We start from the raw sequence: 144179 nt of genomic DNA, 5'->3' as shown, positions 1-144179 counted from the left end.
ACTTCAATTATAATAAATTAATTAAAATATACTTACTTCATATACGTACACATCTTATATATATATTTCTTGTGTGCAAGTGTATGTCACTGAACTCCTCCTAAACGGCTGGACCGATTTGAATGAATATTTTGGTATGCGTTTGGGTGGCCCCCTGGATGGTTTAAATTAACAAATCAGCCCGACAGATGGCGCTGGGGTACGCTAGTATAAAATAAAAATATAATAGAATATTTAATTTAGATATTTTTAACTAACGTATTAATTCATTAAAGTGATCTTAATTAAAATTATTCTAATTGGAGGCTTTCATTCATCCTTTGTTAGATGAAAAGTTTGCAAGCGATTTCTTGTAATCTGTCTCATCAGAAGCGGCGAGACGAGATGTTTAAAGATAAGATAAGTGGGGTATGAGAATAAAAATGTTTTTCTTTGTTTTTATATGACGCATCTACTAAAAATGTTATTTTTTTATTTAACTTTTTCGCGCTATGAAAATCAGAATAGTTATTTTTTTTTAAATGACACATACGGTTGTGGTCAAATTCAATAGGTATTCCTTCGGGACTATAGAATATAAAGGTCAGGTATGTCAAATGTATGTTTATTAGTACCATTTTTTGAGTCATTACACATCATAAATGAAACAAATACATGTATCTACTTTTGATCCATATAATAGAAATAGCATTGCTTGTCTGAGATATGGCATTTCTTTCTGTTTAACATAGATGTAAAACAAAATAATTTGAATTATAGTTACAATTTATTTGCCAAGCATATGCTTTAGTAAGTTTGATACAGCTAGGCTGGTTTAGAGGCTGATATTTTTGGAAAATGAATTGGGTGGAGGGAAGTCTTGGTGCATTGTACTATTGCTAATATCAACTGAGGTCGTCGTATCAGTTCTTAATTTAAATGCACAATATATAAATCAGTTGTAGTTAATGCCAAAGAATTTATGTGCGTGTTATGTAGGTACACACAGGAGTTTTTTTTTTCTTATTCTACTAGGTACCTACCTATGTAATAGGTTTATTAACATTATACTTCTTCCACTAGAAGAGGGCACAGAGGAGCGTTAGATTTGGCTTTATCGCTCTAATATTATAAATGCGAAAGTTTGTATGAATGGATGGATGGATGGATGTTTGTTTCTCTTTTACGCAAAAACTGACCAAGATATACCTATATCCTGAATTAACACATAGACTGCCTTTTATCCCGGGAAAATTTATGGTTCCCGCAGGATTCTTAAAAAACTAAAAACCGCGTACGAAGCCGCGCAACAGCTTATATTAAATATTTCACAAATACCTACACTAAATAGAACACAACTAAAAGCGCTGTTATTTTAATCATAAATTGTTGAATTCCCTGGCTCAGCGGTGAGCGCTGTGGTTTTAAGTGGGAGGTTCATCAGGTTCGATTCCCGGCAGGAGCAAATCGCGATTTCAGTTTTTGAAATTTGTCTGGTCTTGTCTGGTGAGCTGAGAGGAAGTAATTAGCACCCTACCAACGAAGACGTGCCGCTAAGAAATTTAGCGTGCAGATACAATGTTAGATAGAAACCTATTAAGCGTATGGTATTTTACAATTCTACAATAAACTACCCATTGAAATCTTGGAGATGTCTCTTAAAAAGTTCAAAGTTTGTAGTAAACGTAAGCTTTTAGAAAAGTCCTATTATAGCATAAAGGACTACGTAATCGATAAAAAAGCTTGGGTGTGAACTTTCTCTAACCAGGTTGCTCTTCTAATAATTTTAAATGACAATGTGAGATGGTGATAACAAAAAAAAAAGAAAACCTTCTTAGACCAGGACGCGTTTGGAACCATCGTAGCTTTAGTTTTAAGTTTACGAATATGGTTATCGGCATAATCTCACTACTGTGTAATACTCATGTAATGTACGCATTAAAAGTGCCACCTATGGGCCGACTTGAATAAAGATATTTTTGACTTTGACTTTGACTTTATGATATAACTGCCATACCCGAAAAGTTTAGCCTGTTACCATGTGGAATAAAGAAAAAACACTTCAGATTGTTTATTAGGGATTATATTGGATCATTTCACGAAAGTAGGTATAAAGTAAAATTGGATCATTTCACGAAAGTAGGTAAAATTGTACGCGAACGAAGTAGCTAGTATATTTCACAATGTAATTGGTTTAAGAAAATATACATCATATCCATAGGAAGTGCTGATTGACGTGATACAAGCTTAAATTGGGTCTTATCGCGTTTAAGGCGGGTTTCCATCGAAGCTATGCGAAGCTATTTTGTTCGAGTTGTTTCATAAAATTTAAGTGTAAAGTACCTACCTAGGTTTATTAATATTAAAATCATACGTTAATATAAATCTCAATTTTTTCCTGTAAATTTATTGTTATTTTTAACGTGATAAGGACTATAAAACTAGGAGGTATCTTTGCGTCGTCCGAGTCTATTAGCAAGACTAATGTATGTAACATATACTTATATATAAAAGCATATCGCTAATACAACCGTTTTAAATCAAAATACCCACTGACACAATGTCATGAACATTCGCTGGGCATCAAATATAATTCTAATTAATTCTTGAAAAGGTTTCAATTAATGAAGTAAGAAATTATAATAGTTTTTTGAAATTTAATAAAAATATGTCAGGCACATATCAAGTTATAGTTATCTAAAGTTAATTTATTTACTTACCCACTTTACAAAGTTACCTTAATTTTAGTTTAGAGATTTGTATAAGAACAATGTATTAATTGTCAATACTACCTAAGTACCAACATGCGAAAAGTGGACGGGTAAAGACACGGGCATTTCTGGTACTCATCATGGATATAACTCACGCAGCTTTAGATGGAAGTCCGGGCTTATCGTGTAGTAAGTGATAGGTGATAACGCATCTCCGAGGATCGCAATCACACCGTAATTTCTGAATCATTTGACATCTGTCATACCTCGTGACACCTGTCAGATAGTGTCAGTAAGTGTGAATTATTTGCTTTTTAATATCCCGGTTAAGTTTTTGTGCTTCTTATTTTGTGACATGTTTGTAAATAGGAACATTTGAGATAGATATGTGAATTGTTATAGTCAGTGAGAAAGGTGCACTGGCTTCGAGTCGCGGTTTTGCTTGCATACATTTTTCTTTAGCCATTAAGAATCATAACGCTTACAGGCTGACTTCGTAAGCCTTTTAAAATATTATGGAGAACTCTCAGGCATGCCAGTTTCCTTACTATGTGTTTCTTTACTGCTAAAGCAAATTATACATAGTTGCTTAAAACGCACATAACTCCGGAAAGCATTTAGCTTTCCGGAGTTATGTGCGTGCTAGGTATCGAACTCAGTCCTCTCAAAAGGGAACCCGAAGTCTTAACCACTAGGCAATCACTGCTACGTATGTACTTATCATCACGTCAATCCATTACCGGCCTCCTCCTACAATGGAAAGGGGTTAAAGCCATAATCCACCACGCTGGCCGAGTGCGGATTGGAGGACTCCACGCACCTTTGACGCACCAGAACATTATGTAGAACTCTCAGGCATGCAGGTTTCCTAGCGATGTTATCCTTCACGGTTCAAGCAAGTGATATTTGAATTACTTAAAACGCACATAACTCAGAAAAGTTAGAGGTGCTTGCTGGGATTCGAAATGGGTAGGCCACTGGGCTATACCTATATCTACCTATAAATACAAATAAAAGAAAAAGGTAGTTAGGTACACATTTTACACATACTAGTGAGTCTACGTTTTTTTTTTTTCGAAATTACGTATCCAAAATTTCTTAATTTACTAACACCGAGTCCGCTCCTGTACCGTTGTAGGCAACACCAGCACTTGATTAACGGTTCACCCGTCTCGCTCGCATACACGCGACCGTCTCGCTTGCACACCGCAAGCCATTTGAATCTTTAATTGTTTTGAATTCTGATACAAATGCCAAATAGATAACTAACAACTATGTTTCATAATCCGTCTATCATTTATACATAAACCTTAGCATATTAGTCCCACTAGTGGGCATACGCTCTATCAGATGTCTAACAGGCGTTTAGAGCATAGACTCACCACGCTGCTCCGATTCGCGTTGGATTATAATAACATGTTCGTGATAATAACCTGGTGAACCGGGATCGATGGTTAGCTCTCGAAAGCACGGAGTTGGGAACACCAATTAATACTATTGAGATTGAGAATTAACTCTTAAATAATTTGTTTTGGCTCAGAAATAACCAAGGTCCTAGTGATCCGCAGTCAAACAAATAATGGTGAATGATCCTTGCTACTCGCGTATGTTTGGCCTTCATTCACGCTCCAACCAAGCAACCTATAACCCTAGAAATTTCGGCCCGTCGTCAGAAAGGAATCAAGGTCCTAGTGATACGCAGTCAAACAAAAAATGGAGAATGTTCCTTGCTACTCGAGTATGCTTGGTCTTCATTCACGTTCTAACCAAGCAACCAATAACCCTAGAAATTTCGGCCCGTCGTCAGAAAGGAACCAAGGTCCTAGTGATCCGCAGTCAAACAAAAAATGGAGAATGTTCCTTGCTACTCGAGTATGTTTGGCCTTTATTCACGTTCTAACCAAGCAACCAATAACCCTAGAAATTTCGGCCCGTTGTCAGAAAGGAACCAAGGTCCTAGTTATCCGCAGTCAAACAAAAAATGGATCCTTGCTACTCGTGTTTGATTGTCCTTCATTCACGCTCTAACCAAGTAACCAATAACCCTAGAAATTTTGGCCCGTCGTCAGAAAGGAAACAAGGTCCTAGTGATCCGTAGTCAAACAAATAATGTGAATGATCCTTGCTACTCGTGTTTGTTTGGCCTTTATTCACGCTCTAACCAAGCTATTAAACATCTTCTCTCTTTCTCATCTCTTTTATTTATTTCTTGTGTGCAATAAAGTATTTTTGATTATGATTGATTGATTGATGAATTGTAGTATAATACGTGTGTCTGTTTGTTTGTCCTTCACGCTCTAACTAAGCAATCAATCGGCTTGATTTATGGCATACGAGAGTTAGTTGAAAGGCCGGAGAGTAACATAAGCTTTTTATCCCAGGAAAACATACGGCTCTTGCGCAAATTAGATCTGTCCGCGGCATGGTTCCGTGCATTGTGGACAGAGTTGGCCTACTGAATAGGGCTACATCCTCTCGGTTTTTTACCTTCCAACTCCCTTTCCCAGGTTTATATTTAGGGAATTGTAAACAAAAAGGTAATTCACCATTGAAATTAAAAAAAAAAAATCCTATATGCATCTTAAAATTTCTGAAATTGATATTTCCTCGAAGCATAGGTAAAAACATTAATTTATTTATATAAAAAACAATGTCTTCTCTTGTTTTAAAAGTGTCTCATTGTAATATGGACCGAAAAATGTTTAATTTTATAGTTATAAATTACCATATGTACTCGTACATATATAGTCAGTCAGTCAGGCGAAACAAAGCCTTTTATAGTTCTATACATTACCATATGTATGAAATAAAAATTAGGTAGTCAGTCAGCAGAAACGAATCCTTTTATAGTTGTAGTTATAGTCAGTCAGTCAGGTGAAACAAAGCCTTTTATAGTTCTATACATTACCATACGCTTAAGATAAAAAGAAACGAATCCTTTTATACCTAAGTAGTTGTAGATTACCATACGTACGAGGTATCCATTATATACTCATTCAGACAGGCGAAACAAAGCCTTTTATAGTTCTATACATTGCCATATGCATTAGATAAAAATTACGTAGTCAGTCAGGAGAAACGAATCCTTTTATAGTCGTAGATTAAGATATGTACTTTTATAGTTGTAGATTAACATATGTACTAGGTACCCACTATGTACTCGAGCTGCTATTTAAAGCGAGCAGTAGGTACATAAAGCGGCTGCATCACGTAAGTGGTGGAGCGGCAATCAGAATGAATGCTGAGCACGTTAACGTCTTTAATTTGCTGCTCCGGAGTTTTCCCCCGTCGTAGTCGACGAGCTCACCGCAGTTTAGTAACTTGACTGAGTACAATTATTGTAAGTTTAATCTTATGCATTTGTTCAATTTGCTATGAGATGATGGGATGGTGATAACAAAAAAAATGCCCGGCTAATTTTACTGTGAAGTCTTCGTACACCAAAGCGCATTTTGTAACCTGCTAGGAGTTCAGGTTTAAGTTTAACGAACTAAGTTATCACCATCCTGAACAATTATGTAAACATATATGTTTGAACGCTTTATACGTGCCTGTGATAGGTCAACGTGAATAAAACGTTAAATGATTCATAATATGCAACTTTTTGAATTTGCATGTTATGAATCATTTGACGATAAAGTAAAGTGGACTTTATTCAACTCTATGTCGCTAATCGTAAATAGCTGATAAGCCAGAGTGCTTTCTAAAGTATTATGAACGTTTTTTTTAAAATAGACAACGCCTGCAGTCTGTATTCATTATGATTTCCTATTCCTAAGGTTACCTGGCAGAGATCGCTACTAAGCCTTTTGTATTCTGCTTCTGTATTAGTTTATTTATCTATCCTTATTTTATTTATTTAGCTTGTAGTGGTGAGCAAATAGAAAGATTGAATAAATACTCGTGACTGTCAAGACATAAAAAACTTTGTTTTGCTTGTATTAATAGTAAAATAAATGGTTGGAGCAACTTGAAGAATTATTATGAGTGGGCTCTCAGACTACATCCCCCCAAAGAGCGCCGCTGCTTAATTGCGATGATTAGTGAAAATGGTACTTATTGCACTCGCTAACTGCCACTTTATCTACCTAGCTATAGCCGCCATTATGGAATTAATTCTACCCATTTAGCAAGGTTTATAAAATGGGGATATGCCTTGTATGTAGGTACTTTTTAACCCCTAAGGTAAAATTTTGTGTTATTTGTTGAATCACTTTTTTTGTCTGTCAGTAAGTCTGATCTTTTATAGCTGTTGGCTCTTTGACTGGCTAACAAAGGGTTTCGTACCGATATGCAACATGAAAAACTACTAATAAACGAGATCGATTTTCTTAAACACTTTTCTACTTGGACCATTTTTTATTTTCATTATTTACTAGCGTACCCAGCCTGCTTCGCCGGGCTAGATTTTGCTTTATTTTATTTCAACAATGAACTTACATCATTAAATTTTTAATTTAAGTCTCATAATATATGAAATCATTTATTTATCTCCGTATTCATTCTCTTCTATTCTCTTCTCGAGCGGGTGAAGATCATTATCTACACCCATGTACACCCAACAATAGAATATCATCATAGTAAATAAAAGCATAGTATTTGATAGTTTGACAGTTCAAAAATAAGAGTGCTCCGATCGTCACCAAACTTTACAGGATTACTCGCCAGGTCAATCCGGAGATTCCCTAAAAGTTTCATTGAAATCGGTCCAGCCGTTTCGGAGCCTATACGGAACATACCCACACACTTTCTGTTTTATATATATAGATAGATAGATAGATAGAAGATAGATAGCAGCAAAAGACACACATTCTGTAAACAAATGAAGCCCTCTACAAATTAGGTTTATGACATACCTACAGCCAGCTAACAGGCCTCGGAGTTAAACGCTGTGGTATTATTTGAGTGGAAGTCCTGGGTTCAATTACAGGCAGAGGATTTTATTTTCTCATTTAGGAAGTCATAAATTCTGAATTTTTAATTGGTCTTGGACACGAAGATGTTGGTCATTAGTTCTCTCTGTCTGTCACGCTTTGTTTGTCTGGCTTAATGTCTGTCTCTGTGATTGTTTCTAAATCTTTACTCATTATTGGGCACGTCACTATTATTAGCCTTAGAGTAGATTATTAACTGTAGAGTACTGTGTACGATCTCCTGGAAGAGCGGGTTTTAGAGAATAGGCCACCCAAGCTGCTATACTGCGGGTTGGTGGACTTCTAACGAATATTATCATGATTATAAGTGCTGATAAAAAGTACCGAGTCGGAGTCACCGACAGTGTGCAATCTTCGGGCTGGCATTGAGTATTTCAAAATTTTGAATTGAATCCCGGGCGCGAACTTGACTTTTCTGTAAAACAGGCTCACTTGATTTTTTTTATTTTTTTTGGTACTTATTCCACATGTGGGTATTAGCTATTTAGCACCCAAATATTAATAGTTAAGAAAATTATAAACATTCAAAAATATTATAAATGGTGAGACTTAATAAAATTACATAAGTGATATTAGAAATGTATGTCAAGTGTCACATTTGTAATAGTGAGTTAGTTATATACTGTTATTGTTACTTATATCATTAGTAGACAAGCAGGGTAGAGTTCATGCGCGTATTTCGATGTTAGTGTAAAATAATAGTCAAATGAACAGCAGCCGAATCCGGCCCTGTGGCCCATCCAATTAGCGATCAGATTAAAGATCTGCCGGGGGAACCATTACCGTGCGAATTACCCGCCCGGCGCCGGCGCGGTCCAACGCACCAGCGATGGCGGGCCGGCGCACTGATATCCCATATCTCTCACAAGATAAATGAATGTTGAAATGTAAATTGTTGATGTTGGAAAAGAGCAACTGCTTTGCGTTTCTTCTCTGTAGAATCTGCCTTCCGAACGCGGTGGTAGAGTCACTACAAACCGTTTTGCGTTTCTTCTCTGTAGAATCTGCCTTCCGAACGCGGTGGTAGAGTCACTACAAACCGTTTCAAAAGTGCTTATATTACGCCTACTTGAAATAAATGAATTTTAAATTGGAACCCATTATTATGATGAGCCTATCAACGTCCCACGGCTGGGTAAATGCTTGCATATTCATAGCGGAGTCTCATTGAGTCATATTAATAACGAACTTGACCTTCAGGTGGATTCTGCTACTCAGTTGACACCAAATTTAGCTAGTCACTGTGGAAAGTTGCCACCAAATAATCTGTTGAATATAACCTGTACTCTAAGGCATGTAAAGTCCACGAAACCCAACTGGACCAGCCTAATGGACCCTACCTTACCTTACTTACCTAATTGGCCTGAACCCCTTCTAATTGTGGGAGGAGAAACGTGCCCTGAAGTTTGCCGGTAATGGGTTGATGATGGTGAACCTGTCAAATCCTTATTTTGCATCCTGAAACCCAAGTTTCCAACTGAGTTCATTTTAACTCGGTTGGCAAATATAGTTACGTAATATCTTCTATATATATATATATATATATATATATACATAAAAGAGAAAGTGTATGTTCCGTATAGGCTCCGAAACGGCTGGACTGATTTCAATGAAACTTTCAGGGAATCTCCGGATTGACCTGGCGAGTAATCCTGTAAAGTTTGGTGACGATCGGAGCACTCCTATTTTTGAACTGTCAAACTGTCAAATACTGCTTTTATTTACTATGATGATATTCTATTGTTGGGTGTACATGGGTGTAGATAATGAACCCGCTCGAGAAGAGAATAGAAAAGAAGGAATACGGAGAGAAATAAATGATTTAATATATTATGAGACTTAAATTAAAAATTTAATGATGTAAGTTTATTGTTTAAATAAAATAAAGCAAAATCTAACCCGGCGAAGCGGGCTGGGTACGCTAGTACTTATTAAAAATTAGGCGTCATTTGATGGAAACTTTCACGAGTATTCTAAGATGTGGCGCTGGTTTATTTGGGAAGCTACTCGTGCACTCAGCGACTTCTTCTAGTGGTGGGTCAAATTAGTGTTAAACATTAAATCGAAGCAACAGTATTCCATTCATTTATACTGATGCCCCTGTGTGGATCGCTCGTGCCTTACGCCACTCGGCGCTCGCTCTGCCGTGTTGATTGTTTTAATCGCGCCTATCTACTGTGTATCGGCCGTATGCATTGTTATATTGAGACTGGCATATTCAAACTAGGTATATTATGATGGGGTATATCCAAAACAAAAAAGGGATGTGATAGCCTCGTGGTTAGGACTTTAACCCAAGTTCGAGCCCGGCACATCCATTCATCATCATCATCACTTCAACCGATTGAAGTCCACTGCTGGACATAGGTCTTTCGTAGAGAGTTCCAAAATCCACGTTCCTGGGCCGCTTGTTTCCAGCGGTTTCAAGCGACTCGTTTGATGTCGTCTGATCACCTCGTTTGGGGCCGACGGGTCGCCATTCCAACACCTTTGGTTCTCCGGCCTATATGCCTCGCCCATTTCCACTTCAGCTTTGCAACTCGCTGAGCTATGTCGGTAACTCTGGTACTTCTACGGATCTCCTTATTTCTAAATTGATCACGTAGAGATACTCCTAACATTGCTCTTTCCATCGCCCGCTGAGTGATTCTGAGCCTTCTTATGAGGCCCATTCATTTATGTGCGTTCTAAGCAATTAAATAATAACCGTTTACATGGGAACGAAAACGTCATGAGGAAATCTGCTTGCCTTAAGAGTTCTCAATAATATTCTCAAATGAGAGTGAAGTCTACCTACCGCACTTGAAGATACTTGTTGTGCACTATAGTGGACCGGGGATAATAATAAATATATATATATATATATATATATATATATACTAAGACAATAAACACATCACACAAAAGATGATAAGGTTGTCTGGAAGAGATCGCTACTAAGCGATAAGGCCGCCCTTTGTATCCTACTTTTTAAGTTTATTTTTGTTGTGTCCATTGTTTTTTTTACTATTTGTGGTGTACAAATAAAGTGTGTAAATAAAATAAATAAATAAATCGCCATCTAGCCCCAAAGTAAGCGTAGCTTTTTTATAAATAATATACATAAATACTTATAATATACAGATAAACACCTAGACACTGAAAAACATTCATGTTCATCACATAAATATTTTCCAATTGTGCGAATCGAACCCACGGCCTTGGACTCAGAAAGCAGGGCTCAGAAGCCTTGGACTCAGAAGCCCAATGCGCCAGTCGGCCGATAATGATAATGATAATGAGGAGTATATGCACCAGCTACCTCTTTTCAGAAGCTGTGTCGTTTACGCCATTGGTCACCTGGAAGAGATCGCTATTTAGCGATAAGGTCTCCAAATGTCGCGGTGCAGATTGCATTCTGTTTACTGTTTATTTATTCGTGTGTTGTATATCACCTATTATCTGCCTATCACGAGGTCTCCTCGCAGCATGAGAAGCGTTTATTCATAGTCCACCACACTGGCCAATTGCGTATTGGTAGACTTCACACGCCCTTGAAAACATTATGGAGAACGGCCATGCAGATTTTTCCACGATGTTTTCCTTAGCATGCGCTATTTAAGTAATTGCTTAAATTAAAAACGCACATTACTTCAAAAAGTTATAGAGTGCCGGGGCTCGAACTCGGTCTCCCTGAAAGGCAGGCCGAAGCCTTAAGCGTGTGGTGTACAATAAAAGTGTATTAATTCATTCATTTAATACGTATTGAGCCCCCACAGCCCCAAATAAGTCAACAGTGCTATCAAACACACGCACGGTAGCACTCGGCGTGCATTAGCGATAAGCTGCCCACTAATGGAGTGTATTGCCTAAAACGCTGACCGCTCGTTAAACTGGCCGCTTGATATTGTACGTGGAAGCTGAATGTATACGCTTTAGACACCCGGTTTTACATTTTATGTAGCATGTTCCTACTCGTACTAACAGATCTCTATTATTTCGTTCATATTGAAAAGGAAGGAAGGTGTTTATATTAGGAAGGTATTATTAGGTTCCTATTGCCAACCATACAAAATAACATTAGTTTTCCAAGAAGGGATGCGATTTCCTGCGATTTGATGCGAAAATTGAAATTTGAAATTCTCAAAATTTCAAGAATACCTACCTATCGTAATATTTCTTGGACAACAAATTGTTGTTAGGTACCTACTCGATAAAATAATATGTAGACAAATCAATTAAGTTCTTTGTTTGCATGCTCCTAATTTGTAGCTTAACCCGTTGTAAATTATGAAATTTACAACGTGTAAATGAAAACCGAAATAAAACTTCCCAGGCTTTATAGGTACATTATATACTGTCTCTGAGACTAATTGTGAAACCGAAAACCTAATAGTTTTTGAGTAAAATACTACCATAGTTTTTACTGAAGAAATGATACAGCCAGCGAAATTAAAATCGTGGGACGCCTGTCACTTTATCAGATACACGTCGCGTTGCGTAGGTAGGTACTATGCGCGTGTCGGTCTTATATCTTCAATAGAGTTGTCATAAGTAAGCACTTAGAATATTTTGAATTCGTTTGTATGGAACAATAAAGATGCTTATTTTTATTTAATATTTTTACAGGGTGATATTTATGAAATATACTTATGCATCATTCAATATTATTTCGTAATTCAGTTATACGTTGTATATTTTTTTTAATATTTAGATGTCGGTAACGGAATGGCCGATAACTATCGTTAAAACTCGCATTTAAGCAGTGTCTATGGTCTAGCGATGTGATGATGCTAATTTTTATTGTTTGTGATTCTTCATCTTGTTTGCAATCATTGTAAGTTGTAAAGTCAACATGCGTAGTGAATATAACATAGATTCTCTCAAAGTAAAGCGGCCAGCTTCTAACTAATTCATACAAACGTTCTTAAATCTTTTGCAGAAGTTTTTAAAAAATCGAAATTAGGTATCCTACCTATAAGTGCCAAACGAGGCTATTATTTATAGTTTATAGGAGTAGCAGACAGACAAATTACTACTACTAGTAAAATAATCTATAGGTACACAGATAATAGGTGTCCGTTGGTCACCCGGCTTTGTTTGTATTCACTTAGCGTCACTTTGCGTCAATTAGCGAGCGCGATAACATATTAATTCACATTGATATAATGCTTTTACAATAACCAAGCTATCGGCGCTACCAACTTAAAGCGGCTTTTCACTAGTAATTTTCACTTTTCATTTTTCATCTTCAAAATTTATTTGTTCAAGTCCTTGGCGGTAAGACATATTTTCCGGCACAAATACCTTTTCAAGAAAGGTTGACTTGGGAACAAGAGAGACCACTTAATGGATACCTCGGTGATATTATTGGCCATTTTATAAATATCATCATCAATTCAACCGATTGACGTCCACTGGTGGACAGAGGTCTTTTGTAGGGAGTTCCGCTATCCACGACCCTGGGCCGCTTGTTTCCAGCGGCTCCAAGCGATTAGCTAGATGTCTTCGGTCCACCTCGTTGGGGGCCGACCTACGCTGCGTTTACCGGTGCAGGATCGCCACTCCAGCACCTAAGGACTCCAAAGTCCATGGGTTCGCAGAGCTTTATATAATAAATGTGTACAAATCACTTGAATAATAAACAAGTATACATCGGTTTAGAAGGCAAATACTACTAAGAAGAAACCGGCAGAAAACTTAGCAGATGGTCGATATCAACCACTTAACAATCATTTTTCTATTTTCTTAGCATTTTGGCAATAAGAAAATCATCAATTTATACAACCTACCTCGCTGTGATAAATGTTTTCCCTAACCCATTTATTATTCAACAATCTACTATTAAACATAGTTGATACTCATACATACGCTCATAGTTGGAGGATAAGAGAGTCCCAGAGTTGAACATAATACTTCATATCGTGAGAAAAAAATTAGATGAAAAAAGCAATATTAAATATTTCTGAAGAGTTCACTTTCTTTTCATTGCGCCAGTTCATAAAATATTTGTTGTTTTTTGTTTTGTTTTCTTCAGGCAGGCAAAGATCATGGACATTCGATTGGAAAATTAGATTGCTTCACAAATTAAGCATTTTGCGTTTTTATCCTGCAGTACGGTACGGTACCTTGTACACCTCCAGTGGATAACTAGCCTTAGGGAAGCACTTCTAGGTATCCAGTTTATCATTTTATTACTTTAATGAAATTTTAGAGTGTAACCACGGAGTTCGTATTTATTGAAAAAACTAAAAAGTGAAACTGCCTGCACCTAGTGGACTACCTATTTGTGCTTTATTTGAATGGAGTAAAATATGCAGTATCATCATCGTCTACAATGCTGCCATCTTTAAACTTAGGTGTAATTCATTTAGGACCCACTTTGTGATTATTTTACACATGGAGTAAAAAAACCCAGAAATTAGAAGGCCTAGATGTTGACTTGATGCTTTAATTTGGGATATTATAAATCGAGCGAATATAAGGCTCTCGCTAATGAGTACGGTAATAATGTTTACGAAAAATTAACTGAACTTCAGTGACAGAAAAGTAACCCCTTGAGCGACCGTAACTGCAAAGCGCCAAAGCTACTATTGTCTTACGTAAGAACATTTATCATTTGGGTTTTATTGGTTTTAATCGACACAATAAAATCGCTTACTTATTTTTTTAGGAAGCCATATTCAGGAATAAATATATCTTTAATTTACATCATATTCGCTCGTTTAAGAATTACCCATTTACCTTAAAAATATTTACCAATATTTTCAATGTTACTTTATTAAAGGCTCACCCCGTGAAAGCCATCTTACCTGTTGTTAAGTAATGATCGTCTATTTGTTATGCTTTTGGCAGAAAGATATTTTACTAAACCGATATCACTAATCTGTTTCTACGTGGCACAGTACCGGAACGCTATCGCTTGGTTCGAAGCCTCTAAAGTCCCAACGGACCAGACCAGAGAAATTTCAGAAATAATAATTTCCCAAATAGACTTTGCCGGGAACTCAGCACTTTAGCTCTTGCCTCTTGGAATAATAAACATGACAGTTTCATCTGGAATAAAAGTACGATGTTAAAAATGCGAAAGAATTGTTTGTTTGTCCTTTTTCACGTAGCAAAATAACATATAGTTTATACAATTATAAATAACGCAGGGATGCATTAAATAAAACCAAACATAATTTATACGCTAAAATCTTTAATATTAACAATAAATATACTCTACATGTTACAATAAAATCTCCATATAAATACAATCTACGGGACATTGCCTTTGACAGCTGTCAATGTCACATGGACAGTTGACAGTTCCAAGAAGTAGGCCAGTGTGCACAGAGCAAACAAAAACAGTAGGTTCAGTAGATCGGGGTAAATTTGCTTTTTTTTTTAAATATATCTTTGTAGTAGTATAAGATTGTATGTTAAAAACGAGTATTGAAACGCTGTAACGTCAGTGTAAAATAGACCCTCAGTACAGTACAGTTTTTAAAAGGTTAAATTTATCAACACCTCTACAGATAGCGCTCTTGGGGGAAAGTTTCGAATATAAAAAACATTGCGACTTTAAAGCTAATACACCCTACAGACCGGAACAAGTCGACATGGCAATCGAAGTATGAGTTGAGGAAGGCAATAGGTTGAGGCTCACTAACCTGTTTTAATCTAAGATGCTGCAGAAGTTCTTTTTTGACGTACTTGTTAATTATAATCTTACTTATGTATTTCTAGACATTTCTGTTGATATTGCCATGTCATTTTGTAAATAGGAATAATTGACGGACCACGCAAATGGTATATGAAAGTATGAGAGACATGGCTCCGGAGGGCATGCAAGGCACGTCCTACAAAGTGCCACCCTTTTTGTAGCAAACTGAGGCAGTGAGGCGTAGGAGTTAAGCCTCATGCGCCTCTAGAATGGCGGTAGTTTCTTCCCCGGACGATTTCGACTTGTCGCGAACTATAAGTCCATTTTCCTTTGACGTTAAACAGTTTCAATGCTCGAAAGCGTCTATATGATTGCATACAAATCTTATTTTAAGGGTAGTATCGCAGGCGATGATGCTATAATAAAAACGTTGTCTGTCAAAGCTACATTGACAAAATTACCCGGATTTAGTGTAACACAATCTAACACCGAGATATTTAAGCATTGAGTTTCTAATCACAACAATATCAAAACAAAGTGGCCGATCATTAAGGAAGAAGCACACGCGACGCTTTTTGCATCAATTGATGTCTAAGTATTTGCATTTTGCAGCGCGGATCGTTATTAGTATCCTTAGGCATAGACCCCCCTGCTCATCCATACCTAAAGGGAGGAAAAGACCGTGAGATTTTGTATGAAGTTTGTTATTTTTTGTATAAAGTTTTTTATCATTGTAATTTACCAACCCTTTTGTTACTTATAAAGTAATATACTACGACAGAGTAAGATATTTTTTAACTCGTTAAAAATCTTTGTTCCACAGGGAACTAGGAATTCCATGCGGACTGCAAACTCACTTGTGCAAAATAATATTCTACAATTTGATTTGACTCAATACGAGTCGCGCGCTATATGTTTCGGACCTTAAGGAGAGACCACTTTATGTAGTTCGTAAACCTAACTCTTTTTATGAAAACCTATTTTATTAGAAAGAACGACGACGGTATTTGCAACCTTATCAGTTATTTTACCAAATTTAAAAATATATTGTAAAAATATATATCAAAAATTGTTGTAATACGAAATAAATTATTCAATGAAAAATAATAATTACTGTTGTTGGAAATTGAAATCAAATGTTTGTATTACTAAATAATTCTTTATAACTAATTTGAATGTTTTAAGACGAAGTAACCTGCTTTTAAGAGTATAAATTTCGTTTAATGACTATGTTACGTCCTACAGGCATCAGGTTATTTCTCACTTAGTAAATGTACAAATGATTTCAAAATAAGTTAACATTTTTTTTTTAATGCACGAGTATACTGATTCATATTCTTCCACAATCTCTGTAATTTTTGTTAAAAATGTTAATCTTGTTATTTAAAATAGTTTCCTCAAGTTTCTTATTAAGGTTGCTAAATCCCGGAGTATTTCTTTCTGTATTTATCCACTTATAAGTTAATAAATTTCTTAATTATTAAAATATGACATCAGTTTTGTGTTATATATAGTATACCTATTGCCACGTTAAAATAATATGTATGATATATCATTATTGATATATTTGACATTAGTTTGAACTGTTCAGTGTATATAATGATACTAGCTGTGGCCCGTGTTAATTACGTTGCTTTACAAATCCCATGGAAATCGTTTCTTTAGCTGGGATAAAAGGTAGCCTATGTTACTCTCCGTCCTTAAACTAATTCTTAACCAAAAATTAATTTAAATGGTGGCTTAGTCAGCGCGTAAAATATAGTATTAGTATACAACAAACTTATGAATTTAGAATAACAGGATTTGCGACTCTACCGCGCGGGCCATTAGGTTAATTTTACTTTGACGATACAGCGTACGATATGCGAAGGCAACTGATTGGGAACTAATGTATGTGAAAAGTACGATTGCGTAACGATTGCTCGCGAACGAAAGATTGCAACAGTTGCTAAGCCACCTGTATCCTCATACAAAATTTAGTTGACAATTGTAGCTATTAATTAACGTGACAAAGGTGCATTGTATTTTATGATCAGACAGCTGGCATTGAAAATTGTTGTATAGATTGTTGTTGTTTTCCGAAATTTCACAAAAAAATTGAGTGACAATTTTAACTAAAAAGAAAAATGTCTCATAATCTGTTAAAACATATAAGCATATCTCAATTTCAAAATATACTAAGAAACAGAAATGTTGCTATTTGTTATTAAAAAAATACCTAGATGTGTGTGTAGGTGTGCAACATCTCGTACCGAATTTGATCATAAAACAATAAATCAATATTATTTTATATGTATTTGTTGCAACACAAAAAAAAAATTAATCTTATGGAAAAGCTGCCGACAACTTCAATAAAATAAATTCGAATAAAGCATTTGCAAGTTTTTTCCTATTATATAACTATAATAAATACCTTATTATTATTATTCAATAAATTAATTAATTATTAATAAAATCTAGTTAATTTTATTCGCATCTGCTACACTTTGTCTACTTTTTGGAAAAAACGGGTTAAAGCGAGGAATTTATCTACCGGAGAGAAAAAATATAACACGTACGTTACTTGTATTAACATACACTCTGTATGGATTCCACCAATCACATTACTGATGAATTAAAAATATCGCGTAATCCAGATAATCTGATTGGTGGATGCATTGTGAGATTTCTTTGTTTTGTTTGTAAATACGGTTTTAGGTCCTGCACGAAAATGTTTCCTGACTGTAAAGGTAAAGAAGCTGGTCTGTCGAATCGAGTAGTTTTGAATATAATTGTTTTAGATTTGCACGTTCGCAATCGTTGTCGAGTCGTTTACGGGTCAACATCATTATTAGCACATTAACGTCCCACTTCTGGTCATGGGAAGGAGTCCGTGGCCAGAAGTGAGTCTCTTATAGGATATAGTTATAGGAAACAGACACACCACGCTACTAATGAGAGTCGGCGAGCTTTAACGATTATTATCGCTAAAGCCCGCCAACTCGCAGCAGGGTGTCATCTGATATTCATGATGGGTTTGTGATTATAAAAGCCGGAAATAATGTACACCCTGAGGTACGGGGATGTTGCAGGATATTTTTTTGGCCCGACCCGAGTATTGAACCTTCATGTTGATCCTGCTAACCTCTAGACCTACGAGGCCTGATGGTACAGAACTTCCATCCAGACGGGGTCTTTCGACCGCACACTAATTTAATTTAAATTTGTTGCACATAAAGCACTGGCTCTCGATATTTCGACTATATAGCGATGTAAATTAGGCATATTTACGGACTAGAAAATAATTGTGAGCATGCAAATCATACTGGATTCAGTTCAATCATTTAGCCGATCCGATCATTCATAAAACCAAAGGTTATGAGCAATGACCGCAATCACAAACAAAACAATAATTACACATCGTATTCAATAACATTTTTTTTTAAGTTGTTGTTGTGTTGAGACGTTTTGTTTGTGGAAATATTATATTGTTGTTGATATTGGAACTTTTTGTTGTTTGAGTGAAGCCTTATTTCAGTTTATTGTGTGACTGTTGTTTGGTGAAATACTTGTTGAGATACGTTTGTTATATTATGTACGATGCATTTTTGTTGTTTGTTTTTTATTTTATTCCACTACGAGTTGCCCTTGACTGCAAGCTGGTAATAAGTGATGATGCAGTCTAAGATTTACCATCTTGCATCTCGTGCTCAACTGTTAGGGAGTATGGTAGCCATAACCCTAATCGGTTTCTACGCGACATCGCACCGGAACGCGAAATCGCTTAGCGGCACGTCTTTGTCGGTAGGGTGGTAACTAGACACGGCCAAAGCCTCCCACCAGACAGAATTGTTGTTGCAATCAATAATTGTGTTTTTTATAAAATAGAATAAGGGGTGTAAGGGGGAGGCTAGTACCAGTCAGCCTCCCAAAATGCCAACCTCACCTGCACGTGGTGCACCCTGCCGTCTAACCGACGAGGCTCTGGCGACCGACAAGTGGCGGTATAACTACTTCAAATTGGCTAGACTGAATAAATGGCACAGACCGGTGTCGGGCAGCAGCGACGCCGGTGCGATCAGTCTAGCCCTGCGATGACCAACCCGCCTGCCCAGCGTGGTCATTACCGGGCAAATCTTTGTATGAATGGAGAAAAGAAAGCCACAGCCCCTAGTCCCCGGCAGCCCCGCTATTCCTGGCTCTGGCAGCGGTTATGGTAACGGCGGGGCAAGGGGTGTCAAGAATCTCCGGAAGAGATTCCGCTGCCAAACCCGACGACTGGACCTGGCAACGTATAACGCACGCACGTTGAGGACCGATGAGAAGTTAGTCGAGCTGGAAGAAGCAGTGAGCAAGTTGCGCTGGAGTATCATGGGTTTATCTGAAATCCGTAGAGAGGGGGAGGATACGATAATCCTAAAATCCGGCAACTTGTTCTACTACCGGGAGGGCGAACAACAGTCCCAAGGTGGTGTCGGATTCATCGTCCACAAATCCCTTGTCAACAACATTGTTCGAGTCGAAAGCGTGTCGAGCAGGGTAGCGTACCTTGTACTCAGAATAACCAAACGGTATTCCCTGAAGGTTATACAGGTCTACGCACCCACAACTGCGCACTCCGACGAGGAAGTAGAGGCATTGTATGAGGATATTTCGAAAGCCATACATGCCTCGAAAACCTACTACAGTGTTGTGATGGGGGATTTCAACGCGAGGCTGGGCAAGCGAAGCGGTGCAGAGCTGAGAGTGGGGCAATTTGGATATGGGCAACGGAACGAACGGGGCCAAATGCTGGCCGACTTTATGGAGAAGGAGGGCCTCTTTATGATTAACTCCTTTTTCGAAAAGCGGCCGCACAGGAAATGGACCTGGCTGAGCCCCGATGGTTCGACGAGAAATGAGATCGACTTTATCATGTCGACCAAACGGCATATATTCAATGATGTCTCTGTGATCAACAGGGTGAAAACCGGGAGCGATCACCGTATGGTAAGAGGCACATTGAATATAAATGTAAAGCTGGAAAGGGTCAGACTGGTAAAGTCTACGCTCCGGCCTACTCGTGCTCATATCCAAAACCCCGAGAGCTTTCAACTGGAGCTGCAAAACCGGTTTGATTGCCTGGACTGCGATTCTGTGGACGATCTTAACAACAGGCTTGTGGAAACTGTCCATACGGTTGGGTCCAAGTTCTTTAAGACCCACCGTAAACATAGAACCAAAAAGTTCTCAGCCCATACACTCGGGCTTATGGAGAAGAGACAAGAAATGAGACTACAGTCTTCAAAAGATGCGTCTGAATATCGGCGTATTAATAGACAGATCTCGAAGTTGCAGACGAAAGACTTGCGACACTTTAACACTGAGAAAATTAAAGTCGCCATTGAGCGCAACAAAGGCTCGAAAGTGTTCGCAAGAGATCTGTCTATCGGACAGAGCCTGTTGACTCGCCTGAAGACTGACAATGGTAGTCTCATATCTTCTAAACCAGAGATCCTGAGTGAGGTTGAGAAATTCTATGGACAGTTATACACCTCAACACAAAAGCCTGTTGAAAGTTTGGCTAAAGACCCTAGAGCCAAATTGACCCGACACTTCACTGAAGATATCCCGGACGTCAGCCTTTACGAGATTAGTATGGCTCTCAAACAACTTAAGAACAACAAGGCACCGGGTGATGACGGAATCACAGCAGAACTCCTGAAAGCGGGTGGAAAACCGATACTTAAAGTCCTTCAGCGGTTGTTCAATTCCGTCATTCATCAAGGCACAACGCCAGAGGCATGGCACAGGAGCGTGGTTGTTCTGTTCTTCAAAAAAGGTGATAATACCTTGCTGAAGAACTACAGACCTATCTCGCTGTTGAGCCATGTCTACAAGTTGTTCTCAAGAGTCATTACGAATCGTCTCGCGAATAGGTTCGACGACTTCCAGCCTCCTGAACAAGCCGGTTTCCGAAAGGGCTTCAGTACCATAGACCACATACATACGCTGCGGCAGGTTATACAGAAGACTCAAGAGTATAACCGGCCACTTTGCTTAGCGTTTGTGGACTATGAGAAAGCCTTTGATTCGGTGGAAACCTGGGCTGTGTTAAGGTCACTGCAGAGATGCCGAATTGACTACCGGTACATCGAAGTTTTGAAGTGTTTGTACAAAAACGCCACTATGTCAGTCCGTATACAGGACCAGACTACGAAACCGATCCAACTGCAGCGAGGAGTGCGACAGGGAGATGTTATCTCCCCGAAGCTGTTTACCGCTGCGTTGGAGGACGTTTTTAAGCTTCTGGATTGGAACGGGCTTGGCATCAACATTAACGGCGAGTACATCACTCAACTTCGGTTTGCCGACGATGTAGTCATAATGGCAGAGACTCTGGAAGACCTTAATGCGATGCTCAATGACCTCAGCAGAGTTTCTCAACAGGTGGGCCTTCGTATGAACATGAGCAAGACGAAAATTATGTCTAACGCTCATGTTGCGCTCCACCCAATAATTGTAGGGAACTCTGCACTCGAAATTGTAGACGAGTATATATACCTAGGACACACGATCCAGTTAGGTAGGTCCAATTTCGAGAAAGAGGTAAACCGCCGAATCCAACTCGGATGGGCAGCGTTCGGGAAACTTCGTGACATCTTCTCGTCCAAAATCCCCCAGTGCCTGAAGACTAAAGTCTTCGAACAGTGCGTGTTGCCAGTGATGACTTACGGATCAGAGACATGGTCGCTAACTATGGGCCTCATAAGAAGGCTCAGAGTCACTCAGCGGGCGATGGAGAGAGCTATGTTAGGAGTATCTCTACGTGATCAAATCAGAAATGAGGAGATCCGTAGAAGAACTAGAGTTACCGACATAGCTCAGCGAGTTGCGAAGCTGAAGTGGCAATGGGCGGGGCACATAGCTCGGAGAACCGATGGACGTTGGGGTCTTAAGGTGCTGGAATGGCGACCCCGCACCGGTAAACGCAGCGTAGGTCGGCCCCAAACGAGGTGGACAGATGACATCAGGCGAGTAGCTGGGAGCCGTTGGAGGCAAGCGGCCCAGGACCGTGCATTGTGGAACTCCCTACAAAAGACCTATGTCCAGCAGTGGACGTCAATTGGTTGAGATGATGATGATGATGATGATAAAATAGAATACAAACAATGGGATAAAAAAATATGTTATAATTTAGAAAAGTTACTGTTTTTGTGAATATTCTATTGACAAAATACTAAATTTATTCATAAAGAAAAACGGGAAAAATATTGTAGTATTTGATTACTTTCAATAGATGGGGTTCTTAAGGCAGTATAAAGTTCACCGGGTCATCTCATTCTTGTTAAAAACATAAATATGGTCTTGTTATTAACCCAAAACATATCAGTTGAGATATTTTATGGAGAACATTATAATGTTTAAACCTAAAACAACAAAACGGGTAACCTAAAAAACTATATTTTAATTATTATATTCATATAATTATGTATCATATAATATGTATCTGTGTAGATAAACTAGGTCTCATAGTTTCAGGTAATGATTATAGGTCTGATTTTTTTAAAGTGAATAATAAACTTGAACTTTTTTCAAGCCTACACCAAGTTTTCAATAGATATAGGGCATTTTAATCGACTTTGCGTAACGTCGTAATAGTAATGCCGTCATGTGAAAAACTCGACAGCAACTCAACTGACGCATTGGTTTACTAGAAAATTGACAATCCGAAACTATGAGACCGTCGCTTGTAAACTAAACGAAAAAATAAAGGTTAAACCTAAAAATGGTTTAAATATATAAAAATGACTAGTAAGCTTCCAACGTGAGATCTGTGTCGTATCTTAACTCCCTTCAGCTAAGGCTTCGAGCAGACGGAGCGATTAAGACGCGGCAGGGCGTTTTCCCTTTAAACTAGTCTTGGAAGACACCTGTTGTCATTGGCAACCAAAGCTGACGGCGCACCGGCAAACGCAGAGTTGCTAGACCAAGACAGTAAGCAATCAAAGATTTGTCGGTCACAAGCGGTTCAGAAGAGTATTACTATCAGGTCTATCTGTGACTGTCGATCGACTGATTATGATTTAACCAAATACTCTATCATTGGTTTAAAGCAACTTTTTAAGTGATCTTTATTTTCTGCAGCTACTTTAGTTTCTTTGAAGGTTTCCAATTTGATAAAAATTGGAAACCTTCAAATTTTGATGAAATTTAGAAGTCCCCGCTCAATGAGATACTTTCTTTTCTCTTATTTATAACATTAAAATTGCTCTCTAGTAATGTTCAAAACGCTCCGTCTGTTCTTATCCTATTTTGGTTTCAAGCAAGTAACTTTTTGTGTAGTCAGCGTGTTTAATGGTATTTTTGATAAAACTGCGTTAAATTAAATTGGCTATAATTAATATTTATTAACATCATGGGCACAGGCTTCTTCTGTCATTGGAGGGAGAGATCTAGAGCTTGGACCCTTAACGCTGCTATAAAGTCGGATGGTGGACATAAAACTCATAATTTGGTTTCATTAGTAGCTCAAATCGGGATTAAATCTTGAGACGAGATTAGTTAAGTCAAATTATACAACAAACAATCAATTAAGTCCACCATATAATATTGGCGCGAGGTGGTGGGCTCAAGATTAATATACTTCTTTGCTCTGAGACAATGGACCTGTGCCCATGTACTGTAGCCATTTACTTAAACGCAGCTTTTTTGTTGCTTGTGTATTGTGCGTTACAGTTTATTGTGTAAGGTGTCCCGAAATTTATGGTTAAAATAAAAACATTCTTGTTGATATAAAATAACTCCAAACTTCATAAGAATTATCTTTACTTCATAGAAATAAAAACAACAAATATCTGTACAAAAAACTCTGACTTAAAAGACAGTTCACTTAGAATGAAACTACAGTGTTCTAATTTTCCATTAGCAACATTGTGACAAGAATAAAGTGACTTTTAAGCTCTTTTTAAGTAACGTCGAACAACGCAATGCCTTTATAAGTAACAGCTTAGGAGATTCCTTGGCACAATTGTTTAACAATAGTTATCACCTAAGAGATGATGAAACGTTTTTTTTCTATAGACATCGCCTAAATGTTTAGGCATTCTATTTAGGCGATACCTAGGTTTATTGAAAACGGGCATTAGAATTGTTAAATGACTGTAGAAAATTCACTCGTAGGTATTTCTGTGTTTTTTTCACATTCAACACTCAATGTGAAAGAAACAAGAGTATGGCTATAATAAGTAGAATTTGTAAATATTGACAGAATTCAAACTCGCCATTCTGCTACGATCAGTAGTGCTAGCATGCGCGCCACGAGAGAATCATCTCTACGCGTTACTCGTGTTTTCTTATAAAGATAGACGCAATAATGACAATATACACTTTTAAATCACCATAAATACATTTTTCCCACTTAAAACATATTACCTAATTTTTTGAAGATAAATAAATCAATCAAATTTTTTTTTGTTATTTAATTGGAAGTTATTTTTTATCAACAAGGATCGTGTAATATTGGGATATGTCTGCGGTAAATTATTTATAACTAAATTTATATTTTTTTTTTGGTTCAGCGACGCACGCTTCTAGTGTCCGGGTAAGTTCGACGCGGTTGGTTGAAAGCTGAAAACAAAAATTACATTTTTAATTAAGAAAAAAATCCTTAACGATGTGCCTTGTGAATAAATGTGGCATTATCTTAGAATAGAAGTAGGTTTTTTCACTTTCAATGATATTTAAAAGGTGCTATTAGTTGAAGCGGTTATAGCCACTGGGCTAGCACAGCATTAACTATATTATACTATATTAACACTAATTAAATAATTGCAACATTTTATTTATTTATTATGTAATTAACAGTATTTCTTATGCTGGTTTGTGTACGCTTCAAAAACTCAAAAAATTCGGTGCAAAAGCTCGAATTTTTAGCATGATATATAATACGCATCAGGGATTGTTTTTATCTATTTTTCTCAATCATTCAATCACAATGTGCTACAGCGAAGCGTGGCAGGGACAGCTAGTCTTTATATATATATTTCTTGTGTGCGTGTGTGTGTATGTCACTGAACTCCTCCTAGACGGCTAAACCGATTTTGCTGCTTTTATCACTTTTATTACTTAAATATGAATAACCTGTGCTTCACTTTATTTGTTTACTTCTTTATTTTTTTTTATCTATTTAATTTGCCGTATCGTCCCTCGGGTCTCAGCTGAAAATCAGCGGCATGCATGTACCTAAAATACATGGCAAATGTTGAGCTGTATACCCTTTGTCTGCTGTTACACAGACATTGTTACTATATTGTTACTTTATTATTATAAGATGAACTGCTTATAACCCTTAACATGAATAAATGTATTTTCTTGCTCTCTAAGTAGTCACTATTATTTTTACTCCCATCACTTTGAACTAATTAGTCGGTTAGGTTCTTATTTTTTTCCAATTTATATATTACTAGCTTTTGCCCGCGGCTTCGCTCACGTTAAGTTTTATTTTTGATTTGGTAAATTTACTACAAAGGGTTAAAAAAAGGTCTTGCTGCTTATAGAAAAATATGAACGGAAATTACTTAGAAAATCAGAAACTTTCATATAAATTTTGATCCTCTATGAAATACGTATTTCTTTATTATAAATCGAAAACCTAAAATCAAAGTTTAATTGATGTAGCTTAAAAAATAAATTGATAAATGAAGAATTATTTACAAACTTTCATCCCATATTTAACCCTGATGGAATTTAAAAAAATCCTTTCCTAGCGGACGCCTACGTTGTAATAACTATCTGTGTGCAAAATTTCAGCCCAATCCGTCAAGTGCTTCGAGCTGTAATTTCTGTATATATCTCTTTTTGTAATTTCTGTACCAACAATTACAGCTGCGACTTCAGAAGCCACGGGTGCATTAAAGCGTCTTTCATGCTCATTCGAAGGTTTTTTATCTGCTCTAATAATGACCCTGAAATCATCTGTTGTCGCACCTTCTAATGCAGATTTAAAATCTCTAATCAAACAATTATTTTCATGAAGCATAATCCGTAATTTAGTAATAATTTCCCGGTTAGTTGTCGTACTGAACATGCATCGTCGGTCAATCTCTTTTTCTACGTTGTCCATGAAATAAATTTGCAAAAAATGGGGATTTTCTTCAGGTACTGGGAGAAGTGAACCAATTTGATGGTATACTTGTCCTTGCACTTTAAATGTGGGCATAAAATGATTATATTTTACAATATTTGTTGCTCCAAACGATGTCATTTGAAAACAGGAGTTGTATTTTCTAATATGCTGAAGAAAATGTTTAGACTCCTTAGTAGTTCCAGATACGTAGGTAAGAAGAGGTTCTGGTGGTTCAACCAGTGGTGGTAAATGAACTTTGCCGTTGGAGCAACACAAACCGGAAGTTTATTTTTGAAACTTCTTAGCGCGACAATGCGGACATACTACATTCATTGAACCAATGACCACATCGGGATGGATCTTGTAATCATATTTCTTATCGTAATTAAAGGCTGCTTTATTAAGATCGGTTTTAGTTCTTAACTGATTTTGTCTTAATCTTTGATCATCCAAACGTTGAGTTCGTTCGTCAGGTTTTTCGGCAGCTCTTGATGAAGACGCTCTTGATCGTAGGTCTGTAACTCGAACAACACGTTCACTATCTGTTTCATTAGCTCTCAAAGACGAAGCTCGAAGTCTGTTTGATTCTAATCGTGTTGTTTGTTGTTGCGGTGTTTCTGTAGTTCTTCTGGTTGCTTCGTATTTCTCGTTGATCTTCCGATATTTCATTTTTTCCGTGGCATTGTAAATAATATTATTTGTGTAGCACCTGTTTTATCTATTTACATAAATAATTAATTAGTTAATTCTTTTCTATTTACAATTTAAATTAACTATTTATAAATTGTAAATAGAAAAAAAAAATTAAATAATATTATTATTAAAGTCTTGAGTATACTTACTAATTAAGAGTATTATTGACTTTCATTAAATTACACTTACAATTAAAATTACAAATCAATTTTTTTTAGTACATGATCATGTTATTTTAAAATAATAATTATAAGTTATTTTTTATTTTATTGCTTTATTTTTATTTTCAATAACAAATGATATATTTGAAGTTAGCTGATTTGCTTTTTAAATAAATTATAGTTTTTTGTTTACAAATGAAGGTTAGTTATTTCTTTAATTTTCTTATTTAATATAAGTTTTAAAATAACTCATTGAATTTAATGAGAAAACATTTTATTGCATTCATTGCCGCATATAAAATTTTGAATCAGTTGATCGCTATAGAACTTAATGCATTGAAGCGCTATATGATGGTGATATTTAATAACATGGACATCATATTTACATTCTCCGTAGAAAAATACATGGTCATACCAATTTTTATGACAATCGGTTGAACGGGGCGGAAGTCGATACTTGACAGCGCCGCCTGGTGGGGAGTTACATCAATGGACATAGCATGTTCGTTTTCTCCGAGGAAAAATACATGGTCATACCAATTTTTATGACAATCGGTTGAACGGGGCGGAAGTCGATACTTGACAGCGCCGCCTGGTGGGGAGTTACATCAATGGACATAGCATGTTCGTTTTCTCCGTGGAAAAATACATGGTCATACCAATTTTTATGACAATCGGTTGAACGGGGCGGAAGTCGATACTTGACAGCGCCGCCTGGTGGGGAGTTACATCAATGGACATAGCATGTTCGTTTTCTCCGTGGAAAAATACATGGTCATACCAATTTTTATGACAATCGGTTGAACGGGGCGGAAGTCGATACTTGACAGCGCCGCCTGGTGGGGAGTTACATCAATGGGCATAGCATATAAACCTTCTCCGTGAAAAAATACATAAGCATACCAATTTTCATAATGATCGGTCAAATAGTTTCTGAGTTTATCGATGACATATATACAAACATCCTCTTTTATATATATAGATATAGAAATTTACGTATTGTCCGAGTTATTTGAGCTATAACGTATTTTCCTTATAGATACACTAGCTACCCGCTAACTTTGAACAGCTATCAGTATATAACTTACTAGCTGTTGCCCGCGATTTCGTCTGCGTTTGATTTTGTTTTTTGATGTGGCATTCAATTTAGTTTTAGTTCTAAAAAAATTTAAAGAATTCAGTAAAGCCTTAAATGAGAGGTTTGCTGCTGTCCGCTGAGGAGTTCTGTCTTCTATCTCCAACCACAGTTTGAGCAAAATTAAACACATATTATAACCTCTATAGTACAAAAATAATTATTAAATTAAAATCGTTATAATTGGTCGGAGTTATGGTGTAAAATCGTCAAATACTCATCCCCGCTCCCAAAGGAACCGAGCTTAATGTCGGGATAAAAAGTATCCTATATTCTAACACTTCCAATAATATGTGTACAAAGTTTCGTGAGGATCGGTTATGAAGTTTTCGCGTGAAAGCGTAACAAACAAACTTACATTGACATTTATAATATTAGTAGGGATAGGGATAGGGAAGTAGGGATAAGGTGGGAAAAAAATGTAACTATCAACTTACGAGAAGGCACGGGCCCGGGTGACCGTCTGCACCACGTACTAGGCGACATCTGTAGGCAAAGAAACACGTATATATTTTACGTTATAAAAAGCTTGGTTATGCTTTAACTTCACAGTTAAGTAATCTCCTACTCTCTACTATAGTCGGAAAAATGTAATAGGCCCGTTTTGACATTTGTGCAAGACCATAGAATGTAACTTGGAACGAAACTGAAAGAAACAAAAAAATAAAAATCAATTACATACAGTGTTTTAAAAAATACGTAAATTTTTTTGGGACGTAAAATAATATGAAAGAATATATCGCGAGTATTCTTTTTGCGCTTACTTCATAGTAGCATGCAATTATAATAATTTGTGCGAAACGTTCCGAAAACAGTTACGTTCTCAGTCTTTTTTTTTTTTATACTAGAGCTGTAACCATTTTTTTACTGAATATCGAAATTAAATATTGTGTAGTTATCTTTACTGCAAAGAATAAGCTTGGTTCTCAAAATGGGTTCTAAATAATGAGTCTGAGATGATGTATCTGACCAAGCGGCACATGACTGAAGCGTCCCCGCGCGCACTGCGCAGTTTTTCGTTCCTCATCTTGTAAAGTTGACTGTGCGCTCGTTTAAGTTTGATATAAATTGTTTACTATTACGTTAACTTTGGCTCTTCTATTTTGGACATTAAATTAAACATAGTGATTTGACTCGATTTTTGTGTTTGTTGTTATATAGTACTAACTCTGTTTCAACATGTTGAAAAGTGGACGTATAATCAACAGCCAGTCACGCGTATTGGTTGTGAAGTTAAAGGAATACTTTGAACGAACGAACATTTTACAATACATAATAATATCAATCAAGTACTGATACAAACTTGAATTGATTTATCGTGAGTATCGAGTACAGAGTCTTATGGTTCCATAACTAGTTACGTCGCGATGACAAATGTCAAAACGGGCCTATTACATTTTTACGACTATAATACTAATGTTTCTGTATCTTTCGAAGACGATATGCAGTATTTACTAATTTATAACCTAATAACCTATAGTTTCTAATAAAGAAACGGTTATAAATTCATGACAGGCCGATTTTTTATATACACTTTTTGTTCATGAAGACCTATGTTTTGTCTTACAAATACTATGATCACATGTAGTGAAATAAACAAAATAACAAGAAAGTTTTCGGCCTATTATTGTTTAAATTAAAACTAACAACTTTTTTCTACGATTTTTTTTTAAACTTGATAATTTGTGAAATAAACGAATAACATGATTTATTAAAACTGTTTTTTTTTTCTACTTTGTCAATTTACTGAATTTAACAAACATTGTTAGTTTTAACGACAGGAATTATAAGGCCGAGAGCTTTCAGCCTCCAGCTCCCCGATGTCATCTGTCCACCTCGTTGGGGGCCGACCTACGCTGCGTTTACCGGTGCGGGGTCGCCATTCCAGCACCTTAAGACCCCAACGTCCATCGGTTCTCCGAGCTATGTGCCCCGCCCATTGCCACTTCAGCTTCGCGACTCGCTGAGCTATGTCGGTAAGCTCTAGTTCTTCTACGGATCTCCTCATTTCTGATTTGATCACGTAGAGGTTTAGGTTAATCTTATATAAATAAAAATATTGGGATTGTGTATAGTAGCGAACCTGTCTGAACAGATACGGCGGGCGGTAGAGCGGCGTTTGCTGTGGTCGCCGGTCCCTGCGGTCTTCGTTGTCGAACGCGTCGCGACGGCTCGGTCCAAACGGGCGGAAACCGCGCCCGCGGTCGCCGCGCGGCTCGAAGCGACGGTTATCTTGTTGATCTGATGCAAATGAACAAATCCCTATCAATATCAATGTTGAATGCTTTCAACAGCAAATATTGTGAGACGGACATTTTTCATGTCAAATTGCAAAGTAAAGTTTTTGTTTTAATTAATTTTTTTTTTTGTATAATTATCGCTTGATAGGTTTATCCTAGTAATTGTGGTTAATGTTATCGTATATGTATAACTATGTTGTGGAAACTTTATTGCTTCATGTGATATAAAAATACGGCATTACTTTTATGTGTAATAGTACTGTTTGCTTCCCTTGAAAAGCTAATAAATAAATAAACGGAAGTGCGTGCGCATAGACACACAAACACACACGCACGCATGGGCATACACTCACAACATTCACATACAGATGGACTCACAGGCACATATACACACACACACACATAAACACATTCGCGCGTTTCTGTCAGCGTGCTATTCTCACTTAACCGTTAGAGAACTCAACACACTTTTTTAGAGTCTCCTTTGTTAAAGTGCACTAAATGTTATCTCAATTATTGAATCAATGTTTGGGAAGGCACTGGCCCCTAAGATACGGGATTTCCTAGTTTAGGTTTAGGTCAGGATTCCAAAGATTTACTGTACTGAGTTTTTCAACTAAATATTTTCTATTTTTCTAACCAATCCAACCACTTGGAGGGATGGATTGATAAAGATAGGACTTCACTTTTACCTTTTGGGGGCCGATTTCGATGACGGTGATTATAATTTGGAATATAAAAACTAGTTAGGCGTCTCTTTCAGCAGGGCTAGCACGGGCAGGAGACCAAAATTATTTCCCCTGACAAGGGATTTTTCCCAGGGAGAAAATTGTCAGGAGAAAACAGGTTTGATCCTGGTATTTCAGGCAATAAAATATCACTGGCTTTAATCTGCATGCCTCCTGAGAGTTCTCCATAATGTACTTAAACGCGTGTGTTGACGGCATAAACGCTTCTCAGTCTGAGAGGAGACCATTGCTCTTTAGTCGACCGTTAATGGGTTGGTAAAGAAGATGTTTAATAAATATTGTACTTACAATAATTACTCTTGGGGTGTATGCTTCGTATCGAATGAACAATCGCACGCGCAGCGGGGTTCATTTGAACTTCATCGTGTGACGGCCTGGAAAAATACAAAATAATAGAATCCACCATCTTGGACGTCACACAGGTAACGGTTTGTCCTATGGCAAGGCACGGTAGTGTGCAGGTTATATACTATACTCTATGCTTATAATATAATTGCGATTGTTTCGAATGATAGATGTTTGTTACTCAATCACGCGGAACGGTTGAACGGATCTGGATGAAATTTAGCATATAGATTACTATTATTACAAAGAGTAATCATTTTATTTTGTTTGTTGCCCCCAATAATCTCCGAAAGTAGTGGACCGATTTTAACTATCACGAAGTAGCATAGGCTATAATGTATTTTTGAAAAAAATTAAAGTAGCAAAATTATGCCTCTTAAATTCATTACTTTGCGTACTTTCTTAGTATACTGCATACTTTTAATGTTTCATCAATAGTTTCAAAGGGACTATTGATGATACATTAAAAGTAGGTATGCAGTATATGATAAAAGTATTCATTATTAAATCCACAAAAGTCCGCGAGGGAGTATATCTTACAATCATATTTAGACGCAATAGCAGCTTTTGAGCTTTTTAGCCGATGGAAAGTGTTTTACAATAGTATCGCAGTATTAAGTATTATTTAAATAAATACTCTTATCATCAACGGTATATATATATATATATATATATATATATTTCTTGTGTGCGTGTGTATGTCACTGAACTCCTCCTAACGGCCGGACCGATTTCAATGAATGTTTCGGTATGCGTTTGGGTGGCACCCTGGATGGTTTAGATTCACAAATCAGCCCGACAGATGGCGCTGGGGTCGGCTAGTATATATATATCTATACATATATATATCAGTAAAATACTTGTAATGCAGAAGTTATCGCCAGTTTAAAAAGTTTAAGGTACTAAACAAAACTTAATTGAGGGACCAGATTATAAAAATAAGAACCTAAAGTACACGTTAGTAAACCTCAACCTCAACAGTACGTTCATAAATATGTAGGTATAAGTATTTACATATTTTATTTATTATTTAAGTAAATATACAACAAATGAATCGGGTGACGTAACAGAGTTTTTTTTTCTATTTTGATTGTTATTGCAACTTTTTGTTGGTTGTGATTTAGGATATTAGCATCTGAATTTGCTTATTTTTCTTGACCATCAATCATGCAAGGTTTTGTTGTTTCTTTAGAAAGCTTCAATATTAAAATCTGCAATTTTTTATTTAGCAAAGAAACAAGTACGCATAAGAAAAATTTTTAAACACGACAGCCAAACAACTTTTTTTTTTCTATCTGTAGAACTACACCTTAATTGAAGGCAACACATCTCCCAAATAAACATCTTTGGGATGTTTTAAAAACAAAAACAAACGCGGACGAAGTCGCGGGCAACAACGAGTAGATTAAATAATAGCACCCAGTCGTTTTTGCGGCGGTTATTCTTAGTTTTGGGGGGTTAAAAGAAGACGTTCTAGCCACTAGAACAAAGAGGCGACCTCTATTAAATTACTCACGCCATAAATCTCCCGTTAAAGTTGACAGGATAGCTCCCCAAGATACCACTCCCACTATTCCTCCTTCTCCAGTCATTTCTCCCTGTATCGTTCGTATTCAACTGCGCCATCTGATCTTTAATCTGCTGAATCTTCATAGCTATCTCGCTCTGTCGCTCTTCTCTTTTTGTCTCGTCGTACTTTTCATCGGAGGGAGTCTGGGGGGTGCGGGTGAACTCTCGCCTGGGGCGGGGGAAGTTCCGCCGTGGTTCTTGCTGCTTGTCTATAATCGGGTACACCTGCTGGACTATTGGGTACGCTTGCGGTATCACCTGGAATCCAAGATTACATCATAGCCTTCTCACCTATTCGAGGAATTTGGGGGTAGCTTTAACCCTTCATGCTCCTTCAATGCGGTTTGGTTGGTTTTAATGATTACTATTATTTTCTTTGTCTGTCTTTCCTATACATAGTTATAAAGAGGAAAGATTTGCAGAAACTGAAATGATTTAAGAAAATCTTTCGCCTATAACTGGGATAGCATTTTATGTCTGTAATACTGAAACTTCAGCCTTAAATAATGGAATTCCTAAATTAATTTAGGCTTTTCTCATATAACATTTTTCGTCTTATCTTAATCATGATAAATAATAAATAAATAAACTACGACTCGACCAGAAAAAATTAAGAAATTATAAATTCCCGAATTGCTCCTGCCGGCATTCGAACCCGGGATCTCGTGAGGGAGGGAGGTCGTGAAAAAAGATCTTTCTATGGCAGACCTTCTCAAAATCCCTGTCGCTAATGAGGGGTATACCTGAGGATACACGATGTTGTAGGGCTGGTACACGTTGGGGTAGACGACCGGGTGGTACAAATCGTGCAGCATCACTTTAGGCGCAGCCGGCGAGCTTATGGTAGTCGGTTGGATGTTCTGCCACTGGAGTGGAATCGGTTCTTGATACTGAGAAAAAAAACCAGTACTTAGTTATAATAGTCCCAATCAAACTTTATGACTTCCCATATTCCGAGCTTATTTATATATATATATAGCTTATATTCCGAGTTTCGATACGCAGAATTCAATATTCGGTATCAGATAATCAGCGGGATTGTACGGTTGACTACCTGTACGAAGCTACACTCGCAGCTTCCTTCCGCGACGAAATAAAGTTTGAGTAGGACTATACGCACCTTAGAAGATATAGTTCTTTGGAATTTATCACAAATTAATTTGTATATACATTCAATTCACACATAGCTGAGTTAAACTATTAACGTGCCACTGCTGGGCTGGTTTTAGAACACAGACCCACAACGCTGCTCCAATGCGGGTTGTCGGGCTGTGATAATCGGGACCGAGTGCTTAACGTGTCCGCACGGGGTTTAACATCGCCTATTCCCTAATTCCGCGCTGATACTGAAAATTCTTCAACAGGAAAAACACAATACCTAATAGCTTTTTTGGGCGGATCCGCGATCAAAAAATTTCCTTATGATCCGTACTTATACATGCTTATGGCTAGACCAACGAGGCAGTCGCAATAGATGATATTAAATAGTAAGAATAAATACTTAGTTTAAGTTTATTATACAATAAACAAATTATATTTAAAAAGATTTAATCATATTGTGGTAATAATTTGTTTCTCTTGTAAAAATCATCTGATTTTCTTTTCGTGCCACAAGTATAATTCAAGGCACGTATATATATATATATATATATATATGCTAGCGACCCATCCCGGTTTCGTAATGTAGACAATAAGGTGTGGCAGCTATCTCGTAAGGTTTAATCATCGTTTTCAATGTAAGCCGACAAATATATGTTTGTTACGACATCACGATATAAATCTTCGAATTTCTTTGCTTTTCTCTACTATAATATTATGTTTTTTACATATAAACTTTCCTCATGAATCACTCTATCGAATTCTGAAAACTGCATTATCCGTTGCGTTATTTAAAAGATCTAAGTGTACATACAGTGATCACTACTTTGTTTTGTACTATGTGAAGATAAAGATACATCTTTATCTTCACATAGTACAAAACAAAGTAATACATAATAAGGCCACCTTTGCATACCTAGAATTTTATGTACTTATGCATTATGTGTATTCCTTTGTTATGCGTGTAATAACGTGTTTCTTCTTCTTCTCACCTGGTAATGCTGCATTGGCTGTTGGATCAGCACATTGGGCACGGCGTACTGCTGCATGCCCGGCGGCGCCTCCACTTGTGCGTACGGCACGTTATACCTTAAAAAATAAAAAAATATAATATACAACGTGTTACCGAATTACGAAATACTGTTGAATGAAATAAATAATAGTTTAAAAAAACCATAAAACACGTTTTTTAGAGAAAATCGAACTAAAAAATAGAAAATAAATTTTAATAAATTTAAATTAAGAATAGTGTTAAAAATTTCAATAAATATAAATTAATAATAGTGTGACTAAAAAAAAAATATTTCATTGAAAAAAACCGTGGGGTGCATGGTGTCAATAGTTCTTAATATTTTATTGACAGATATGAGTAGAGTGATTATTATTTTGATAATATCTTAAAAAGCTTTTTTTTTTTAATAAAATATTTTTTTTTATTCAGTGTGCCCGTCTCTCGAAATGCAAGTTCTAATTATTATTTAAAACAGGCCATTAAAAAGTAACGGCTAACGCCCTCTACCATCTTGCAGCTGTTTTCTGTGGAATTTGTTAGGTACGCGAACGCCATAGTTTTTTTTACATTTGGGTCTAGATGGCGCTGTAGTAATTAGTAAACAAGCTTATTTTTTATAGTGAAAATTGGAATAATCTTCTCAAATTAGTGTATTGTCATCGGTCCTCGATATGTCTACAAAGTTTGAAAGAAATCTGGCCGTTCAAAGTGGGACAAAATCGAGCTCAAAGGGGTCGGTTACATACATACAGGTGAAGTTAATATAAAGCGTGTAAAAACAATATGCAACGTGTAACCGAATTACGAAATACTGTTGAAGGGGGCATAAGTATATGTCATTAAGATTCACCCTGTGAAAATATTAAATGAAAAGAAGCATATTTATTAAGCCATACAAACGAATTATAAATATTCTAAGTGTTTACTTATGACAACCCTATTGAAGAAAAAACACCGACACGCGCGTACCTAAGCTACGCAATGCGTTCCTAATAAAGTGACAGTAGGAGGAGTTGAGAATTTAATTTATTTTAAATAAATAAATACAAACCTCACTTCGAATATAAATAAAAATACGTTTTTCGTGATACCTAAATCTTAAATGATAAAAAAGATTCAATATTTCTGCACTTTCTTACTATTATACTGATTGTTTTTTTTTAATTTAAATCTTCATACTCAATCCTAAAATGTTCTATGGATGCACGTTTTGCTCCGCAGCATCCTCAGGAAATCAATAATTGGCGTGCTTGAGTAACAAGCGTCCGTCCAAAATTGCGCATTCATAATAGTAGTAACATTAAATAGATAAGTGACTCTTTTTTCTTTTCCGGCGTAGGCAACCGCTTAGATAGAGTTACACGCTATATAAAGTAAAAGATGGTTTGGCAGGTATAAAAATGGAGGCATAAACAGCTATTAAATGTGGACCTACCCTCGAGGCTGCTGTATGTTCGCTGTGTCGCACGCTCCACAAGCGGACCCAAAATCCGCCGCGTACGGATAACTTGGATCTGCAAAACGACAAAACAAATTAGTCTTATGGTATATTAGCCTTTAGTGTAGTAGAGTTTTTTGTGACCGAGCTCGTCCGGGGAGTATAAACGGTATGCTTATATCTGCCGCTAAGCAGCATTGCTGTGTTTCGGTCTGAAGGGCGTGATTTCAGGCGCATGTTGCTTAACACCCACGTCTTACTCGTAGACACAGGAATGCAATTTTTAGGACCTGTTCTTTGCATGCCCTGCGAAGTTTTGCTCTATTTATAGAGTTTTTTTTTTAAATATAATTTTCCCTGTAAAATTGTCAAACGTTTGTTAATAAGATATATATGATATATATATGATATAGGGAAGACACTGTCTCCTGTAACAAAGTTTAAACTACCGCAGGAGACAGGGCTTCACACTCAGGAAATGTATACGTTTATTTTGATAAAATAAACATATTATTATTATTATCATTATAGTTTTCCATTAACCATCATCTGTTTGGTACTATAAAAATCGTGGCATAACGTCGGCATAGTTTTGCTACAAGGAGATACTTTCGCATATTTTATAAAATAAGGCACCAGGCTGTGGAGTTTAAATCACTAAAACAGACCTATTTCGCATAAACATCAGTCATTTGATATGATTATGATTAAAATAATAACTAATGACACATTAGAGTCTAAGTTAAGCTGTATGAAATCTTCTTACCGATTCTGAAGGTGTTCTCGTTTTGGGGTGATGACGTGAGCTGCTTCGGCTCTTCAGTCTGTATTAACGGCTGGTATAGCGGTGCCGGTTGGATAGACTGTTCCTGAAAAGTAACATTACATAGAATACTAGATAGGTATGGGGTAATGCAATCTCTTACGTTGAGGTCGCCAGAAAATATCCCCAGTGTAGCGAGGAATTTCAGACTAACACCCGAACTTTGCGAGGCCGTTGCATCTGTAATCCTAAATGTAGCAAGGGGGATAGGGGCGCCTGCGTTGAATATTATACGTTTCTAACCTTACAAATTTTTTTTTTGCTATTCTGCAACCTACCGAGTCGCATCGCCTGTACGTGCTATAAACTTATTTTGTGTGTATGTACGTATTAGAGAGGCTATGTTCCAATATGAAAATTTTGAATGTTTCAAATAATTATACGTATATATACCTAGTTAGGTAGTTTGACATACTATTTATGATACGAATATGAATATTAAATTCAAGTTCGGATATGCATCTTTTATAGCAACCGCGCTCCACTGTGGACTGCATTATCACTTACCATCAGGTGACAGTCTATAAATTAATCGACCGAGAAAGTTACGAGCTAATGCACACTACGGTATGAAAAAGAGATAGTATTTTGACGCCTTTGAGCAGGTGGTAACATCCGACATTGTCTAGACAGTGAGTAGAAGCCTATGTAGATCCCTAACTGAGACCTTCCTGAGAATTCCTTTACCCCGCCCGCATTCAACGCGCGATGGCTCTGACTAGAGGGCATTGTCGGATTTTTGTATGACTATCCTTACTCTGTGCTACGTGATTGTGTAAGTGTGTCAGGGTGTTATAAGTTTAACGTGCATGCGTTCGTGCGTGCGTGCGTGCGAGCGTGCGTGCGCGCACTTCACAAGATATTGGGAATGATAACGGAAAATGATAAAAGTAGACTAACATCTAATATTTTTATTGAACTCTTGTGTCTTAGAGTACGACATACATAGTACTTTACATTAATTTAGATCATTATATACACATAAAACTGAATAGAATATTTCATAATCGTCGAGTCATTTTTATCCGTTTTTCAATCATTCTATTATTTATTCCATCTATAAAAATCCATGTATAAAAATTAAAATTTCAAAAATCATCAAAAATCGACATAAATTTTTTTCCTTATTGAATTTGTGCGTATAAATACAGTAATCAACTTACGATTCTGCACGGGTTGACGTAGGGATACACGTTGGGAGGCGGCATCGACGTCGGATACACCACGTTTGCCAGTGTAATCGGCCCTGCGACAACATTGGTCAGTTCAATCATCATTATCAATATAAATAGCGTCTTACATTGCTGGATAAATCTACAGGCATAATATACGACGTGTAAATGAGAACCGAAATATTACTTCACAGGCTTTAGAGGTACATTATTTACTGTCTCTAAACTCTAAACTTATCTGTGAAACCGAAAGGCTAATAGTTTTCGCGTAATCCACTGCCATAGTTTTTTTGAAAGAAGTCAGATACAGCACTAACATCACATGCAAAATTAAAATGTAGACTCCTGTCACTTTATGGGATACGCGTTGCGTAGCGTAGGTACTTTGCGCGTGTTGGTATTTTATCTTCAATAGGTTTGTTATCAGTAAACACTTAGAAAGTTTTGAAGTAGTTTGTATGGAAAAGTAATAATGCTTAAAGTTTGTATTGAAGTAAAAGTAAAAGTGAAATGTACTTATGCACGCTTCGACAGTATTTCGTAATTCGGTTACACGTTGTATAGTAGGCTTAACGTACCTATAACACTGCTCTAATTTGGACTGTATCCAGAATATTTTCCCCCTTTATTTTCCATTTTGTTATTTTTTATGTTTTGTTGTTATAGCCGCAATAGAAACACATTTTGTAACAATTTTAACCTTTGTACCTTTCTACAGTCCACGAGATCTTGCTTGCTGGTAGACGAACGGACAGACGTAACAACAAAACTATGGCTTAGGAATAGAGTCCCAGGCAAAATGTGAGGTCATTTAAATGTTTTAAACGCAAACTTAAAATCACATTATGTTATTACCGTTCACGGTTACACTGTGGCAACAACATCGCTTTTCACAAACTACCAATATTGAAGATTCGGAGGGTTTTAATAATTTATAGTATGTATGTATACCTATGTATCTGGAATATGGTTGCTAATCGAATGATAATTTAAGGATCTAAAATAAGAATAATAATAATTCATCATCATTATCACTGCAAACGATTGACGTCCACTGCTGGATATAGGTCTTTTGTAAGGAGTTCCAAAAGTCACGATCATGGGCCGCTTGACCAGAGGCTTCCAGAACTCGTTTGATATTACACCCTGTTTATAATAATTACCATTAATTATATAGTATAGTATTCAGTATCACTACAGTACACTACATTATATCATGTCTTGTATAATCTTTAATGTCATCTTTCATTCATTTGTCTTATCATCATCATATCAAACGGTAGACGTCCACTGCTGGATATAGGAGCTCCCCGCGATGCCCTTGATGTCTGTCCACCTTGTTGGCGGACGACCAAAGCTGCGCTTACAAGTGCGGGGCCGCCATTCCAGCACCTTGGGACCCCAACGTCCATCCGTTCTAGCTATGTGCCCCGCCTATTGCCACTTCAGTTTTGCGATTCGTTGACCTATGTCGGTAACTCTAGTTCTTATACGGATTTCCTCATTTCTGATTTGATCACGCAGAAATACTCCGAGCATAGCTCTCTACATCGCCGAGTGACTCTGAGCCGTCTTTTTGAGCCCCATAGTCAGCGACCATGTTTGTTTTATTTATTTTATAGTTTGTCTTATATATTTTCTTGTCCATAAATTATGTAGTTCTATCTATTTAGTGTAAGTGGAACTGCGGTACTAACAAAACTGCCGTTCTGTAAAATAGGTAAATATATAATTATATTTATATTGAATATGATTAAACTCACGCATATTGGGATCGGGCACGGGTATAGGTGTAACCTTCGCCTGCATCATGTTTTGCATCTCCATCAAATCCCCTTGAGTGTAGTTCATCACCGATTGTGGGGATATTATCTGAAATAAAATCATCATTAAAGGCTGTTTTAGAACATTAACCCAACACGCTGTACCAATGCGGGTGCGTGCGTGTTAACGGAACGGAAACCCAATACCTAACAATTTTTGGCCCGACCCGGGTGTCAAATATAGGAAGGACCTCGTGATACGTTGAGCAAGCTAACCACAAGAATAACAAAATGCAAGACAATATCACTTATAACTGTAACAATATAATTAAGAAGCAAAAATAAACTCGTTGTGCAGTTTACTAGGCTAAACAAAATTGCAAATTCATTTAAGGGCAAATTAGAGACATCTCAAAGATTTCATTTGGGCAAATTACCAAATGAAATCTTTGAGATGTCTCTCAATAAGTTCAAAGTTTATATAAAACGTAAGCTTACAGAAAAATCCTATTATAATATTAAGGATTCCTTAAACGATATAAAAGCTTGGGTGTGAATTGCTCTAGCTTCATAGCTTAATATAAATTTACTGAGATGGTGATAACAAAAAAAAAATAACCCGGCTAAGTTTGTTGTGGGCTCTTCTTAGACCAGGGCGCGATTGGAACCCTCGTAGCTTAAGGTTTAAGTTGGCGAACGAAGTTATCACCATCCCCTTACAATTATGTAAACATATATGTATGAACGCTTCATAAGTATAAAGTATAAAGAAATTTTGAATTCGAATTTTGAAATTTGATATAAGAGTGTTGGAGCATTCTGTGACAGAGCTCGTCCGGGGAAGTGCTACCGCCATGGTTATTTCGCATGAGCATTTCTACACGGTCTGAAGGGCGTGGTTGCCGGTGTAGTAACAGGTTTACATGGTATTTATTACACCTCAGAATGATGGTTTTGGACACAAGTTGTACTCGGTTTATAGGCGATAGTTTTCCACTTCTCATGGTGGGAGAAGACCCGTGCTCTGTAGTGTACCGGTACAGGGTGATAATGATAAGATAAGTGGGTCTGCTTGGTCCGTCAATTATTACTATAAGAAAATCGCATGGCTTGTCAGGTTAGTAACTAGCCACGGCTGAAGTCTCCAGATGAAAATATAAGTTGGTATGGTATTTATAATATTAGTAGGAATGACGTGTGAAATAGAGAACCAATTAATAAAGCAAACTTACATCTTCATTCCTGTATCCCTGCACATAGGTTTGTTGGAACGCTTCATCCGGCATTCTGACAAATCTCGGATTTTGATATTCGAATCTATTATCGACACGATTATCAAAAGCCCCCTGACTGGGTGATTCGTAAACAGTCTGCTCGTATACCGGCCTGTGACTGGTTGATTCTAATGGCCTTGGGTTGCAGGGCGATTGATTGGCTGAGTTTGAAACATCGTAACCTATTTGTGTTTCTATTGGTATTGGTGGCTCCCTTTGAGTCGTTTCGAATTGATTGATTTTTTGTTCGGGTTGGTTTCGGATTAGTGGCGTTTCCGATTTTGATTCCTTTGATATGACATCTGGCCTGGCTTCTACTGGAGTCATTGGGTTAGATGTTGACTTTGGTTGTTGTGGTGAGCTCTGTAACGAAAAACTAGGTTATCACCGCTTTAAAAGCCATGTCAATTCTTAACTAGGGTTAAAACCACCAAACGACAGTACCAGGAACGCATTCTTAAAGCCGCTGGACATAGTTTCTAACAATTAGACTTAGACTACTTTTCAGTATGTGTTTCAAATTAATAATAGTGCTTAAATATAACTATAAAAAATAGTACCCGAAAACATACTTTAAAAACACATTTAAAAAAATGCCGCGTAAATGGCCGCGTAATGTGCCGCGTCAAATCGCGTCGCGTCATCTGTGGTTAAATAAAGCGATGAAATGATGAGCTTTTTTGGGATCTTCTAAAAAATGGAAATGGATCGAAAATTATATCGGAGTTGTCCACGAAATAAGAAAAATATCGTTAAACCTTGGAAAACAAAATATCGAAGGAACGTCTGCAACTACTCCGAGATACTTTTGTGAGGATAATTTAGTTTTTTATACTATTACAATTTTGAAATCCTTTTCTACAGTTTTATTTAGTTAAAGGGAAAGTAATCGTTGAAAGAACTTTGTCAGTAATGTTTGCTTTGATTTTGTTAACACAGAGATGACGTCACTCGCGTGTTTCGTTGGTGTGTGTGAACCACAGTTTGAAAAAACAATTATTTTAAAGTTTATTTGTTGATTTAAAATAATAAATAAATATTATTTCAGAAAAATATTAATTGGGCCATCGCTTTATGTTACCAACAGTCTCTAGGATATTTGAAATTACTGTCCGGGTGCCTATTCTGAGATTCCGATGCTTGGTTGCCATCTACAGTAAAAAGTGATAAATGTACTGCGTTTGCGTCTTTTCAACCAAGAGGCGTAAGTGCTTTAACCAATAATTTACCTTTTCACTTGTATCTCTCGGACAGCATTCGTGTCTTCGACACTCGCAGCAGCATTTGTTGCGGCATTCTTCTGTGGGTTGACAGTCACATTCTGCAAAAAAAAATGGGACCTGAAACTTAGTGAAACGTTTAAGCGCTTCCTAAACTTAAGCGGTGGCGGTCTAGGTATGCTTGCGGGTAGGCCAGTTTCTGATTTAGTTCTCTAACTATCATCGTGATACACCTCCTGAGATATGCGGAGCTAGTGGGCGGAGTTCGGTAATACAATGATCAAAGTACTGAAATAGTTGCGCACGATAATGTAATCGTGAGATCATTATTATTTTAAAAATAACTAAAAACATTTGTAATTAAAAATACGCAGTGACAATCATAGCTGTGTTTACAAATAAGGTCATAAAAGGAGTAACTGTGGAAGTAGCAAACATTTTATGGTCCTAGACATTACTATAAAACAATAAATCAGACACACATAAACAGATATCCACGTATATATGCGTTTCAATTCATTTCAATCAGTCAGGTTTGTGATTTATAAATTGGTACATTATCTAAAACTTCTAAAAGAGTCCTTCATATTTGAATTCAAAATTACGTCTCTTAGCTACGCTGCTGATAACAACATCAAAACCAAACGTGTATGAATTATTACAGCTAAGTCGGTTGGTTATATGTCGGGGACCTCAATTGCAAGATTTGTACCTGCACGTTTAACCAACATGTTTAGTATTAAAACCTGTAAACAAGCAGTACAGAGTTGTGGACAATCGATGCTTAGACAGTGTTTGAATCGTCTGTGAAGACGTACAGATCAATGATGATGATAATTGTCTCACTGCTGGGCATAGTAGTTTTTTATAGAAGAGACGAATGGGCGTGGTTTAGCAGAAAGGACTCGACTCCAAGTTACCTTTGAGTAATTTGCAATTTTATCTAATAAAACAAAAATATGTGGTTTGGTTCTTAAATCATTCAAATTGTTTACTTTGTATTGTATTTCAAATTGTATCATATCAAATTGTATACCTTTTGTTAAATTTTTATTTATAATTTTACGATATGTTTATGTGGTATTTCATTCATTCATTCATTCATTCATTCATCATTTTTGATGAATCTTTTATGCTCGATTATTGGACAATTTAAGTACAAACTACTCAGTTATATAAATTTTGTGTGACGAATACTTTATGCATAACTATTTCCAAATAAATGTACGACTCACTCACCGTTGTCTATAAATGAATGTTGTTTCTCCAACTTCCCCCTCCTAGTTTCGTTGTTTGGATCGATCTGGAATATACAAGTTATGTGAAATATAACACAACAATGGATAAAATATATATGTTTAGATATGTTAGTTCTTCGATCAATAATAATGTTCTAGATATGCCGTCCCATAAAAAACTTTAATAGCATAAGTGTCAGGTCATTGTTTTCTACAGATTAAAAATGTACCGGACCAGAAATAATAGCTGAAAAATTAAGCATTCAAAAAAGTATCAATTAATTACAAAATTAAACTGTCAGACGCGTCAACGCGTTATTTTATTTATTTTAGCAATTTTATCTAAATTTGCGTGTGCCAAGAATAATTTACGTGCGACAAGTAAACTTGTCGCACTAAAATAACAAGTTTTATTTATGAAAAATCTCACGCGTAATTTTAAAATGGGCAAACGGTTCTTTTTCAACCGCAACAGCGAGCGTCAAGATACTACTTTTCCCGCATGAGTAATACAAAAAATATTCCGTTACTCTTTCTTCTTCTAAACATGAACGTAAAAAAAGTCTGCCAATAATGTGACGGTACTTTTTTCACCGCCATTTTAGACGTCTGACAGCACATATATTAGTTCATAATTATTGATCTAAAATGCGTGTAAATAACTTTTTTTTTATTGAATTCACTACAAGCTAACTTCAAAGTAATCTCCAATGGTGTTACGTGTTAAAGCAGCTAGTCATGGTAGCGGACTAGCCTGTTAGAACCGAGTTATATTAAATCCATACTGCTAATCGGTTTATAAGTGGTATTGTACCGGAACGCTAAATTGCTTAGCGATACGCGTTAGTCAATAAGTTGGTTACTGGCCACGGCTGAAGGCCTACCTGCACGGCTAGCATGGGCAGGAGGCAATTATCTCCCCGGGGAAAGGATAAAAATTTATCTTCTACAACTTCATCAACTCTCAAAGCACTGGCGCACAAGTGGAAACAACATCCAAATAACATATGTGTAATAATAAACGGGGTAAAGTGCTTTAGCAGACGGACACTTTATTTATATCCCTTTAGGATTTAATCGGGGGATATATTTTCAGTCTCTTGCCTGAGCTAGCCCTGCTGACCAGAGAGAATTCAGTAACTCCAAGGATGACCACACCTGGTAGATCGATAAACCGGTCGGTTGCGAGTCATTTGAAAGATAGAAATAATATTTACACATTTGGAACATTTCGGAAATGTCTCTCAAAAATTTTAAGTAATACAAACAAACAAACAGACATACACACTTTCGCATTTATAATATTAGTATAGATTAACCAAGTCGGCTTGGTAAAGTTATTGTAATAAGTACCTTATCATCTTTCGCTACATTGGCAGCGGTGTTGAACAAAGTTGGCGGGTTGTTCGGATCAAAATGGTAGACACTACCATCGGGGTTGGTGATTGGGCGACAAGTCTGCAACATTACATTGGAGCCTAACTTACCTACGCCATTTTTAACTTTTTCCAAAATAGCGGTTACGAATAACCTCTATTTATTATCTTCTAGATATTAGATATAGTTTGAGTGATGGTATAGCTCAAGTGGGCACATAGCCCGGAGAACAGATGGACGTTTGGGTCCCCAAGTTAATGTTACGGCGAGCCACGCGTTGCTAAACGAGGCGTTGGTAGATTCCCAATTAGGTGGATATATAGAAAGAAATCGCATGGAACCGCTATTTAATATTATTACTGTTTAACATTTAGTTAAATACCTAAAGATTACTTAGACTACCTTTGGCAATTTACTTTGAAAAGTAGACTGAAACTGATTACGCTTGGTACATAATAATTTACTTGTGGTACTGGGATCGTGGCTTAGGCTAGAAGTTGAAATATTTGGAAAATCCAAAAGTGCACGCCTCATAATCTCATACATTACAATAAAATTGAGATTCTTTGTATATTTGTAAAAGTATTTATTAAATAATAATTAAACTACATCTAACTATACCGTGAAAAGGCTTCTATTCCTCAAAATACTGGAGCCTATAAAAAAAAAACCAACTCGATAAGTGAAGTATTTCGCTCGTTATTGTGACCACAAGTTACGGGATCCGCACATACAGACACACGGACGTCCAAGACAGAACTGACAAAATAATTTTTTAATAAGTTTAAATAATAAAAAAAGATTTAAAATATCATGAGTGTTAAAAATTGAGTTTTTTCTCAACATTTGTCTATTTACTTATAAAAGCAATAAAGAATAAAAAAAAGTGACATTTTAAGTTGGAGATTCACTCGGTGTGCGTAAACTGACAGTTATACCCACCTCAACGCTTCGCTTATGAGGCGTGCAAAAAACAATCTAATCCAAAATCTTCAGATGGCATCCTGAATTTAGTAATGCTATCCTTATTTATCTACGGGCAAGCGTCAGAAATGGATCTTCGTTAGCCTAAAACAGTCCACTGTTGGACATTAGTCCACAACAGGAGGGTTATCCCATAATCACCACGGTGGCCAGACTGGTTGGTAATCGCAGATGGTTGTAATGGCAAAGAAGACACTGCTTTGTGTTCAAAGTTATATCTCAGTTACGTCGCTCTAATAATGAGATTCTCCGGGCATATACGAGCACTTGGATGTCACCTTCTTCCGGCATTGGTTCAAAGAACATCGCAGTGCGAATCGGAAATAAACTTTATTAGAATTATATTATATTTTTTTTTTAGTTTTTGAAATTTGTAATTGTAGTTTAATATTTATTTAAATTTTAATATTGTTTTCATTTTTTCGTATTATTTGCAATTTTAATTTGATTTAAGTTAGTATTGATTTATGATATATTTGCTTATCTTCACAGTATTTTTGTTTTAATTTTTGTAATTTTTGTCATATGTGTATTTGGCCTGAATTTAAAGCATTTATTATTATTATATTTCCTTAGTCGTCTCGTAAGACGATCGCGGAAAGAGGTGGAGTGGTGACACTTGTATTTTGGTCCGCTGTCACCACACGGTTTAAGAAAAGGATGCCACAACTTTACTTAATCTGCCATAATTCCAGAAGTTCCTATGTTCTGGTTTGGTAGGCTTCCACCGTGGTTAGTTATAACCTTACCGACAAAGACGTACCGCCAAGCAATTTATGCCCGTTTTCACTAGGCATTGTCTGAATCGCCTAATGATTTAGGCGTTGTCTATAAAAACAAAAACGTTTCACTAACTCTTAGGTGATAACTATTAGTGAACGTTTGATGTATGCTTAGGAATCTCTTTAGATTAGGTGTTACTTATTTAGGCATTGCCTTCTTCGTCGTTAGTGATAACGGGCTTAATGTAACTGTCATTCTTCGAAGTATGACACTTTTATAAACGGGTTAGGCCGCTATCATCTTAGACTGCATCATAACTAACAATCAGGTAAGATTACGGTTAAAGGTTAACTTGTAGCAGAATAAAAAAACTGAAGATTAGATTTGGGTTAGATTCATTGTAACAATTTCGTGCGTTGGTATGCAAATGACCTAGACAACGATTGCCGGACAGACACGGGTTAAATCCCGCTAATTCTGGAATCATTATAAGCATTTTAAAATTTATGTAAATAGTACTATTATTGATCGAAGATTTTCAGACGATCTGCGAACCTGGGGGTGAATAACGAGTGCGCCGGGTGGCACGGCGGCCATGTTGGTGACGGCCCACACGAGGGTAGTGCCTTCCATCGCCGGCTCCGGACTTGTACCACCTGGATTGAAGAAACAAATAATATAACCAAAATTATTTTACCCTCTACTATCCAGACAAAATCACGTCAAAATCTGTTCAGCCGTTCTAAAGGTTAGGTCGGACATTCTGACAGACGAACATCGTTTAGCGGTCTCTGACGCCTAATGGAAAAGTAATGAACTTAGTTATTTTTATCCAAAATGATAATTCCTTCCTTTTTGCAGTTAGCCATAATTTTCTAAACTGAGATGTTTTTTAATCCATCGGTACCGAAAAATTCGCCAGAATCAAGCCTTCATAATCAAAATCTATGGTGCGGTAAATATAGCATGATACGCTCCATAAATATGCAAACTTATATTACATTATATATTATATGTATCTTGAAATACACTGCCCAAAACATAGGACTTCACATAAAAAAATGCACCATGCAGATTTGTCTAGTTTTCGAAGTTACCAAATGAATTTAAAGGCTAAAAGCCTTAAACAAGAATTGAATTGTCTTCCAACTAGGCGCAAGATACTTCACCAGTGTCGTGTAGGTGAGAAAGTGGGAAACTCTCCAAACTTGAAGACAGTTTTCTTTAGGTTTTCGCATATTTATTAAGAGTGACCGCTTACCCTACTTGTGAATCAAAACCAAACTTAGTTGAAATAAATACTTACATTATACTAATGGTTTAATCTAATTTAATAAGAGATACGACATAACATCTCTGAAAAAAAATGCATGTGTCGAATTTGTAACCTCTTTTATTTAACTTTAGAGAGATTTAGGAGTTTAGTTACCTGTCGGAGAGGGCGATGGAGTAACGGAGTCTGTGCTCCGTAGACTGAGGGTTTTGTACCCAGAACTAGAAGGGGATAAGCGCCAACTACTTAACGCCTGGTCACCTGTGAATATAATATCAACATTACTATCGTTCGCGTTAAGGAAACAATGAATCATCGCATTTTAATCAGCTTAGCCATGCAAGATTCATCATCATCATCAGCTTATCAACCCATTACAGGGCACCGGTCTCCTCCCACAATAAGAAGGGGTTAAGATCGTCGTTTGAATCCTTACTCCCCTCATATACAGGTTAGTGTGATGATTTACTAATGGCATAGCGAAAATGGAATGTAATAGTGGGACTGGACTCTAACCTTCGTGGTATATTAAGAGGGATATACAATACGTAGTATAAATTGTCTTTTAATTAATTTCTGACACTGCTTACGAGGGCCTAATGTACGCGCACATTGCGGAATCGGACGTATGGTCATGTAAGATATTCTTACTTTAACGAAAATCTTACTTTCTAAATATTTTAAAAATAGCTGTTGCGCGTGACGTTTGGCGCGTTGTTTTCGATTTTTTTTGTGTCGCCTGGATAAGAAATAGTCTATGTCCTTTACATTTTATCAAGATTATTGCAGTGGTTGAGCTGAATATAGTTTACTTATTCGGAAGTATGTTATAGCGCTCTGGCAGAAGGATGAATGGATGGATAGACCCCATAGACTCGAGTAGGAGAAAGTGCAAATTCAGCGTAATAGATCCGGACACACATGCACATACGTGTACGCTCGCACGCTCGCACATACACATAATCATAAACATATTGATAATCATACAAGCCCTATCCCAATTATTATTATATATATATCTGGATATGTTTAAATAAAAGTTTTTAGGAACAATCTTTCATTTACTGTGTTCAATTACATTTCAATTACAAAAGGAACCCCCATTTTGGCAAGTGTTACGGGTTAATTGCTGGCTGGCGGAATTTCGAAAATAACGTCGACAACTGTCAATTGACTTTGTAACATGTAACATAATCTAAAATAAAAGACCATAATGCTTAAAACCCCATTAAGTCAGAAGTTTTTTCAGCCTATGAAAGGCAAAGAATGTTCGTCAAACGTCGAACGTAAAATTTTGGGGGACTGTCCACCTCTCTAGTTTGAATTCTATTGTTACAGTTGTTCAATGGGCGGATATACGAATTCCTCAAAAGTCGGGAACTCTTTCTTTGCTCAACTGTTGCTATAGATGTTCGTGGGCAGCGGTATTCACTTTTGATATTATGCAAATGATGAAGAATTCCGATGATGTCAGTAATCGTCTTACCTTGTTTGCTTAATATCCTTTGCTGCGGTGGTTCCGCGGTGTAGCCGCCGAAACTATGACTTTTCGACACTGGCCCGCGGGTCGCTGATTCCGGGCCACCACGGCTTTCCAGGGACTGCACCTTTAAACAACACAAAGAAACATCTCAAGCTCAAGCACCTCGAAGATAGCATTATTCGACAAGGCATCAAGGTCTAAAACCAGAAAATCTTATATTAGTCCCAATATTTCCATCGAGAAATACTTAGAGCCAAATGGCTCTAAATTTTCTCTAACTCCCGATCCTAAGTAAGTAAATACTTACTCAATCAGCGCTTAATCAGCGTCATATCAAGAGTTTCTAGACGCAAGAATTTTGTTTTAAAGAGGCCGAAAATAAGGGATATTTAGTTTTGATTTTTTTAGTTTTTATAACTTGACACTTTTATATGTTAGTACCATATTATTGCCAAACTAAAGGGGCAATCCAAGGATAAAGTGAAAAAGTTTAATGTAATCTGTAACAACGCATTCTGCTCGCTTTTCGTGATTTAATAATCCATTTTATCTTGGAATCTAATACCTACCTTTGCTATAAAACCAAAGTGTATAATAATATAGGATAGGTAACATTATTACTAAATATAAATAAATTATTACTGACTTTTATAATAATTATTACTTATTTATTATAAAAGTCTGTCTCATTTCATAGTTCAGATTCAGTGTTACTATACCATTTCTACCATTTATTTCAATTATATAGCAGGTATTTTTTTTTTAATTAATAGAATAAATAAACTTATGAAAAAAAAACAAAAGTCTAACTGTGTAATATGTTAACAATAATGCATTTAAAAGGTATATAAAATGATAAGATTAAACTATAATAACAGAAAAAAAACTGTTTCTATTTATTATTTTTTATAACCACATTTTACAATTTTAGGTGATAGCTTGATAAAATAAAAATAATTATATATTTTTTTGTTCTAAGCGTGTATTGTAGATGCTTAAAGTTTAGTCGGAAAATATTTTGCCACTGCTCTTTGTAGGTGTGGTCAAGATTTTGGTACATCGTCAAAACTGACGAGTATTCACTGCCGGACACATGTCTCTTTCTATAACCATCTTCACAGCTCATTTAAGTCCCAAACTCTCAAACAAGTCTAAGTATGTCGAGTTCTAACCTATTAAGTGTCTAGCAGCTACATTAAAAACTTAACCTGATCAGTTTCTACGCGGCATCGAACGCTGAATCGCTTGGAAGCACGTCTTTGTGTCCATACAGAACCGACCAGAGAAAATTCAGAAATTCTGAATTCCCAAAATGTTCCAGCCGGGGATCGAATTCGGGATCTCTTAACACGGCGCACACCACTGTGCTTGGGAGGTCCACGAAAGTTCTAAAACTATTTGATTGAACCAGTAAATCAAATGCCTGGAAAGGTTCTTGAACTATTTGATACAACCAGTAAATAAAATGCTGGGATTAGCTGATCCTCCATCACTGACCTCAGAAAAGCACTGGAAATAAGGCACTCAGTTCAAACATATCGGAAACATCGTAGCAATCTAGTTGAAAGCCAATTTAATCACTGAATTCACTTCACTATAGAAAACCCTGGATAGTAAGGGATTACTGTAGCCAAGTCACGTGCGGTCTAGCCGACGTTTGATCAACAACTGAACTGGGGTTCCTAGGCTTCGCGCAACGCAATAAGTGGCGCTTGTATTTAGTTCGTGCATTGCCCATACATAGTATACCTTATCAAACATAGATGGCGCTGTAACGTTAGCTTAAGCTAATAAACTTTAACAATATGCCAGGTAATGGGAAAAACCAGTGTATTAGTTTCACCAAGAGGGCGCTAAATGTTTGTTGCAATGAACTGTCTGTTTTATTTCACAGTAGAATCGTTTTGTATACTGCAATAATGCATGTTTTAATCTTATTGACATATATAATTAGTTTTTGTTTTGTTACAGTTGAAGAACAGTTTGAAGACAACTATTTGTTACTCTCTACTCTCTTACTAAAATCAGTAATTTTTCCCTTGGAAAGCAATTCCCAGTGTGCGTATTTTCACCCTTGACGAACCGCGATTTTTTAGCGTATGATGTGCACATAATATTGTTAACATTTTAAATCATCACATGATAGAAAGGAAATATTTAGATATTTTGCGTATAGCGGATTTCTTTATATTGTAATAACGTCTTTATATTTTTTTAATTAAAGAATAAAACTACTAAACAATAATTATAAGAATTACTTATTTTCAACTTAAAAACTAATCCACTTTCATAATATATGTATGGAGTAATACATATATTATAAAAGTGAAAATGTTTCTATTTTGTTTATTTCTTTGTGCTGGGCTCAACCACTGTACATCTTGGTGAAATTTAACACGTAATATCACACGTTATGTTTTTAGGGTACTTTCTATCCCAGAAAAGCACAAGGGTAACGGTCCCGGGCGATTCAAAAAAAGACCTTTCTTACGTTATGTACGACCTTTGTCTTTTCACAGCTACACGAAGTTTTAGACATTTTCATTTAGTAGGGCACAAAATACTTTTTAATCCGGGATAGCAAACTGTGTTCGTAGGGTTTTAGGTACTAGATATATATACCGCAACTTTTCATTGGTATAACATAAATAGCTTTAGCCAAACAGTGATAACTTGTTCAGCTTACAAAACAAGTGATAAAATTATTTCAGTTTTGTAAAAGCTAATGTTATTTCGCTAGTGCCACGTAGCCAAATTCGCTCTTGGTGCATAGAATTAATAATAATTTATTTTTAAACATACTTTTAACAGTTTGTGTCTTCCACTGTCCGGCGTCAGTAGCTTCACTGGTCCGTTGGCGAGCCAGGGCCACTGAGTTTCATCTTGCGTACAGTTATCCTGCGACATAATTAAAATTCAAATGTAGGTACATAAATACATTTTAAAATCCAAATTCAACAATTCTTTGTTCATGAAGGCTACTACATTCGTTACCGAAAATCATCTCACTACCATGTACAATTGGAAGTGCCATCCATGGGTTTTTTTAATAAAGAAATATTTTACTATTGACTGAAAAATATAAAATAAATAAAATAATGAATCTACTACTGTTACGTACCGTGCTAAATATCCTTCGTCTCACTCTCTCGTACTCCCTCTCTCGTTGTTCGAGCGATTTACTTCTACCTCCTGATACAGCTGGTATGGAACCCGAGCCGCCTTCGCAACGCTTCAGTATTGACCTGGAAATGAGAACAGTATATATGCAATGCAATATATAGATATGCAAATAATTACAATTCAATATTCAAAATACAACCAACTGCGTCGCATCGTCTTCAGAGCTATCACCTTGGTTTTTCAGCTCTATAGCCCTTAGCGTGACATTATTAGTATTCTACGTTCACACGTTCCTAAAGAATTTGGTACCCATAGGAAAATCCAACTGTCAGTTCCAGATATCATTGCTTTAAACAATCAAATACACAAACACTTCAGTATTATTGTTAGTTTACTCGCTGTTGCTAACCGTTGGGTGTATAGACATAAACTCCCCATCAATATGAATATTTTGCTTTAACTAAACCATGGATCTAAATAACTTTATGTAAAGGGCAAGGTTTATATAGACAATAAGAACATATTTTTTTTTTTTTGTAAGGATAAGTAATATATCTTTTAACGATGATTGCTATAAAACTTTAAAAATTAAATTATTTGCGACCAACAATGTGTTGTTCATTTATAATAAAGATAAGTATCCGAGTCTACAGAGTATTTTTTGGATCCAACAAAGATCAGTCTTTTTTTGGTACGTACTTTGCGTGCGTATCTTCATGCCTCCGTGGTGGAGATCTCGGAAAGTTTGCCGTGCACCACTCGCGGAAACTCGTGCACGGTATCCTGCCACCGCCTGTTCCTGGAATTTAATGAAGGAATACACCTTATTGTGTGTAAACAACGACAGCAGCCACGTGGATTTTTCTCGGAATATTTTCGACTGGTCTTGAAATCATTCGGAGCTCTTAAAGTCTGTTTCGCGGAGCTCAAAAAAAAAACTGCAAGTGGCAACATTAAGTTTCTAGTCAGACACCGTGTAGTAACACCGAACGTTACATTTTGATTGACGATGCGAGTATGGAGAATAAAAGCAAAGGGGCAATATCATTTTCGTAAAGAAATCCTTTGCAGCATATAAAACCATTGATCTCTGCTATTACAGGCTTTTTATTTATATAGTAATAATTGGCAAACAAAGCTGAACCACCTCATGGTGAGTGGAAATCCATCGTCTATAAACAACACTTCGCAGGGTATGCGAGCGACTCGTCCAGTAAGGGCGGCCCGTATGTCCACCATTTGAGGCGTAGATGTTAAGCCTCACGAGCCTGTTATTACACCGACAATCACGCCCTTCAGACCGGAACACAGCAATGCTGCTTTACGGCAGAAACAAACATGGCGGCTGCTGTCACTTTGTTTTAGTCTGAAACTGATTGACGCCATTTTGGCGCTGTAATTGCGACGCAGTAATCCAAGGAACCAAAATCCCTACAATATTAGTTCCACTCTCACTCTCACTCACTCTCTCGTTCGTCACACTCGTTTTCCCCATAGTTTAAGTTGTCGTCTGAATAAGGACAACCAGTCCAGCGTTTCCAATATAGGTTATTGAATATAATACTGCTTAAAGCGACGGTAGTAAGACAGATACATACCGCTTTTGGATACAAGTACGGAGTTTTTGTTCGAATGGTCCGGATGGTGGGCCAGCTGGAAAAGAGCTGCACACCGGTGTACCAGCATCCGGCCGTATGACGTCATCACCGGGAACCGAACTATGCAACGCCTGGAGGCAAAATTTATACCACATTGTAAGGAAACATAGAGATTTCCGACTTGGCCGTCTAGACCCATCAATCGTGCTGTAAGTGCGGGCGAGGAAAGGACTCTCTCATCATCATGCTAGCCTTAATCATCATCAGTATCAATTCGACCCATTGACGTCCACTGCTGGACATAGGTCTTCTTTAGGGAGTTCCAAAATCCTCGGCTCCCAACGAATCGCTTGATGTCGTCTGTCCACCTCGTTGGGAGCCGACCTACGCTGCGTTTACCGTTGCGGCCCCTTCAACGTCATCGGTTTTCGAGCTATTACTAGCCTCAGTAACTCAGACAGTCCAACAGACATTTTATTTAAATGTTAGTGTAAGGTATGTCTACAAATATTAAAATATATTATAAACATCATCGTCATAATCTTTCCTTAACTAACTCTGGTCTGGTCAGCTGCAAATCTTCTTCGTGGGTATACTATGAGTATACCATACCACCTATACATTTACAGGGTTAAATAAAAAATACTAGAAAGTTTTCCACCTTGTTGTTCCAATCATTAAAACTAACAACTTTTGTTCTAAGACTTTTCCAAATTCATTATTAATTTATTTCATACAAAAAAAAAAAATGTTATTTCTGTATAGACATTACTCTGTGAAACCATGTGACACCTGTTACAACTCATGCCTCTGTCGCGCACGCACGAGAGTTGTGGTTCGCGCTGTTGCCGAGGTAACATTACAGAGTAGTAACAAGTAGACTATCTATGTTAAATATTCAATATTTAACAAAGATATAGTTTAAATAGTTAATATTTATATAATCCGTCGTTTTAGTAGCCTCGTGCCCGGGGACGTAATAAGTAAATATAAAAACTTACCCTTTATCATTAACAAGCGAGTACAGTTCCTTCTCTATCCTCAGCAGAGTCATTCTATCTTTGGGGTTCTTGTTTAGAGTGGTCTTCAAGAAGTTCACTATTTCTGGACCAGTGGGCTCCTCTGTAACAAATGCATGACACTAACAATTTTGTTGAAGGCTAGTTACCATCCTACCCACAAAGCGATTTCGCTTTTCGCTATAACGTAGCGTAGAAACCCTTTAGGGGTTTAAGAATAACTGCCATACCCCTTACAGATTTATATTATCTTGGATTGCATCATCAGGTACCACCAGGTGATATTGCAGTCAAGAGACAACTTGAACAGTAATAAAATAAATAAAAATTAACAATTTTCATGTGGATACTGACCTTGCTCATAAGCACCCAGTGATACAGTCTTAGGAGAATCTTTGCGTTCGGGGCACCTGCAAGTTATATTCATTCAATTCAACTGTTTTTACTGTTTCATTATTTACCCGGAAACTTGGTCACTATGTGCCTAATAGTAAGAGTCACGGTCACTCAACGGGCGACCAAAGTTACATATCGAAACGAATCGCGAAGCTAGAGGTAATGATTGGGGCGCATATATATTGGGGAGATCCGATGGCAGCTGGAGTAATAATGCCTGTTTTCACTAACAATGAACAAGTTAATTCCCATTTAACTAACACCTAACTCTATCTAACTTGTCTACGATTCTTGTCACAAAGTGTGGTATTTTGTGCTTGTATTAATTGTAAATATATTGTTATAATAAATTGTATTATTAAACAATTTATGGTTATGAAAAAAAATACCAAATCGATACTTTATTCATCTGACAGTTTACGAGTTCCCTAAATTTCACGAACCGTCGAATCGGTGTCGTAAATTTAGATGCCGCATAACATCGTTAGTCTTCATCTAAGAGGTGGTGAAACGTTTTTTTTCGCTCCACCCATCACCCAAATCCTTAGGTATCTGATTTAAGCGTTTAAAAATTGCTAGAATGGCGATCCCGCACCAGAAAACCCCCACTACGTAGACGGAGGACATTAAACAAGTCACAGGAAGCCGCGGACGTTATATGATAAATTCTCATTTCGTATCATAAACTATTCGCAAAATTCGATATTTTGTGTACCTGCAGAAGAAAGATTGTTCCTCAATATCGAAACTGCCAGCTTTTCTAGCACCATCCCCGTGCGGACCTGCAAATACAAATCTTACTTTTACCCATGAGGGTCAATCCTTACTAATATTATAAATGCGCAAGTGTTGTTTGTTACGCTATCAAGCCTTTACAACTCAACCGATCATCATGACAGTTTTTGACAGTGGTGATATTTTAATAGTAATAATTGACGGACCAAGCAGATGGCCCAAGTGGTGGAAGCGCCTGTAAACAGAGCAACATTTCGCAGGGTGTGCGAGGGATACGTGCTGCAAAGTGCGGCCCTGTGTCCATCAATCTTAGGCGTGTAATTACAACAATGTGTTAAGCGTAATTAACCTGTAATTACACCAGCAGCCAAAACAACCTTCACACCAGAACACAACTATTTTACTAAGCGGCAGCAATGCTGCTTTGCAGCAGAAAAAGGCAGAGTGGTAAATCTTCCTCCAATGATTTCTGAAACTTCACGAAAAGCTCTTTTACTTTTACTAGTCACCATAAGTCGAGGTCCAAACATCAAAGGAGGCGCCCTAGGTGACTTACCCTGTACCTTTCATCCAAAAAAGAAGACAGTAAGTAAATTGCTGATATACATCGTGATAATCTCCTTGTCCGTTAGCGTGCGAAAAGCTTGTCCATTTTTTGCGGCTTCCTTTAGTTTGAGTACCCTTATCCAGTGCACCGCCTAATATCGTTCAACGATTTACACAGGGTTCTCTCTTGACAAGCCAACCTTTCCTTCCAAGACTAATCTTGGATTGGTCTCCTCTTTGTGTGTTAGCCAAAATCTTAGTTTTTTTTTTCGCATATTGGATTATGTTTATTCACCAGTCCCAAATCTAATACATGTATTAATCTAAGATTTTAAAATTAAAAGTAAAACTTACCAGCTTGTTCAGAGTCTGTGCAATCTGGACAGTCATCCGAGCAGGCGATACCGGAGTCCTGCTTTGTAGGACACAAGTGTTTCCTCCGACGACCTCTGATGTCAGAGAATTACTTTGTTAATAAAACCCAACCGCCTTATCCTAGTTAAGATTCATTGGTTGGGCCAGTAATATTGTTTCCTCACGATGTTTTCTTCCATTGTTAAAGCAAGTGATATTTTATTGCTTACAAAGCACATCACTCCGAAATTTTAGAGGTGCGTGCCGACAATTGAACTACGTCGAAAATTTCTAGATAAAAAAAAGTAGGTACTCTTAAGGAATTCCGTTTACTTATAATTTTGATTGTTTAATTTTTAAAAATTGCAAACAAAAAAACCTAAAATATTTTCTTAATTTGCAATTAGCATTAAGTTTTGGACATTTTGGTGACGTACTTGCAGTGTGGACATGCGCATGCCCCGCAAACACACGCAATGCGCGGGTTGTAGGACAACAGGTCCCGAGAGGAGTCTGAGTGGGGACGGTGACCGAGCCATCGGCGAGTGCGTAGCCTTTGTTCCGATTGGACGTCCGCTTCCCAGCTACCGCTAGTTATCTACAACATAATATTATGTTCGCGCTCATCTCTGAAACATGTCAGATTTGAAAACTCTTTTTAGGATTTGATTGGTTCATTTTTAAGAAGCCGTTTTGATTATTTTAATTTAATCTTTAAAGATACATCGATAATAATTTGGTAATTTAGGTTGACGAATAAAAAAGTAAAATACATGTTTAGGGATTTATACTAATAAAAAACAAACTCTTCAGATTAGTTATGGGTATAGCTATTATATATATAGTCTGGGTATAGCTAGTATATATCTTTGAAAATTATTTATGTAAGTTTTCTTTACGTATATTTATCATTTTTGGCATTTGCATAAGATCTTCTTTTTATTACTAGGTGACCTGTGCGAATACTTTACACCATGTTATCAGATTTGTCTGTGTCAGCGAGCTTCAATGCGCGGTGTCCTTTGTAATCACGAAGCACTTGATTACTCACAACTCATAAGTCCCTGGTACATTGTAACCAGCCTTCCTTTGATTAATCTCTTTTAGGAATTTTAACCCTTTTTGGGGCTCAGTTCAGGAAGATCTTCTTTTCAGGATCAAGGTATCACCATTATTTCTGAACTTCCCCGAGTCTTTTCGAGATTACTTTATACCTCAACTGTTGTTCTAGAACTTTCGAAGGAAAAAAGTCTTGAGAATTATTGAACAACTATGAGAGCTTACCTGTATTTCGACGGGCTGTTTTCTGTCACACCGGTCACTGGTGATGACACTGCACCTGCCACTGTGACTAGAGTCGCTGTTATCAGTCCTGTCACTGACCACGGTGTCAGTTCGCTCAGTCGACGGGCCATTATTTGTCGCGTACGGTGAAGTAGTTCGAGGGGGCGATGTCGATTCACGGATTGCTTGGCTTCGCACAAGCTGTTTGGATTTGAAACTCTGAAATTTAATAGGACGTTTTAAACTGCCTATTCGTTAGGAGGGAGTTAGGAGGAGGATGACAAACGCGACCACCTTATAATAAGACCACATTCAACATAATGTTTAGTTAAATTGATGGTATCTAAACTTGTCCCCACTGCGCTTGATCTTTCAGTGCAAAGTTGGAGTGCCATAATATGACTAGTGTACGCTATGGGACATTTGACATATTGGGGCACACTAATGATGCCACTTTTTAGACCAAACCAATTCATTTAATGTATGCAGCAGGCATGCAGTTACCGTAGGCGTAAATCGGCAAGGAATTATTATTATTATTCGATAAAATGTAAGTAAGGGTATGCTATAATGAACTGACAGCTTCTACGTACTACACAAAAAACATAGATCATTTCAATAATTCCTAATAGACTCAATATAAGGAAACCGAGGAAAGTGTCTTACCCTATTTCTATTGAGTCCGGCGTCTTCGGACGCAGGACCGACCTTCTCCATTTCTGGTTTCTCCATTGCAGCACCACTCTAAAAACATTTTCAACAATAGAAAAACACTTATTTACCTATCATTCTCAGCTCCTATTTATGCCCACCTAGTAACCTCTGACATCGGCCAAACCACGGCACCAATCAACATGACACGTCATGTACTCTATTTTTTCTAACTTGTGTTATTATGTAAACAAACTTTTCATTACTCTTTAATGTAAAGATATATAAATAAAGTTGAAAGATATTATTATTTATGAATCTATGCTTTTTTTATTTCCTTATATTTTAATAGACTAAGAACTAAGAAGTAATTGAAAGGTGGTGTACATAACAAGACATGTAAAAAAAAATTGAGTTTAATAGCTTGCATCCTGTAGATGGACATAATGAAGTTTTTATACAGGGGAAATATACGGGATTTACAAAAACATTTGTTAACTATTTTCGACTCAACCGCTGAACCGATCTTTATGAACGGTATAATTACATAAGATAGATACTAATTTTAATCCCAGAAAAATGAACTACAAAAACATTTATCAAACCTTTTTGACGACCTGCCTGGCGCAATATTGAGCGCTGTGGTCTTATAAGTAGTATGGGACTTTGGAAATTTATAATTTCGAAATTTTCTTGGGTATAGTTCGGTGGCAGGTTTAAGCTAAATCACACCCTCCCAAATCCAGAGAAACAGCTAAGTTAACAGTTAAGTAATCCCAAGATTGCCTGACAGTTTTTTGTATTCTACTTCCGTCTCGGTATTTCTATTCTTCTTTTATTTCCCTAACTTCAATAGTGGTGAACTAATAAAGATTTAATTATAATTATAAAACATTAAATATAATCAAAAGAATGACAAATCGTAAACACTAACCTTTCAATTTAACCGTAGTAACATATAACTTATATGTAGCACAACTATGTCTATATATACTATATCTAGCACTAACATCGATCTATTATTATATATAACAGAAAAATTGGACCAATCAAGAACTAGAGAAGGCAATCGTCTAGAAGTTAAAGCTTCAGAACTCCCTTTGTATACAGATTGGGTGTTTTATAGTCGGTAAGCTCGTTTTCTTTTTAATTTTAAGGTTCTTTATAGTGTTGCAATCTGTGCTTAGGTTTGGACGGCTGTTTTTGGATAGCATTGTTTTTTTTTTCCAAAACTCAGTCTGTGGTCAGGTTATGCGATGCTTCTTCACGATGGTCGAATCCATTTATCTGTAACAAAATAAATAAATTATCCATATCTTGTGTTGTAAAACAACGTTGGCAGGGATTTAACTGACTCTTTGTTCAAGACTCTAGTTAGTGGTAAGCATATTTTTCAATAAGCAGTTCATTAATTTAAAAAAAATGAGGCCAAATGTAGGAAGATGGTTTGAAATTGAACAATCCTCCTACTTTACCAGATAAAGGCACCTTATATTTTATGATTGCCTGGAAGAGATCGCGATAAGGTTATTTAATTGTTGTATACAATTATTGTATTTCCTTTTATTTCATACTCAAACCAAATAACCAACAAAATATACCTACACACCCTCCTCTAATATTTAATTTTTTTCATGCTTTTTTCCCTTAAAATAATATTTTTTTTATTTTTGTCCGCTTGTAGGGAAAACACTACCTCCTCTAACCCTGCTTAAAGTATCGTGTGAGATAGGGCTTCACTCTAAAGAAATATACGCATTTTATTGTACTTTGGTGTGTTGTACTAATATATAGTCAAACGTGCTTTTTATCGGCAGTTATAAATAAATAAATAAAAAAACATTTTATTTCAGGTCGGGGACCAATATACAAAATTGAGAGGTTAACATAAAATAAATATAAAAGCTACTCAGATTTTAAAAATAAATAAAAAAAAACAGTAATTTATTAAAATCTAGAATTAAAATTAGAATAAATTAAATTACATTTTTTACAGTTATGTTATGTTATTGATCTTCCACGATAACAAGGAACCCTGAAATTTCCGTTTTGCAAAACTTCAGACGGTTCCTATCTATCACATCGCAACCACACTTCTGAAAGCTAATGGCGCTTGGGAAGCAACATTTCATGCTTATCGTGATTCGTGATTCACGATCATTTGACGCGTTCGCTTTATTATACGTCAAGAAAAAAATGACGGACGTAGGTATAAAGCCGTTTATCACAGTTAAATTGGAATTCACTTATTTTGATATTGCTTTGTAGCCATCACACGATTTGTGATGCCTCAGCATATGAACCAGCCTTAACATAATTTGTGCGTTGGGCATGCCATGTCCACAGGGACTAAAATTATAAGAAAGAAAAACGATATGAGTAAGATTCACCTTCGGCCCTTCGCCGTAGTGCTATCCATCCATGTACTGGTTGGTATCCATGAATTTACCCCAAGTAAGCTAAGGGGCTCGTTGACTAGAAAAGTCACATTTCCTATAAAATGTATTATGAATAAATGGGTTTGGTTTGACTTTAATCTTTACTTATAATAAAACTGTAACGGGTTGAATTCTGTACATTGAAGATACTTTGTAAGGGGAATTATTTAAAGATACTTAAGCGAAAACTGTATTTTTTTAATTTTTGTCCTTCTGACTGTATCTTAGCTGCGCATCACGCTGAAATTACTGAATGGATTTTAATGAAACTTTTCGGGACAGTTCCTTTGGGAAAGGGGGGTGAAAGGTTGGGGTTGTTTGACGATTTTACACCATAAAACTTTGACTCCGATCATATGTTAGCCGATTTAAGTAATTATTTTTTACTGGAGAGGTTGCGGTATTAGTTTAAGTCTACAAAAAAAAAAAACTTTTAGATCCGATGAATATGTGTTCCACATTTACGAGGACTTTACTTCTAGGACTGAATAAAAAATATAAATATTTTCTTCCTTAACCTTAATCAAGTAACAAGGCTATTTCGTTTCTTCCTGTAGCGATTTCTATTCTATGTTAGAAATAGGAGCTGAAACTGATGGATTCCTCAAAATTTTCTTGCAAACTTCCAAAGTCGAGCACCCATTCATTTAAGGGTTCAATGTTGCTTACCCTGAGCTATGGACTAACATGTGATGCTGTTATTAATGCACACATTATTTTGAAGTTTTGCTATTTGTTATAGGGTGTTACAAGTATTTTAAGTAATCGGGAGTAAGTCCCCGCCACGGACATTTACGATTTGCAATGTTTACGGGACACCAAGAGCAAGAACAGATTTAAGATTCACCCCCGACCTGAGTCGTTTGTTTAAAAATGTTGAAAGAAGCTGCATTGCTATCTTTTATATCAGGGCACGGCAGGGCACATCTAGTAATAAAATAAAATTTAATCATCAGCTATTTGGTTCACAGTGTTAGAATCTCGGATAATTTAGGGAACTTTTAATAAACGTGTGCGAATGGAAACAGGCCATCGTCCGTGACCTAGTGTCTCTGTCAAGTTCATACCTACGCCTATGCCGTATGCGTCACTGGTTCCATACGGAACCTGATTAATGACATTTCTTTGACTGTGTCTGACGTGAGACTTTGCCCGTATTAGCTGAACCTTAGTCATGCATAAACTTTTATCGTGGATTACCTAATGTCCGCCATTTTTATATTTTCAATAAAAGAGCGCGCATACAACCTGTATTAATCATAGCTGGCAAGTAATATAAATGTATTCAATCATTATCATCATCATCATCGTCATCTAATTAACGGCCCACTACAGGGCCCCGTGCCCTCTCAGAATAAGGTGTGTTTAGGCCATAATCTACCTCGCTGTCCAAGTGCGCCTTATAGCCTTCACAGGCTACCATTCCGCCTAAGACAACATGGTAGAGAACTCTCAGGTATGCAGATTTCCTCACAATATTTTCCGCCACTGTTAAAACATTTCAATTGCTTAAAGTCAATTAATAAAGCACATAACTCCGTTAAGTTATAGGTGTGCAGAGAATCGAACTCTGTCCTCCCGAACGGGAAGCCTAAGCCTTACCCACTAGGATAATACATTATGGCAATTAATAAACAGATCTGTAGTGTTCTTTATTAAGAATGTTACCCCATAGTTTCTTAAGTATTTATAGTTTTAATAATATTTATATTTGCCTATGTTAACACACGTTTGCACCATTAGTTACTGCCCTTTTTATCTAATGACGTTTTGCCACATTGAGTTATATCTTGAAAAATACCAGTATACAGCAGTAGGTTGAAGGTGGGAAGTTTCTAGTGATGTCTGTTGATAGTGAGGATTATACTCAGGTTCGTCCTTGGCTTAACATTGCATGCAACGGATTTCCGCAAACTTATTTACGCCCGCACAATCTAAACGGCCTTTAGTAAGGTGAGGTGAAGAAGGTCATGTGATATACCTGCCTCGTGTATGCCTTCAGTGTGAAGGACACAAGCTTGACATGGTGAGCTTGAACGTGTAGCTATATTTGTATGTCTTCAGATTTTTTCGGAGAAGGTAGCATTTACTGTTAGGGCACTATCTCAAGGGAGTATGAGTGTGCGACACAACCAGTCGCGCTACCAAAATAATGTATGGACTATAGATATAATGGTTGTCTTACCTGGGCCCAAAGTCTGCTATTACTGTTTTATTCCGCTATAACTTGGTCCCTGACTGCAATCTGTTTTTTTAATTTTTTTGTGTTTCTACTTTAAATTAATTTATTTGAATGTGACTTGTTATTTAATGTAGAAATTTGGTATAATGATTAACGAAAAATTTTTGCAAGCCAATCTTGGCAGGGTATGTGTCACTTATAAAAATTTATAGATTGATTGAATTTGGTGGTAAGTGATGATGCAGTCTAAGATAGTAACGTGCGTAACTGTTAGGAGGTATTGTAACTATATTAGGCACTTACAGCCAATAGGTTTCCACGCGAAAGGGTACCGTGACGCTAAAAAAATACTGTGACTCAAAACTCGAATTGGAGTAGCGTAGAGAATCTAAGCTTGAAGTAAGTTTCTATCTATAAACTGCCCATATAAACGGAGTGTCGGGTCCAAGTTCAAAATCCCTATTTACTACAAGAGTCTAGCTGGGATGATATTTGGCTGCTGATATGAATGCTAAAGAGCATTTAAACTCATGACTCCCAACCTAAATGGGAAATTCACCTTTGTAACTACTTCGGTAATGATGGTAAATTTGACGCGTTAAAAAAGTGCGTTTAAGGCGTTAGGTTTGACACAAAAGGTCGAACCAATCCACCTCTATATTATTAAACATCATAAAATTTTGCTGGTAAATCGATGTCTAGTGGAGAAGGTAAAATATGCATTCTACCTCACCAGTAATACAAGGTACTAGTTATTTAACCTATTTATCTGCAGTCATTGAAATACAAGGATAAGTTGCTACATTAAAATGATTTACACTCATTCGACTCACAAATAAATCGGCGCCATCTTTGACAGTACTCATAACCTACTCTGGACCTCGATTATACCACTTACAGCGTATTTTAGTTTGCAAGAATATACGGTTTTGTTTGTTAGAATCATCATTATCATCACTAAAGGCTGCAGACGTCCTTTCCCAAAAATTCTCATCCACCCACCCTCAGTCACTCTCTTTATGTCGTCGACCCATCGTGCTGGAGGCCGTCCACTCGCTTGTTCTTGTTCTCGGTCTCTAAACTAGGACTTTTCTGATCCAAGAAATTAAAACGTCATACCTACCATAAGTATAGCCTGCCTACGTTTCTTATTTTTTATTCTTTAAGAAACTCCTAAATACCTCGTTGACTTTTGTTAGCGTCCACGTTTCAGCGCCATTAGTTACGGAGTAAGTATTTTCCAACGAAACTAGCTGCAAGCTGGCAAGTCGGCAATACAAGGATATCACATGTGCCCGCCTGGTGCTCTTTTTACGTTTTAGCACCAATTAATCGTTGTCCTTTTTTGTGTTCAATAAACAGCCTTACGCATTTAAATATTTGTTTATGTCCGCAGTGCTATTATTTTTATTAACGTCAAATTTTGTCTTGGGTTTCTTTTTAGACCAGGGCGCATCTGAAGGCTTGAGACGATATCTTTTCATATTTATAATAGACGTTGACCTACTCCGAAAAAAAACACTGAATCTGATCGCAACGCCACCTACCGGATTTTATGTCGGATTCACCGACATAAAATTTAAATTAAATAAACCTCAATATTAGTGTCTCCAGAAAAGGTTCAATAAAGTTTAAATGAATAACTAGGAAATTGTGATAGTAATAATAAGCGTGGCAACCCTAAACATTTGTTTAAAAAAAATACCGTTTCCAGTTTTGCTTTAGCATCACTAAATACTTTTTCTCATAAGTTAGTAAATCGCTGTTAAATAATACCCTGGTCGCGAGGTCAGATAACGCTTAGTGCCCTCAATAAGGGCTATAAAGCAAGGGTCGTAAACTGGTCATTCGGGTTTAGGGTTATTTTTAGGGTTAGGGCTAGCTCGATAATAGGGTCACACTATTAACAGATGCACTAAAATGTATTTGGAGGTGACCACTTTTAACTTGACAAAAACTGCTTCACTCGACGTTTTTCTGTAAAATCGTGGTTTTTCGTAATGTTATTTTGTTAGAACTTTGGAAGAAGTTGTAAATATTTTTCGTTTACAATAACATTTGTTCCAATTCCAAACACCTAAGTTCACAGTAAGAATTTTAAAACTGCCAACTGGCATGAAAAGTGAAACGATTAAAATGAAATATAAAATTTAATTCAATTCGTTAATGCAAATTCTTATAGAGATGTATGAGATGACGTTATGAAAAAACAGAACGAGAAAGAGTACAGCCGGTGATGCTCTCATTAAACCTTTGAAAGGGCTAATAAGATCTGTAATACTGGCATAGTACCTAATGGTGCTGGGATATCTATTTGGACTTCGCTGTGCCGGTAAAATACCCATGTGCTACAAGCGATGATTAGCAAATCATTTTATATAGTTTTATTTTTATATAGTTATAGAGTTATATAGTAATAGTTGATGTACCAAGCAGATGGCCCATCTGAAGGTGATTGAAAAACCATCGCCTATGAACAGAGCATCGCAGAGCATGTAAGGAACCTGTCCTGCAACGCCCTGTGTCCATCAACCTGAGGCGTAGGTGCTAAGCCTCATGTGCCAGAGCTCTGTCACAAAATGTACTACTTAAAATAATGCAAAGTACCGCATCCATTCAACATTACCACCCTTCTTTTAACAAATCTAGTGCATAGTGGGAATCGGACTCGACCGGTCTTATTGTTTGACCTAATGACGTTGTTGCACGCATCTGCCGTGTTATTCTATATATTCTCTAAAACGACGCGCTCGACGTCGAGTTCGCTATATGTATATGTAAAACAACGCTTGTGTGCGGCTAATTTTTAGGAGCAGTTAGCCCTGTGGTCAACACTTCGGCATCCTTATTCGATCCCCGGCATTCGGAAAGCACCTCAAACTCTTCGGATTTGAGTGCGTTATTTAAATTTTAATGAAAAACATCACTTGCTTTAACAATGCAAGAAAACATCGTGTGGAAACCTGCATGCTTGAGAGTTATTCAAAATGTACTCAAATGCTTTTGATGTTTACCACTCTGCACTTGGTCAGCGTGGTGGGCTACGGTCCCAGACACGTCGGGCGTAGTTAAAGAAGTCAGTGTTATCTTATTGTATATTTAATAAGCCTTACTTTAAAATAATTCAAATGCGAAAGTTTGTTTGTTTGTCCTTCCTGCACGCTTTAACTAAGCAGCCAATCAACTTGATTTTCGGTATGGAGTTAGTTTAAATGACGGAGAGTAACATAGGTTACTTTTAAACCCAGGAAAAAAACGGTCCCCATGGGATTTGCAAGAAACCGTAATAAGCGCGGACGAAGAATTCAAGCAACAGCTAGTAGTTAATAATTAAAATAAGTTGGAACTGAAAAATATATTGGAGAAATAACATCAAACACATATAGCAATACATATATCAGTGGGGTCATATTTGGTAGGCCGCTAGGCCGATCAGGGGGTACGGGCCTCGAGGCATCGCCTCATTACACAGGTCGGCTTTCGCGGGGAAGCTTTGCTTCTCCTGTGTTTTATTTAAGTGCGCTAAGGTCCGCCTTCATGCCGAGGGCCTTCTGGTAGGGTGACGCTACGATGAACGACATGAAAAGCGAGGTTGTGCGCTTAGAGAATAGCAGCACGGGTCGACATTCAACTTCTAGTAATTTAAGCGTTAGAACGCTCGCGTTTTAAGAATTTTATAAATAACTTCTATAAATAAATTCGATCTAAATGTTAAAAAATTCACACGTTACGGTTAATACAGTTAAATCAAGACTAATTGCTCCTCACGATTTCGTTCGCGTGGAAATTTTTATGTAGATATATGCCTATTTTATTCTCTGACTACTGAACTAAAGCTATGAAAACATCATATCGACCTCTCGGCTCTACGAAAAACAAATCTTTTCCACGGGACTCGTAGGTACTCTTTTCCGGGATAAAAAGCCTATGAGCTATTCATCCAATCTTTCGCATTTGTATAGTTTATTTCGTCGCCGGGATTCTTACTGTCTATTGCCAATCAATTCGTACAAGGTTCACGTAGTAGGTTTAATAGGAAAGTAACGCACCGGAAGGCTAAATCGCTTTGCGGCGCGTCCTTGTCACTATTGCTATAGGTTTGTAACTTGCCACGGCCGATGTCTCCGACCAGACCAGAGAAAAAAAATCAAGAAATTATTACTTCTGAAATTACCTCTTTCGGGCAGTGGCCTGGTATGCAGATGATATAAAATGAAGAAAATCTCCAGTAAGAGTTATAAATACTTAAGGATATAATTTAATAACTCTTACAAAGCCTATCGTTAATTTTTTTATAACTCGTACTGGAGATTTTCTTCATTTTATATCATCTGCATACCCTGTGCATACCCTCTATCCACGTCACTGCTTTCGGGATCTAACCCATTAATACTCACTTAAAAGACCACAGCGCTACCACTAAACTACTATCTACTCGCTACTGCGCTATAGATTTCCAAAGTACATCGTTTAGTAACATAATATATTAACCGCGTACAACCCCAACAAAGGCTTCAAATATAGTTCAACCTAGGTTCGATCCGGGACACGGGTGACCTAGTTATGGTCCCGGATCGATACAGGATTCAGGAGCGGTGCTATACCTAACTGTACGGAATACCTACTGATGACACACACACACACACTGACTAACTAAACGCAATTTTGCAACGATAAGGGCTGCGGTTTGAGATGAGAGGTCCCGGGTTCGATCCCCGGCAGAGGATTAGGGAATTGAATTGATTTCTATATTTTCTCTGGTCTATTGGAAGGCGTCGGCCGCGCCTAGTTACCTACCTACGGTTTTAGCATTCCGGTACGTTGTCGCGTGGAAACCGATTACGGTTTCATATAACTACCACACCCCTAACAGGTTAGCACGTTACAAACTTAAGACTGCATCATAACATACCAGCAGGTGCGATTGCATTCAATGGCAATTTTTTAGTGGAATAAAAAAAATTAAAAAACTATTTCGTCTACCAATACACTTTAGAAAATTATTTAAGTGTCGTACAATGGGGAATGGCCTTAAGATCGTGAGATGACCGGATTAGGTTTTAGTATCGCGACGTTGCCATTTGCCATTTTTTTCTTACGATTTCTACGAGTATTTTTCAGTATAAATTAAGTTTTATATTATTTTTAACAACAGACAGAACAGGCGTCTAGTGACTTCATTCATATATATGGAGTTGCATAAATAACATGCAACGTGTTGACTGTGGATCAAACGTAACAAGAAGGGTCTTTTAAATTTGTGTTTCGTTTCACTTAAAGGGACAGTAGATACCTTGCAAATAACTATTCCGACGTTATTAATAAGGTCCGAAGTATTAGCTTGGTTATCGTGTACTTAATAAACAAAATATAAAAGTTTCAGTAAATTACTGAAACTGGTAGGTTGGTATGTGGTTTTATTACTTATTAGTGAATGTAGCCTGTTATCGACCAGGCGATGTAGGTCACCCGAGCCCGGATCTGCCTAGGTTGAACAGAGTTTGAACTGTTTCAGTTCCGGTTGTACAAGGCTATTTGGAAATGGGGTACAAACTATGCAGTATTTAAACACACAATTGATTTTTTTTTAGCAAAAAAAAAACGTGTTTGTACTTATGTACACGCTTAAGAAGTTATACTTTCTTTGGCCTAACAAGATAGAAACGTTTCTACGATTGTAGAGTAAAACGACACTAACAATAGAAAAAATGTATTTAATACAGTTTTACTATAACGCATTATCTATTTATCTCATTATCGAACAACCAATCGGATTTTTTGAAAATCCTCTTTTGGGTCGATTTTAATAATTTGGTTGTTATTGTAGTCGGTGGCCACATATTCCCTCATATATAAACCGCCCGCTACACTTTTTTGTTTAATATAAGAGCTTTGTTATTCAATCAGAATTTAAAACTTTTTATACGTATTGACTTTTATGTTGAGCATTGGATTTGTATAAAAAATAATTTCTTCGTAATCGGGTTTAAATATTTAATTTTTTTTATTTTATTAACTCAATGTTCATTACTGCAGTATTTTTTACTTTTGTCTGTTTACAGTGACTTTGCCACTTTCAGTTCTGTATCAGCGAAGGCGGCCCGATATCGACCACGCGATATAGGTCACCCGTGTCCCGGGTCCCGGCTGAACCAAGTTTGAACTTTGAACTACTTTCGTGACGGGTAATATAAGTCACCAGGGCACTGCTTTTCTATGACATTGAAATCTGAGCACGTCACGTTTGTGACGTATCCGATACCGATTCAACTAATTTAGTTTGTACAACTAGGAAGTTACTGAGTTTTTAGTGATACTGTGAGATGGTGATAACAAATAAAAATACATTAGGGGTTATGTGGTCGTCCAATGACAAAAGTACTACGGAAAATAAAAATAAGTAAAATAATACATAATAAATTAAATATTACTTGGTAAGCCTGTATACTGTGTGGCTTTCCAAGTTACGTTTATTTCTATAACGATGAATTATTCAAGGAAAAGGCGTACAGTACTAGACGGAAAATGCAAACACACTTCTTTGAGTGTTTGCTATACTAATAATATAAATGCGGAATTTTGTGTGTTTGTTTGTCTTACCTTGTCGCCTTAACTAAGCAACCATTCAACCAATAAACATGGTTTTAGCAGGCTTGTTGAAAAGACGAATAGTAACATAGGCTACTTTAGCCTCAAGTGGTTCCGACGGGATTGGTAAACAAACGTAAAAAACGCAGAAGTAAAATGCGGGCAACAGCAATTTTAAAAATAAATGTTTTATATATATATTTTTTTATTAGTTCACCTTTTGTCATTGATCGACCAGTGAGCTACAATTACAATAGCAGATTTGGGTCCCAGGGCGCGTCTGGAACTCTCGGATCTTTAGTTTCTGACAAAGAATACTCTTTACTCATTGAACTTCGTCGGCAAACGAACCCCTGATGATCCGCTTTTAAATCTACAGCGTTCACCAGAACAAGAAGGGTATTTCTTGTATTGGATAAATCCAATTTTCTGACAATACAGATGATTCACCCTCTATATACCCGTAACGACTACAGGCGTACAAACCAATTTATGCCTTACCAGCATTAAGATAGGTATTGAAACGAACTAAAAGTTCTGTATACATGGGGGATGTACTGAAATAATCAACACGCCTGAAAGAGGACAAAAGGCTCTCAAACAATACGTTTCAATCATTTATATTACAATCTTCTGTTTACTAGGGCATCGCGTTTTCTTTTAGTTTTTTAAATCCCCCGGGAACTTTTTTTTTCAGGGTAAAAATAAACTATAATCAAAATTTCAAGCTACGAGTATATTTGGTCAAAATCAGATAAGCTATTGAGCCTTGCATGATGCATAACCTGTATTTATCCCTTTTGTTTTCACAATATAAAAAGGTCCATTTATGTCAGTGACCAGGATGCAAATATATCTGTGACAAATTTCGTCATTCGAAGCAGAAGTTAAATATAGGTAGGTAAAAACAAACAAACACGACACATTTTGGCATATTTAATGTATTTATTTACAGATGGTCTTGTAATGCAAGTACTCCACCCGCCTATTTAACTTCCACGGCTATAAGATAAGAGTTAGCTTCCGACATATATTCCTACGAACTAAATATTTATTTCAAAATTTAAAGTAAATTATCTATGAATCCCTCGGTTTGACTCTATTAAAAGGTAATATATTTAATATTAACTTTCATGTAAATTATTTAAACAAACTAGAAATTTCATGGTTCACCTAGAATTCTTTAAAATCATGCACACTTCAATAACAACTATTTTTAGACCGACGGGTCCAGTACGTATAATATAGGGGAACGTAGCACATGGCGTCTTCCCCGCGAGACATAGCTTTTATCACCTGAAACTTCAGTACATTTACATGAGGGGGTTGAAATGAACTTTACAGCATTGATTTAAGGTTGAGTTTCGATTTTTAAGATTATTAGAAAGGTGAGTCATCCAAGGAAGGTCAATCGTCTGCTCAGGGTCATATATGATTGTTTGTAAAAGCCACTAGCTGTACCCTACCGCGCTTCGCTATTGCTCAGTCTGGTATTAATTTATCATTGCCATGGGAGCTTAAGGATAAAAGTACAGAATTCTATGGAGTCGACCTTTACCTATAGTGATACTGCAGGTCGATTCTGTATCTCAGTTCACATCAAATTTAGCTATCCACTATGGGACGTTGCCAACAAATAACCTGTAAAATCCTTATTTTGCATTCTGAGACCAAAGTTTCCAGTCGAGTTAAAAAGCTCAGTTGGAAACTCTGTAGATACAATTAAGTACATAATTGTATAATAATAGTTTCGGAGTTATTTAATGGCAACATTGCACAGGCTAGCTAGATTTGGTGTCAACTAAGATAAAAAATCGGCCTGCAAGTCGGCTCTATAGATTTCTTTTCTTTTTCGGACCTAAATGTTAATATTCTACGAATATCGACTTTGAAAATCGCCATTTAATATTTATATTATGTTCGACTTAACTATTAAATATCCTACTTTTGAAGTTATACTTCTTTTGGCGCGTTAGGGAGAAATGATGGGAGTATATTTTTACTATACGCGCGTACACCGTGACAAAATACCGACTCCCTGAAGTTAAGTAAGGTTTGACAGTGTACACTTTCAATTGTCAAAGTGTGCGGGCTCATTCTGGTGATTTGTTTGATTTTTGTTGTACTAAAATCTCAAATTGTAATGTTGAGTCAAACTTGGTTTTCCGATAATGACTCTATTAGTATTCCAATTCTAATTATGTTTACTATGTCATAAGTACACACACATACGTGTACATAAGTACACACACGTTTTTTTTTTTATTTAAACCACAAATATGTATTTGATCCCTAATATATGTAGCTTGCATTCCGGATGTAGGATAGTTTGTATCCGGGAAAAGCACTAGAATTATGTTTCCAGGGAGATTATCACACCTTTACCGATCTTGATAAAATTTAGCATAGAAAAACTAGATGCAGACAAAGGATAGGATAGAATAGGGATCTTATCCGGAGGAAACTAACGTGAATGAAGTCGCGGGCATCGCCTAGTTTGTTGGTAAAAGTATGCTCTGTTGCTACATGAATTACGGAGGTGCTTACCGACGAAAGGCTCTCGCATTTATAATAGCAGGGATTGTAATAATACGGGAATCTCCGAACCATTCGGTCAATATCGGTTCCCGAACGCATCCGGGGACGTTACCAGGTCATTAGGGCACCGCACAGGCGCCCTAGTTCACTCTCACCCAATCAATTCTCAACCTAAACTGTATAAACAATAGAATCTAAATTATAATGCAAATACTGATTTATTACGTGAAGGGATTAGGGATGGTGAGTGCGATGGGAAAAGCGATCTTAATGAAAATACATTCAATCATACTAAGTTTATGGCCAATACTTGCGAAAGTGTGATTATTGGTTTTTTTACTTCGTTTACGCAGCAACGGAACAACGGCCCGATATAATGTCATAGTTTCAGCTAAGATGGTTGTAGTATATGTACAATGTATTCGACGGAGGTTTAGATGGGTTAGTACATTATTAAACTTAGTAGAGAGTGTTCATCTTCATCATCATATCACCCGCAATTTCATATCATCATATCAAACCGTATTAAACGTAAGCTTATAGAAAAGTCCGATTATAATATAAAGGACTACGTAATCGATAAAAAAGCTTGGGTGTGAATAATTGCTCTAACCAGGTTGCTCTTCTAATAATTTTAAATGACATTGTGAGATGGTGATAACAACAGAAAAAATAAACACCCGGCTAAGTTTGTTGTGGGCTTCTTCTTAGAACCAGGACGCGTTCGGAACCCTCGTAGCTTTACTTTTAAGTTCACGAATGTGGTTAACGCCATCATGTCACTACCGTGTAATTCTCATGTACGCATCTAAAGTGCCACCTATAATACTTGAATAAAGATATTTTTGACCGGCCCACTACCCCTGTAGTGGGCCGGTAATGGGGTAAAAATGGACTGAATACACACAATGAACTGTGGACTCCACACGCCTTGAGAAAATTATGAGGAACTCTCAGGCATGCAGGTTTCCTCAAGTTGTTTTCCTTCACCGTCGAAGCAAGTTATATTATAATTGCTTAAACGCACATAAATTAGAAAAATGAGAGGTGCGTTTGTACGTTTGTCCACGTATTTCTCCGTCACAATCGGTTTGTGCGTATTCCTCCCGAGTTGCATGGTTTACGTTATACATTAAGTCGTTTAAGCAGTTTTTAGGATTTGTACTTAAATGTTTAGTCAAACTGCAGGCGTCTATAAAATGTTGCTTTTACAGAAACCATTTAAATTCATTTCGAACGGATTTGACTGAAATTGATAGGTACAAATTATCCCTGTATTAACACATAGGTTACTTTTTAGCCCTGAGCCCCGCATTTGTTAGGGAACCTAATGGTTCCCGCGGGATTTGTGAAAACCTGATTTTAACGTCGATGCGCTTGAATTATAGCCGAATTTGCCACGTGTATAAATAATAGAGTAACTTTTTAAGTGATTTTTTTTATAATTTAATGAACTATCTTACTTATTTTATTTCTTACTAGCTGATTGCCTCGTTTATCACGGTCTTTTACAAATCCAAAGTTGATAGGTAGCTCAGGTAGGGCGCAAATGAAGGACAAACAAACACACTTTCGCATTTATAATATTGGTAAGAATGTGCTATGCCAGTTGGATGTATTTCGTGTATGACGACCATTGATTTACATGATGCTGATACCCGTATAGAGGAGTAGTAAAAATATTCACGGGATTTCGTAACCGAGCGAGCGAGTGCGCGCGATCTTTATAACGATTATAAACAGGGAAATACAAAATTAGCAACAACTGCGTCATCGCCTCACTCCTACCGAAATCTGAATGAAACCACGATACACAAGTCACATTCCCTTTGCGTACGAAATTACAATAGGTACGTAGGTTAAGATTTTAAACAAAGATTTTCGTAGTATATCAACATTTCTTAAATATAGATCAACGGGTACCTACCACGATAATATTTTTGGATATCCCGGCCCGGGACATCTCGTACCTACGCAATCCCGGCGTGACCACGATCCATGCAACTAGATCGAAATATCGACAAATCCAAAAATATTATCGTGGTATGTACCCGATGAACTATATTTAAGAAAGGTACGTAGGTACCAAACGATCGTCCAAGAACAGTCTTTTTTATGCCCGTCTGCAGGATTCAAGCTTCTTATAAGAAACTATTTTTTTAAATATTAACTGTCGCCTTTAAAACAGAGAAACATTTAGCTGGGCATGCTAGGAACACGCCATGCAACTTGCCGCCCTGTGTTTATTTATAAACACATGTGGCCATCAACCTTAGTTAAGCCTTTTATATAGGGCCTGTAATAACACCGGCAACCACGCCCTTCGGACAGGTACACAGCATTGCAACAATGCTGCTTTGCGGCAGAATAGAGATGGCGGTTGTAGGTTCTTCCCCGGACGAGCTGTCACAAAAAGCTCAAAGCAAAAGTTAAGCTGTTGAACCGTAGGTACGTACATAGGTGATAGTTTATTTATAATTTCACTACACGTTAAGTTTGATTGCAATCTCATCTGGTAGTAAGTGACGATACAATCTGAAATGGTAGTTGGCTTACCTGTTAGAGGTAAGTAAGACCGTTTTATTAAGCTCGTACCAGTGGCGTGCACTCCAAACATGCGCAAAAGCAATGCCTACCCAACAATTTATTTGTAACTCGTATAGGAGGATTTTTGCCATTTTATGCTATCTTCCTGCTGTATGCATAACCTGGTAAGAAACCCAGTGCACGCGACTGGCTCGTACCACAACCCTACTCGGAATCTACGCCGCATAGTACCCGAACGCTTAATCACTTCGTAACATGTTTTTGCCGTTAGGGTGGTATCAAGCCTCGTCCGATGCCTTCCACCAGACTTAGACTCGAGAAAATGTAGAAATTATCTGCAATTGTTCCTGCCGGGTATTGAACCCGGAACCTCCATCCTATAAGCCCACCTCGATGGAATATGCATATGAGCTTTAAATATCCCTCCCCCATGGGATCAGAAGCCTGAACCCAGTTCTATTATGTAAGTCGCCATTTTTAATCAATAGAGAAAATATTTTCGCTCCGGTATTTTAAGTAAATAACGGCAGAATTTTCTTTTAAACAACCCTATCAGACACATAAAGGTTATAATGATCTCCGTTAAATATAGGTTAAAATAATAAGCAGTCATTTGGGATCACGGTAAACATGCTGTGAAAAGAATAGATTGCTGACATGACATTTTGTTTATTTGATTTGGCAGATTCGATGACCTCTATGACTGCGTGATCACTTGCAAGTTGCTTATTCGTTTTACACAAATATCAAAAGAGGAGCCCATTAATAACATAGGTTCGCCATGGGGAAGGGCGTTCGGTAAAATCACATTAAAACAGATCTAATGAAAATTTAAAGTAAATTTATGAAAGATTGATTAATAAATTGATTAGTAAATTTATGTAAATTTATTGACAAGATAGAATTGTGTAAGCGATAATTTCTTAAGTATATAAAGAAAGAAAGGAAGTCTTTTTGGAAGTCTGTTGATGAATATAATAATAGAAGTTTGTTACCAGATAAACAACAGATAGGTATGTAGTGTAATATATAAGAGTATGTTACCTTTTAAACGCGGTTAGAGGAAATCTTTATATATCCTAGCCTAGATCAAACTACGTGATCCTATAATCGTGTTAACAAGTTATCGAGGGATCCTAGATTGCAATGCAACGGAATCTTGGTTATTATGCCCTTGTTCTATATCATAATAGATGTCCTGATAAACTTCGTACCGACTAAATAACGCCCTCTATTGACAGAAATCCGAAGTGGTAATTCACACACAAATTATTTTTTTGATGTTTTAGCTGTAGCTTTGGGTTTGTTTTCGTAATTTTTTTTAACTGCCAATGTTGTCTAGCCAGTTTCTAGTTTGCGATAAAAACACGCGGCCAATTATTTTATTAAGATAAAAAAGATAGATAGGAAATAAATAAATGGGCTAAAGGATAATGCATCAACGATCACAGTGGGTTTCTACGTTCAGAAATACCAACCGCCTAACCCGACATACCTGCATCACTAGTTAAGCCGATTTCCGCCGAAATTCCCCTTTCTTGGTTGCACACATATTCATCACAGTGAGGTTATAGTATACACAATTGATGAATTACTTCATTTGTTGTTGGTTGTTTGGAAGTGTCCGTCACAACTTTCACTGTGGCAAGATAGAATGATTATTCTTATTTGTAAAATTTTGATGGAAAAAGAAGAAGCCGAAAAAAATCCCGAATATATCTCTATTTTTGGGTGTTTTGCCGGCTTCTTCTCAGTAGAATAACTGTTTACAAACAGACAAACTTCATGTTTCAAAAGTGCTTTTAAGGTAGGCCAACTAAAAATATATTTGTTTCATTCGTCCTTTTCAAAGTCTGTCAGTAAACCGCTTGGGCTGCGACGTGCGAATACGTGTAACTGCGCCTACGTCACACGTAACATTTGGCCGAGTAAATATAGCTTTGACGACACTCCGTCAACGCTCGCCGCCCAGCCGTGACAGATTCCTACACAATAAAACGTGCATATATACACTCTATATTATTCATCATCTTAGTCTATCAGCAGTGGCGTGCATAAAGGGTTTGCACAGGGTATGCAGATGATATAGAATAAAGAAAATCTCCAGTACGAGTTATAAATACTAAAGGGTAGGCTTTTTATAACTCTTACAATGCCTATCCTTGAGTTTTTTTACTTTTTTGTCTACTTTGCGGAACCCCAAGACATACATGTTACAATGGACATAACATCGCAGTAGTAGAGATTTTCGTGATAGAATCTAGCTCATCATAGCTCATCCGGGGAAGTAGTACAGAGTGGTGGCGTGTTTGTGTATATAGTTACAGGCACATGAACACCTACGAATCAGATTGATGGGCACAGGGCAGCAATTTGCAGAGCGTGTCCCTCGCATACCCTGTGAAGTGTTGCTCTATTTTTTAAGTTATTATTGACGCATCAAGATGGCCCACCTGATGTTAAGTGGAATAACATTGCCTATAAACATAGTTGGAGCCCACTTGAGGTCTGTTCCCGGCACAGGTTTTAAACTCCGACGTGAACAGAGGGGAGTTATACGTTCAATCAGTATGTTTGCCTGAGACATCGTAGCTCACACTGCATGGACCGATTCTATTTTTTCTACTAGCATCGCTTAAAGAAATATAATTTTAATATGCCTTAGTTGTTTTGCTTACGAATTATAAGTACATCGTGGCTTTACATAAAAGCGGTGATACGGTGGCGAACTGGTTAGAACTTCAGCTTTACTTTGGGAAAACCGTGTTTGAATCTCGACACGTATCACTAACTTGTCAGAGTTTGTGTTTAACCTTAAACATGAACGAACTGCTTTAATGGTGAAAGAAAACATAGTGAGTAAACCTGCATGCCTGAGTGCTCTTTATAATGTTCTTGAAGGAGTGTTTAGTCCACCAATCGCACTGGGCCAACCTGGTGGACTACGGCCTGAGCCCTTCTTTTTCTGGGAGGAGACAGTGCCCTGTAGTGAGTAGTGTTGCCCAAATGCAAGAACAAGACGAGACTTAGCCAGTCTTGGTCTTGGTCTTGCGCCAATACACCTGGTCTTGGTCTTGGTCTTGGTCTTGCGCTCCCAGTCTTGGTCTTGGTCTTGGTCTTGCAGCAAGAGTCTTGCAAGTCTTGCAATTACCTATTAGTCTATTACTATTTATTAAAGTTTACTTTAAATCTTAGAAAAACGTATTAACGTTTTCAATGTTCCAATGTTCCAATTCTAATGAATTGGAACATTGTGAGCTTGAATTAACATAGCCATAGTAAAGATCAAGCAGATTAATAAATAACTGAAGATTTGATAAGAAATTCGAAAAATCAACTGACCTATATGTCGTTTTCCATGGAAGTAACTGTTTCTTAATAAACATTTATGATTTATAAGCTTACATTTGCTAAAACATGTAAAAAAACAAATTAATTACAATAACTTGACTGTATTTTAAAGAACAATACTTATCTGTCTAGAAAGAGATTGAACCCTCAACTTATAAGAAATTTAATAAAAGAGTTTTACGACTTATCATTTATTTGAATAAAAAATAAAATACAACACAAATCAACAGCTTTATCATTAGGTTATGATACTTTATATCAATTCTTTTGACCAAGAATTAATACAAAGTAACCATCTGGCTGACTCATCACTTAACCTATTTCTATGTTTTCTAATTACTAATGATGCTTTAGAAAATAACCTCTCAGCAGGTACTGAAGTTGCAGGTATTGAGAGAAAATCACGGGCCATTTTCGATAAAATCGGATACTCTGTCTCATGCGTCCTCCACCAATCTAAAATCACCAATCTGAAACTTATTTATTCTTTGGAACACCTGTAGGTACTCTTAAAATTCGAAATTATTTTGCATGAATAGTGTCAAATGTTATGATTTCGGCGCGGCGGCAACGATTGTTTTAGATTTCAAAAGAAGCCGCCGGCGCGTGTATCATAACCATGTACTTCCGAAAAGCGGCAAATTTCTTTGAGAAGTAAGTACAAAACCTTTGATGCCGCATTATCAAAGTGCCGATGGTTAAAACATAACTATGCATGCACTCAGTTTGATTTTAATAGATATTTTTTTATTCGCTATGTTTATGGTATTAGTCGTAATGCGCATAGGTCCAGTTTTTCATATTCTTTGATATAGTTTTTTGCGTCTCATAGAATTCCTAAGCGTACCTACCTACCTATACACCGAACTGTTACACCTAACTACTCCGTGAAATAGCGCTAAGTCCTAGCTGCAAGACGCAAGAGTCTTGCAGGCTATGTCTTGTTCTTGCTCAAGTCTTGCACGGTCAGTCTTGGTCTTGGTCTTGCTAAAAATACGCGGTCTTGTTCTTGGTCTTGGTCTTGCAAAAACGCAAGAACAAGACCAAGACTGCAAGACCAAGACTGAATTTGGGCAACACTAGTAGTGAGCCTGATTATATATTATATAAATAATATTGATTTAAGCGACATATTGACAGCTAGTTCAGGTGTCTGCAGATCATCAGGTCATTTGCTAGATGACAAAAGGGTCTAATCGACACACAGGTCCGATTTATTTGAAATTTTGTGTAATGCTTAATTGGTAGTGGAGACATTAAGCTGATGCTGCAGCATCAAGTAGTCTACGGGATTCCAAAACTAGCAGCTCTCAAGAGATATCGCGTGTTTAGGCTGATTAGATTGGTTTTAATGAGTTAAAGAAAATAATTGAGGCATTGTAGATAAAAAACTTAGCTTAAGAATTTTAATGTAATATTATTTACAGAGAATTATGGCTTATTTCTTGATTCATGACTTTCAGCGGAGACCTAGTTTATTACTTGTAATATATTGTGATGTAAATTCATTTTCCGTATAACCTAGAAATGTCGACTTATAAATTTTACATATACTGACCTTTGCGGGTAGGTACATTATACCTATTATCCATATTTAGGAATAGGTAGGCAAATAAGTAATCTATACCTATCCATGTATTATAAATAAGGCTCATAGTTCAATCATGTGATGAAACTTATGAATCATTTTAATTGGTATTTAAAGGTAATTGTAAAGGTATACAAGCGGATGCCATCGACTTTGTAAAAACCTGTGTTTGGGCTAAAAACCTATGTCCGAAAATGTTGGGAACAGGCCACGGGTCTCATAGGAGAGGGGTTGTAGAGGCTAACCTCTACTCTACGCTACACTAGCTAGCTACGCTGTTCTAATGTAGATAAGTGGGCTTCAACTAAGATATTATCAGGTAAAGATTATTTTTGTGGCAATGAACGGGACTTACGTGCTCTCAGAGACGCAGGGGAAAGGTCAAGTTCTGAGAATAGATTTCGTGTCACGAAAAGTCAAAGCGCCATTTTGTTTTTCCTACGGCATTATAAGTTCGTCCATTAAAATAGTTGGCGCGATTTTAAAGCGGCCGCCGGCTTATGCCCAAAAGCGGGCGTCAGCTACTTCAAAGACTCGCCACATGCGGTACAACGCAGTTTAGAATGTACATTGATGCGTCGCGACTCGGAGGATTCAGATGACTAAAATTTTATGTTTTTATTTCCGTTTGTTCGTTGCACAGCCTAAAGCCTTCTTGTTCATAATGATGACGATTCGAATTTTCGAGGAGCAAATATCTATCTCTATCTCTATGCACATTCAGATCGGAAGACGTGCATAGGTAGGCTATTTTTTAGCCTAAGAGAACGTTTCTCACAAGCTTTTTCGAGTCAAAAAGCCCTCTGGCCATCTCTAGAATGCAAGTTATGTTTGTGTCCAAATATCAACAAGATCGGTACAGTGGTTACGCCATTACGCCAAACATAAGTCATAAATATTTTTTTGACAAAACAGAACCGACTTTGTTTTTACAACTAAAAAACAAGAATTAAATATTTTCTACAAAATTTTTAAGTCTGTGCCAAGTCAAATGTAAAAAGTTTCTATATATAGATCATAATATGTACTTCCTATTCCTTTTTATATAGATAGCAACGAAAGTACCCGTAATTTTTTACATTTTACTTAGCACCGACTTAAAAATGTTGTAGAAAATATTTATTTCTTGTTTTTTAGTTGTACATAACAAAGTCGGTATAAACGCTTTTTATTGTGTATATTTGCAATTATATCTAATTATATCTCTGTGATAACAGAATAAATAAATAAATAAATAAATAAAATATATAAAATATATAATATTTATTTATTTATTATTTATTTATAACAGAATGCCCTTAAAGACCAAGGGAAAGGTGTATAAAACCGCGGTTCGCCCTGCTTTGTTGTATGGCGCGGAGTGCTGGGCGACAAAAAGGACTCATGAGCAAAAACTGCACGTTAACGAGATGAAGATGTTGAGATGGGCAGCAGGTGTAACAACACTCGATAAAGTGCGTAATGAATACATCAGAGGCAGTTATAAGGTCGCCCCTATAACCGACAAAATGACGGAAGGCAGACTACGGTGGTACGGGCACGTTATGCGGCGCGGTGACGATCACGCCGTGCGAAAAGCCTTGGCACTCCCTGAACATGAAAGAAAAAGATGACGCCCTGCTTCCACGTGGTGGACGACGGTGGCCAAGGATATTAAAAACCCAAATCTGATTGACGTGACAACCCACAGAGAGTCCTGGCGCAGAAAGACGAGGAAAGCTGACCCCAAATGATGGGATAAGGCTAGGGCAAAGAAGAAGATTTGCAATTATATCTAAGTTATAACAGCCGAATGACAACTGCTCAAACATATTGCTTTTCCCGAAGCCGGGGGCGTTAACACTTGAGGAGTTCTCCCCGCACTTTACCATCAGTTCCTTTATTGTGACGAGCGTAAATTGCTTACCTCATATATATACCATAATTTAAACGCAAACAGTGTAATACTTATTATTGTTTAGTTGCGGTGGCCATCCGTGGTGTTCATTATCAGTTTCATTGGACCAAATGGTGCTTTTCAATAGCAAATGCTCAAGTGACATTAAAAATACTCAGATCGCTATTGGTGTCCCTATAATATTTGAAGAGTTCCCTAATTGCTCCAGGATCCCTTCAACAGATCTTGAACTGATAAAAATGGGACCACATCGGAACTATACCGTCTCAAACAAAAAAATATTTTTCAAAACGGTTTATTATTGACAGAGTTATGTGCTAACATACGTCAAAAAAAAATACAACCACATGGAGAACCTCCTCTTTTTTTACCATCTTTCGCATTTATAACATTAACTTAATTAAATAATTCATTTTCTAATATCAAATCAATTTATATAAGTTCAAAACGTGTTTACAACAATATTTCACCGGTTCGCAGTGTATCTGTCACTCGTCACAATACACTAATAGTGTTGGACGTCATCGCGTCCATCTTTGGGGGGAGAGGGAGCGGTCGGTTACATCACGGCTCCGTATATTGGCGGTCAATGGCGATAGGATAGGGAAGACACAGATTTATATGTCGGTAAAAGTTTTGGGAGGAACGAAATCGATCTCCGGCTCGCCTAGTAGGTACTAAGTTTCGCAGTTATGTGCGGTACGAGCAATTAAATAGACCTTGCTTTGAAGGTGGAGGAAATGATGAGAGAACCTGCAGACCTTAACATAACAGGAGACAAGAATGATTACTCCAATTATAGCACTTACTCCAATATAAGGCAAGCGACAAAATAAACGTCTCCAGCTGCCAAAGCACGGCAACTGGGAAAAGGAGAAGTATAGTTGCTACACGTATCTTATGTCTACTTGCATTGCTCGGAGAGTTGATAAAGGTGTATGAGAACACAAAATTGTATTCTTTTTCATATATTTCTTTTTCCTGGGGAGAAAAAGATCTCCTACTCATGCTAGCCTTGCGCAGTTCTCCATATTGTTTACAAAGGTAAAGGGTATCAATTCACACTTTGCCAGCCCTGCCCTGTAGTCCACTACAGGGCAGGGCTGGCAAAGTGTGAATAGGCCGTTAAAAGATTGATAATGGAACGAAAAGAAGAGTCACCTGATTTTAAGTGATCATTGCCACCGAGGTACATTTACGGAGGAAATTATTAACTACTATGTGTTGCCTGAATTTGTGACGCTGCTAACGTTTAGACATGGTTTGCGAGACAACGCGATTAAGCTGTTTACGCTGTTTAAGCTAATAAGAATGCAGCCCGCCGATCAACGCATCAGCGTCTTACATACAATTCACAGATGACACATGGTGTGTTTTATTCGGATTTCGTCCGGCAGGCCGACGTTCACTCAACGGACAAGAGGACTAAAGAGACGAAGCGTGAGGTCGGCTGAAACATCCAACACCGAACCGCTTCGAGTCGTGGTGTGCAGATTTTGTCCCGAGTGACATTCGTGATCTCATCAACTGATAGACGTCCACTGCTGAATATGTATTTGTAGGTAGTTGTTGTAGGTAGTTCCATATTCAACGGTGTTGGGCCGCATGCGTCCAGCGCCTCCGTGAGACTCGATTGATTGTGTCCGCCCACCCCTTGGGTATACTAACACTGCGTTTACCGGTGCGGGGTTCACGTTCCATAACTTTAGGAGCCAAGCTTCAGCTTCGCGATTCATTGAGCTATGTCGGCGAATCTGGCGCGCAACTCAATGCGTCAAAATCATAGCTTCCCGTAGAAGCAACGCAACGACTTCGGCCGTGTGGTCTCACTCTATTTCTTGTTATTGTGTTTGGGGTTAATAGATAATTTACAATATGGATCGTTAACTAAGGCGATGAATGAAGAGAGATATTAAGTTGCAAAGGCCGTTATGGTTATAATTCTCTTATCATTATCTTAGTAGACGACGTTAAATATCATCATCATCATCATCTCCGCTCAGAATGAGAAATGTTTAGGCCGTAGTCTACCACGCTGGCAAAGTGCGGATTGATAGACTTCACACGCCGTTGAGAACATTATGGAGAACTCTCAGTCATGCAGGTTTCTTTACGATGTTTTCCTTCGCCGTTTAAACGGTGTACGGTTTAAAAGTCAGTGCGTGCCGTGCGTTAAAATATATACTCTTTTACTAACTTAATTATCAAATTTAATGAACTATCGATATCCACAAATGCGGGCATCACTAAGATGTAAGTAACGAGTTAATCCTATCGATATATGTAGGCAGTGGGCGGAACTACTATACATAACGTGTTGGGCATTTATAATGTATGTATGATACAATTATATTCTTATCTATCGATATTCTAATATGCAGGCATCACTGCTATGTGGAACAGCTACCAAGCTGCTTTAACCGCGTGCGCTGTCTAAAAGGTGCGTCGCACAAAAATAATGCTGAACAGTAGATCTAATAAAATGTCAGCGGAAACATCTCTGATGCACCTAAAGCAAAAAAAAAAAAAAAATACCCACCTCAACGCTTCGCTTATGAGGCGTGCAAAACAGGGCAAGAGACCTCATAACAATAATCAAAGTTAACAAATAAAAAACCCTTTCCCAACACAATAACATCGGGATGCTATACAAATGAACCATTGAAAAACAAACGTGAGTTTTAAAACAACTTTGAACTTTAGTATTGCTAAACGTGACTTTTTTTCCCCCGTGTTGGCTGAAGACCTATGGGTGCTTTCGTGACATTTTCAAAACAAAAAGTACAGAAAACATTTACAACGTGTAACCGTATTACGAAATAATGTTGAAGGATGTATAAGTATGCTTCATAAGGAATCAACCTGTGTGACATTAAATATAAAGAAGCATATTTATTTTTCTACACAAACGAATTCAAAAGTGTTTACTTATGACAACCCTATTGAAGATAAAAGACTGACACGCGTTTAGTACCTACGCTACGCGACGCGTACCTTATACATTGACAGGAGTCACATGATTTTATTTTGCAGGCTGAATCTGATTTCTTCAGTAAAAACTATGGTAGTTTTATACTCTAAAACTGTAAGGTTTTCGGTTTCACATATAAGTCTCAGAGACAGTACATAGCGTTCCTTTAAAGGCCGTGAAATATTAATTCGCATTTCATTTACACGTTGTATACAATCACAACACAGCGTGTACAATTTTTTCGTCAATATGATGGAATATTATCTTATCGCTACACAGCTCCTCCAGGCAGCAGCATTGTATCAATACTGTGTTTCTGTCGGTGTAATTACAGGCGCATGAGGCTTATCACCCACGCCACAAACTGATGGACACAGCGCGGCATGTAGCAAGACGAGCTTCTTGCATGCCCTGCAAAGTGTTGCTCTGATTACAGGCAATGGTTTTCCCCTGATGGACAGTCGCTTCGCCTCGGTTCGCCTGTTAGCCTGTCTCCCCGCCATCCTGCACGCCAGCCTGCCCGCCTGCCTGCCCACCTGAATGCCTGCCCGCCTGTCCGCCTGCCTGACCACCTAGCTGCCCGCCTGCCTGGCCACCTGTCTACCAGCCTGCCTCCCCGCATGTCTGGGCGCCTGCTTGCCCGCCTGTCTACCCGCCTGCCTGCGTGGCCGCTTGCCTGCCCACTTGCCTGCCCGCCTGCATACCCACCTTCCTGCAGGCCTGCCTGCCCGCCTGTCTGTATGCCTGTCTGCCCACTTGCCTGCACGCATATCTACCCGCCTATTTACCCGCCTATCTACCCGCCTGTCTGTCCGCCTGCCTGGCGGCCTGTCTACCCGCCTGTCTGCCCGCCTGTCTACCAGCCTGCCTGCACGCCTGTCTCCCCGCCGGCCTGCCCGCCTGTCTGTGATTTATTAGAATACTGTCCCCCGTTACTTCGTCCACGCAAGATTCATCTTTAAAAGATACACATATTTTATAGCTGATTTTATTTTGAACTTTTAAAGGGGAACAATCCCTTTAAACATTATATTGATGTCACTTTAACCGTTTCAGCATTCCATGAAACGAAAGCTTTCAAAAGGTATATTTTTCCCGTTTATGCAAAAAAAAATTATGATCTGCTGCTATTGTTCGTACAATAATGTTATAGGTATAGCCTAACCTTCCTCGTTAAATGGACTATCCAATATCCTTGGGGCTTTACCCTCAAAGTATGAGCTACTAATAATATTAAGTATGGAAAATAAAACACAGAAATGAAACTTAATAAAAGACCATAATGTGCGGATGTAAAATATAACTATAGAAGCCTCAAATCACCCATCATGCTCATTTGAAACCTTGAATCTATTTGAATTTGAATTGATATAGCAGGTTTTACTTAAAATTAGAAGAGTTACTTAAAATCATTTTTTGAATGAATTTTGTATTCTTCTACTATCGGATTTGTCGAAATATAACGCTTACTGAGGAAGGCTTTATTTTAAAACCACCATTTATTAAAAGTATTTCAAAAGAGGTCAAGAGAGTTAACCAAAGTTAATAAATAAACAACCCTTTCCAAAGAAAATAACATCGGGATGCCATACAAACGAACCATTGAAAAACAAACGTGAATTTTCAATCAAACTTTTGAGAACTTTTGAATTGTTAAACGTGACTTTTCTGCTTCTGTGACCTGAAGACTTATGAATGCTTTGGTGATATTTTTCGTTCTTATTTTCCACAAAGGACCAGTTAAACAATCACAACACAGCCTATACAATTTGACAGCTTTATGTATCGCTTCATGTAATATATCCCACCAAGAACATTTTCATGTAAAATGTTGCCCAGACTGTCAAAAAGCTACCAGATCACGTGTAGAGCCAAGCTTCTACATTCACATGGGCGTGAGGTGAAAAATGTACCTACTTTTTATAACTATAGTATAAGCACGAAGAAGTGTCGTTTTTAGGGTTCAGTACCCAAAGGGTAAAAGGGACCTTATTATAAAGATTCTACTGTCCGTCCGTCTGTTTGTGTCCGTCTGTCACCAGACTGTATAATGTGTCTAGTTAGACAGTTGAAATTTATTTCTGTTGCCGCTATAACAAATATACTATAAAAACAGAATGAAATAAATATTTAGGTGGCTCCGATACAACATACATGAGATAATGGAACGGAACCCTTCGTGCGCGATTCCAACACGTACTTAACCGGTGTTTTATGACAACTTTGTTTACCTAGTTATATATTTATGTATATATACCTAGGTTGGGTGATAGGCTTCGGTCGTGGCTAGCTATTAGCGCCAAAGACGTCCTAAGCGATTTAGCGATCCGGTACGCGGTTGAATTAAGTTTGATATTAAATGCTTAAGTAGGTTTTTATTTAACTGCTATGCCTGTAACAGGTTAGACCCCAACCATCTTCGACTTCATCATCACATACCATCAGGTGAGATTGCAGTCAGGGTTAAACTTGTAATCGGATAGAAAAAAAACAAAAAGTTATGAGCACTTTAACCAATATTACTTGCTTTAACGGTGAAGGAAAACATCGTGTGGAATCCTACAAGCCTGAGAGTTCTCCATAACGTTTTCAAAGGCTTACCAAGTCTACTGATCCTTACTTGGTGACCACGGCCTAAACCGATCTCATTATGAGAGGAAACTCGTGCCATGCAATAGGTCGGTAGTGTTCTGCTAATGATATTATGATGATCATGATGACGATGACGATTGATCTCAGGAAAACGTTCTATAACTAAAGTTTTTCGTTTCGCAGTCCCCCACAACATTTCCGACTGGCTTTCAGACGGCCGATTGGCGCAGTTTGCAGCGCCCCTGCTTTCTGAGCCCAAGGTCGTGGTTTCGATTCCCACTACTGGAAAATGTTTGTGTGATGAGTACGAATGTTTTTCAGTGTCTGGTGTTTATATTCTAAGTATTTATGTATGTTATTCATAAAAATATTCATCAGTCATCTTAGTACCCATAACACAAGCTACGCTTACTTTAGGGCTAGATGGCGATGTGTGTATTGTCGTAGTATATTTATTAATTTATTTATTACTAGCTGTACCCTGCCGTGGCAGGGTACAGCTAGTAACACACACTTGCCCAGTAACACACAGCACAGCACAGTAACACACAATGTGCCACACTTCGCTGTGGCACATTGTGATTGAATGGTTGAGAAAAATAGATAAAAATAATCCTTGATGCGTATTATATATCATGCTAAAATTTCAGCTCGATCGGTGCAGAACTTTTTGAGTATGAAGCGTACACAAACCTACATAACATTTATATATATATATATATATAGATTATTTGTTTATAACAAAAGTTATTTTATAATCATCTATGCTGTAACCCCATCTGTATAGTACCCGAATACATTTCCAACCAGCCCGTATAAAATTCGCGATGTTGAATCTAAACTTGTGAGATTTATCGACGGTAGAGCATCTGTTCATCTTATGTTCGACTATATTTAGTTGATAGTCGATTGTGGCATGCTTAAGATTCTAACCGAGATGGATGTATTTTGGGTTTATTTATTGTATGCTGTAGAGCTAGCATACACGCAACCAGAGTTATGTCTACCCATTATCTCGTCTATCTCTATAGAAAAAATAGAGATTATTATCTCGCGGGCGCCGTACATGCTAGCCCTGCCTGAGATGGACATAGGATAAGTTAAATCTCGGGAAAGCATACGGGTAACGGGTAACGAGGGATTTAAAAAAATGCCTTATTACTTATGCTTTGTTATTCTGTTTACCACGCTATCGACAAAGAGGTGCCGTCATTTAGCTTAGGAACGCGTAGGAACCAATAACGCCTGGTTACCTGTAATTATTAATGGGATATATGGAACCGATGCAATGAGGCATGCAGGAGTTTTTATATAAATGTTATGTAGCCTCTTATATTTGAGCCTCATCATTAGGCCATCCCAACATCATCATTTAGGTACCACAAAGTGAGTTTGCAATCAAGGGTTAATTTGTAGTAGAATGTGAATGAATGAATACACTTTTATTGTACAACACATAAACATAACAAATTATAAGTAAAAATTTAACAAAAAGTATACAATTTGGCGGCCTTATCGCTACATAGCGATCTCTTCCAGGCAACCAAAGGCGTTAAAAACAGCTCAAGAAGAGAGGTAGGTGGTGGAGAATGTATGAAGCATTGGGGTAAAGTAATGACACATTTCCGCAGTAAAAGCTGTGGTGGTAAACCATGACCTTTCCGTTGTCCGGTTAAGGTAAAAGGTCGTTTAGTCACAGCTGATTCATACGGGCTGCAGAGCTTATCGTGATATCAGCCGATTTACTGGCGATATGCCTGCGTATTATTCATTGTCGCACTTTGTGGTTTAACTATCAAATTTAAAATGACACCATTGAATAGCTACAAACTGTAACTTTGCGAGCCACTCCTGACTGTAATTTGTGTCGACCTCCCTTGCGCGTTGATCGCTGTGGTCTTTCTTATCCCTAAGGGGGATTTCCCCTCTAAACCATTCTAGGTACCATCGCAATGCAAGCTGGTTTTCATCCCAATGTCGTCAATATCACTAAAAACTCGCATGAAGCGATTTGCATCTTCTTTCGAGTTCTGTGTTACCTGATTCTTATAATCTTGGTATCTTTAAAACAAGAGTGAATAGGCATCTTCTAGGCAAGCGCCCCATCTTAGGCCACATCCATACTATCCATCCGGTGAGATTGTGGTAAAAAAAAAGAAACGAGTTCCCGGGTCGATTCCCGGAAGGTCAAGAATTATAAGGTATTGTATTTCCTGTTAAAAAAATTTAGTACTAGCCTGGAATTCGAAAGTTGGTGAAGTCAGACACGTGCCTCAGAGAGTATTTTTGGTTGTCAATACTCGCGGTGAGAAAGAAGAGAAACAAACAAACATACACACTTTCGTATTGATAACATTAGTATGGATAATATAGATATAGATTGATTGTGATAACATACAGGTACAGATACTGACACAGTATAAAATGTGGGTATGTTAATTATATTGCAAGGTAGAATTTATAATGTATGTTTATTATTAATGTTAATTACTATGCATGCATAATTATATCCATCTGACTTCTCGAGCATAAATCATATTCAAAAGGATTTATTTATAAACCTATCAGCATTAGTAAATCTTGTATTCCTTATTTAGCCCCCTCACGAAAAAGAGGGGTGTTATAAATTTAACATGTAACTGTGTCTGTCTTGCATCGAAGCTCACAAACAAATCAATATATTTTATTTGGCTATTAAAAATTTCTTTAGCTGTGTTGAGCTTTTTCAGGTTGAGGTAAAACTTCTGTTCTTCTCAGAATGAGACGGGTTTAGGCCTTAAGTCCACCGCGCTGCCTGAATGCAGATTATCTATGTAGATTTATATACCTATGTAGATTTATGGCTTCAAAATAATTCACATAGCCAGCAATGGACTGGAGAGAAGTGTTCTTGGTGTATCTCTATGTGATTAAATCATATATTTGGCCTATTATGGGCCTACTTGAATAAAGATTTTTGACTTTGACTTTATTTGATAATCCATAGGAAATAAAACCTATCAACATACTTCAAATGACTCATAAAGCTGAAGTTGCAATCAGCAGGGCTAGAGGCTAAGAGAATTAAAGGAAGCTGAAATCTTAGCCCCGCAAAGATAAATACAGCATTTGTAACTTCCACAAGGTAGACAGACGATTATGAGATCCACTAGCAGTGCAGGACAGTGTAATATCTATCTCTCCGTTAAATTACTTTACGGTGGATGTTTATCGGTTGATATAATGAAGATGATGATCCACCCTGGATATAGATAATATCCAGTGTTACAACTAACAGCAAAAGGTATAATTAATAATTAACAATTAGGTACTAATAATTGACAGAACAAGTAGGTAATACCTTAGGGCAAGTACAAAAGATCCTGAAGGGTTGAAGTAGGCCCTACGACGAGATATATAGATAGAAGTAACACCTGTTGGTAAAAGGAAAATCATTACCTATAAGCAGAGCTGCAACACTTCAAGCCACCACCCTGTAATATTCCTACAAAGTGCCACAATGAGTCCAACTTAAGATGTTGGTGCTGTAGATATTAAGCCTCATTTCACCTTGTAATTACTCTGGCAAAACTGTTTTGAGGGAGAAATAAACATGGCGGTAGGTAGGCAGTAGGGAGTACTCCTAGACTAAGCTCTGCGATAAAGAGCGATGAGAAAAAAAAATTGAGAATATGCTACGTTGAAATCATGGGAGTACTTATGTAAATTAACTCAAAAATAGTTATCCAAATAAATCTTTTGAATTAGCTATGCATCCATCCGGGCAATTGCTATACCTGATGGCAGCCAGAAGTTGATGGAAACTTGGATGGCTGACAATAGATTGAGAGCAAGTAGATTTTCATACTCACTGCTTCTAAAATAACCCAGGTATTTGAAATGGGGTGCAATTACAATGCATTTCTGTCAACGGTGAGTGTTTACAGTTTTACTTGGTTAACTGGTATAAATTAAAAAATATTTTGAAATCCTTTTACAATAACTATGGATTTCCTATAAAATAAACAATGTTTTCAAGGGAAATATTAAAAATTCAATTCAATTATATGTGGGTTAGTATGAGACAGCTAAACAAACAAATACTGGCGATTTTATGTTTGTTTATTTTGAGTCTGCATATTTCACAAAAAAGTAAAAACGCGAAAAGTAGTCGTAAAATTTTACCAAGGCGCCAAATCGTTGGTTTTTATATGAAATGTAGATATTACATGAAGATTTCAGTCATAAAAGTAAGAAAAAACATCGTACTTACGCAATTTTCTACGTCTCACCCAAAGCAATTTATCACATCACCTATAAAAGTAAATTTAGACCCTACTAGATGTCCGAAATAGAAAACTGTAAGCACTGGTCACTACGATGGAAAAACTACCACTTTGTGTTTATTGTACAGCCAGATCACTTATGCGCATTTCCAGTGCAAGAGTGGAAATCTGTGAAAATCCTGGAGATATTTTTATTCAGTAAGAAAATTCATACTGGTCTGAAACTAACTAATGGAAAATCACTTAAAATCTACACGTAGAACACAATGGTCCGCTGTGGATAGACGCTCATGACCGAAACTGAAAGCAACCACGTCCGTGTATTTTCACGAAATCAACGCGATTTTATGAATTTCACAAAATAAAATGTTATGCATGACATGTACTTTTGACATGCGCACTATGTCCATTGCAAAAAATTAAGTGCCATCTATTGCGGCGGGATTTATTTCTTTGCTTGTTGCTTTTGAGAGCTACTACGAAGTTTTGCTATGCGCCGCTAGGTGTCGTCAAAAATAGTACAATTAACTATCGCTAGGCAATGCCCATTTTAAAAATTTATTTCAAAACTTTACGGTTTGGGCTATTATTAGACCTAAAAAAATCCTTTTAAATCACGACTCATAGGGCAAATTTAAGTCATTATGTAGAACGTACATAAAGTAAAATTCATAATGTACTTTTAAAACTGTGTCTGCTAGTAAGCACTAGATGGCGTTCAAATTCAACTTTACAATAGGTACATTGTTTTGAGTCAATAATTAAAAAAACAAGGATACTTAAAATATTTATTAAATGTGCACATTCACGTTCAACGGTCTATATAGATTTATCACAACCTGATTATGAAACTAACAGTCTAAATTCTTATCACAATCGACGTGAAATTCTAATCGCGACCATGATTTGTCCTAAAATGGTAATTTTTACAACCTTGAGTGATGAGACTGCCGATTTACATAGAGCGACTGAAAACTTCTTATTTGAGAAGGTATTTGACTATTTTATTAGCTACAGTCTAAGGCCCAATATTAATAAACCAGTTTCGTGCTACTTAGACTATGTTTACTTTGGCTGAGATCTACAGAGAGTACCTACTTGATTTTGCTCAGACTTTACTAAGATCTTCTCTTACTAAAGTCTTACTTTGCTTTGCTTAGACTTTACTTTGGCCTATATCTATAGAGCGTACTTTGACTTTGCTTAAATTTTACTATAGTTGCGATCTAAAGAACGTACTTTGACTTTGCTCAGACTTTACTTTGGCAAAGATCTGTATCGCTTACTTCGGCTCGTTGTACAGAGACACAGGTAGAAACTGGTAGAACACTGTTAAAATTCAAAGTAACAACTTGGTACAAAAGCCCAAATGATAATGCTTAGCGTCCGAAAAAGCAGTTAAAGGTACGAAATAACGTTTTTTTATGAAAGGAAATACGTATAGTATCATCATCATCAAGTCAACCAATGGACGTCCACTGTTAATCATAGGTATTTTGTAGGGAGTTCCAAATACCACAGTTTTGAGCCGCTTAGGTCCAGTGGCTCCCTGCGACTCGCTTGATGACATCAGTCCACCTCGTCGGGGGTCTAACATCGCTACGTTTACCGGTGCAAGGTCGCCATTCCAGCACCTTGGGACCCCAACGTCTATCGGTTTTCGGAGTTATGTGCCCATTGCCACTTTAGCTTGGAGACTCTTAGAGCTACGTCAGTAACTCCGATTCTTCTACGGACCTCCACATACCTGATTTGATCACGTAGCGATACTCCAAGCATAGCTCTCTCCATCGCCCTGGTTAGTGATCGCGTTTTTATGCGGCCCATAGCTAGCGACCATGTTTTGGAGCAATAGGTCAAAACACGCACTGTTACGTATAGTAAGAGTACGTACGTACGATACTCTGGTACTTGCGTACCTAGTAGTCTTTCTCTTTTTATGTTCTTATATCTTAAATTCGAAAGTGTGTTTGTTTTATTGTCGTTCCCTTACGTTCATTACGTAACCAATAGTGCGTGCACTTCATACATGCTCAAAAGCAATGCATACCGTAACATTTTTGTTTAACTCATAAAGGGGAAGGATTTTGTAATTATATGCCATCTTCCTTTTTTGCATACCCTGGTCAAATACCCTGTGCACACCACTGGCAACCAATCAACTTGATTTTTGGCATAGAGATAAAAAGGACGGAGAGTAACATAGGCACAGTCCAGTGCTAGCTATAAAAAACTTAAGGCTAGTAATTGTAAGAGTTATAAGAAGCCTACCCTTAAGTATTTATAACTCGTTCTGGAGTTTATCTTCATTTTATATCATCTGCATATCCTGTGCATACCCTCTATGTACGCCACTGCATAGGCATTTTTATTCGTAATACCAGGAAAACAAACGGCTCTCACAGGATTTGTAAAAACCGTAATAAGCGCGTGCAACAGCTAGTGTTACATACGTTCCAATACTCAACTTATAAGGATATCTAAGCACAAACAATAACCTAAAGCGTTTTCTGCTATATTTTGTATAGGGTCACTGGAATTAAATATCTACTAAGTAAACACTTACATTAAATAAATTAATAAATACTATTAAAATTAAAATAATATGGTCCTCTAATGAAATTCGTAGCTCCTAGTTAGACTATAGTCCTTCTAAGAACCTCTCAGGTATGTGCGATGACGTCACTTCGCCTCGCCTCGCCTCGCCTAGCGTAACTTGAGAGCTTTTTATGCCAGACGACACGACCACATGCATTATGTCGCAATCTATTCGGATTATCGTTTGTTAAGACGGGACCCGCTGCTACACTATAGGACTATAGTTACCTGGAGAATTTACTTGACAAATATTTTTTACGCGAGCATTCGTTGTGCAAGCGTTGCCACCTATTTGCGGTCCAACCAAACAATCGTTTACGAAGACAACATTGTGAATTAAATCACCAAACTTCAATCCATTCACCACCATCAATGGTGTTCGCAAGGAAGATAATTATTATATGGAATAAAATGATTTTTTAAAATCTAAATATAATAGTTAAAATTCTACGTCATTTTCCGGTATGCCAGCTATCTCTTTCTCCAGCTTTATCCCAATCGATGCAGTGACTTAGCTGAACATACAAAACAAACAAACCAACACGCCATCACATAAAATATAATAATAAGTAGGTATCTAAGTATTTGTTGTTCAACTAGAGAATATAACTAAACTTATACAGAAGTCGCGGCCTTAACGTAACAAACTCCAAGAAGGACTAAGAGCAGTCTGATAACTACTACCTACATTTGCCAAAAAAGCTATGTCATAAGAGTTATTTGTAATGTCCATGTTTTCATGTCTGGAAAAATTGCCTCAGCCTCATGAGAAGATCCTAAGCATTCACAACACGACATGGCTTCGATGTCGAGTCGTTATGTGAAAATATATTTCTGTAAATGTACATTGTACCTACTCCTAAGGTCGAAGAGTACAAACAACTTGTTTGTATTTAATATTATTTCATAGCTGCATAAAAACGGCCAAATGTTCAAATATTATTTAAAATGCACACTGATTTACCTACAAAGAAATATATGTCTATCTGTGAATTCAAAAAGGATAGAATATAACGATACCTTCCAAACCAGAAAATACATTTGAGTCCCTGAGCTTTCTCATACAATTAAAATTTACCATCAGGTGTGATTGCAGTCAAAAACTAGTCTATACTATATTTAAAAAAAAATTAAAGCAAAAATTAGAAAGTGTATAATTCTAAAACACAAAAATAGCAAATTTAATCCAAATCCGTGCAGCCATTAAAGTGGTTCTGGTTGGTGGCTTCGGCCATGGCTAGTCACCATCATGCCCACAAAGAAGTACCGCCTAGCGATTTAATTAGCATTTTGATAAACTCCCATTTTTAAAGTCATAAACACGCATCGCGTGGTTAATCTTAATCTTCCTTATATGAAGTCGGTAAAAAAGTGAGTGTCGTTAGACATCAGCCCACGCCGGGTGACCTAGTGCTGGCTAGTGATCTTTGATTTTACCTTATTGTAGTCTAGGAGACGATCACCTTTAATTAATGGAAACAAAGACGTGCCATCGAGCAAGGTGTAGGTAGCGTTTCGGTACGATGCCGCGTAGAAAACGATTCGGGGAGGGTTTAATATAACTACCATACCCCTAAAAGATTAGCCCGCTACCGTCTTAAAGTGCATCATCAGTTACAGTGGTATTGAAAAAAGAAAACTCCAGCGGGGTTCAAATCCCTTTAGCTTCTTTATATGCGTTTAGAGAACTGTCAGTTTGTGTATAGGCGATGGTCTTACCTTGGTGGGCCATCTTACGGACTTCATTGGAAATCTCCAAAATAAGATTTTTTAAACTGCAATGAAAATCATTGCGTTCGTTGCGGCGCTACATGCTCATAGTTAAAAAAATACTAAAAAAATATTTATATGGTGTACAAAAAACTCGTGTTTTAGTTAAATAATAAACATCATTAGAGAATGCGTTTGCTTGCTCTGAGAACCTCGGTTTTACCGTCTAGACCGGTCGGACTTAGTTTTTTTTTCTAGAAACTTCGTGACTGGCAGAGCCTTGGATTCCGTTAGCGATAGATTAAAAGAAAAAAATGGCAGACAGACAACAGCTGGCGTATTATTTTTTAAATTGGCAATCAGTCTCACAGGCGAGCATTCTACCACTCAACAATCGCCTCGTTGATCTAATGGATGTACTCGACTTCAGTTTGCGAGACTCTGGGCTCAATTATGGTGATGATGGGGTTACAAATAAAAAACTAGCTGTAGCAGTGGCGTGCACTTCGTAAATGCACAAAGCGCTGCCTACCCTAACATTTTCCTATCACTGGTAAAAAGGAGTATTTTCACTTTTTTACTTTATGCTTAACCTGGTACAAATCCTGTGCATAAAAAGGAAACAAAAAAACAGACAGTAATCCCCAGAAAACGTTACTCTTCTTCTGTTCCGTTGAAAAAAGTACCGCGGCCTTTTTTTAGAACTTTAAAAGGGCACCGTTTATGCAGCGCACGCAGCGGAAGCTCTGAAAAGAAAAAAAAAACCCAATTTCAGGCTATCCAACATTGAAATATTTTTTTTAATCGGACCAGTAGTTCCTGATATCATTTTTGTACCTGCACTAATAATGAGTACTTAAGTCATAACATCATTTTATGCGTCACAAATAGTTTTCTAAATGCACGCCAAGTAGAGAACTTTATAGGCAAATTTTGCTATTTTGAGTTATATTATTACAATCTTCTTAAGTATCTCCATTTTTCTTGAAAATAAATTATAGCCTATGTTACTTCATGATAGTTAAGCTTTCTTTTAGTGAAAAAATTGTTAAAATCGGTCCAGTACTTTCGGAGCCTATTGGGTTCAAACAAACAAACAAAATCTTTCCTCTTTATAACATGAAGATAATATAGCTCTTTATAGATGACTAGCTTTTGCCCGCGGCTTCGCTCACGTTAAGTTCAATTTTTGAGTTGGAATTATAAAATTTGTGTTAACACGTATTCCTTTATTTTTAACCGAAAACCTAACTTCATAGTTTAACTTGAAAAATAAAATGATAAATGAAGGATTTTAAACAAACTTTCATCCCCCATTTAACCCCCTTAGGGTTAGAATTTTCAAAAATCCTTTCTTAGCTTCAGGATGCCTACGTTGTAATAACTATCTGTGTGCGAAATTTCAGCCCGAGCCGTCAAGTGGTTAGTGCTGTGCGTTGATAGATCAGTCAGTCAGTCAGCCAGTCACCTTTGCCTTTTATATATATATAGATAATAGTTAATTAAAATTAAAAAATGTGGTGAATGTTCGTACGAGCGCGTTTAGATGGCATATTCAAATCGGGTCCCGCGCCGGATGCGGCGGAATACCAGCACCGGGGTGTTCGTTGGAGATGCGCGGTGAAATAATAAAACCATTGTAATGCAGGCACTTTATCACCCTTGCTTAGGGCAGCATGACCTTATTCGATTTCAGAACGTTGCAAACTAAAACGCGACCTAAAATACTACTTGGAGTACTTTTATTTTCCCGTTTTTCTTGCAATTCCTAGTTGACTAAATAAAATTAAACGACCAAAATAATAAAAAAGTAATCCCTTCTAATAAATAATATATATATATATATATATAACTCGTATATATGATTTATCTTTATATTATGTAGTATTAATGTGTAAAGTACATGTAGTGTATATGAACTATTTCTTTTTAAATTGAATTTTGCACTATCCCGTTTTCCGTACTAGACATGCTTCCTCAACGAAAGGTTGTCTGGAGGAGATCGCTTTAAGCGATAAGGCCGCCTTTGCGCAAATCAATTTATTTACCATTTGTTTTCTTAATTTGTGTTTTTATTCTGTATGTGCAATAAAGACTTTCTATCCATCTTTTTATCCTTTCATGTTAAGGTGCCTAGTTTTAGAAAAACCTTACTTTACGTAACGTTAGATATACCTAACTTACTTATTAATATGTATAAATGTCCACGATATCTGTGCTTCATTTGCGCTGAACATACCTAGGTAACGAATAAATAAACAAAACAATTAGTTAGTGTTTTTAATAGGAGTACCTACATATTTTTAACCGACTAACAAAAAAAGAGGAGGATGCTTTATAACCAAAACAGATTTTTATTTAATTTTTGTCTGTCGGTCTGTCTGCCTAACTGTCTGTCTGTCCAGGCATCACGTGAAAACTACTGAACGGATTTGAATAAAATTTGGTATAGTGGTAGTTGATATTCCGGGTTAGCATATAGGATTTCTTTTTATCCCGATAAACAATAAGTTTCCGCCGGGAAATGGGATGAAAATTTTTATCAACTTTACTTCATAGCTCCGTTAAATTTGAACCGATTTAAATAATTATTTTTTTATTTGAAAGTGTATACCGTCAAGCATGTATGGTCTTATTTTAATAAGGTCCTGATACATCTGGTCGGAGATAAAGAACATAACTCTTCACAAAGAACTGTAAGTCGCAAGGCATAAAAATAAAACTTTTGCTGCCAACTCGGGTTCTTAAACTTTACAACTGCCAAACTGTTATATCTTTTTGCTATAATCCGCGAAAACCAAGAAAAGCTGTACGGTGCAATTTATATAATAATTTATTCTATATCAATTCGTAGTGTTTCGTTGTTTATGCACTGACGTTATAGTTATATGGATGAAATGAAATGAAAATACACTTTATTATACACCTAACAGAATGAAATTGACGGAATGAATGACGGCCGATTGGCGCAGTGGGCAGCGACCCTGCTTTCTGAGCCAAGGCCGTGGGTTCGATTCCCACAACTGGACAATTTTTGTGTGATGAACATAAATGTTTTTCAGTGTCTGGGTGTTTATCTATATATTATAAGTATTTACGTATATTATTCATATAATTATTCATCAGTTATCTTAGTACCCATAACACAAGCTACGCTTACTTTAGGGCTAGATGGCGATGTGTGTATTGTCGTAGTATATTTATTTATTTATTACAATTATAAACAAAAAAAAACAGCAAATATAACACGCAGGTACAATGCTAGATACCAGCCAGGCAATCCAACAAAGGAAAGGGGAAAAAAACCTTAGACTTATAATACTACTTAGATGGATAATACTATGATCGTACAAAATGCACTACCTACGCACGTTTTGCTCCGAAAGCGGGTTTGGAAAATCGGAACTCGAAATACCATAACATCCCGTAAAACGAGTTTTCCCCGCACGATTAAATAAGCTTATAAATAAAAAAAATACGTGGGTAGAAGCAGGCGTTACCCTCTACGCACGTTTTGCTCCGAAACCGAAGCATCCTCAGATGTTGACTTTACAATTAATTGTTAAGTGACTGATCACTTATGACTTAACAATTACTCTTTGTAAAGTCAACATCTGAGGATGCTCCGGTTTCGCAGGGAAATGTGCGTAGAGGGTACATTGCCGAAGATCTTTTTGGTGTGGAGTATAAGCATTGAAGGAATTATAAATTACACCATACAGATTCTCCTGCTTTTCGCGGAGTATAGCAAATTATCAAGCTTAATTTTCATACTAAAAAAATTACGTAAACATGTAATATACGGAACAGATGGAATATTTATTCATTATTTTTTACCTAAAATACCAAAGCGAACGTTTTAAGTTCTTTAACGACATGTAAAAATACAATAAGATGACCACAATGTTGAGATATGTGAATTCATACATTTGCCTTTTTCTTGAATACATTTTTGGTTGATGATCTCAGAGGAAGACCCCCCTTGTTCAAAAGGAAAATATTATATTTATTATTTACTTCGTCCGCGTACAATTTGTAATCCAGAAAATTTCCCCGCGCTAATTTTTACCTCCATTTTATGCCTTTGCTTACCGACTATTGTACACGTTGTTTAATAAAATGTTTTTAATGGTACAATAAAACCATTTCAATTGCAGAACTCAGTTAAAAAATAAACATGGTTGGGGTTACCCCCCATTTTAGTGACGTTTGTACCGTTTATGTTTGTTGGACCAGGACCTGGACCTTTGACCGTGAATAAATAGTCAATAAGTGGATCATGGCAACAAAATATGACAATGGGTTAAAAGGGAAAGTTTGACCAGCTAGGTGGTAGTGGGACTTAAGAAACATGGAGGGTTAAGTATCACGGGATTTTAAAACACTTCACAATATTTGAATTTTTGAGTTCTAGCCAAAAACGCCACGATAAATTAACTTCTCTTTTCAACTTTTTCTACTTTTATTAACTTTTGTTGTATTGCGATTAAAAATAGACATTTTGTGAAAATTTCAGCACTCTACTTATTAAGGTTCATGACATACAGCCCGCTGACCGATAGATGAACGGGCGGGCGGACGGTTGGATGGACGGCTGCCGGACAGCGCTGGCTTAGTAATGAAATCACGTTCGCACCCTTCAGGTATGAAACCTTAAAAAGGCCTCTTCACAACGAAACAGAAACTTTAGATAGTGAATCTTTACATTTTACCTCCAAATTAAGTAGTTATGTAGGAATAGAGCCGCTCTCAGTTGAAGGTTACATACGTTGACGGCCGTTACGTGTGACGTCATCGCACGCCAACGGCTACAATTATTATGATCTTAGTCCAGGAGACGGCGATTTGATTTATTCGTCAACTCAACTACCCCAAATGACAAGGCTGACACTTTGCAACAGTCCAAAGAATCCAATTCAAACTTTTGTTATAAACCTGTTGACCTCTTCGGTTTCGCACCTGTTTCCAGGATAAAAGTGGGTCGTGTGGAACCTCTAGTTATTTGTATATAGATAGATGGAGAGAAAGAAGATAGAATAATTCATTAGCTTTTTCTGTAACTATTTTTCTCACGCCATTGTTTACCTGGAAGAGATCGCTATATAGCAAAAAGGCCTCCAAATTGTCTTCACTGTATTTCTTCAGTGTATTTTGTGCTGTGTTCAATAAAAGGTCATTAATTCGTTCATTAATTCAATCATTGATATAAAGTATGGAATAGAGATAGATATACATGATGATTTGTGTTTGTTGAGATGATGATGACGATTGATGGGTTGAGTATGCGCTTTTGAAACTCCGAAGGTAAACAATTAGTAAGTAAAAATATGTTTAAACGACGTTTTTAAATATCTCGCACTGCTCCCACTTCGCACAAGAGAGAAAAATGATTGTTTAAATTTTAGAAGAGAGAAAGAGAGTGCTCGTTTTCTCGGTAGAATCTGTCTTCCGAACTGGTGGTAGAACCAGTTCCAAGGTGGTTATTAAGTAGGTCAACTTGAAATAAATACGTTTAGAGATGTGAATTGTAGCCACCAGCTCCTGCACTACACAGACATCCGGGTAGCTCATGCATAATGTATGAGCGACCAGCTGATATGTTATGCGTTAATAGATTCTTGCTAGGATTTAGCCGCCGAGGATACCTCGGAACGAGTATTATTATTGTTAAATCTTCAGTGCTATTCTATGATTCCCTATTTGAAGCCAACCGATTTCTGGTCCACTACAAGTTACCTTCCATTCAGATGTGAAGGGTGTAAGCCGTAGTCCACCAAACTGGTCAAGTGTAGAAAGAAGTCTATAGACGCGCCTTTAAGAACATTATGTAGAACTTTCGGGCGTGCAGGTTTTATAACGATGTTTTCCTTCGCCGTATAGCAATCGATATTTCATTGTTTAAAACACACATCTTTATTTATATATATTTCTTGCGTGCTTGTGTACGTCACTGGCGGCTCATAGACGGCTGGACCGATTTGAATGATTTTTCGGTATGCGTTTGGGTGGCACCCTGGATGCTTTAGATTCACAAATCAGCCGACAGATGGCGTTGGGGTCAGCTAGTAACTTTGTAAAGTTACAGGTGGCCGAGCGAAACCTTAACAACTAAGCTTTAATTATATCAACTATTTAAACTAATAAGCTCGCGTATATACAAATCTTAAACTGTGCCATTTACATTAACATTACATTGCATTTTGAGGAGCTAATCTGCTGATCACGCCGAGACTCCTCATCAGATCTTCTTCAATGTTTATGAGACCACCTTAACATGATCTCATAAAGCGTCTTAAGAGAGAATAAAGTCGTAAAAACGTTATACCCACCGCGTTTCAACCCAGATCGGTTGTAAAATAAGACACAATCGCATATTGACCGAGGAAATCGCAACAATTAAAGCAAAGACTGCGTTCGTTCGGTCAATTGGATCATTCATTCATACCCAAGTTTATTTTTTTCAATTGGTGCTATAAGTTTAACTGGCCTGTCTTTGGAATTGTAGCTTCTCAAGTATCAACGGATGTATAGAATATGATGCGGTTTTTGAACGCCGCGACTTGATAAAGACGTTGGCTTCCTAACTGGAAAAAAACGCTCTTAGTTTTAATTTACAAAGATCTATAGAGGCGTACATTTAAATTTCCTACTTGACAAAAAAGTCTTTGCAACTTTCACAGGACAAAACCATGGCTAACCAAAATAATCCTGAAAGTTTCGAATGACTGTCAGAAAACCTGGAATTAGTTTCATGAGAAATGTTCTTTGAGCAGCCTATGCATGGGTGTTAGAGAACAACATTCATTCAAAAAAAATATTATAAATTTGTTTTACAGTTTTTAGAAATACTACCCCACAAAGGTGGAATACTGAACGAGTCTTTCAAAATATTCATCAAGCTTTCGGTAATAAATAAAAATCGCATTGCTTTTTCGCTGGCTGACACTTCACTCTTGTATAAAATATGCTTTGCGTAAATATAAAGACAAAGCAACAAAGAAAATAGAAATAAAGTATCTGAAGTATCTAGTCACGACATGTTCGTAGGTAGTTTAAGGTTCCCATTCACGAGCGATCCGTTCAGCGATGCAATCGGTTGCAGCGCTCTATCGCTATGACCTGTTTGCAACGGATTTTGGCATCACAGAACGCTCGTGGAAGTAGAATGCCCTGATTTCCAATGCAAAGAGCATGTGCTAGCAAATGCAACTTGTGCAATTAACCTGTAGCGTGCACCTGTTGTTCAGAGGAATAACTAGGGCCAATAGCATGCGGCTGGTAACTAGGCGCCAGACTATTTGCAGGTGGTTGCGCCAGATTGCACATGCCCCGAGATCTCATCGAGCCTTGGGATTCTACACCTGTCGAGCTTTACGCTCACCCTAAATGAAGTGATTATCAGCTACTATCTATCCGGATTTAACTAAAGATTGCAAGCAAACTCCTAAAATTGTGACAGTTGCAGTCCATCGATTGAGGTATATGGAAATTCCCTGGCAATCCTTCGCTTGCGGCGTATTGCGTGGTGTATGGATACCTTTACAAGTTTTTCTCTGTTTCTTGTAAATATTTCCCAATAAATTATCATTAATTACTATCCGACGCACTCTTGGCCTTCCGATGACGGCCTTCCCAATGTAATTAATTTTATCGTAACTGGCAACTATGTTACATCATCATCATCAACCTTTGACAACCTCCCTGGTGCAGTTTAATAAGTGGAAGGTTCGATCGCCGGCAGCACGGCTAGCATAGTAGGGGATAAAAGAATCATCTTCGAATTATATTCAGTGGATATGATTGGAAGATGATTTTTTTATCCATTAAGGGATGAATTTACTTGTCCACCTGCCAAAGCAAGGCAACAGGGAAAAGGAGGAACTTACCTCCGTTTTAATATTACACGGTTAGTATTTGGATATTATTTCCCACCCATAACACATTGGGTAAAACTGAGAGAGACAATAAAAATTTTGCCCATTCCCCAAGGAGATATGTCTTCCATGCTAGCCGTGCAGGAGTAATTTGGGTTTTTTTTTTATAATATCTAATATTTCTCTGTACTGGTCTGTGGGATTCTGCAAGTTAGAATGATGCCTAGCGATTTAGCATTTTACCGATTAGGGGTATAACTGTCATATTCCGAAAAGTTGATTCCGCTATCATCTCAGCATCATCATTTACCACCATGATTGCAGTCAAGGGCTATCTCATAATTGAAGTCGTCGGCTATCTTGTGGTGGAGCAGAAAAATAACGTCGTTACAGTCCCACTGCTGGTCAACTTTACCAGAAGAAAATTTTGATTAATGTAATTGATGTCGCAACATCACACGTGCCTAAAGACCAAAGTCTTCGAACAGTGCGTGTTGCCAGGGATGACTTACGTATTGTAGTGTGCAAAAAAGGTAATAATAATGTGGTAATTTTTATCTTACTTATTAACAATGATTTCGTAACTTGTTATTGTAAAGAACACACACTTACACAAAAAAATCTCTTTTTGTTATATATTTTTGCAATGGCTAACGTAAGAAAAAGTACAGCAAGAAAATATCCTAGAAATCCCCAAAATGGCGGATTACGTTTTTTTCAACCCCCCTCAATGCCCTTTAGGTATTAAATAATTGAGCTCGACTAATTACTAAAATGAGAAAAAAAACAAGGTTGTCCGAAATAAAATGGCGGAAAATAGTATGTTGGATTTTTTATTTGTTTATTCGATAGACAATTTATTAAAACTGTTTTTTTATATATATACAAAACAACTAACTTTGTTACCTACAACTTCCACGAGTTTGAAGAATCACTTCATGATACGAAATCTTTGCTTTGTTGCCCATGCCAATAGCATGAGATAAATTGCATGGCGTAGATTGTTTACTTTTTACCCCTGTAAAACTAACTGTTAGGCACTGCGTGACTTCTAAAGGACAGAAATATATGAGGAAGAAGTCGTGCGCAACTGCTAGTGCAAATGTGTGACACACAGACTTCGTGTTAGCTAAGTGATATTATAACATAGGTATTATATTCTCGGCACTCTTAGACGCGTGTTTCTTACCCGCCATCTTATTTGCATATGACATTTGCAGAGTGTCGCGCGTTGACCTTGAACGATGACATTTGAGAGAAGGGATTCGGGGATCCGCGGGAGTGATGGGAAAGCGGTAGAAGCAAAAAAAATCATACGAGAAGAGAATGAGATGAGAAGAAAAAGATTTTCTTTAACAATAACAAAACTTTTTTTGAAATAATTGTTATACCAACTAAAAAACACCAGCTTGAATACTATGTGCTACAACTAGCTTCCAGTTCAGTAAATTTGACAACCTACTGCTAACTTTGATATAAAATAAGGGTGTACCCCGATATAATGAATAAATCCCATATTTGTCATGACGGTATATGGACTCACGGTGTTGCTAAGAGACGAGTTTTTGTTACAGAGTTGGATATATCTAAGCAAATAGACTATAAATAGGACCGTTGCCTAACCGATTACAAAAGCGAGTTCTTTATAAGGTAAAGTATAAATTATACGAAGCCTTTACCTATCTTGATACAATTTCCAAGGTTATATTCAATTAAAGTGATGTGATGCTTCAGTTACGAAATCTGGTTTTGTAATAAGCATGTATCATGAAAACTATCATTCCCAACGCAGAAATAAATAATAAAGTATGACGATTTTATCTGTTTGTTTGTGTGTTTTTGTCGTAGAGGTTGGTGGGTATATATTATGTTTTATTTTTTCTCTAATCTAATTACAGGTTTTTACACGTAAATTCGATATTCCATAGAAAAACCACTGGCTTACTCACTACAGATAAAAATACGATAACGGTTCGACTATTATATATATTCCCGGATTAAAAAATAAAGGTCACCAAAATCCAAACTATGTGCTTAAAATCCTTACTTATATTATAAGTGCAAATGTTACTTTGTATGTTACATTTTCATGCTTTAACTTCTCAACCGATCAACATGAAATATTGCATATAGAGGTACCGATAGGGTTCCTTTCATCCAAAAGAAAGTACTTCCCGAGAGATGAAATAATAATTTTTAAAAGGACAATTTTATTTTGGACATGGCAGCACGGCTACCGCCTGCAGGAAACATTTTCTAAACGGGAAAAGGACAAAAAAATCTTTATCGTCTCCAACATGTTCGTCCACTCTCCGAGCATGGTGGAGATAATAAACGTGTAAAATTAATTGGGTGTAAACTTCTCCTTTTCCCTATACCCGTCAGTAAATTTTATACCTTGTCAGTGGATATAATTGGGGACAATTTGTCTCCTGCCGATGCTTGCTGTGTTGGTGACCGAATGTAACAACTACGGAACCTGCCACCTCTACCCGTCGTCAAGGCTACCACGTTCCACACAGACCCCGTGCTCGCGGATTTTTTGTTTTAATATTATTTTTAAATCCGGCAACGGACCACATCACATACGTCCTAACCAATCCTCCCGCGCATCTAATGGCGCCAAAAGATAATTAACATTTATTCGACCAGTTTCGGGTTTAAATAATTTTATAAGTATAATCAATTCATAGTGATCGGTTCGGAAACATTCGCCTTGCTAATACTCAGTTATGCTTGTGAATCTGTGAACTCGCGACGTGTGGATAGGCTTTTTGTTTTTTTTTTAATTGTGCGCTCGGGACTCGGATTCCAGATCAGGTATGGAAGTTCTAATCTGTCTTTTTTTTTTACATAACATTGAAGGCTATGTTCGTTTTTCGTATTATTAAGAGTACTAATTATAGTGTTTGAATAGTTTTCTGTATTAATAAATATTATCAGTTAAGTAGGAAATATATTGAAATATATATTGTTTACCAGGTTATTAATTAATATGCTCGAAATAGCTATCTTTTAAGTCTCACATCATAGTCCAAAGTTTTATATTAATATATTATACATATAACAAATAATTCATTCCTTTTTTTTTAATTTTGAAGGGTCGGTTTTCAAATTAACAGAATGGTATCAATTATACCTACAAAAGTTGATCATTCTAGTACTTATTATATTACATTATTTAAAAAAGTATTTTAATAGAAATATACCTGTATCGCAAACATAAACTTCTTATGTAGTTTTTAAGCAAATGTAACTAATTTAATCCTTTTTGGAGTTTTGTCACAGATACAAAACACGAAAGGGTTTCTTATCCATGGTGTACGGACAGACCCTTACGGATTATTTTAACACCTAAGTATATGTCAAATACAAGTTTAATTATAACATTTAAAATTGTATTTTTATGTTACATTGTGTCGTAGGTAGGTAAATACTTGGTTATGGAAATATTACTATTATTCTTTATGATTTGCATATGGATGACAGTATGCTAATTTATTGTACCGAAGTTAACTTGTAATATGTTTTTATAATTTGAACGTTTGTCGGTCTGTTAGTACTAAATTAGTTTTGAGTTATTACTATTTATTATACTTTGTTGATTGACTTGGAGGCTATCAAAGTTGCTGCTTTAGCGTTTTATTTCGGGTGTGAGGCTTTGGCCGTTACGATGCTACTGACAAACATATGCTGCTAAACGGCTATGGGTTATGTTACGATGCTGCGTAAAAATCAATTATGGAAATGGATTTTATATTACCTGAAAGCCTGCTAGTTTCGCTACCATCTTAAAATGCACGATCACTTAGCAGGTGACAATGCAGCCAAAGTCTAACTTCTAGTGGAAAAAAAAATTGCTGAAGTTAACTAACCAATCACAGAATTAAGAACATACAGAAACCGTGTATACTTTATGAAAATTAAGCTAAATTTTCATAATATATCATGGATTTCTGCAAAGTAACGCCTGCGCCCCAGCTGCATCTATCTAATAACCGTGTACACGACTAATATTGGCATAAAAACCACTCCACTCTAATAGTGTTTCTCGAACAGGCGGTTAGTCTCTTCATTCCATTTAGCAGTTTACAGTTATTATTTTACCCTCTAATGTTCTAAACGTTTACTATAAAATTTGGAAAATGGGAAAGTTTGTGAGGTAGGCATACGCGGGTGAGTTTGCGGGGCGTTTTCACTGTTTTTGAATACAATGCACTGCATGCAATATTGGCTGAATGAGGGTTCTGTATGTTGCTAACTCTGTGTAACAAATATTAATAACACAGCATTATTTATCAAACACTAAAATACCCCGTGAAAGCTGCTAAAAACTTCCTTTGTCTACGTGTTCAACGAGGTTCCAGGCTCTGTTCCCAGGTCGGGCCTAAAATTTCTATTAGGTTTTTCTGTCACAAAAATACTTAATAGATACCGGCCCGGAGTTAGGGATATGACGGTGTCCACCCATTTGCTTCGGATAGTACGGTAATCCGTCACTACCGATTATTCTTACTAACATGTGATAAAAATCGTTAAAGCCCGCCAACCCGCATTTGGGCAGCGTGGTGGGTCTATGAAATCTATGACAGCGGAAGCATGCCCAGCTGGTAACAGTTTTGATGAACGCTAAGAGATGGCTTTACTCTTTGAGGTCTTAAATCGGAGCGAATAATCTTTACTTTTAATAGAATTGCGTAACGTTTTCGTATGACATACTTTGTCGTTGGCACTACTTAGAACGTGTGTCAAACCTTTGCAGCGGTAGTTTCCAAGTTGACAAAGAACATTATCACCATCTCCTCACAACAGTGGAAAAATACTAGAGTATTGCTCGTATCTACATTCTAAAAGTTATTTGGGAATGAAAAGTACTAGGGGTTCAGACTAGGACAGGGACCTACTAGGATTTGATTTCAAAACGTTGCAAACTAAAACGTGATGCTACGATACGATACTATGCCACGTAGCCACTCCATGCATTTTTAGATGCCGATACAGTAGATGACGTAGATATAATATTTTCCCAACATATTCATAAAAAACTAGAGAAAGAAATTCTTATTTTTGTCGAGAAAAAAATTTAATCAGAAATTTGGTAAAGAATAAAATATTATATACGCTGTGAAGAACTTCATCGTTTTAAAATCTTATAGAAGGTACCTAAATGTTGTAAGAACCTCATTTTGTAGTACAAAAGGAACAAATACATTTTGAATTTTTAATTTGAATTTAAATATTACTAGGATAAGAACAAGCTTAACCGCTTTGTTACTGCAAGTTTCAAACCAGTAAAATTCAATACCTAACAATAAACGTCCAGGCCCGAGATAACGACTCAGGCATGGGCATACCCAAAAGTGGTCAGCTAACCCCCTGGAAATCTTGCAGAATCTCTTAAAATATGTATGGCGGCCAAGATACAAAAAGACAGACAGTCCAAAATGAAAAAATAAATAAATTTTTGGCTTCAGGAACGATTATAGAGGGCCCTCTAAAAAAGTTTCCACAGACCACCCGCGGATGATATGACCTAAAAAAATCTCACTTGCCCCCCCTAGATCAGAAGCTGGGTACGCCCATGTTCACAGAGTATACATTAAGCGGAAAGATAGTATAAAATAGAAAAATTCTCCGGTATGAGCTAAAAGAAACTTAAAGGGAGGCATCGTTCGAATTATAATGAGCCTACCCTAAAGTTTTATAACTCATACCCGAGATTTTGTGTGCATACCATATAAGTACGCCATAGCCTATGATAGGGTACCTATGATACTCAGCTGTGGGGCAATAAAAGGTTGAGGACGATGATGATGGATGAATGGATGACTTATGCAGGAAAACTTCAAAGGGGAAACCCAGATAGGTAAGGTACTTAACTTTAAGTAGGATAACCGCAGTAACTAATAAATTGACATACATTTAGTTCATTGAATCGATTTATAACTAGCTTTTACCCGTGACTTTAAACCGCATAAACTTTTTTTTTTAACTTATACTACAAGTTATCTTTTAACCGCAATCACACTTGTTAGTAAGTGATGACGAAGTATAAGATAGTGGAAGGCTAGCCTGCGGCAGTTATTGTACGCTAAATCGCTTAGCGCCACGGCTTTGTCTGTGGGTGGCGGAAAAAGACAACAGACAGCAGAGATAATTCGGAAATTATAAATTCCCAAATTACTTTAGCCTGGAATCGAACCTGTTACCTCCCACTTATAAACCGCAGCGTTGACCACTGTGCTACAGAGGGCAAAATTATGTTTTGCTCTTAATTAAAAAGGTTATATTAATTAAATGCTTTCACTTCAAAAACATGGGACTTAGTTACGATCCTCTAACCCCAAATCACCTCTTTAGTTGTAAATATAGAGGAACCCTTTCTAATTGTAAAACGACACTATAGAAGTAAACATGGGACTCTCAAACCATCCTCAAAACCCCATTTCTGACTAAGTTGAAGACGTAAAAAAGAAAGACGCTTTGAATTTTTTTAATTCCTAACAATGAATTACAAATAATTAATTACAGAAATTTTGTAAGGTGGGTAAATAATTATTAAACTTTCGATAACTATAATTTCATATTCAATTCTGCTGGAATATAGCCAGACTATAATAGTATTTTTTTGGTAACATTGATCTAAACTATAAAAGGTTTAAACCCATCGACTAGCTTCAGTGGTATGTAATCATTGATGTTACATAGATTGTAACATCAATGATTACATACTGAAGATTTGTAGCCCAAATCTTCAGATTGTATTTTGTGATATGCTCGATTCTACTGTATTTCCACTTAAACTCACACGAAGCTTGATTCTTACCTTCTTTTTTTCGACACACAAAAGTAGATAAAGCTTCTTAGATTTCACAATTTCTTGTAATTTGGTTAGTTTTAATCAAAATCACACAAAAACCTGTGTTGGATGGAAAAAAAAACTCGTACACCTTGACTCGGTTGCTATGATCCTAGACACAACCAGTTCTGAAGACCTTTCCAAACGTTGTTTCCATCATAAATTATGGTTTTAAGTATATTGGTGACTATTAAATATGCTAATTTTTCGTCTAAATGTAGGTATATATTATGTATTACATATAAAAATAAAGGAAACTTGTGTCTTAAGTTTTCAAATAACTATTTAAAACGACTGCTCAAAAAATGGATTGTAGTGTGGTCTCACACACACACACACAGACAGTATCTGTCTGTGGAATCGTATTTCCCGAACTGATGAATCGATTTTGATTTTGTTTTTTTTTTTTAATGGTGAATTAGTCGGGAATCTTCTTAGCTATGTTTGGCGAAAATCGGTCTAAGATAGCCGACACCACAAAGACGCGGCTTCATAGAATTTTACAACAATATAGATATCAAATGGAATTAGAATAATGTACCTACACTATATTGAAAGTCAGGGGTTTTTAAAAACCCGACTTAACTGAGCAATCGTGTAAATGCATATCAATACGCAATGTTGGATCAATGACCGCGTGTAGACGACGTTCTGAAGATTTTTTTTTTCGTTTTAAACAATTTCATTTTTCGCCAGCTCTAAACTGCTGAATATAGATGAAACACAATAGTGATATGTAGCGTAATCTCTAATTACGAAACTCACTGATGAGGATACAGATTCAGAATCTGAATACCGTTGCCACGACCGCTCCTCTACCCGTCGCGTCGGTGTCGTACGAAACGGGGCGACCAATGGAATATTACAGAGAACAGTGTTGAACTGTGCTACTACTAACATTAACTGCGTTCACCAGCCCCGCGTGGTGATTATGGGCCAACCCTCCCCTTGAGAGAGGCCTTTAGTCCAGGAGTGGACGGTTATAGGCTATAATGAACGATAGAAAACGAATTTCGGAAAATCAGCGTGGTGTTACTTATAAACAGCATAAAAATTCATGAGTCATTATCATGATATATAATAATATCTCATCAATATAATACCCCCTTTTCAAGTAGCCCTGTATATATAACCCATATTATATATCTGTTTAAATACTCATTTAAATAATATATACTTTGACGATCTCATTATGTTAGGAATTTATTAACAAAAAAACATGTACGAGCTATATGAAAAAAGGTTAATTAAAACGGTTTATATTTCTTGTACGATAAAAATAATAACGCGTTGATGTCTTTTATATGGTAGCGTGAACTATTAACTAATAAGTGGCCTCGTATTTTAGTGTGTTGCTTAGAGATAACTAAATGTACACCATTATCTTCATCATCAACCTATAGTTCTATCTTTCTTACTTGCCTTGTGGGTATCTTAAATCTATACACGGTGACTTTTTCTTCGTACAACAATGACCCAGTATTCCAGACTCCATCTTGTCTTAAATTACATCGGTAAAAAAATTAATATTAGGTTGGTGCTATAAGCTGTTTCCTGTATCGAATGTGAACGGTAGGGTTACCACACCCTACCGTAAGGCAATCAAATGTGAACGTTTCATGCAACAGAAAAAATATTGTAATAGGTATATAATTTGATCAACTGCTTCCAAGTTACTGAATGATATATTTTTACGACTTATGTAGTAAACTTTTTATACTTTGAATATTGCTTATAGTAACCGTAGACCGAGAAGATTAAAGGGGAACTTAGGGGTAGTAGAAAAGAGGTAGGTACTATACTTTTGTTCCACAACTTTTTCCTTAGCTCATAATACAACGCTTACATAAAAAATGTGCGATGACATCCATAACATCAGCTGTGTTTACATTTAAGGTCAAATGGTGTCAGTGATTACTATGGCAAAGGAAGGTTAAGGTCGTAGCCAAAATTATGAAATTAAATTACACACAATTTCAATGCACTTTCTTAGGGTTGTCATTTTTTTTTGTTCTTGGTAATGTTTTATATATAAGTTTACTTCGAATTATAAACATTTCTATGAATCGATTATTATTGATACTTACCTTGAATGACCTTGTATATCTCTAACGTGTGTATGTGATTCTGATTCTCTTCATCATCTTCTTCCTATTAACTGGTTCAATTGCTGGACACAGGGTTCATCTCTCATATGGAGATGTTTTGAGAGCATAGACCTAAAATGCTGATACAATATGGGTTGGGGATTTTAACTGTAAATTGTTCATTTTAATTTGTTATTCTTTATTTCATTCTATTCATTATACATTTTATTCATAAACAGAAATAACCAAATATTTCTATTCTTTATGTGTTTTCTTTTAATCTCAATTTTATTTTCTGTCTTAAATGTAGTAGTAAGACGAATTGGGAAACTGTGATGGCTACTGTACTGTACTACTGTGTGTAAATGTAAATAAATTGATAAAAAAATAAGAGCTATTTAGTAGGCGGGCAGTGGGTTGATAATAATGACGGTGATGATAGCCGGGTCAAGCTACCTTCTCATAATTTTAAATACGAAACATTTACTTACATTAAAATATAAACCTTCAGATGGCTATATGGCATGGTGAGTCAGTTCAATGAAGATTATATGAAGATAAGAAGAAATAAGAAGACAAGAAGAATTCAAAAGAAGGGAAAGAAAAGAAGAATTGGGACGTTGACCTAGCCTCTCCTTGGCTTTGTCTGTATCTTTATGATCTTTCAGACATAGCCTGATAGAGGTTACGTTTTGTCCCTTTCACTCCTCAATGGTGCAGTGAAGACAAGACAAGAATAGAGTGGAGAGAAGAAATAAGAAGTTTTTTATAGATTAAATACTACTATAAGTGTTATCTTTTCCTCATTTCCTAAATATGCATCCAAATAACATGCTTAAAAGAGCAAGGTACGTAAGATTGTTCCGATGATAAAAAAAAAGTTTTTCCTTTTTTAACGAATAGTATTCTTTGGCTTATAATGTTGTTTGAATTTTGAAAAATGTAAAATGCGTCAGATATTGTAGCTTATTTATAACTAGCGGATGCCCGCTCTCGCTCGGCTCTCGCTCGGCTCTCGCTCTGCTCTCGGCTCTGCCACCCTGCACGCCGATTTACTATATCCAGCACGTTATGATGATCGGTAACTCGGTAAATCATCATCGGTAACTTTTAAACTATGTCCTAATTTTAAGTAAACAACAAAGTTTGTGTACTTTAAATTTCAGAAGCGGTAAAGGTGTTTATTTGATATTAATTAATTTCATACTTTAAATTTGCATAGTAAATAGTGTATCCAATTAAAATGTATTTATTGCTATTTTGGATTTAATGGATTGCATATATGTATACTGCCACGAACTATGTTTTTGAACTGTTTTAAAGTAACAACAATTATGCAGCGCACGCTACGAAACCTTTCAGATAGCAGATTTTTTAGAAATTATAACCTGTGTTATTTGGTAGTAAAACCTATATCACTGTAAAGTTTAAGTAGTTCAGTAGTTTTACTTTAACAAGCTTCCATCCATCCATGCATCTATCCCTAGAAACATTCGTACCTATTTATATTAATTGGAACGGAAAGGATAGGAGAGATAGGTGTTTGGTGTGAAGTATAAACATAGAAGAAATTGTAAATTATAATATACAGATTCTCCTGCATTCGCTAAGTACCTATAGGTTAATTTTCATAATATCTCATATCGTTTAAATTATTAACTCTAAAATGTTTATTAACCGACTTACAAAAATTCTCAGAAAAGAGGTTCTCAATTATGTTTAGGTTTTTTTATGTTTGTTAGCTCAGAACTCTGTCAACTATTAACCGATTTGAATATTTTTTTCGGCATTCATTTTACATGGCATAGACTTAAAAATGTTGTAGAAGATATTTATTTCTTGCTTTTTAGTTGTTGCATAAGATAGTCAGTTCTTTTTAGTCAAAAAAGATTTTTTGGTAAATTTTTTAAATAGGTTTGGTCGTTTTTTAGTATATATACATTACATACAGACCAGAAATAAGTCTCTCTGTTTTCTAATATTAGTATGGATATAGATATAGAGGCTATGAAAGTTTGTATGGGAAAATTTAACGTAGCACCATTTCTTTTTTGTATTTTTCTACCCCAACTACGCTATTCCTTAACGATTTTAAGTGATAATAAAGTGTACGATTGTAACGGGCTAAACTGTTGAGTAAGTATGGCACCTGTTTTAAATAATACTCCTAATCGGTTTCTTGGCCACATCATTCCTACGCTGAATTGCGTGGTCACACGTCTTCGTCGGTAGGGTGGCAACTAGCCACGGCAAAAATTTTCCACCAGTTGAGGGAAAATTCTTAAATTATAATTTTCCACTACCGAGGATCGAACTTGGGACCTAAGACCTCTGCGGGCTTACCATTGCGTCAAGGAGGCCCAATAGTCGCTGTAAACATGAAACAAATTCTACTGAGAAGAAGCCGGCAGCTAAGCGCTAACATATAATAATATCCATGAAACCTGCCCACGTAGTTATCGCTAGTAATACTAGTTTGGCCCCTGACGTCACTCGACCCGGTGCCCTTGCTCGAACACCAAAAGATTCGAACTCGTCTTTTTTGTACACAACTAATAATGTTTGCAGACGTGAATAAATTCTGGCTAAAATTATTATCTAAATAACTTATGTACAAGATGCGTACCTACCTGGGGCTTACAGTATTGATTAAAGCAGTAATATTTAAGATTGCACAAATGAAATAAATACTTTTTTGTCTTAAATAAAAAAACTCGACAACAACCGATTTCGAAGACTACCGAACCGACAATATTCGATTATAAAGCATCCCCCGGTCAAAATTTTCAAAATATATTAAATGTACAGAAATCTTCAAGTTCAGTTTTGTTATAAGTATAGATAGATAGATATTAATGAATGAAATAATAATATCGTTTATTTCTTTCATCAAAATTGAAATTCTCATGAATTGAGGAACTGCTATATTAGCTAGATTTTATGTGCTAAGGATAATCAGCCACAATTTTAAACCCCTAGAATAAAAATTGCATTACTTACGTACTACAGTACGTAAGTAATGCAATTTTGCGTTTTAATATTTTGGCAAAGGCAAAACTTGGCATACCTTGAATGAAATTATAATTCTGAAAAAAAATTCAAATAGCATTTTTTGAGCTCTATTAAATGTTAGCTTTATTTTATGTGACATACAGTAAAATTTCAATATTCTTGTGACAGTCACACAGTGGTATACGACGAGTGGGCGCTGAGTGGACCAGCCGTTCCCCACGTTAACGACACATATTCTGTTTTTATTAATTTAAACTGTTTTTTTTCGACAGGTTTCAGCGTTCCAAGATTTCATGCTGGAAGAAATTTCATCCCTTCTCATCCCATCACTAAGAGCTTAGACCCATCACGTTCCCCAATACGGGTTGGAAACTTTCTATACATATAATTAAAATCAATATTTTGTCGCTATCTTTTCTAGTACCTTAATATTCTAAATTTGATCAGTATTGCTAACAAGCATGTTTATTGAATAAGACGTCAAGTACGGTTCGCATTGGTGTGCTGGTATATATACCAGTCCATATATATAAAGCCCGGTATATATCACGATGCGACCTGTACCTACTTGAGGCGGATGATACCGGAAAGCATAACTAGTTACTACATATATAAATTTGTCATTTTTGAGTTTACCAAGAAGTTGACATCTACCTAATTTTACTATTAAAACTGAAACATTTAGTTTCATTAGGATTAATCTTAAATACAAATAAATTGCCTAATTGAATAGATTTGTATACGTAAAAAAATTTTCACGCCTTTATGGCAAAACATGTTTGGATCAATTTTATTTTGTATCTATTTACCATATATTATGTAACCCATGTTTAATGCAAATAAATGAAATTATTATAATTTTAAGACACGAAGAACGAGACGAGAAGATGGTATAAAATGGAAAAAAGCTCCCCTTTACGAGTTATATATAAATAGTAGGGTAGGCAGGGATTTTGTGCTTGTATGAAGAGTACGCTACTGCCAGTTCTTCGCTTCGCTTCGTTTCATTCCCTTATAAAACGGAGAACTGATTGTATTCATCCCTAAAAATATTACTCAGTCATATAAAAAACCAGGTCCAGCACTGGAAGTTCATTGGTGACTCAGGATGCCCGTACGGATTCCTGAGTCATGAGTTAAACTCCATTGAGTCTGCCGAGGATTTATTTACTGGAGGCTTACTAACATCGCTTGAAAGCAATACTATAATTAATACTTAGTCTGGTCATTTCGACTATATATACTGACTTCTTTGTTGCGGACGAAAGCCGCAATGCGACTAGTCCAGGGATGGCAAACCTTTTTTAAGTAATTTTCATTTACATTGAGTCTGCCGAGGATTTATTTACTGGAGGCTTACTACCATCGCTTGAAAGCAATACTGTAATTAATAATTAGTCTGGTCATGTCGAATATAAATACTGACTACTTTGTTGCGGACGAAAGCCGCAATTCGACTAGTCCATAGGTGGCAAACCTTTTTAAAGTAATTTTCATTTAGCTATTTTTGTGTAACATATTAAGAAATACCTAAATATATTGAGAATTAAATTACTATTTTATGTTACTTAAAACACAAATTTTATCGTATTTTGTATTTCAACGCCTCTTGAGAATGCTCCGGCATTGGAATAAAACAGTACACGTTTCGCTATGAAAATAAATAGAAAACTGAAACTATGGAGAGAAAGCTTATTCATCTTATTCAAACTCTAAGACCAAAAGACAGACTTGGTCAGGCATATTTTTTTGTAAGCGACAGCCTGTCTAACTTCAACCCGGGTTCCTTGGGAATGTTTTTGATGGTGTCATAATTTTGGGTTCTAAGGGATTCAATTGGAGGGAGACTGACTTAAAAGGGATACCATCCCTGAACGTTTCAGAGAACTTCGTCTTTTCATATAGTATGGTATATTGATGAAAAAACACACTACAGAATGCAGATAGAAATACCTACCGCTTAACAAAATTATTCCGAATGGACTTAACTTGCGAAAGGCTGTTTCTAGCTTGCTGACGTCACAGCAGGTCGCCCTTGAATGTGCGTGTGTGGGTGAATAGCACGTGTGAATGTGTGCGTGTGTCATAACGCGTGGTATTTAAAAGTCAACGTGAGGACGTCTAATAATAGATTATGTTGCCAAAATCTGCGGCGGTCGTCGATAGTGGACGGTTTTATAAAGTAGGTAGATGAAATCGAGTGGAATGAACAGAATAGAAACGGAGTAGGTACATACCTACCTACATAAGTTTATTTTATATATATATAGACGAGTGCTTGACTGCAACCTGGCCCGATAATAAGTGACGAAGCAGAAGACACTCTTGGTTTGTAGGAACCCAAATTGTACCTACCAAAGCCGGAAGTGCAATCTATGTCTTTGCGGTGCGAATTAGAAACGAGGAATCAAAGTACAGGCGCAAGCTACTGGTCCAAATTACTTAGACGGGCTCCTGGCGCAAACTAGATGCAATTGCACTAGTTACAGATAAGCAAGCGACTCGCATACACCTACTATTTACTACACAAGTTGTCTGTCTTGTGTCTGGTGGGAGGCTTCGGCCGTGGCCAGTTGCGTGCACTTCATTCGTGCACAAACATTACCCTAACATTTTCATATAACTGGCAAGAGAGGATGACTTTGATATTTTATGCCATTTTAATGCCCTGTTCAAAATTCCTGTGCTCGCCACTGGCTGAGGCTTCTTACTACCCTGCCGACAAAGACTTCTCGCTAAGCAATGGAACTCTAAATCGCTTGGCGGCACGTCTTTCTCGGAAGGTAGATAGGAACCATCGTTTCACAAGGCAGATTCCACCGATAAGAAGCCGGCAAGATACTCAGCAGTTCCTCTTCTCCAATAGAAACGTTTTAATTGAACAATCATTTTTCTATCTTGCGAGAGAATATTTTTTGAATGTATTTAGATTTCTTGATAAATATCCAGTGAACAGTGGTAAAGCCCATTATCTTGAACAATAAAGACGACAGTGATTAACTCTTACTCATATTTAAGTATGTTTTAGTATATATTAGTTTATTATTTTTTTATATTTATTATTATTAATATTTTATGTGTGTAATCTTGATAAGTATTAGTGTGTAATTGTTCGTAAGTATGTATATAATAATAATACACCCCACCAATCGGTTTCCCTTGGTTTTCCTAATCCTAAGGTTGCCTGGAAGAGATCGCTACTAAGCGATAAGGCCGCCCTTTGTATCCTACTTTTTAAGTTTATTTTTGTTGTGTCCATTGTTTTTTTTTTACTATTTGTAGTTTACAAAAAAAGTGTATAAATAAAAATTTTAGGTTTTGGAGGTGGGCGTGATCACTGCTACGCAGATTCATACTTTTACAGTGACCATCGTGTCATTCATTAGCGGTTAAGTTCTTTTATTGTTCACGAATAAATAAAAGAACCTTATCATCAGGAAGTTTACCGATGTAACAGCAGTAACTTCGCTGTTATCATACAAACATCCAATAACTGTTCACAGCGGGACTAAAGGCCTCTTTCAACAGGAAGGTTTGTCTATAATCACCACGCTGGGCAGACTGGGGTTGGTGATCGCAGGAACTAAATGATGATCTCGTGATCCGTAGTCGAACACGCTTAACACTAATCCATTAGAAGCAGAGCTTTTTGTGACAGAGCTCGTCCTGACCAGTACTACCACCGTGCTCATTTCTGCCACTAAGCAATACTGCTGCAACGCTGTGTTCCCAGGGCGTGGTTGCCAGAGTAGTGACAACTATATTTCAATCGCACGTAAAATCAGAATACAATCAATTTTAATATGGTCATACACACGTACACGCATAACATGATATATATGTCCTTCCAAAACTTCCTGTCCCTCTCTCACATACCCATGAACAGCGAAGAAGACTCCAGTAGCCCGTCACGTCGCCGCCGACAATTAGTCGACTTCCGATCGGGTTGCTAGAAAAACGCTGCTCGCTAATCGCTCGTTCCGCTAAATCGCCTTATTTGGGTCGACCCAAATATAATTATCGTTAATAATACGCCTAAATCCTACATATTCTCAACCAAATAAAATTGTGTATGTTAACCAAGAATAATAAAGGTTTGTATTTTTTGCCATTACACGGTTCTCCACTCACAATGAGAAGGGGTTAAGGCCGTAGTCCACCATGCTGGCCCAGTTCGGATTAGTGGACTCCACACACCTTTGTGAACATTTTGTAGAACTCTCAGGCATTCGGGTTTCCTCACGTTGTTTTCCTTCACCAAGTGATATTTTAATTGCCTAAAAACGTATAAGAAAAGTCAGAGGTGCGTGCTGGGATTCGAACTCGCCCCTCCGAAAGTGAGATCAAAGTCGTACCAACTGGGATATAACTGCTTTGCTCGCTAGATAAAGATTAGATCATGCTAATCCATGCTGACGTCACCAGACAGTAGCTGACTAGTTCCCCTTGACACAAAGCCTGGCACGGAGTAATATAGGTATTAGCTAGGTATACAATCATTTATTTACACTGTAGTCTTGAACTATAGTCACGAATTCGTTCCAAATTAACAACTATACCTTCAGTGATAGATCAATATCTTCACGCGTACTGTTCGTGTCGCCAATTATGACTTATGGCTCTGAAACGTAGTCCCTGAATACAGGCTTTATAAGAAGACTCGGAGTCAGTCGGCTGGCGACGCGATGGAGAGATATAAATAAATAAATAAATAAATATAAATATACTACAACAAGACACACGTAAGAGAGAGATAAGTAAATTAATCAGAAATCTAGAAATCCATAGAACCAGAGTGACCGGCTCAGCGAGAAACAATGTGCGGGGCACATAGTTCGGAGATCCTGATGGAGTACTGAAGCGCTGGAATGACGACTCCGCACCGGTAAAGGCAGCATTTGGTAGACCACCCAAATAGTCGACAGCGCTTGTGTATTTATTAAATAAAACTTCTCTAAACTCTTATTTGTCCAGTGACGATTTCTTTATTTTATCTTAAAAGATAGACGTTTGCTGTCGTGGACTTTTTTTTAAGCTTTTAATGGCGAAACAACTTTGTCATACATGATTTTATCAAAACTTTAACCGTTTACTCAGCGGGCGCAGCGGAAGATCTCAAAAGGAGAAAAAACCCCAATTTATAAACATTTTTTAATTGGTCCTATTGCTCCTTTTATCTTAGCGTGACGATATATAGCCTAAAGCCTTCCTCGATAAATGGGCTATCCAATACTGAAAGAATTTTTCAAATTGAACCAGTAGTTCTTGAGATCATCGCATTCAAGTAAAACAACCAAACAAACGAAAAAATCTCGTCAGTTTTATATAATAGTATATGATTAAAACTGAAGATTGGAAATAAAATATATGATACAATTAAAAATACTCATAAACACATTTACTTTCTAATCTTACCCATGCTCAACGTAGAACCCTTAAACTACCTTTTTAGGGTTCCGTACCAGAAGGGGTAAAACTTAGACTATTATCACACTTTTTTACTAAGACACCGCCGTCCGTCAGTTTGTCTGTCTCTCCATCTGTCACCAGGCTGTATATCATGAACTTTGATAGTTAGACAGTTGAAAATTTTCATAGAGGACGGCCGATTAATGCACTGGGCAGCGACCCTGATTTCTGAGTCCATGGCTGTGTGTTCGATTCCCAAACTGGAAAAGTTTGTGTGATGGACTTGAATGATTTTTTAGTCCTTGGGTGTTTGTCTGTGTATTAGAAGAATTTATGTATATTATTCATAAAAATATCCATCAGTTATTGTAGTACCCATAACACAAGCTACGCTTACTTTATGGCTTGATAGCGATGTGTGTATTGTCGTGTTATATTTATTTATTAAATTATTTTAAAAAAATCTTGTCTTTATCAAAATGCGAGAATCCGTATAATGCCTTGGTTTTTTTTTTGGTTGCTTCCGGTAAAAAAATTGTTATTTATAAAATAGTAAGTGCCTCGTAATGAGTAACATAAGTGTTTAAACGATGTTTTCACTTTTTTATCATATAACTTATTAACTGCTCTCTGGCCACATTCACATGTTAAACCGGCTTTGGAAAGAAGACTAGAAATAAAATAGAAATATATACCAAAGTTTTATTTATAAAAAAACAGTACAAAAATTACGAATTAAGTAGACCCTGTTTTTTTATGACAATGTTTTAGTTATCAGTGTGCTGAGTGCGGCATTTTTTATCTATTCGATCGATTTGTATGGCGTCGAAAGAGCGCTATCTAGGGACCAGAGACAGCACTCTTTCGACGCCATACAAATAACACAGTTTAAGTAGGTAAAACAGTCTTTAAATATGAAAAAAAGATTTCTAGGGCCCTGATTACTTATAACATAACATAAATAAGAATAATTTTGTTTCAATTTAAACTAGGTAACAATAAAATAACTTAAGTTAGGTATTATAAATACTATATAAATTAATGTAACCTATGAAATTGATAAGGTAACTATGTTTTAGTATCTGTACAATTAAATACTGAAGATTGAGACTTATTTTCTAGAACTTTGACATAGCAAAATGAAGAGTAACGATAGGAAAATATATCGTTAAATTATTTATATCTACGAATATTTTTTTTCTTAGTTTATAGTAAAAATATGATGTTGATTGATAGTTTTGTTACATATTTTTGTTTGAAACTTTGGATTCTTGTTACTATGCTGTATGTTGAGTTAGTTGTCCGGAGTCAATTTTCACGTAATTTCCGTACGGCGTGCTTATAGTTTGCGGACCGGCAGCGTACGGATCATAACCTACATTCACATGTTTCGATTCGGCTTGGGTTTGTACACCATCTCTGCTCCACGGTGCTAAAATTAAAAAAAATCAATACAAACACCACGGCTTATGATCATTTTGGCGCAATTTTAACCGTTTTCACATTGCACACTTCGGAAGCTCTCAAAAGAAAATATAATAAAAACACAGTGAAATAAATCATTTCAATATTTGCAACACCATCTATGAACGAGTGGAAACATTATTGTTCCAATGCCATCTACTATCGATTGACAAAACTAAAACGGAGCTTCTTTAAAGCGCCATCTTTTGGTTGACTTAACATTCAGCTGCATTTCAAAATGTAAAATTTTCTTGAATTAACGTAAGAGAGCGGTGTAATATGATGTTTTATTATTTCTACTAGTTGCTAGATGTCGTTATTTATAGTTTTTATTTTACTTACGAATAATTGTTTCGTGTTCTGTACCATGGCCTTGATAACCGTTATTGTGAATGTGCAAGTGGATTTCTTTCTGATGAGGCGTCCAGCCATGACTCTGATGAACCTGATGCCCCTTCGACGCGAACAGGGCACCGAGCTGTAATAATAATTTTTAATACAGTTTATCCCCGTCAGTGGTTTAGATTAACAATACTCAAAGTGGTCCTATATAAACCTCTATGCGACGATAACAGGAGTTTAAAAGGACCCATAGTAGTGCAGCTTATATAAGAAGGCCTGGGACTTAAATTTTGACTTTCCATGGGTATGTTTGAAATCAATGCCACCTGTAAAACACGAATGTTACGTTGATAGGTAGGCACTAAAATTTCTCTACTTAAAAGTGGAATACAGAGCCAGAGTTCTAAGATATAAAAAAATTTAAGGACCTTTGGTCTACGTACTAAAATCTTATACATAATTAATAACCTACTCTTAAAATACCATAGAGAATCAGGGTCCAAGTAAAACATTAAGGTATTTTGGACTCATGTTAACCTTGACCCCGTTACAATGATAATTCAAAGATTCTACAGATGTGCTCTCTCTTTCTAATTCTTCATGAATATCGCGTGTCCTTTTCCCGCTTTAGTAGAAAGTGGCTTTCACTATGACCACTCGTGATTATTGGAATAAAATAAAATAAACTTTAACACATTTTCTATTTTAGCGATACCTTGTGAAAATTTCATTTTGAAAAGGGACGCAAATGTGTTCTAAAAAAAATTATATCAGGCCGGATGCAACTTTTTTCTAATTGGTAGGTACCTAAATCCACGAACTTTGTGAGTAATTGTAAGCATACCGACAAGGGTTCCGTGCCACCATGCAATGTAAAAAGAGTAAGCACAGGATAAACATTGTGTTTATCGCCCTAACTACCATACCCCCTAATAGGTTAGCGTTAGCCCGCTATCATCTTAAAGACTGCATCATCACTTACAGTTGCCGGCATACTTCTTGAGCAATAAGTAACCCTAGTACCAAAAAAAGTATTTACTATTTACTTAGTAATTTCAGAACAATCATATCTCTGTGTATCACCTGTACTTATTAAGGTATAAAAAAAACATGTATAGGTAATAAGTAAATAACACAAAGTTATATAATACCAGTGGGAAAAACATAGTGAAGTTACCTTTGATAATAGAATATCTTTTTGTGCTACAAGTGAGATTGCAGATTTTATTTATGCTACAAAAATACTTAAACCGTCTTTTGACATGAACTACTTTAAGGTTTTAAAAATATATATATTTTTTAATGTCACCATATTACATACACCAGGATACAGTGCTTTGAAAACCTCCTATTGAGCACATTTCCACTGGGACTTCGGTTTAAGAAAAAAGCATGTACCTAATACATATAAAACTAGGTAGACACCAACTTCGTGAAATTAAATCAACAGTGTTCTAATTATACTATATTAAAATACTTTAATAATTAGCTGATAAAAATAATAATTGTGAAGTTAGTAAATATGGCAATGATTGTAATTAGATTTTATTTATGAAGTTTCACTTTTAACACCTATAATTTACAGTGCTGCACGCACATTGTTTTATTTATTTTATTTTATCCTACTCTATAATACCTACCTAGGTATATTTTTTTAGATTAAGTTTGTGATATGAGATTTTTTGATCTTTTCTTGCCCCTATGGTCAATCCTGGCTAATATTTTAAATATGAAAACGTTTTTGTTTGTCCTCTCTTCACGCCCTAACTACCTACGCATCCAATCAACTCGAATTTTGGCATAGAGTAAGTTCTAAGGACGGAAAGTAACATAGATACTTTTAGATCCCAGAAAAACAAACTGTTCCCGCAGGATATTTAAAAAACCATAAACAAGAACGAGGATAGCTGTCAACTAATAGTCAAATATTTCTTTATTCAAATACCCCCATAGAGAATTTAACTTAACCTAAGCTTAACCCTCCGCTAATCTCCCGTGTTTAATCATTATTTGAATGTGTTGGATTTATTTAAAAATTCGAATAATAATAAAAAAATTCGTATCACATGTTAGTGTAAATAACCGGGTCCGACGGCTTCACGTGCTCGCTGAAGCATTCCTTACTCCGGACGGAAATTTATTTTTTAGTCCGAGGTTTTTTAAAGAAAACCTACAATCGTACAATTATTTATTATATCAATAAGTGCTAGGGTGAGTAATACACTACCCAACAAAGAATCAAACGGATGTACCTTGTCATACAAAGCTAATACATTATAGAATAATAGTAATAATAGATTTTGTGCCAGTTGATGCCTGCAAGAGTTGCCAAGTAAGTAATACCCAAACGAACCTGGAACATTTTGCTACCCGAGTGAGTTGAAAGGAACAGGGTGAGTAAAACATTGATTTGGTGACATAGCCAGTGCATCCAGAGACCCAGCGGAGAATCGAACTCGGGACGGACGTACCTTGTCATACACAGCTAATATTACCTTAGCAGCGCCAGCCACTAATAGGATTTTGACGATGAACAGCGTGACAGCCAGTGTCTTGATGCCCACAAGAGCTGCTATCACCGCCCAGGTAGCGGCCGCGCCCATCTGGAAGGCCAGTGGTATCATCGCTTGGAGCATCTTCTTGAAGGGACGCCCGAAGGTTCGACCTGGAAACATTGAAGAGGTTATCAAAAACAGGAGTTTGAAGAACCGAAGATTTAATGGGTATTGTTAGAATCATCTCCATATTAAAAAAAATCAATATTGCCGTTATATGGCACCATTTGCTAAATTGAAAACTCGTGCAAAGGTGACTTTTTAAAATTCCGCTTTAATGTTTCCCTTGAGCTCGAGGATAGTAAACAATAAAATAAACAAAGAAACAGACACAAGTTCGCATATCTATAATAAAATAATCTATTATTGCATAAGCTCTTTTTATTCTATCTAAGTCAGTCCCAGAAACGGAATTTATATTTTATTTATTTCAATTAAATAGGTATAAAATACATGGGCGTGTAAAGCGTTTTCCAAACAGTGGCGGCGGCGGCGGATCTTAAAATACGCCTGGGACGCGTTCTAGAGTCGGGCACTCGTGTTCGCAAGCAACGAACGCATCAACGCCATCAAAAATAAGTTTATTATTCCTCAAAGTTGAAGTGAAAACTACACCAGCCAAGAGCCTGCCCCCAAGGTTTGAAAATAAGGTCAAGGTTTGTAAGGTCACCGCGGTAGCATAGAGGATGATCGTACAGGTTAAAGAGGTTCGAGAAAGCCGTCTCACAAAGTCAAGAGTGTTTTTGTGGTAAGAGCGTTATGGTACAACATAGTATTTATACATTGTCGTGACATTGTCTAGACGATATTGGCTTTTACCACTAAATAAAAGGCGTACAACAAGTAAATCCATATCTTCATCTGTATATCCATATTCTTGGTGCAAGACTCCGCAGTTACTCTTTCCTAACGTCTTAGTATTGTTATAAAAGAAAAACTTCTGATTTTTTTGCTGCCTTCTTCTCAGAGGAATGTCTGGCTTTCGAACCGGTGATAGACTAGAGTCAATATACGTTACAACCAAAGAGGCTTGTCGTTTTATAAGTGTTTATTTATTTATTTCATTAGATATACCAACGATACACTGTATTATCATTAATCATTTTAAATTATAGTCTATCGTCCGAGTACAGTTATCACTTCCAGGTATACACAACATTGAAGTAAGTCCGGTTAAAAATAATAAAATTAAGTTAAAAGCAAAAATAGTAAGAATTAATATTAAACAAATGAAAATAATGATTAAAAATAAAAAAATTAACTAAAAAAATTTAAAAAATATTCCTCTAAGTTTAATTTCACCTTAAAGCTATTTAAAGTGTCATGAAAAATGTCTATGTCAGGGTTTTTAAGTTGTTAAAAAGATTAGTCATTCGGTTAATAGGTGAGAATTGTCCTAGGTTAGTATTTGAAAAATTAGGAGCGAAGGTTTTTGGCGAAGTGAAATGTTATAGAGTAAGCTTGAAATAAATGAATTTTGAATTTGAAATTATTCTGTCGCGCTGGTATGAATGAACGTGGCTGCACGGGCAGACCGTGACCGCTTCTGTTTTGTGTACGCTTTAAGCGAATTCGAGGCGAACGAGTATTAGGTGATATTAGTAAATAAGAAGGTTAACCAATTTTATTTATGTAAATGGGTTTGAATTTATAATATATGTGTCAAACATAATTGCTATTTATATTTTGTTTCTTGTTGTTGGTGTTTAGGGTTCCGTTTCCCTACTAAAAATTTAAACTTCATGCTGCAACTTTGTCCGTCCATCCGTCAGTCACAGACAATATTAGCAACTAAAAAGGCGATAGCTTTGCAGATGTGACCAGCCCACTGCCCCCTTAGTATGCTAGCCCGAAGGGCTATGTCTGTTACTTTCGTTCTTTGGCGAATCACTTCGGATCTTATCACTCAAAGAAATACCAAGCGTAGCTCTTTCCATAGCTCGCTGAGCGACTTGAAGTTTCTGAATCACTCTCGCTGTCAGTGTCCACGTTTTGTCGCCGTAAGTGAGTGATCGAAAACTTTTGACTTAAGGAGGTATGGGCGAAGACGCCCATATCGCAATGCCTGATATACGTTTCTTTTAATCATATTAATTTATCTAAATTTTGTGCTAAAAACTTCGATCCACGATCAGTATGCAAAACATTAAGCATTACCAAGTAGTAAAATCTCTCGTCACTAAAAGAATAGCTGCTGTGGACGATATAACATAATATAAAAGCGGTAGATATAATATAAAATCTGGACTTGACGATTGACGAGCTCCATGGCGCATTGGTGAGCGCTGTGGTCTAATAAGTGCATGATCCCGGGTTTGATCCCTGGTAGGAACAATTTTTGAATTTATAATTTCTGAATTTTATCTGGTCTGGTATGGTTGGAGGCTCTTGGTCAGTGACTGGTTAACTCCACAAACGGAGACAAGCGATTTTAGCTTTCCGGTACTGTGACGCGTGCAAACCGATTAACTGCCGTACCCCTAAAAGGTTAGTCCGCTACCACATTAGATTGCAGTCGAGGGCTAACTTGTAGTAAAAAAAAGAGACTGTTAGCGATTCTATGTCAAAAGTATCGTATCGTTTACCCTCCTAACTATAATAGTAATATTACAATATTACTCACATCAAAGTTAGAAAGTTATTAAATTACATTTCTTTATTATATTCGCGTGACTCACTTGGTCGATTTTCTTTTAGATATGACTCCAATCATATCTAAGAAAGTTATATTGGTCTGTGGTGCGAATTTCGCTGTACACATATTTCTAAACTTAATCAACATCATCACTCGTCTAGATAAGTCCCTATAATATATATATGAAAGAAATAGCTATGAAGCGATAAGGCCGGCAAATTGTATACGTTGCTTTGTTATACCTAAGCACTTTTCTTTTTTATGTATCTACTTTTTGTGGTGTGCAATTAAAGTATATTCATTCATTCATTCATATATATAATATAAATATATAATATATATATATATATATGTTATTAAAAAGGAGGGATTTATGAATTACAAAGTCAAAGTCGAAACTTTCCATATACAAATAGGTCTCTATAAGGACTCGTGATGCGTAGAAATAGAAAGCTGGTTGAAAAGGGGGTAAGAACTATGTCGGTAGTATGACTATGAGAAGGGGTTAGGCCGTGGTCTACCACGCTAGCCAAGTACGAATTGGTAGACTTCACCGCCGCGCCGTTGTGAACACTATCGAGAACTCTCAGGCATGCACGTTTCTTCACGATGTTTTCCTTTGCTTTTATAAGTGAATATAAACGGACAAATGTTGAGAAAAGACACTATTTGTAACACTCATGATATTTTAAATTACTGCTTTTTATTATTTAAAATAATTTAAAAAAATATCTGTCTTGGACGTCCGTGTGTCTGTATGTGCGGATCCCGTATCTTGTGGTCACGATAACGAGCGAAATACTTCACTGATCGAGTTGGGATTTTTTTAAAGGCTTCAGTATTTTGAGGAATAGAAGCCTATTACTTTTCACGGCATAATTAGATGTAGTTCAATTATTATTTACAAATTATTTCAATTTTATTGTAATGAATGAGATTATGAGGCGTGCACATTTGGATTTTTCAATTTTTTTACAATAATAATTGACGAAACATGTAGATATCTTAAGTACTTTCTGGTAAGTGGGAAATCCGCACGGCATCCAAGGAACTAGCCCTAGAAAGTGTACTAAGTGTGTAGTGTTATGTCTGGTGCAGTGGCGTGCACAGGGTCTTCGGCCAAGGTATGCATAAAGCAGATATATATCATAAAATTTAAATATTCCCCTCTAATACGAGCTATATAAAATTATTTGGGTATGCAGTGCTTTTGTGCATGTATGAAGTGCACGCCACTGGTCTGGTGTACATGCAATTACGCCGGCAGTCCTTCAAACCGGAAACAGCAATGCTTCTCGGCCGGTGAAATAAGCATGGAGTTTTTTTTGAGCTCGTCAGAATAAGTAATGGTATCCTCACGAGCTCAAAAAAAACTCTACTACTACTAACATAAAACTGCATCGCACACGATAATGGTTAACCAAAAATGCCTCATTGACTTAGTGGTAAAATAATTGACAACACAGGTTTCAGGCAAAAAAAAAATCTAATTAGTTTTTATGTTATGAAATTCTTATTAGTAGGCTGGAGATCATTCGGAGAAAATTTCTACTTCTACTTTGAGAAATACAGAAAAGACAGACTCTTACAAACTTTTTATAAAAAATGCGTAATGGCAACCATAACTTATTCAATGTTTTATACTATACTATACTATACTACGACAATACTATATGACAATACACATCGCTATCTAGCCCCATATTATGTCTAGCTTGCGTTATGGGTACTAAGATAGCTGATGAATATTTTTATGAATATAATACACATAAATACTTATAATTACAGATAAACACCCAGACACTGAAAAACATTCATGTTCATCACACAAACATTTTTCTAGTTGTGGGAATCGAACCCACGGCCTGGGACGCGGAAAGCAGGGTAACTGCTCACTGCGCCACTAGACTGTCGAAATAATTTATATATTCATAATCATTATATAATTGTAAATCATATTATAATTAAAAATTAATAGTCATTTAAAATGTAGTTATGAGTCTTTAATACTTTAAATAAATTAAGATTGACATTAACATGAACTTTCACACCCGTGTACGAGATAAATAGGTATAAGTAGATATATACAACGTGTAACTGAATTACGAAATACCATAGAAAAGTACACAAATATGTTTCATATGGAATCACCCTGTAAAATCACCCGGTTTCGCAGATAAGTCAGTAACGTGCCTCTAAAGCCTGCGAAGTATTACGAGTGCATCGGTATTCATTATCACGTTGCATAGTACGCTAAACGTACATAACATTATCTAACAATTGCTACTTTGATACATAGAAATAAAATTTGTGAGTTGCATTACATAAATACATATGTCCTATATGTACCGCACCGGACAGAGCATTATAGTTATTATATAATTAACTGGCCCCGCGGTTTTAGCAGCAGTAAATACAGGGTCTGGTTGCTTTGTGAGAACGTGAAGAAAAGGCAATATTAAAATACCAATGATCCTGTAAACCTATTGACAAATACGTGCCGCTAAGCGACTTAGCGGTCCGGTACGGTGTCGCGTGGAAACCCATTGGGGATATGGGTTTAATATAACTGCCATACTCCTTAACAGGTTAGCCCGCTACTATAATAAGACTGCATCATCACGTCATTTTCACTGTCTTTGTTTAGCAACATTAAAAAAGGGCTCTAGATCATATTAAAACAATAATTTAAACAAACTTATTTGTTATACATTTTATAAGGCAAGTATTTGAATTCCGTTCGGCTGATATTTTACATAATAATATATTCATATATGTACTTAATTCTGGAAAATTGACGTTACAGTTAACCTCGTAGGTACAATAACCTACTTAGGTAATTCAGTAGTAATTAGATTTTCTTTCTGTTTTCCTAGTCCTTAGGATTGCCTGGAAGAGACCGCTACTAGGTAAGTTTCATCTGTACCTGACCATGTTTTTACTTTTTGACGGCCAATTGGCGCAGTGGGCAGCGACCACTCCACATCGGCCGTGAGTGCTTTCTGAGTCTAAGGCCGTGGGTTCGATTCCCACAACTGGACAATGTTTGTGTGATGAACATGATTGTTTTTCGGTGTCTGGGTGTTTATCTATATATAATAAGTATTTATGTATATTATTCATAAAAATAATTCATCAGTTATCTTAGTACCCATAACACAAGCTACGCTTACTTTAGGACTAGATGGCGATGTGTGTATTGTCGTAGTATATTTATTTATTTATTTTTGTGTTCTAAAATAAATAAAATAACCGGGAACGAGTGTACCGAAGACTTTCCGTTAATTCCGACGCGCGGAGTGAGACACCCCTACTTTCGTAACTTCGCCGTAGTACCTAATATAAATTGTTAATCCGTACTGTTTCTTGTAGCGAATTTATTAGCAGAAAAACCCAATACACAATACAATTTTTGTTTGCGTCTTCGCACATAGCCTTGTAATAATTATTTTTTCATGGTTATGTGCAAAACAAACATTAACCCATTCCGCGCTACCAGCGACCTGCGTTATTATTTATTTGTCTTGTCGTCCACCAACGCAACTATTGCCGTTTACACGTAAATATTCGGTAATAATCCTTTATTTTGCAGTTATGTTTGAAATTGAATTACGGTTTGTTATTAACGCAACATATGCGCTTCGCTGGTTATCAGAAGCGGTGATAGGCCCAGAGCCCAGTGGGTAGGAGCTCCGCCTACCTTTCGGGGGACCGAGTTCGAATCCCAACACCTCTAACATTTGTGCGTTTTAAGTAATTAAATATCTCTTGCTTCAACGGTGAAGTTCAGGGTATGCAGACACCAGGAAAGTTGCATAAAACGACACAAATTCATATATATCAATGTTAGGGTAGGCAGTGCTTTTGTGCATGTATGGAGTTCACGCCACTGGGCTGTGGAATATATCAAGTTCGCCATTTTGTGGTGGCGGCCGTCTTTGATTTGGTATTTGTCATAGTGTCATCATCATATCGACCCATTACCGGCCCACTATAGGGCTCGGGTTTCCTCCCAGTTGCACCAGTGCGGATTGGTGGACTCAACATACCTTTGAGTACATTATGTAGAACTCTCAGGCATGCATGTTTCCTCACGATGTTTTCCTTCACCGTCGAAGCAACTGATATTTTCAATAACTTAAAACGCACATAACTTAGAAGTGCGTGCCCAGATTCGAACTCGGCCCCCCCGAAAGTCAAGTCAAGCTCCTACCCACTGCGCTATCACCGCTTCTGTCATAGTGTATATTTATTTGATATTCCAATTCAAACAGTTGTCCGCACCCACCTTGGACCAATTTTCGTCAAACATAGCTAAGAAAACTCTCAATTAATTCACCTTTCAAACAAAAATAAAAACTAAATCGAAATCGGTTTATCCGTTTTACAGGCACCATCGTTTTTGCGTCAGCGGTTAAAAACTGGTGGCAATGCATAATTATTGTTTCATTTTATCGTAGCAATGAATGGGTTAAGTTTAGGTGCCAAGCGTGATTTTGCCAAGTTCAATTATATTATTGACCATGTTACATTGGGCGCTAAGGTCGGTTACGATTTCATGACCATGCTTCGTTGACCATGCTGTAGCAGTTGTGATTCCTAATCTAATATATTTACAGTAGTTGTTTTTTAAATTTTATACACGCAACGTCGCACGGCTTTGATAATGTTTTGTTTGAACCAATATGTATGTATGTACGCAGTACCGTGCATAGAGGATATGCACAGGGTATGTAGATGATATAAAATGGAGAAAATCTCCAGTCCAATTTATAAAAAACTTAAGGATAGGCATTGTAAGAGTTATTAAAAGCCTATCCTTAAGTATTTATAACTCGTACTTGAGAATTTCTTCGTTTTATATCATCTGCATAAGCTGTGTACAAACCTTCAACGCACATTTAAATACAGGTACATACAGTGGCTGCATGTACCTGTATTTAAATGCGATCGTGTCCAATCAATTAATAAATGTTATAGGGTTCAGACAGCAGACTTCTTCCCAGACATCTTCCCTGACCGATTTCAGCCATCTAGAGACGACACGATCGGACCGATCGACGGACCGATCAGGCGCAGGGCTGACAGCTTTACTCTTTCGTCGAGGCACGTGGGTTAAAAGAGAAACAAACTTTTTGGGCGTCCTTATGTACGTGCTTGTGCGTGGTTCAGTGCGGCTTAAAAATTTGAGATTACTCTACATTACATTTTGAGTTTACTATACAATACATTACAACATGTGAGATAGTTGTTAGTAGCTGTCCTTTTTTTACTTTCTCATAAATAGGGAAGTATAGTGTACACGCATGCGCGATACTTATTCGCATGCGAGCCGCGTTAAGGAGGGCAGAAAACAAAATTTGTATTTATTTGTCGATCGGCCTAGTTGGCGATTTGGCTTTATAAGTGGGATGTATTGGGTTTTAATCTCGGCAGGAGGTAACTTGGGAATTTACAATTTTGAAGAATCTCTAGTTTGGTGGGAAGCTTCGGTCGTGGCTAGTTACCAACCTTCCACAAAAATGGCCACTAAACGATCAAACATTCCGGTAAGATGCCGCGTAGAAACTAGAAACCGATTAGGGTATGAGTTTAACATAGCTGGCATACCTTTAAACAGGTTAGTCCACTACCATCTGGGAGTGCATCATTTATTTCTATCAGGTAAATTGTATTCAAGGGATGACAAGTAAATAAAAATACACTTACCTACAGAGCTTTCGTCTTCTAACGGTCCAATGAAATTCTCTACATTCCTTAATAAAACAACACTTTGGTCTTCGTTAAAACTTTCATTTCTGTCTAAATCTACATTTTTGGTATGATTATAATCACTAGCTAAATAGTTTTTACTTAAACTTAAATTCGCGTCAGCACTGCGGTTCACTTTTGCCGCTAAACTGGGGCAGCAAAAAAAAAGCAAAAACAAACAGGGAAAAGTCAAACGCATGTCCGATTTCCTCGCGAAAATGTTTAATAACAGGTGAAAACATGGTATGAACCACTTTATAATCTCTTTTAAATCCATTTTTTTTATTTTCGGTCACGTAATTTTATGTTAGAGTTCGCTGCGTATTATTTTTGTGAATAACGAACGGCATTCAGACGTCATATCGCAAGCGAGGCTGCGTCGGAACTGGCAACGGTACACCGTACACGTAATGGCCTTTGAGGCTCCGTCACATTTCTTCTTTCACTTGACGCACATTCACGCTCAGACAACATAAATTCTTTAGAAAAACCCACTCCAAGAGTCACTTCAATTAAAACAAATGTCCCAGGTATGCTGGGATTCCACAAAGAAGTAAAGCACAAAAGTGTACCTAAAGCTCAAATCCTTACTATTACTTTTTTAATATTATAAATCTGAAAGTGTGTATGTCTGTTTGTCCCGCCTTACTATGATCGCCCTGACTATGATCTGACCAATCAACTTGACTTTTGGCATAGAGTTAGTAGAAACAACGGTACATACGCTTTTTATCTTCGGAAAACAAACGGTTCCCAAAGGAGATTTGCAGAAAACCGGGAACTATTCATTTTATTATATGAATAACACTATCACTTCACCGTTGAAGCAAGTGATATTTTAATTACTTAAAACGCACATAACTTCGAAAAGTTAGAGGTACCTGCTGGGATTCGAACCTGGCCCCCCAAAAGAAAAGTCGAGCTTCTACCCAATGCGCTATCACCGCTTTATTTATAAGTGATAAGAAATAATTGAAAGGTAATAAACGAATTGACAAATCAAGAATAAGTTTCAAATCGCGTAAGGATAGTATTAAATACAATTTTTTTATATTAGTGTTTTTACCTACACTTGGAGGAATTATCAATTTTATAAATTGAAATTGCATATAAAAATTTTCGGAACCGACAGGATTTGAACCTGCGACTCTCGGGCAATCGCGGACTGAGCATTTTCGCCAATTAAGCTACGGCTCTCCTACCATCGATGCCGAAATTAGTATATGAAAGCGCTCAGGCCGCGACTGCCCGAGAGTCGCAGGTTCAAATACTGTCGGTTCCGAATTTTTTTTTATGCATTTTAAATTTATAAAATACAATTTTTTTGTGATAAAATTTATGAAATCTACATCCCTTATAAGTTATTTAAAAGAATCGTACACCAGTTGAGAGAACATACTCCGAGTTAAAAAAGTGAAGGTTGCCTTGTTCCCCCTGCGCCCAACTCTGGGGTTGCCAGATATAAATAAGCAGGTGAGTACCTAAACGTTATCGATATACTCCCATCAGATATTTGATCATATGTTACATCAAATGAAACCTTCTTTATTCTGTATCTCACTGTATTAGGTTGCCTTAATAACAACTTGGTTCAATCATGGTTGCCTAGATTTTAGGTGGAATTTGAAATTTTAATATAAATAAAAGCAAGAGTGACAATAAGAGATGAATGTATTCATTTCTTATACCGGATCTCGCACTATAAGGTTGTCCACCACAGTGGCCCAGTGCGGATTGGTTGACTGACTTGACTCCAAACACCTTGAGAACATTATGAAAAACTTTAGGCATGAAGGTTTCCTCACGATGTTTTCCTTCACAGTAGAAGCAAGTGACATTGTAATTTTCTAAAACTCAAATAACTTCCAAAAGTTGGAGGTGTGTGCTGGGATTCGAACTCGGCCCTCGAAGAGTGAACTACCCACTGGGCTATCACCGCTTCAAAAAACTAAACCTTAATAGGTAAACTATTTATCTGAATAGTTAAACTATTTATCGGTGGTAGAGTCACTACACACAAACAGACTTGCCGTTTCAAAAGTGCTTATATTAGGCCTACTTGAAATAAATGAATTTAGATTTTTTTTGAATAAGAATCTGTAGATAATAATAGAGTACTTTAATCATATTGTACATAACTTTTATGTAACATCAATTGTTTTTTTAAAGTACTTACCTGATTAATTTTATAGGCAAAATTTTGCTACATTAGGTTTATTTTTTTTAAAGGACTCTAATTTTAATAATTTATTTAAATTAAAGTCTATGTGATAATATAGATATATGTTTAAAAAATAAATCTAAAATCGGTCAAGTAGTTTCGAGCATTTAGGGTACAGTTTAGACATAGAATTATAAATTGTAAGAAATAAGTCGCAGGCAACCGCAAATACAAACAAATGATTGCTTACGTACCTACTTACATATTCTTCTAAAAAAAAACTTTCGATTCGTTTGTCTATACGCGCACCGGGTTATTCTACCGTTAACGTTCCGTTAACTTAAACTGTGCTTTAACTTTATCAGTGCTCATTGTCCTCACGGAATAGGTAAAAACGTTTCAAAAGGAATTTAGAAAGTAGTTCACGCTAAGAAAACCCTTGAAGAATGGCTAAAACAGTACTGTGTTAAGAAATTTGCATAATCTTCTATTTGTTAATTTGTTTAACTTCAGGTATAGATAATAAAGTTAAAATTGCGTTTGCACAACCGTACACGTGATAAAAGTGAAACCTTTTTTTACTCAACTACAATTTCAGAATTCGGTCCAATATGGTAGCGGGGTTACCTATTCTAGTGTATGGAAGATATATTAATCCCAAAATTATATTCTCTAAGTTTAATTTTTTAGACATACTAAATAAATTAACTGTAACATTGAACTAAATAAATTAACTGTAACATAAAACGCTCTACTTATCGGCTTAATAAACGAAATAAATAATACTACGTCTTAACTACCTATACTACTATAAACAGTCGACTTACAAGAAATGGTCATAAATTAGTGACATCTGCATATCGTCTGCGAAAGGTGCAGAAGTCATTTGTGGGATTGAGTATACGCTTTTATAATATGATTCCTAAGGTAATTTTGGACCTACCAATGCATAAGTTTAAAGAATTCGTTAAAACACATTTATTACAGCGAGGTTATTATACAATTGATGAATTTCTCAATGACAAGGTTGCTTGCAAGGTTGCCGGTGGTAGAGTCACTACACACAGACAGACTTGACGTTTCAAAAGTGCTTATATTAGGCATACTTGAAATAAATGAATTTTGAATAATTTCTTACTCCTTTAGGTATCATTATCAACATCATCATGTCAACGAGTGTACCTACGTCTACTGCTGGATATATGTCTTTCCCAATCAGTGGCGTGCACTGAGTTTCTTACCAGGGTCTTAACATGCAGGAAAATTGCATAAAATGGCAAAAATCCCCCTCCTATTCGAGTTATATATCAATTTTAGGGTAAGCAGTGCTTTTAAGCATGTACGAAGTGCACGCCACTGTTCCCAATAGGTCTTTCTTTGCCTCGGTTGTGCCGCTTGAGTCCAGCAGCTTCCTGCTGCCATCAGTCATCTAAAAAAAAAAATTTTTGGTTTTTCTTTATTCCTTTACACGATAGCCCTTGTCTGCAAACTCTAACTGATGATGCAGTCTAAAATGGTAGCGGGCTTACTTGTTAGGGAGTATAGTAGTCATACACCTAATCGGTATTCGCGTGACATCGCAACGGAACACTAAAAGCGGCAAGTCTTTGTAGGTAGGGTAGTAACTAGCCGCGGGCGAAGTCTCTCACCAGACCAGACCAGAGAAAAATCAGAAATTAAGTATAAACTTCCCCTCCTTCGAGACCAACGCGAGTTAAGTTTCAAGATTGAATAATTAATTAATTTATATCGTAATAAAAGTAGTTAGTAGTTTATGAAAGTAATGGCGAAATTGTATCTACTTTAGTAATTAATCTAAGTTGCGTAGCTATACTTACGATGAATATATCAAATTTTAAAAGTGAAAGTTAATTACTAGAAACTTTTGTGAACGCAAAACAGTTACAATGTATTATATATCACATATCAATCAAATCCCTTTGGTCTAGCGATTTGCATGTTACAACTTCACAGGCCACTATTTCGATTCCTGGGTCGGACCGAACGATGTTTACCTACTGATTTGTGTTTTTCTTTAAAATTAATAGTTCAAAGAACTAAAAAACAAAATAATTTCTACCTTTTAGTTTAGTAAATTTATAAAAGCTTGCTTTTTAGGTTTTCTTAAACTATTATTGTTGAAAAAATTAAATTAAACGGAAACCCGTGCACCATTATATTTTTGTTGGAAATTAAAATGACCGTCATTCATTCCTGCCATATCCACTAGGTATATAGATGAAAATTATATAAATGAACAAAAATCTTATTTCTGCAAATTGATAAAATGGAATAATCTCATCAATTGTCATCGGTCCTCGATATTATATCTACAAATTTTGAACGGAATCAGACCGTTTGAAGAGAGTCATCAATTCCAAAGTTACAAACATACAAACAAACAAAAAAAAAAGCAGTACTAGTCCAGAGTTAAGGAATTGGCTGTTTTAACCCCCGTGCGTCAGAGAGCACGTTGTACCGCGGACCCGTTTATAATAACCGGGTTCACTTGCATCTCTCTCATCTTTTTTATCGATTAAGTAGTCTGTCATACTTACATACTTTGAATTATTTAAGAGACATCTCCAAGATGTCAATGCTTAGATTATTGTAGAATTGTGTGCAATTTCCTTTAAACAGTTGCATTGCAATATACTAGGTTTAACATAAAATTATGAATTTTATGTAACCTAGTATATTGCACTGTAAGTTTAAGATGGAGCGGGGTAACCTATTAAATGTATGACAGATATATTAAACCCGGTACCTATGAGTTGGTTTTTACAGATCCTTCCGGGACGCTAAACTGCTAAACGGCACGACTTAGGTAGGGTGATCACTACCCATAACCGAAGCCTCCTACCAGACGAGAACAGTGAAAATTCAGTTACTCCCCGGTCTTAAGGCAGAGCAAAACCGAGCGTAGATGGGTTTTAGCCCGGAAATAGCTCTGATACAACTCAGTGAAAGTGATTGTCTAATTACATATAGCGAGGCAAGGAAGCGTCACGCTTTACTGGTAACATATTGTTTCGTTCACTCTTGAGTGAATTTAGTAGGTATTTATTGTTTAGAATTGTGATTAGTCGCGTGCCTTATACTGCTTCGTTGATCTAATGGTTAGCATGTTCAACTACGGATCAAGAAGTTCCGGGTTCCATAAAAAAAATGTACTTGATTTGTCTGTACTCAATAAGAAATTCAATAAAAATTCCGGGTGAGATACTTGGCATCCATCCCAGAACTTTGGAGAGCATGTTAAGAGCCTTTGCCCAGCTGTGGGACAGATGATGGGATATAATATCTGACGGTATGACAGAAAAAAAAAGCTACGCAGTTGAAGAAATTCTACGCAGTCGCGGATATCATCTTGTAAACTTATAGATGACGCCAGGGGTTGCCAACCTTTTAAAGCCAGCGACCAATTGAAGCACCTTACCTAGCTAGTTAAAATAAATACTTGTCAGTTAGGCAGATGGCGCACAAAACAAAAACATTGTAGGTCTATACTTTAACCATAATAAATATCTTAAAAAAATTAAAAATCGTCAAATCGATCATTTATATTTTTAATTGTAATTTTAATTTCATTATCCATTTTAATTTTGACGTGTGTTTCATTTATATTTTGTTTCTATTTCTATGGGTGAAGCCTGAAAGAAATGAATTTTGTTTTTTTTTTTATTAAGTCGAGGATTATTAGACCATAATCCACACCCGGCCTAAACCCTTCTCACTCGAGGCAACACCCGTACCAGTTTTGGTGATAACATGTAATTATGATAACACTGGTTATGTTTTTAACCCCCCACGCAAACACGACGGGGTGTTCAAGCTTTGACTGTGTGTGTGTCTGTCTGTGGCATCATATTTCCCGAGCGGATGAACCGATTTTGATTTTGTTTTCATTGTTTGGAAGGTGAATTAGTCAGCAGTGTTGCAAAGTCGGTCAGAGTTGGCCGCCGCAACAAAATTGAGAATTAATTTGTTTCACAGGTCCCACAATATGGGTATCAATAGGGGCTTGACTAGTAGAATAATGTACATTATTAATTTTTAGTATTAGGTTTATATTGATTTTAGTTAATATGGGATAAAAATATTATACGCACCACTCTTGCACACAATTTAGGCGTGCGAATATTGTGGAAAAGACATAGAACGACATCGGTCGTCTTTTATAAAAGTATTCATTAATAGCGTGGGTTACATATTAATAAAATGTTATAGTATAGATAAGTAAGGAAGAAAACATACACGCCGATAGAGCGGCGTGCAGTGCTGGTACAAAATAAAAGAAAATGAATTTCTCATACAAATAACTTTATTTATTAGAAATCATTCAATTTATAAATATTTAATTAGTAGAAACTTAAATGTTTATAGCTATTCTAGAAAACGGAAATTTCAAGCGGAAACATAATCAATTGAATATAAATGCCGAAACTTATCAACAATTTTTTTTTTCATATAATACTAGGTGACATATTTCGTTTTACAATGACGGGTAGTTTAATTTGCCCAATAATAAAGTAATCTATAAAAATATTATTTATATGAATATTGAAAATAAATAAGGAAAATTTCAATAAGAATAACTAATTAAAATAAATTGATAATAAATTCAGTGCAGTGCAGATGCTGCCTAACATGAAGCGCAATTTAACGCCTTAACTACAATTTATATATATATTAACCCTCTCCACGCGTGTCCGACTCGCACTTGACCGTTTTTTATTCCTTGCATGTACACGTAAACTGACCCGCGCAAACCCTCTTTTAAAAACCGCCGATACATTTTAAATATTGCCTAGAGATAATTAAGATCGGATAGATTAAAAGGACCGCTGATGTGACTCGTGAAAATTTAATACATACATATGAATTGCATAATAATTTATTATACATTGTGTATGTAGTACACGTGTAGTGTAGTATTTACTGTGTGTATACACGGTAAAATACTTTTATAAGTTACATCGGCAATATCCTTTAGTTCAAAAACGAGTTATTAATATCCAACTAAACATAAATGCATCACAGACTTTGTTGCTTTACGTTCGTATGTTAAATTCAACAAGCAAGCCGTGCTTTTTCTGTCACACCACGCAACAACCAATAGCGGATAAGTATGGTTTCACGTGCACGCCTTTTGATCGACTAAACCAAATCGCGCCAAACAAAAGATGAAATTTGCGTATTTCTTTCTTTATTCCACTACAAGTTACACCTTAATTGGAATCTGGACTTTAAGTGATGACTGATGATGGAGTTAAAGATGATATTGTTTGGTGGCTCGTCTTAGTCGATAAGGCGGTAATAAGCTACGTTCTAAAACTGATCTTGTAACTTATAATAATTCTAATACTGCACAAGCACTGATAACTTTAATTAGTAGTTTTTTGAATACGATATTTTAATACTATCACAGTATACTCAGTATATTCACTATGATATTATTATTAATTTAAGTGTTAGTATATTTGATGTTTTTAAATATTTAAAATAAATGTTAAGGGTGGATCAACGGCTGCGTACGCGCACGCGCACTTAATGAGCGCGTCCGTCGCACGTGCAATGACTATGGACGAACGATTCTCAGGCATACCAGGTGCAAGGCAATAGGTGCAAGGTTTGTCGAACGATATCGGTTATTAAATTCAGTCATTTTATCCACTCAAACTGTTGAGACAGTGTCGTATGACGTTGTTTTTTTAATGTCTATATATCTTTGATTAATATTAGTTCACAACAGAATTACTCTCTCTTTTCGTGAAATATAATAACAAAAGAAACCAGGTCAAAATATAACAAAAATTGCCTTTTTTAACAAATACAAGATTGGTAGGTGTATTTTATTATCTAGCCCATACATTATTAAGTTGGTATAATCCTTTTTTTTTCACCACACATGCATTACCTGAAATGGAAAAAATATATATTTTATTTATACCTTCGTTAGGCACAAACTGAGTAAAAATTATATAGATTGTCAGTGTTTTTTTTAAATCGTCATATATCTCATCTCTCATCTATGAGCCTCATAAGCAGGCTCTCCATCGCCCGCCTTGCTGCTCCTTGTGCTGCGAGTGAATGCTCGGATTATCTCTACGTGATCAAATCAGAAATGTGGAGATTCGTAAAAGAACCAAAGTTACCGACATAGCTCAACGAGTCGCGAAGCTGAAGTGGCAATGGGCGGGGCACATATTTCGGGGAAAGGTAGGACGTTGGGGGTCCCATGGTGCTGGAATGGCAGCCCCGCATTGGTAAGCGCAGCTTTGGTCGACCTCCAACGAGGTGGACGACATTAAAATAATAAAAAATAAATAAATATACTACGACAATACACACATCGCCATCTAGCCCCAAAGTAAGCTTAGCTTGCGTTATGGGTACTAAGATGACTGATGAATATTTTTATGAATAACATAAATATTTAGAATATACATATAAATGAAACACCCAGACACTGAAAAACATTCATGCTCAGCACACATCAACATTTTCCAGTAGTGGGAATCGAACCCACGGCCTTGGGCTCAGAAAAAGACAAAAAAAGGCGAAAAATAGACCTATGACCAGCAGTGGTTGCTATCGGTTGATATGATGATGATGATAATATCTCATCTTATGGTAGATGACGATGTTGAATGCGTCGGTAATGTGGAAGGGATATGGCAAATGTTTTTTTTTATTAAGTATCAAGTGTTTTGTCATTTCATAAACGCTTATTTCATTTCATTTACGCGTTTTGTGGTTATGTCCTAAAGTTTGCGGAACAACTTAGAAACGAGGAGTAAAGCGCTTATGTGTCCATGGGATAACAACGACTTATCTGATCAGATCTTTAGGAAGCTGACGAGGGAATAAAAGGCGTTATCACGAAACATAGGGGAAAAAAATCTGAATTACTCCCTAGTCGCGCCTAAAGAAGTTTACTTCAATAAAC

At 36.7% G+C, this 144179-nt stretch overlaps 3 protein-coding genes across 4 annotated transcripts in view; all 3 read right to left on the bottom strand.

Annotated features, from left to right (window-relative positions):
• Window positions 1-24613: 24613 nt before the first annotated feature.
• Window positions 24614-93132, bottom strand: LOC120625083 (R3H domain-containing protein 2-like). Of its 2 annotated transcripts, XM_039892004.1 has the most exons (31): window positions 92758-93132; window positions 60748-61100; window positions 59829-59906; window positions 59163-59381; window positions 58316-58476; window positions 57879-57973; window positions 56959-57025; window positions 56202-56257; window positions 55830-55950; window positions 54829-54959; window positions 53930-54029; window positions 53229-53352; window positions 52910-53005; window positions 50111-50231; window positions 48781-48885; window positions 47907-48007; window positions 45621-45725; window positions 44269-44332; window positions 43039-43130; window positions 41768-42172; window positions 40536-40644; window positions 38764-38846; window positions 37544-37646; window positions 36775-36853; window positions 35320-35416; window positions 33973-34119; window positions 33177-33487; window positions 31604-31689; window positions 30410-30567; window positions 28764-28812; window positions 24614-24839 (listed from the first exon to the last, which is right to left on the bottom strand). In XM_039892004.1, exons 3-31 carry the CDS (start codon window positions 59892-59894, stop codon window positions 24787-24789), a joined length of 3504 nt encoding a protein of 1167 aa, XP_039747938.1. In that variant the 5' UTR covers window positions 59895-59906; window positions 60748-61100; window positions 92758-93132; the 3' UTR covers window positions 24614-24786. The 2 variants fall into 2 exon arrangements, with proteins under 2 accessions (XP_039747938.1, XP_039747939.1); XM_039892005.1 differs by lacking the exon at window positions 45621-45725.
• Window positions 93133-123584: 30452 nt separating this feature from the next.
• Window positions 123585-135424, bottom strand: LOC120625086. The gene is made up of 4 exons (XM_039892009.1): window positions 135025-135424; window positions 126621-126790; window positions 124126-124261; window positions 123585-123751 (listed from the first exon to the last, which is right to left on the bottom strand). The coding sequence occupies exons 1-4, from the start codon at window positions 135341-135343 to the stop codon at window positions 123597-123599; spliced, it is 780 nt and encodes a 259-aa protein (XP_039747943.1). The 5' UTR covers window positions 135344-135424; the 3' UTR covers window positions 123585-123596.
• A 6436-nt stretch (window positions 135425-141860) lies between these two features.
• Window positions 141861-144179, bottom strand: part of LOC120625085 (UBX domain-containing protein 4) — a 16171-nt gene continuing 13852 nt past the window's right edge. Inside the window, exon 12 of the mRNA XM_039892008.1 lies at window positions 141861-143147. The gene's annotated coding sequence lies outside the window, so the exon portion shown is untranslated. The remainder of the gene's footprint in view (window positions 143148-144179) is intronic.

Source organism: Pararge aegeria, chromosome 7, assembly GCF_905163445.1.
Source record: "Pararge aegeria chromosome 7, ilParAegt1.1, whole genome shotgun sequence".
In the NCBI taxonomy this organism is placed as follows: Eukaryota; Metazoa; Arthropoda; class Insecta; order Lepidoptera; family Nymphalidae; genus Pararge; species Pararge aegeria.
The sequence above is the reverse complement of the archived record's forward strand: the minus strand, read 5'-3'. Positions and strand labels throughout refer to the sequence as shown.

Bases quoted from the DNA above. Each gene is read 5' to 3' on its own strand.
- LOC120625083 (XM_039892004.1), bottom strand. From the start codon at position 59,894: ATGGAGAAACCAGAAATGGAGAAGGTCGGTCCTGCGTCCGAAGACGCC. The intron at 48,886-50,110 runs GTAAGACGATTA...TTATATTCACAG, and splicing joins AAGGATATTAAGCAAACAAG to GTGACCAGGCGTTAAGTAGT. The intron at 44,333-45,620 runs GTACTTATTACA...TGTATATTCCAG, and splicing joins ATGTAGCGAAAGATGATAAG to ATCGATCCAAACAACGAAAC.
- LOC120625086 (XM_039892009.1), bottom strand. From the start codon at position 135,343: ATGGATTTAAAAGAGATTATAAAGTGGTTCATACCATGTTTTCACCTG. The intron at 124,262-126,620 runs GTAATATTAGCT...TTATTATTACAG, and splicing joins TAGTGGCTGGCGCTGCTAAG to CTCGGTGCCCTGTTCGCGTC. The intron at 123,752-124,125 runs GTAAGTAAAATA...TTTTAATTTTAG, and splicing joins AGAACACGAAACAATTATTC to CACCGTGGAGCAGAGATGGT.